The sequence below is a fragment of the Periophthalmus magnuspinnatus genome, chromosome 13, assembly GCF_009829125.3.
Source record: "Periophthalmus magnuspinnatus isolate fPerMag1 chromosome 13, fPerMag1.2.pri, whole genome shotgun sequence".
Taxonomy (NCBI): domain Eukaryota; kingdom Metazoa; phylum Chordata; class Actinopteri; order Gobiiformes; family Gobiidae; genus Periophthalmus; species Periophthalmus magnuspinnatus.
This window is the reverse complement of record NC_047138.1, coordinates 9,308,715-9,452,893: the sequence shown is the minus strand read 5'-3', so window position 1 is coordinate 9,452,893 and position 144,179 is coordinate 9,308,715. Positions and strand designations below refer to the sequence as shown.

Genomic DNA, 144,179 nt, shown 5'->3' with positions numbered 1-144,179 from the left:
TCATGGGCTGTTAGGCAAGTCTATGACAGGCTATGGGAATGAAACTGTTACTTAGACGGACGTGATTAACACAGCACTATCATTTGTCACAAAACATTCTAGGATTTGTGTCACATTATAAGTCAAATAAGGACAAACACAGGGACTTTCACTCCAGCTCATTCCAGACATCGAGCATTTCTCACAATCCTGATGACTCTTGTGTTAAATACAATTAAATGTGTTTGAGGGCATAAATAATAGCCTAAATCTGCCCAGCTGACTGTAAAACTGTCCTTACCTACTCCAGCCTACAGTCATGCAAATCCACCGTGAGCGTACGTGACAGGCTGCGAGTACGCCGCACGCTATTTCCGGGATACTTCTGTCCGCGTGCGTTACTCATCCAATCAAAGTAAATGGAAGTAATAAATAGCCTATCGCAGACATTACCGGCGACAAAAGGAGTGGGATCCAACTGTGTGGGCACAGGGGGATCTCCTACACACTGTGCAGTTATTTCAGATGGGAGCAGGTTACCTCTGTCAGTCCTGGTCCTTCTTCCCTCCCTCGCCTCCTTCGACGCCCCTCATGATACCGGCTGAGCGCAGCACAGGGCGCCCACCGTCCAGACACGTGGCCACTACTGCTCATGAGCTCAGCAGACGACTTTAGGATTAGTACCCTACATACTCTACAGTAATTTCACAGGCATTAAACATTTTCAAACTAATTGGACGGGATAGACCGACAGGGTGAATATGATTAAAATGGGACAGTCCTGTTAGATCCTTTTTAAATTCTATGTAACCTTTATATCAATCATTAACGCAGACTTTTGCCTGCGCTCTTACAGCTTTAAAAAGGTACTACAATCACAACTTAATCTGTGTTACCTGTGCCTGAAGATAAAGGACACACACGTGTTTATTTTTCTGTTTGTTTCTCATATATGGACAGCAGTACCATGTCAAAGCTCAGAGCCTCAAGAATTCACTCACCAAGATGCAGAGGCTGCACTAGCACTTATTAATGATTTACTGTAGGAGCTGGGGTTTAGGTCATAAGGAATCAGACCTGAGAGAGTCCTTTTATGTTTAAAAGAACTGGATTGCAGCATTGGAGAAGCTCATTATGCTTTCTGATTGGACAATTGTCTTGAGAACCAAAACACCAAATTACAACATAAATAAATTTAGACTACTTGAGCTCTTAATTGTTCCCTCATGAAAAACATAGCCTAAAGGCTGTATTTTGCTTTAGCCTATTCACGCTTGTTTGATGAATGTTTAAGTGTGATCTGTCTAAGCACCATAAACACACAATTTTGAATTTCCCACTTTTATGAAAAGTTTTAAAATTTAACATCCAATATTTAGTTCTAACTTTCTAAGAAATTGAAATAATGTAATATGCCTAATTAGGTCTTTTTTAGCCTAAATAGAGTATCACAAGTAGTCTTACACCTTGTAAGAATAATTTAAATTTATCAGATTAAAGTAACTTTAGTCACACCCGACACAGGTGGGTTTGGACAAGGTGTCACACGGGCTTAATGTTCATCTGCTTCACAACATCAAAGGCTCACAGTGAAGTAGCCTACTCAGTTTACTTACTTAAGTTAAAAGGATTTAAGTAACTCTTTTAAAAGTGCATGTTGAGAGTATTCTCTGTATAGATACTTTGCAGCTGATTCCAACATTCCCTGGGGGTATGATGCTAACTGTAGGTTCTGCTCTGTCTGAACCTCTGTTACTCAAGTTACACTTTAATTTTGAGCTTTGTTTTAACACAATCTGACCACAAAGAACTAACTTATTTGGAACTACTACAACAGGTCAGATGATTTGTGATCTTAAACGAGTCCCTCCGACATAAAATTACAGTCACAAGAGCTAGCATTAGCCAACAGTTTTTCAGTTAGTCACTCTCATCTTTTTTTGTTGAAAATCAAACATCTAAGCAGAACCATGAACATTCATACTGATCCTGAAAATGTGTTGTTTAAATCCATTAGTGTTGTGACGTTCATTAATGAATCAGCTCTTTTGAACAGGAATGGTTGGAAACAGGTTAATTTTTTAAAAGAAGCTCTAACTTGTATGCATTTTTACACTGATTAACACTTAAAGAATCAAAGCAGAAGCAGAGCATGAGTGTGCACAAAAAGCATATTTGACATTATAATAAGATATATATCATATCTCCATAAGAGAATGTACCAACACTGTCGAGAGAGTTCCTCTGGACCCCAGTCTGCTGTACATCTCCATCTCAAAGCCACTAACCACTCCTCTGAAGACAGTGAAGTACAGATCTCAGCCAGAGAAAAGTAATGGGTTGAGAGGGAAGTTAAAGAATTTTTTTTATTTTTTAATTTTTAATTTTTTTTTGGAAAGACAATTTTTCCTTGAAGAGGGGGCCTTAGACATCATCTTTTCCCCCATCTATAAGTCCACCATCAGGAAATACCAGGATTCCAATTAGGTGTGAAAAACACCCAAGAATTGTATTAATATGTTAAGTATGTCTCAGGCACAGTGCACACTTAGTGTAGCTCAATAGGCCTAGCCTACATAAAGAAACTGTAAACAAAAGCTGTTTCCAGTGTTAATATAGTGAGTTCATCTCTTCAGATAGATATAAAGCAGTGTCCACCAGCAAGTCTTTTGAACAGCTCTTTGGAATGGAAACAATTCAGATCCCATAAATGAGACGAAAGTCCCATCGCTAAAGACGATTTTGTATATCTCCATGGTAACTGCTGAACATTCCACCATAGAGGTTCATACATGAGGCCACCGTAAAGTAGCAATAGTTGTGATTAATTAGTTATTGAATTAATTAATTAGTTGTGATTAATTTCATTTAACAGAAATGAATACATTTCTTTCTTTTTTCCTAAAAATAAACCCTTCAGTCCTTTTAGGCAGGACTCAGACTATAAGAAGAAATAGGCTCCTTTTGCTTTCAGCCCTAGTGTTGTGGAGTAGAAACAGTTAGGCCATACCTGTTCTCAAATGTAATGAGGTAGAAGTATCCACTTTAAAATGTACTTAAGTAAAGTAGTGTAGCGGACTAAGAAGGTGAGGAGGTAGTCTTTAATAGGACACACCGTTAATTGTGCAGTGAACAGTGGAAGCAGAGCGGGGGCGCGCTCAAATATGTACAGGGACCAGCTTCAGGGGCTTTACAGTAGCCTAGAGATAGGCCTATCTAAAATTGTAGACCTGGAGTACTTTTACTTGTGTACTTCGTTACCTTCCGGCACTGCAGGCGCGATAGGTTATTCATCTGTCATCGGATTAACAGAAACAAATCCATATTGCAATGGCGCTATCGTGTTGATGAATTAGTGCCATTTTGTCTTGAAAGGCGCAAATTGCGGTGTATTATTGGGTGTTTAATGCGTGTCCGTCGCTTGGGGGCGCTGTTGGATTTGTTAAAGCAGCTCGCTGTTCCGGGTTGTCGTTGACGCTGAATGTCGAAGTTCACAGGGCAGACAGAGGTCGTGTTGTGCTTGTAGCCTCATAGTTGTATTAGCTGTTTCACAGTAATGTAATGGCTCTTTTAGGCTTCTTCATGAGGAGGCAGTTGCCACAGGCTCTGTCGCACTTTGTCCGTGCTGTAAGGTTATCTCGGCTCCCGTCCACCTCCGCTCCGGTGCGGAGGCTCCACGGCCCGGCCCGGCTGAGACAGGGAGACAAGGGACCGTGGAACCGGAGCCGCACTCCCGAGCAGCACTACCAGCTCACCGACCTGGACAAAGCAGACGCGCTGGTATGTGATAGTCCCGGGGTCGTGCCGTATAGACCGGGGGGCTGTTTGTTTTTTCAGTCTGTACGTTAGCACACATTATTTGGCTCTAACAAACCCTAATACTTTTCTCTTTCAGATGTTAAGGAAGTCACACGAGACAGGTAAATAAAACTGACCGATGCCCCAGAAATGTTTTCATGTAATGCTCCTTTAAAGACATCACAACATTCTACAGGCCAATATGTAATACAGTTGGAGGCAAATAAATTACATTCTGTCAAAATGTTTGTGTAATCCCTTAGTCGTCCAGGTATGATTCATAACAAGAGTCGAAATAAATTCTATCAACTGGACAAAACGTTGTAGGATTGAAAAGTTTCACTGCTCATTCAAGTCGCTTCTTCAGTTCTGGTCAGATTATTGATGGACACTGCCTTATATCTGTCTGAAGGGAGCCGCTAACTGCACTGACACTGGAAAAGGCTTTTGTCTCCAGTTTCAGCCTTAACGGGCCTATTCAACCTTTAACGACACTAATGGCTCTCTCTGTTGTTCTTTGTTTTGATTTGCTTTGGGTCTGAACGTCCTCACTCCTTCAACGTTTTGTCCAGTTGACAGAATTAACTTCGACTCTTGATATTCTGTCAAAATGCAGTTATTGATTGTAGTCACTAATAGAAGTGATCAGGCTCTACAATTGTGAGTTTACCTTTGAGATATTTCTTGTGAGAACACCATGTAACAAATGCTGAAAACTGATTGTTGCCCCCCATCTGGGAGTATGACATCGTTACATGGTAGAAATCATTTGAACCATGCAAAGAGCAAACTAATACATGGGTCCCAACTCCTACAAAATGATGCCACATAAAGTGATAGTGCCCAATGTGTTGTGACTAATTATAGCCTGTACCACAGTGATTTGACCATTAAAGCTGCACTATCATTATGTAACTTTTCTGGTGTAGTATCCGACACCTGTATGTCTCCATGGAGATGCTCTTGCATTAAACCTGTATATCTTGCATTTATGTAATTACAGGTGTTTTTTATTGCAAACACATTAGCACATACTAAGATTAATCAGCTAATCGTGACTGGTTGACTAAAAATAATCGTTATCTGAACTAAACAGACTGTACAACCATATGAAATGACCTTTTATAACACAGACAGTGGCATTAGTAAATCATGTTAAAATGTAAATAATTTCTGATTTTCAGCAATAATACACTTTTGTCCATTTTCTCTGTTTAGAAGCCTTCACTCACCAAATTTCAGCCTTTATTTGGTTGATAATGTATTTAAAAAGTTTCAGTGTACAATCATTTGACTGGTCGACTAATTGAAAAATGAATTGCTGACAGGTCAAGTGCTAATATAATCACTGGATACAGCCCTGCTGTACTGGCAGAATACGAATCTAAATAAAGCAGATCAATGATGGGCTAATGCTCTATAACCATGATACTATTTTACAGGATTTCTCTCATGGTTTCGGAACGGGCTTTTGGCTACTGGAATTGGAGTCATAGCTTTTGTCCAAAGTGAAGTTGGGCGAGAGGCTGGATATGGTAAGCACATTTTAATGCTGTTGTATTAACATCATATCCTACCCATAAGGATAATGACAGCTGGGTGAGCGGCCAAAACAGCTGTACTCAAAAACCTATCCGGAAGATGATTGAAACCTTTTTATTCTGGAGCACTTTTGGAGAACTGGGATTAAACCAGCATGTGCCTTATGACAGATATGGCATAATTTTACCTGAAATTCTCCTCCTGATCAGTGAAAGTGTGAACTGTAACCTTTATTATGGCTTTTGAGTTAGATTAATAAAGCAGATTCCACTTGTAATTCACATGACTGTAGATGATGATCTCTTTACAGAGTTTTGAACATGATGAATCCTGTGCCCCTCTCCTAACATGTCCATGTGTCTTTCAGCCTTCTTCATCCTGGGAGGAGTGTGTGTGTCGTTCGGCGGCGCCTCGTACCTTGGCAGCTTGTTTGTCTTGCGGAGGATGATGCTCCTGTCTGTGCCAGCTCTCTTGCTACAGGGTGCAGTAGTGAGCAGTGTGGCCCTCTTCTGGTTGTGCGCGGTATCCCTGTATATTGGAAGACTGGAGGTGGAAATCATTCACGAGGATGATGAGGAGGAGTGCAGGGAGTGTCGGGAGAGACGGGAGCAGAGAGGTTACCGGGACAACCGGAGTCTAGAGACTGATGACAGTGACAGCAAAGGGCCAGACAAATAGAGCTGTGCTTTGGATGCTGTGTGCATTACTGATGGCTAGAGTATCTTAAAGTATGCATGGGCTGACAATGCTGACATTCCAGGAACATCTTTCCAACTCCAACAAAAGGATAAAAAACTGTAAATAAAATCATTTTAGTGTCTGTGTCAAGGAAAAGACTGGATAATTTAAACCTGTTCAATACAGTAAATAAAATACGGTATGTATTTCCAAAATCCAAATATTTTATTATAATTCTTGTTTTGGGTGATTAAAGTTAAGTTTTGTTTCAGCTAATTGTAAAGCACTGTGTCCCATTCAATAAAATAGCAGTTTAATAGTTTCAATACAGTGAAAATTCAATTTTTGTAAATCTGTCAAATCCTTGCACATTCCTGGATCCATGCACAGACTTAACCCCTCATTAGATGGCACCAATGAGAAAGATGTTTCTGAATTGTCAGCATGTATATCCTGGACTGTGCGTGCGCATCTGCAACGATGTGTCACTGTTTAAATGGGATTGTTTGGCTCAGAAAGTCAGATGTCTTCTTACAAACATATTTTCAAAGCTGCTTAATTTAAGTGAATTATTTTTAAAGCTTTACGTTCTTTTCTCTCACTGAAAACATGTTTACAGTTTAAGGCACTGTATGCCCACATGCTAGTGAGTGGTGGATGGTTGGCCTATGATTTTCTGTTCACTGTTGTATAAATGTGACTACTTGAAGTTTTATAGAAAGAGGTTGGTAAATGGCTGAAGTCTTCAATTGTTCAATACCTGTATATGGATGTTCTGGGCTCAGTCACCCATTAAGGGCTGATGGACATTCATCAGTGAAACATTTTATACATTACATTGCTTTTGGCAATACCACTTTTTAGTATTTTTAGAAAAATATCAGGTGGGTTATTTCTTTTGGTTTGGATATCATAATTTCAGATGGAGAGCAGGGGCATATATAACTGTCTGGGAGATGATAAATATCCAGCCTATGATCCACAAATCTTGTCATTATTTGCTGGAGATGGGGTCCACAAATTTATCATATTAACCTAATGGTTTAAAGTTCTTTCAACTGCCAACAATCATGAATTTGGGGTTGAAAAATTGCACCTTTGTGAAAAAATAATATTGTTTAGTAATGCAGACAGAGACCTCATTGAACTTTGTGCCAGTTTTTTATGTGGCTAGACCCAGTGATAATGACCATAAACCAAGTTGACAAATCTGCAATCTGACAGTTAAACAGCAAATTCCACCATAGAATTCTGACCTGTCTCCAGCTAAATAATAGGCTTTCTGGAGGTTTGTGATGTTGTGAACACAATTTTTATGCATCCTTCCTGCATATAATAAAATTGATTACTCAAAATGTTGTTTTTTCACTAAGATTGTAGTGTACTTGTACATTAGGGAAGATTCTGTAGAGTCTATTCCCTTTCAGGTGTATTTTTGGATTGTGCTAAAAGTGTAGGAGCTGTCAAAGTAAGCAGCTCCTCGTGCTGCAGGGATTCAAGAGCGGCATGGACTGTCCAGCCGCACGTTGTACATGCATAATTTTTATAATGAGGCCCTGGTCTGGAGCATAAATATGTGGGCTGAGGAATGCGCACTGATGCTGTGTCTTGTGTGTGTGTGCGCACGTTCAGGGGTGATGGGGGCTGTGTCTGCGATAACTATCTGACTGGTTTAGGCCGAAGGTCTGTGATATCTCACAGTCATCGACACACGGTGTTGCTGTTGAGGCTCACCTCGGACTCACCCGGGCTCCCCTTGTCTCCTCCCTCATCACCTCTGTCTGTCGAGTTTTCAATGCACTTTCTCATGCAGGGTGTGTGTGGACGGACGACCGCTGCAGTGTGACCGCTCCCCAGCCCAGAGCCTCTCCTCTCCCTCAGATCTCCTTCTACCCTTTGGCCTCCAGTTGGCTCTGCTCTCAGGACTCCTCCTCACGTTCGCTCTCCTCTGCTCGCTGCACAGGTCTGTTTGGCATGCAGCAGACTCTCGAGGCCTGGCGCGTCTAAAGGGCAGGGCGCCCACAGACTGGAGACGCGCCCTTACTGACAAACATCTAGGCGATAGCTCCACCTCACACAAGCCAAGTAACTATCCATGCAAACCGACCACCAGTCCACACTAAGCACCAGTCCACACTGAGCACCAGTCCACACTGAGCACCAATCTGCACACACTGTGGCAGCTGCCCCTGGAGCCCTGTGTCTGCCCTGTCTTCACCTCCAGACGGGAACATCACCTTCTGTTTGGAGGCGTGTTCCTCATCTGCTCTCAGGTGTTAAATGCCATGCATACGGATCAAAGATCTTCCTTCAGGAATGCATTACTGAGTTAGAATGGATAGTCTCTCCACTGGCTCTGAGAACAGTGGAGATTGTTTAGATGTGAAAAGTGAAAAGACGCTAAGAAGAAGGAGTGGGGGGAATATACGTGTGTATGTGGAAGTTTTCTGGTGTCTACCTCCATCCTTCACTCTTTTATTCCTACCCATATTTTTACTCTTTCAAATGCATTTACATGTGCTAAGATATTTCCCCCGGGAGCTTGACTCCAATTCAGGGGGTAAGATAAGCCATCAAAGTCAGTGACAGAGAGGGCGCACGGGTTATTCAATGACAGGCGAAGAAGACGACAGTCAGGAGAGTTGTGTTGACTTGTGCGCTCACTCACACACACCCCCACACACACCCCCACACACCCACACACACACACACAAATGCAGTGTCTATTCTGTGTTCAGGTTGTTGTACCTCTGTTTGGTGTAGAGCTCCCTCACTGGAAGAGGAGCACAGAGAGGAAGCCAGAGCTTATTTGGCACCTTGTTCTCAGCACACACTCACTTATACAGTACATACGCTCCTGCACGTACAATGGCATTTTCTCCCCAACAACTGCTCTTGTTTAGTATGCACTTCCTTTGGTCTTGAGGAGGAATGATCCTCACTCTAATGAACTAGGGCCTGCCACTTGAATGTAAAACAGGATTTAACCCGTCTTCAATGTCAGAGCCCCTCCCTGGGGCTCCTTCAGACAACACACACAAACCAATGTACATACGCACACATGCGGCTCATATAGTCCCATGTAAGTGAGACACTCATATGCACACAGCTCTGTCTTTAGTTTGAATCTATTAACAGACAAAGACTTTGGTGAATTCAATACCCTTAAAAACTTTCTGATTTTCCAAGCTCAGTATCTACAATGAATACTTGTGTTCTGGACAGTTCTATTAAAAGGACATGTTTTAAAGTGTAAAATACACCAGGCAACATTGAGCAATATGTTTGTTTTATGCAAACAACTTACACAATTAAAATGTATAATTGATCCATTCAAAGTAAATAATTTCATTAAGTAAACTATATTGATCACCCAGCACACAAAGAGACGCAAGTAAAACAAAAGAACTCTGTGCCTTGTGCTCCTCTACAGGAATATTTTATTGTTATTTTATTTGTATCACTGTTTTCTTTTTACATTTGTCCATTTTATTTGATGACAGTATTCACACTCATTGGAAGATAATGTTAGGTTCACAGTGATGGTTAAGAATTAGCTATTTAATTCAACAGGACACAGCATAAACGCGGGCGCTCATAGACATGTCCCATTCACTCCCTCTGTACAGGCGTGTGGTCAGAACTAGTTTCTCTTTCTTTACAGACATTAGACAAACAGGTTTTCAGTTCACACCTTATAATGTCCATACTAAAACCATACTGTCAAAGTGACTATTTTAAAATAGACCTAGAGCAGAGTGGGATCAGGTGGGTCTGAAAAACTTACTCAAGGTTTTTCATTCAAAAGTGCCACAGAGTAACTATTCAATGCATTAAAACAATGACAAAATGTTACTGCTAATATTACAGATCATTTTAAATGTTACGTTTCTGTAGATGTGCATCTACACTGTTGCTGTAAAGTGAAAACAATTTCAAATGAAAAGAACACATCTAAATACAATTTAGAATATTTTCTGTCCAAATTTGCATTTATTTCCAGGAGACTGACATGATCAGAATCCCTCAAAATAATTGTCAACATTTTTGACCTCTGATGGTCACTACATTATGACTGCATGTTTATTTTTTTTGTTTGTTTTTGCTTTTTTACATAAATGACCACATCTCCCTATGTCCTCTGTATTAGCAGTGGTCAGATTATTTCAGTTTAAGCAGGGTCATATCCAGTGTGTTCAAGTTCTGAAGTGCTTTTAGTTCATCATAATAACACAACATATTTTAGTAAGTGCTCGGAAAAACACAGCTTTAAAATCATATCAAACTCTGTCTAGGAAAAAAAAAAATGTGCCCAAAGAGAATAGTAAAAAGGTACTCGGCAAAATTGTGCATCCGTTAAAACAAAGTTTTTCAAACTATCTTCAACATTCTGTTTCATTAAGTGAAAAACAATACAAACGTTAAAACATCAACAACAATATGGCTTTCTTACACAAACACATTTGCTCCATTTTACAGAATATACTATAATTCATAGTTAGATAAAAAGAAAAAAATCAAAACAGTTTTCTGTCAGCATTGCATTTCTTCCCAAAGATTATGGAATGTATGGGACCATGTTATTTATACTGAAGTCCCCCACAATGTGCTTTAGTTATGGCTGGTTAATGACTACATTGTTTTTTTCCTTATGAATATTTGTAAAAAACAAGGGTTATTTTTTTATTTTATTTTACTTTTAGTAAATATTATTGTCAAATTCTTACCTTGATCCCAAGAGATGATTGGTTTAATACTGCAATAATAAAAACATTCAAAGTCTATTTTGTGTTCCTTTCCACAGACAAGTGTCCATTTTAGAGTTAATAGTCATTGAAGTGACACACGGTGTGAGTTGAGGATCTTTATGGTTCTTTTCTATTTACATTATGGCTTCTCTGAGTGGAAGAGACGGAATCAACACTGGTCATTACTGTAGCTTGAGGAGTCTGTGGGACATTCAGTCACAAGTTTTCTCTGAGAGTCACTCTGTTGGATTCCCTATGGCAGCCACTTGTCCGTCACTTTGGATTGTGGTTATTCAGCCTATCATCCAATTAGTCAAATCCTTTGAGGTTTAATGTCTGTTTACTGTCCGCGCTGCCTTTTTAAGGTCAGCACGTCTTTGTCTCTTGTATATTCAGTGGTCTCAGTCCTCCTCGGAGCCCGCGGCCCCCCTCAGTCCATTCATACAGAAGGGCAGTCCAGAGGGGAAGGGGCTGTCGGATGGAGAGAATCCGCTGAAAGGTGGCAGCCCCGCCAGCCTCTGCAGATGGGGGAAAAAGGACGGAGGAGGTCCCTTGTGGTGGTCAGAGCGTAGCTGCAGCCCGTCGTGCGCTGTGTTGTGGTGGTGGGACGGGGGCAGCTCAGGAGGGGCGTAACGGATAGTGCTAGGGGCATAAAGACTCTGTGGACCCTGGGGTCCTAGAGCCAAGGGGTGGAAGAGCACCCGCCCTGCCGCTGCTCCACCTGCCGCTAGTCTCTGCAACAAGTCAAAGTCCGGGCCTCCAGCACTACCACGGCCGATGGACCCTCTGTCCTCCCGGGGAGATGACACAGACATAGGAGGGGACAGGGTGGGGGACGGGGGAGTGAACAAACCCTTGGTGGGGGCTTCACTGCTGGACGAGGAGTCTGGGACGGGCGTGGTGGGGCTGTCTCCGTTCAGACTGTTGGAGGAGGTGGTATGTGGGGGCTGTGAGGGGTGTGAGGTGGAGCTCCAGCGAGCACTCAAAGCCTCATGTTCAGTCTTAATGCTGGGGCTGCCAGGCAGAGGGGCAGGAGTCACCACACTCTTGAGCTGCTGGATGACTGCGCGGCCATTGTGCGCCCGCCCCCCAGAGCTGGCCCCTCGTCCTGCGCTCTCTCCGGCCCTACTGTGTTTACCGCCCCCCCTGCCCTCCTCCTTGAGCCTGTCACTGTCCCATTCCACCTCTTCATCTTCCTCTCCCTCGCTCTCACTGGCCAGGTCAGACGAGGCAGACACGCTCTCCTCCGCCTGCCGAGCCTCTTCTAATCGACGTCTACTCTCTGGTGGAGCTCCCTCAGGCTCGGACCTCAGCAGACGCTTCCTCCGCTCCTCTGACTGCACTGCAGCGGTCGGGAACTTCTCCCTGGTTTTACTTTCTGTGTCACTCTTTGCTGTTGGACCTTTAGCTGGTTGTGCACCTGAGGGAAAGAGATCATTGTGGTTAAAATCTGGATGTGGTTCTCAGACTGTTGTATCTGTGTCCTCTGATTACAGTAAGCCCAAGCATAGACCTGATTTAGTGCTGGTATATTACATATTATATCAACTTTATTTCAACTTGTTTAGAGTCTGATTCATTCCTGTTTCAACCTGTGTAGTCATCATTTTCATTTTAAAGGTAACAAATAGGTATAACCTATGGTGTTACTGTTTTAAAAAATTTGCAACACAACCACAACTCAGCCTGGGATGTCATAGTAGTTACTTAATCACTTAGTATCATTATTTTTAAATTTACAAATATCTATTACTAGGTTAGCAATTAAATCCATATATGATTAGAACATGCTCACATCATAGCTGAATAATGGCTAATGTTATGAACTCTTTTATGAAAACTCTACATGCTACTTTAATTGTGCTGGTTTTGATAGTGTTTTTGCCTGACTTATTTGCCATTTTGGTTGGTTCTTATTTTCTTCAATTAGGTTAGTATAGACATGATGGGCTCATTTTAGTTCATTAAAGATCTTACTTGAAAAGATTAATGTTTTTTGCAATGTTGTGAAAAGTTTTGGAGCGTCAGTGTAATTCATTATGGGTATTGGCATTACTTACTTCGAGCCTGTGGGGAGCTGTCAGAGGGAGAGGAGCTAACGCGAAGTCGCTCAGCCCGAACGCTCTCCGGTAGCTGCAGCAAATCAAGGGGTGTGTCAGGCAACTCTGTCCGACTGCAAAATAAAGAAGTAGGTTGTTTGGTGAATAAATCCACAGATAAAAGAAAAAAAGAACTTTGTATATGGCCAAATGAAAACATGCCACTTAAAGCACTTAAAGCTTTCAAATCTAGCTCTGCTTTGAGTTGACTGAATACTTAAATGGAAACAACATATAATCAGTCTTAATAACAGCCTCCAATAGCCAATCTCACTCACAGCCCTCGAACCTAAAATGCAAACCCACACTCCATGTTTTTCTAACAACGGCGTGATAGACAAACCCCGCCCCCACAGACATAAACAATAAAAGCCACGCACAACCCGCTCCTCTCAGCAGCCCACCTATACACAGTTAATCCCCCACAAGAAGGAGGCAGTGAGAGAAGTTAATGAGTTCTTGTAATTACAGCGCTAATTAACTAAAACACCATTCAAGCCCAAAATTCTGACATCCATTTGTAGTAATTATATAGCTTTAGTCCAATTAGCATTGAAATTCAGCCTCTCGCTTTATCCCACTGATGGCCTATTTTTGTGTATGTGAGTTTATGCAGTTAAATGGTAGAACAGAATAAAAGTAAGTTAACATGAGTGGAGGTGGATACATACACACACACACACACACACACACACATACATACATACATACATACATATATATATATATATATATATATATATATATATATATATATATATATATATATATATATATATATATATATATATATATATATATATATATATACATATACATATACATATACACATACACACACACACACACACACACACACACAACACACAGCCATACATACACACATAGTGAAAGTTAGATTAGAATTACACAAAATAAATCATATCCGAAGGCAAGGAGCACAAAACAAATGCTCACTTCAAAGTAATATTACAAAGAAACAAAAATATGGTGTGTAAAAACAAATTTTAGAGCTAGTATGTATTCAAAAAGTTACTCAAGTATATGCATCTCATTATTACCAGCAATTCATTAAAAACAGCTAATGTTCAAAATCAAATAATGCTGTAGAACTCTATTGTTCATGGGCCCACAGCATATGTTAATTGCACAAGACTCAAATTTGAATATTTTTGCTTCTTCTGCGTCTGATAGAGTGAGCATCTTGCTGTAATCCCGCTCCATTTCATCATGTATCCCTTCAAAGGATGTGGGTGCTCAGTATGGGGCCGGCGTATTAAAAGTGCAGGCCGGAGAACAGCCGTCACTTTGATGGAGCCGCACTGACCTGAGAACCACGTTGACCCAGATGACGTTGCGTTCGTGGGGGGCTTTGTGATTGATGGACACTGTGGCGGTGGACTGAATCCACAAGTAGCCCCCTCGCCTCTGCAGCCAGCGGTAGTAACCTGTAACCACCTGGCCTTTCCTCAGCACTGCGAAGATTCAGGAGAGAGTTCACAATAAGACCAGCAGAGGGCGCCATTTTCAACCTAACGGATGGTACACTAGACTAGACACTAAATTTTACACTCCAAATAAAAAAGAAAGAAAAAAGTTACTTCAATATATCATTCGAGTAGAGCTAACAAAAAGAAGTTGTAAAAAAGTCGTAGAATTTACTTCTGAAAGTTCTTGAAACTGAGCAAACTACTATCATTAAAACTAGTATGTCAACAATTAATAACACTATAACTAATATGAACTATTTTTACTATTATTAATACTCATACAACTATTGCTACAGCTTAATTGTCTAAGTATATAAGTATATGTATATTTGCTCCTGACTTCTGAATGTTCTTACAGTCCTCATGGCTCTGTCGGAGGTTTTCCAGGTCTTCTACATGGACAAAGTGGTAACACGTATGACCCACAACTTCTGCAGGAGTTAGATCCATATACTCTGAGATTCTGCACAAAAGAAAAAGAAGGCAACAAAAACACATTTGTTTACTAAACCGAAACAGATGTGTCCATACACACCACCACATGGCCGAGTGCACTGCCAACTGCTCATGAAAATACATGAAAATAAAACGCATGGCTTGTGGCATTTTATAATAACTGATATGAGATATTTGGGATTTTCCTCACATTCACTCTGCAGTGGAAACTTACCTGTTTTCACAATATGTGATCTGTAGGTCCATGTTGACTCGGAAGACGAACATATGACTCTCCATGCGCACTTCATTGAGCGTGGAGGGGGGGAGGGTGTGTGCCAACGCCACTAAACCCATCGGACGCCTCACCGACCGAGACGAGCCTGGGACCAAAGATGGACGACAGCGGATCCGGCCTGTCACGTGGATTACCTGGTCAACGCAACATTCAGTAATGGTGAGGTGAAATGTTCAGTTAAGTGTCATTACATTTTAATGTGTATGTATGTGACAGAAAGCACTGACTCACTAAAACTAATGATTTCCTGTGATTGTGACTCTTAAAGAGTTTGAGACCAGAGAACAGGGCTGCAAAATTAATTGCAATGAAATCAAAATTGTAACTTGAATGAACACAATTAGCAAATGGCTGCAATTTTTCAAGTACCAATATTGCCACAACAAACATCAAAATATTCTTTCTCATTCTGCATAAAAAGCTCTACCCTGTAGCTTAGATCTGTTCAAATGTTCTGAAATGTGACTCTTTTATTAGTTTGTCAGCTCATATTTCAGTGTTTTTTTAATCAATTCTTCAATGTGTTTAAAATATCAGCATTGAAAGGAAATATTATTAAAAGATATCTAATGCAAAAGAGGCTTATCTAATCACAACTGCAATGCTTATCAGGCAATTAGATTTTTTGTTCAGCCGTAACTAAAAATGAGTTTATATTAGGCCTCTTTGGTAAAGTTACTGGAATTTATAACAACACAATTATTTACATGTCATTCTTATCACATTTACATAAAGAAGAGAATGTGAGGGAAGGAAAAGTGATAATAAAACAAGCATACAGCAAAACACAAATGTCGACTTTAAAGCCAAACAGACTGCTCAGGTTGAACAGCTCTGGGTGCAGTAAAGGGGCTGTTGTGTGCAGCAGTCCAGTGTGAAATAAGGTCATAGTCATAAAACACATCCAAAGCCGGCACCTCAAGAGGGCCGTTAAACACCGGCAGTGAAAACATGGTGACACAAATCTCATCATCACCAACTGTGCAGGGAACAAGCAGGTAAGCGACTGAGGGAAATATGCACAATGACAAATACTGCAGATAAAGTCATTGGGTTGATCTGATATGCAGACCTTGTATCCTGATGACTTCACATGCAGTCCTCTTTTGGTCAGGGTAGACTTCATTCGGATGAAGAAGCCACGGTCGGGCGGGTCATCGGCCGAGTGGGAGTGGGGACTCGATGGAGCTATTGTAAAGAAAAAAAATATGTACAAAATATTACAATGTGTCTTCAGTGGCACTTTGGTGCAAAGTATTTCATCACTGAGGAGGGTTATAATGAGAAGTGAAGTTTGTGCACATATTTGACCGTTAAATTTCCACATTTTAGTATTATCTGAACAGTTTGGGCCATGACTCTGACCAAAACCCCATAAAACTATGTTAACTTGCTACAACATAATATATGCAGTATTTTTTTTTGTTTTTATCAGGCCTGAAATAAAATTATAACTCATATACATATTTTTTGGGGAAAAAAAAATAATCTAATGAAATACTCTCCTTTAAGATAACAGAATGTTGTTTGCATTTTAAACCATTACTACACTGACAAACTCATGCCTTATTTTTTGTGATAGGTTTGTAAAAGTTGTACAGCTTTGGACATGATCTGTACCAGGTTCGGGAGTGCCGGCTAAAGAGGACGTGGAGGCGGAACTGGAGGCACTCTCAGGGGCTGTGTGGCAGCCCGCCTCTGCTCGCAGATGAGGCCTGATCCCCAGCCGCTCGGCCATCTCCACGTGGTCCGCCGGGTGGATGTAGTCAAACACACTGCTGCCGGTTAGCTCCACCTGCAGCACAAACACACACAGATGTACACACAGGAAAAATCAATACATGTTATGACAGAAAAATGAAAGCACTGCTCTGGGTTACAACTCAACAAGCACTGTGGAGGTTGCAAGACATTCCCGCCAACACCAACGCACACGCACACATTTAAGTCCAGTCTCGAGGGCCAAGGAGTGACTACGGCATTACACAAATAAAACCAGGGCAGATAAAAATCAATTGTATTTGCTGATTAAAAACAGGTGAACTCCAAGTATCTCCAAAGGTCACATTACTATTCTTGCTGTTCCCTCCCTGCTCTTTTCATTCAGTTACTGTGGCAGTCTATCCCAGCAGGCATTAGGGCGAGAGCGCAACACCTCATACAGCTCTATATGATCCCATCATCATAATGCATCATTGTCAAATCTCTAATCATTTAAAGGTAATAATAGTGGCGCTCTTGCATAGCATCCATAAAGGCGGCACAATCAGAGCAGGTGTGATTCCATCTGAAGTGGTATAGATGAGTGCGAGGAGCCCAAACGGGGGAGGGGAGCGTGGCTTCCATTACATCTGTGAATGGCGGCGCGGGACTGTGCATGTGCGTGCCAATACTATTCCATCTGATAAAGCCATGGTTGCAGCAGCCTCACACCCTTGTCTGTAGGACACAGCCATTTATTACCGGATTAGAGCCATTTACTGCAGGCTTTATGGGAGCTTCAGCAGGCCCTCAAGGACATCACGGCGAGCAGGGGGAAACGGGGAAGGTGGGAGCGGGTGGAGGAATCGGAGACACAGCCGATGAGGGGCACAGATACAGAAAATCCCACTGACTGAGGGGGGATAAGTGATGGTAGCAGGTTTCTCTGGCTCCACATGTCCAGTGAATAACTTATGGCTCTTTAATTGGAGCCTGCCCCTCTGCAGTCCTGTTATACTGGTCTAACCTGCTATCATTTCACATTTAAAGATGAAAAAATCCATCCACTTTCTAGAGATGTATTACAAAATTATGTAAGTATAATTTTCTCAAAATATTAAATACTTTTTTTTTTTAGAAAGTTTTATTTGGGCTTTTTGAGTGTGTAGAAATAAAATATGAAAAGAGTGGAACAAACACAGTCTATGAGTTTGTATATTATGATGGTGTATTACTGGGTTTTAGATGACATAATAACATTCTTAAGGCCAATACAATTTAATACAGATGGGGCACAACATAAAACAATATTGTTAAAACGCTGATTTGTCTGAGAATATAGCAGGTTCCATCTTGTCACAAATACAAATAATCCAGCTTGATATTAGTAAATTTACCTTTAAGATATTTCACATGAGAACACATGACATCTACAGGAAACGCTGCTGCTCGCCCCCCTCTGGGTGTATGACATCATCACAGACTAGAATCTGAACATGACCATTATAACCTACGTCTACACTTCTACGTCTGCATTCCCTGATGAGACAAAGGTCTTTAAAAGTTCATGACCTTTTATCCAAACCACCACCACAAATTAACTTTTCTTGAACAAAATCATTACGTTTAATGCACTAATGCCTTATTTTTCACCCTGATAATATCTCTTTAAAATGCCCAGGCCTGGGTGCAGATACTGGGGTCGGTAATTGCACTAGGTGCCGGCTATCTCTTCAGCATTCCTTTTGATTCTGACATCAAAACTGACTCATTCATTAATGCGTAAAAATGAAGCGTTTGCATTTACACACTGAGAGCCTGGAGTTTTGACAAGCAAATGGTCCGGGTTTGATTTCACTGAATAAATCTTGCTTTGGGCATCTTTTGCTACTTATTACATCAAGAAACACGCTTTTTTTTTATCTTACAGTAGATGAGGGAAAATGCTAGCAGGGTTATGAATAAAGATTTGACTGCAAAGTGCCCTGCCATATTTCTGATCTCAGAGTGGACATCAAGAAAGAGGCACTATCTTGTAGACCACAAAAACACTCAAAGTAAGTTTATTTCTATTTTTTATGATGATTATTTTGACAAGAGAACAGATGTCCAAAGAGCTGTGTTTTAGAATGTATAATATTGTCATATCCTAACACCTTTAAGTTGGAGTTTGTCCTTGATCCATGCTATAATTGCCAATACATAACCATCTCTTTAATGCAATGGCACTTGAACACGTTAATATTACAAGTACGCACTACTAATAGTATCTATGCCTTTCTAAAGTACCTTTCAATTTCATCTTTTTAAAATGTTGCCAATTAATCTAATTGGCTGCAAAATGCTCGGTACTTCTTTCTGTTATTAGAATGACCTTGCCTCATCTCAGTTATTTATACGGGTTGTTGCCATGTATTTCTAAATGAGGTTGTTAAATATATTAACATTTGAGCGGTGTAATTTATTGGTTTGTGGGATCGACACAAAGTGAAAGTCTCCTCCGAAAGATCCTACTACTAGATTCTCAACATAACTTTTTGATTTAAAACATGAGCAAAACGCGTGTAAGCCTGTCACTACATTTTATGATAATTGTATTGTGAAGAAATAAATAATAGGTCTTACAGTAAAATGTAGAAATTGTTGCTTGTTTTTTGTTCACTGGCAAAAGAATTCTACTTTATGAAACTTATGTTCAATCCGAACAACATCACTCCATCAAGTGAAAGAGGCAGGCATTGAAAAAAAATGAGAGAAAAATGAGGAGATGAGAAGAAGACGGAGCGACATGGAGGATGAGTCAGACATAAAAACAGGTATAGGAGGTGGTGCGCAGGGAGACGCGCCCAGATCATTCAGATAGGCTATGTGACTAGACTGCCACTGTTTGTGTGAGAACTTGTCTGTCTGAAGGTATATGTGCACGTGCATGGATGTATTGAGGGATGGGGGGGGAGCAGGGGAAGCAGAGACATGATATAAATAATAGCAGGGGGCTTTAATATGTATGAGGCATCCGGGCAGTGGTCCACAACACAGTCTGTGAGCCCTCAGCCCCTCACTGACTGATGGGAGAGGAGAGGGAGCGAGGGGGGCGAGCGAGGGGGCTGCATACTAACCATTCCCAGATCAATTCTGCCCTCCCTCAATCCACCATCCGTCCTCCCTTCTCTTTACCCCATTTATTCCCTTTTTTGTCTTTTATTCCTCGGTGTAGTCGCGCCCCTTACCTACACTTACTTCCTCATCCATAGTGTCTGCTCTCCCCATGCAATTCTTCATATTCTCTAGTCACCTCAATACAATGGCCCATTTGACACTGTGCGGCGTCTCCCCAGGTCTATCCCCATCTATTACACTACAAAATGAATGGGTTTTTTCAAGGCACTCATTTTCTGTTAATGTCAATTCAGAGTTAGTAAATGGTGAATAAAAACAGGCAGATAAATGAGTAGGGAATAAAATTGTATTACAATAACTAATTGAATGCTGTTGTTATGAATTTACCTGAATTTACAAAACCCCATACCACTACATTATTTCACTATTCTATCCAAAAAGATCCCACATTGAAAACTGGAATTCCTGAATATGAAACATAAAATATACATAAAACACATAGAAGTCCTGTTTAAATGGCCTCTTGGAATAATACAAAATATAATCTGCATATTTCACTTAAACTTTGTTGAAATTTAATTCCTGGCTTAGGTGATTTTGTCATTCCATTACTCTTGTCTGTTGCTTTTCCCATATATCATACATTGTTTCATCTCTCTATCAAAGAAAAAGCAAAGCATAAAATAAATAAATAATAAAAAAATGCCTTGACTCAATATTAACTAATTAATGCCTGGTCTGTGCTTCATTGATTTCTATGACTGTATTTGCAAGCACCTGTCTCTATGGAACAGAAAAGCGATGTACGGGGGCACTGGGGAGCGAGCGTCCGGCTGTGCCCTTGGTCAAGGTGCTTGACCTGAGCTAAGCCGGCTAAGCAGCCCCCTGTCAGGGGAGAGAGCGTTGTGTGAGCGGGGCGCGGGGGTCAGACGCAGGGGGGTGGGGGGTTGGAGGGGCAGTGCGTCCTCTACAACAAACCACCAGTTACACCCAGAGTTTGTTTGTCTGTCTGTGCTCTCTCCCTCTTGCCCTCGCTCTCCTTTGTTCCTCTGTGTTCATAGACATGCTTCCTCTGTACTGTGTCTATAGCCTCTCGCTGAGTGTGCCTTGTCATAAAGCCCCTGTCCCACCTGCACTCATCTCCTCCTGAAAGTAAAGCTGCCATTGTATGTTCAAGGTTTGGAACGTAATCTTCGATCATAAATAATTTCATTAGAATGCTGATGGCTTAGGCCTGTTTGAGTAGATGTGATGGGTTAGGCCATCTGCTGGGCTGATAAGAACAGCTCTGTTTTATTAGCATCTCCAGCAAAGCCGCGGCTGTCTTGTTTACCTAGGCAATCCCAAGGCGAATTTGGCTCCTACTGCACATTTAAACTCTATTTACACACTCACGCGGCCGCTCTCCTCTCTTTACCACTGTCTCTCTTTCTGCAGCACATTTGCTTTCTCTTTTTTCTGGTAATTGTCTGTCTGCTTCTCTCTGTTCCACACACTTTTGTTGTGACCACCTTTTACAAGTGGCTCTCGACTTTCTCTACTTCTCTGCTCAACTTTACTTTGATTGTTTGTCTGCATTTTGTATCTTCAATCCTACACAGCAAAAGAAACCCATACAGTACGAGAAACAGACATTTCTATCCTTTCCTTGTTTTTGTAGTGTACCATGGCATCACTACCCACTGACAGAAACTTTTATATTTTGAGCCATGTACATAAGTAGGCTGTACTTTACTTACTATGTTTTTTTGTATTGTAATGGCAGTAGGACAGTTTGTATTCAGATTTACTGAGGCTATAACAAGTGATGATGCAGTGGGTTTAGTGCAGTGATTGTGAGATAGAAAGACTTTTTGTGTCAGCTGTCACTACAGGCTGCAGAGCTTTAAGAGAATACCACTAGTACCATGACTTTACTTTTTCAGTCCAAGCCAGCACTTCATATTTACCTCACAGTGTTTTTTTTCTTATTGCCTTTTTCACATATGCAACCTGACTTGGGAATTTACCAAGCATTTTGCCGTAGCAGAGCGAATCAAAAAAATCAGTTACATTCTTCTCATTAAATGATGCATCAACCCAGCTACTGTGTGAGAGTGCCAAAAATGCCTGGTTAAATGTGAACAGAGCAGACCTGGCAATGTTCTGGGACTCAAGCACTTGTTGTGAATGAGGGTCATTGCTTGTTCTGGCATTTTGCACCTGGAAATTTTCTGGGAACCAAGTATGTGTCAATGGGGCTTACTTTTTTCACTCTCATTCTTTCAAAGATCATGTTTGAATTTGAAGCAACTGTGTTTTAGGAAAGATACACTCTATGCTGGACGTGGTTGTTCACACAGCACAAAGAATTGAATTTTACATTTACATAATACAGGCAATCTGGGTCACAAACGTACCCAGAACACAAGTGTCTTTGGGCAGTGGGGGAAAGACAGTATCCAAAGAAAACCCATTTCCTACTGAATTCTTTTAGTTTAATTTAGCCCACAGTTAAGTTAAGGTAAACAACTAAGTGTTGAGAATGAATTGTTGTAAGGCTACAGATATGTTAGTGGGTAAGAGCATGAGATGCCCCATTTAAAAAACAATTGTCCAGTTATTGTTGCACTAACTTGATTCTTTCTCCTCCCTGCACTTGTACCTGTTCGTTCTGTGGACCATCTTATCACACCTCTTCTTCTTCTCTCTCTCGCTCTCTCTCTGTCTCTATCTATCTTCCCTTCCCCCTTGGTGTTTTTTCCCCTCCCTACAATCAATGTGGCTTTTAAGATGCCTATCGATTTGTTCCCCTAGACAGGCCCAGTGCGCTGGGGCGACACTTTGATTGCTGGGCCAGTAATTACTGTTATTATTTATGCATCTGGGCAAAATGGCAGGACTTAACATTCACAGTACAAGAGGCCACAGGCAATCAACAGAGGTGAGCACCTGGAGAGACAGAGAGACTGAGGGACAGCTCTCCAGATGGAGCGCTGAGCAGGCACACACTGTCCGGCCAAGAGCACAAGCTACTACAATAGCACTTGAGAGGCTGCGCTGTAGTGGAGCTAAGATAGGGTGGAGCTTATCACGTTTATATGATCATATACATATAATTTATAACTAATAGCAAAGCAGTAAGAAACATGCAATTAATGTATAAATGTAAAGTTTGTTTGTGGTTTAAAAGCACAAAAACATTAATAAAATGCTAATGTTTAAGTTAAAGTTTAAATATGTACATTAATAAACTTTACAAAATGTTTTACTTTAAGTAGAGTTGTCCATATTAACTGTTAATAAAGTTCTTACTGACAGCTGCTGTGAGTGAGTTCATTTTCCACAGACACATTCAGTGAGCCCTGTTCTGTTTCACAGTTTCACACTGTTCTCTGATGTTTCATATTTGTATATGACCTTGGACTGTTTCCTGCTCTAAGTCACACTCTGTAGCTGCTCAAACACCAAACTCAAGGTTTAGCTGTCACAACATTTAAGATTTACCAATTCAATAATTTGATATGATAATACATGAATATGTATTTTATTCTGAATAATTGTATTTCATAAATGGATTGTATGTGCATTATTATTGTAAGAATGTATTGGTCTCAGTAAATACTGATGCATTTAAGTTGCAGTAGTACAATATCAAATCATATTATCTGTATCAAGGTCTATAGAGTTCACTACACAGTTGAAGTGATTCTGATGCACTTCCTGGTAAAGTTCATCTGTTTGGCAGATGTGAGAGCTTCATTTGACCCTGGAGCTTCTGGTGAAGTATGAACTGACAAGTTCATCCACAGTTGTATCCAGCCAACTTCATACTTTACACTGTGGGGCAGTGACTTGGGTCTTGACTTGTGCACCATGGACTGCGACTGATGGACTCAAACTTGATTACGTGTGAAGCTTTAAACTTTCTGAGGACTTGGTCTTTATATCATGCTGGACTCCTCTTTGGGAGAACTATTTTCCAGTTGTCCAAACTTAAGAAGCTTTCCTATGTGACTTGACTATTAATTAATAAGGCCTTCAACCATGACTTAGCAACAGTTGACAAATCATTTTTATCTTTCCTTTTAAAAGATCAACAATGGTGCCACAATTTCAGAAGTACTCGACTAGACTGCATAATAAAATATATCAATATGCCCTCTCAAAGAAGACAGGCATTATTCGTATAGATGCGTTCTTACCTGTGAGAGGCCCAGGTAGATGGAAACGGTCTCTGAGATGTAAAGGAAGCGGCCCTCCTGGCTGACCACAAACACAAAGCCGTCCAGAGACTGTATTCACACACAAGCACCGGCATAAAGGCAAACAGAAACAAGACAGACAAATTAGAGCAATTAGTGTGTATCGAACAAATTACAATGAGCCAGAGAACAAACAACCCGTCACCCCTCGGCCTCCTCTCTCAATTCACAAGTGCATTCCCCCCTCTCGCTCTTTCTCTCTCTCTCTTTTTCTCATATGCATAAACAGACAAGTCCCATTGACGCAGGCTTCTTCTACAACAGCTGTCTACAAGCGCACTGCACAGTCAAAAATGCCACACATAAAACAAATAGAGAGGCATGTAAGAAAAGCGACCCATAGCCCAGAGCTGTTTCAATCAGATGTAATAAACTAGAGCCTAGACGTACACAGACTTCCAGACACTGGTTTGGACCAAAGTCATTACTGCCCGCACTGATTCTAATGAGAAGTGAAAGGTATACAGCCAGCCCATTAGAGGAGGACTACATCTGAGAATAATATTAATCGTCATAACAAGCATGCACATACACACTGAAGCGGATGCCACTTCCGTCTAGAAGAATGATTGCTATTTTGGTGCTTAAAACGGTATTGGTAATTTATGCCACGGACACATCCAGTATGCAAATGAATGGCCATGGTCTGGGGTGTCGTGCGTGTGTCGCGGTGTGAGGGGAGGGAGGAAAACCAGCCCATGAACGTCGGAGAACTAAAGTGCAATTATCAGGCTATTACAGAGGCTGGCGGTTGGGAAGGAATCATACAGTTTTTGTGGAACGTTAATTTGATTTCTATCTGTGCAGCCGTCCCTAAGTCTCTCCTGTCTTCTTTAAACATGCCGAAACAGCAGACATATGTAAGATCTTCTCTTAGTTTAAAGGTGCACTATGTAACTTTTCTGGTCAGGGGTATGCCTTCTTCTTGTCTCCATAGAGATGTTTTTTGTCATTAAACTAATCTATCTTGCATTTATTCAATTCCAGGTGTTTTAATTTCTCAAAAATACATTGAAAAACATGTATTCTTGCTGTGAGCAGGGTCACCTCTCCATAGCTCTAACCTGTAACTTGACCTGGTGTTGTCTGATCAGTTTGTCTCCAAGGAGAAAGCTAAACTGAATACCAGATTGTGGAACATTACTGACAAAACAGAAACACCCCCACTAGAGAAGTTACACTGTGCATCCTTGACATAATGCTAGTTTTTGACCAATCCAAAGGGTAATCTACAAATTGTATATTTTGGTCTTGACATCCCATACAGTAGTTGCTCTCCCACTGCTTGAAAAGTCCCTTCAGAATATATTTATCTGTCAGAGGAAGAGGAGGCATTCTTTGGCAGTCAACAATATGACAGAGCCTGACATTTATTAGCATCCAGGAGTCTGACTGAAAAAGTCAGAGATTCAGAGGTACAGGAGACAAACAAAAGCTGGAGTTATGTTGAAACCAGGCCAGCTACAGTAGTGAAAAACTTTGAAGGAGACATATGCTTTTTACCTGGTACTGATTATAAAACCTTAACATACATACATCATGATTTTACATTTTGTTCATTCTAAACATGAATATTGATCTAAAACAGCTTAATAATATCAGCAGATCCACTGACTTCCTGCCTCTTCATAACAGCAAGCAGCAGATTTTCATTTACACATTTTTATTTTTTTGAAAATGGTTACGTGACATTTTTGAAGGCTAATAGTAGGACCCAGAGTGTTCACTTAATGTCTTCAAACAATCACAGTAAGCTGTGGGCAGAGATAGGTGGCAGGTGAAAACAGCCATTTTTGAGCACTAAAGTTTCAAATGCAGGACAATAGAGGATTCCTAAAATATGCATGAATCATTCAAAATACTAGTCAGAGCTAATAAATGGGAAGCACTGTTAATACATAGTTAAAATCTCATAAATGTTCATTTTGCAGAACATGTCTTCTTTAAAGATCAGTGTATCAGAGATGTAAGGCACTTACCTGAAGGAGGTGTGCTCCTAAGTGCTGCTCAAACATGTCAGTGGCCAGAGAGTGAGATGATCGTCTTACTGTGAGAGAATAGACAAAACATAAACAAGTTCAATAAGCAGTTTACAACAATCACAATAGTTAAATATAGACCACGTAATACATGAGAAAGAACATCTATAATCTGCTCTTTCAGCGGAAAGTTGAACGACACTGTGATGTAAATATCTGAAGTGAATTCAGTTTCATAAAATACTTCATTTGGGGACAAATTTCTTTTTTGTATTGAAAAAGTGTATATTAAATGAAGGGAATAAGGGAATGCTTAGCAAAATCTGCAAATATCTGAATAACGTTAACTTTATCTTGGCTTTGGTGATACACAGAAAAATAGACCACAACAGTTTGTGTGAAAAAATGAGCATAAGGAGCAGGCTATGTGACGCACAGTGCTCAATCTTCAACAGACACGCAAACACACACAAACACACACACACACACAGCATCGAGCGTCTGCATCGCCACTCTTAATGCATCCCAAACACAAGCTATCAGAGCTGCTTCAGTGCCAAAGTGGTGCTGTTTACCAAGGCAATTACAATACAAATAGAGTTGGAGGTGGTTAGGTAGGAGAGAGAGGGGGGTAGGTGTGAGAAGAGCAGAAAGGGTAAGCTAGGGAAAATGAGAAAACACTAAGGAAGGCGAGAGTGATCACTTTCTCCAAGCCAAGGGGAGCACAGGGCCACGCTGACGTGGAAGATTAATTTAGCAATCAGCCGTACTTACTGTTTTATGTCAAAAAGAATATGTGACACTGGCTGTATGTGTGCTACCGCTAAGGGGAGCATATGGGAGAACTAATCTCTCTCCAACAGGGCTCTTTTTTTTAGCCCAATGTTCCCCATCCCGAGACAAACTATGTGTGTGTATAAACACAGCAAAGCATATCAGTGTGCGCGCGTGTGCACGTCCTGAGCATGACTTTAGGATCATCGGATATCTGCAGGAGTGTGTGTGTGTGAGTCGCTGCAAGGCTGAGGGAAATCAATACACGTTATGACAGGAAAATGAAAGCGCTGCTCTGGGTTACAACTGAACACAGAGGTAGGGTCCACACAGATGGGCTACATGCACACATGGTGCTATATATTTATATATATATTTATATATATATATATATATACGGCCCGGCCGACTGCCTGTGATGTGTGCTTGCTGAATAGCAAAGGGAGGCATTCCATTAGGGCACACACACACTTTAAGAATACACACAGCAATGAATTCTCATGCACAGACTTCACAGTGGCAACATGCCCCCGATTAAACAACACACACACATAAATACAGAGCTGCTGGACAAAGCCACTGTGGCATTGTGAGATTGGGGTCCCCCTGTGTGACAGAGTGTGAATATAAATAAGGCCAGTCCATTCAGGCCTATGAAAGAGGCTCTGGTGCTGGGACCCTTCAGCTTTAGCCAGTCGCTGCCCGTAGGCGGGGGAGGGGAGCCCTCTCTGCTGTGTGTCCGCTCCCTGAGGGCCAGGGTACACCACATCTTTACCCCTCACAGGCATATGAGCATGTACGTTTGTGCATATTCCTCCCCCAAAAGAGCCTGCCCGAGAGTGGGTAGTTCCCCTGGAGGAGCTGAGGTGACGCTGGGCGATCAGTAGTGCTGAGTAGTGTCACGCTGCTGGTGACATGAAGCTGGGGAGGGCTGACGGATGAGTCTACACGCACACACACAAATACACAGAGGACCATTTATTAAAGACTGTCAGGGTACAATAGGCCAGGCCAGGAAACCAAAACAGTGGACCTGTGTGCGTGGCTGTGTGTGACTGTGTGTGTGTAGTTGTGTGCATGGTTGTGTGGGCGGCTTTATACACAGATGTGTGTGTGGCTGTATGGGTGTGTATGGCTGTGTATGGCTGTGTGCACGTGAGAGCCTCTCACTCCCAGAACAAAGATCCCTCTGTAGTGGAACTGTGAACCTCCGCTCTGTTTGTTAGGTGTGAGGTATGGGCACCTTCAATACTCCACTACACACTACACATGACACTTTCACTTAAACTAATGTTTAGTCTGCTATAAGTCAGTCAGTAAAAATATAATGCTTTAATATAAAGCCAGCCAATTCTAAGGGCCATTGTATCTCTTGAGAGATTGTTCAGGTACATAGTAGGTTCAGTAGCAGAGAGCTGTGTAACACCCACCTCTTACATAATTAGTTTGAGTTTGATCTCAATCTGTTAGAAGGACATTGTTGATCAGGACCACGGCCAGAGGCACTGCAATCTGCCACTCACAACAGTGTTGGATAGTAAATTGACATACTTTACACAGAGTGGTGCGTGAATAAGACACACACATGTTTAATGGGTGCTATAGGAAATACTTTTCTCACTACAAAATTTCTTCAAGATTTTGCATTAAAATGTATGTTTAAAAACAAAGCGCTCCAACCTCCGAGTGGACTTCAGAGTGCACCTGAGATCTTGGTTGCTCTTTTCTTTCAAATTCCCACTTCATTAGCTTCCTGGGACTCGCTGCAAGGTTTAATTTCATTGAGGGAATAGGAGAGCTGACGGGACAGGGTGTGATCAGACACGTTAATTATAGTCTGACTCGCAGGTCAATTCACAGGGTCTCCCCCAGCGCTCCAATGTGAAGAAAAGATAGAAATTTCATTTGAATGATTTTCATTATACCTATGTCTAATACATAATTTACTCCCAGCTAAGTCCAGCAGTAATGGCCGTCTCAACACACAGCTATACCACACCACCACCAATGTGTCACACACACTCTCACACATTTTTCCTTCCACCCCCACAGTTCAACCTTTTTAACCAGGTTAGGGTGTTACCATGGGAACCAAACAAGCACAGGACCCCATTTCTCCAACAAGCTTCCTCTTTTTGTTTCCTTATTTGTCTTTATGCCACTAGTTTGGCTGAACCACTAGAGTCTGATCACCAGCCAAGTTGTTTATTACCATTCAAATGTACTGCTTCATGGACACTCAGAAATAGTGACCTTAATCGCAGCATCCTTCTCTGTGGACATTATCATCTCCTGTCTGACATCCATCCCTCCCTCCATCTTGGCTCTATCTATCCCTCTGTCTCTTTATTCGTGGTCGAACATAATTTGAGTGCAATTAACTTCCCTTAAAAGCCCCGGCCCTGGTTTAAGCGTTTTGAATTAGAGAGGAGGGGCGCGCTGAGGAGAACATGAAGAGGTAAGGACAGCAGAACGTGGAGGGGGCAGAATGAAAGTCACTGTCAGCTGAGGCAGCGTGGAGGAGAGAGGTGTGTTTGACCTCACTAACACAGACAGTAAAACACCCGAGCTGCTGCTGCTGCCTCTGACATGTCATTGTACTGTACTGAGGAACACACTCACATGAGGGAGGGCTTTTCCAGATGTTTGTGGTCTATGTTCATATTTAATACATAAAATCATAGAGCTAAATGGTCGCACATAATATCATCACTCTATTTTATCTTTTTAACCCTAAATTAAAGGTGCACTATGTAACTTTTCTGGTGAGGGGAACACATCCTGCGGCGTCTCCATGGAGATGTTTTTGCTTTGCCTGAAAGGTTTCACAGTATGGCATTACACTTGTCTATCTTGCATTTATTTAATTCCAGGTGTTTTTATTGCTTAAAAATATCAAAAATAAATACACCTCTTCACAGATCTTACCTGTAACTTGGCCTAGTGCCGTGGCATGCTTGTCTGCATAGATACAAATCAAGTATGTTTAATGCCATATTGTAGAACTTTGTTGGCATAGTAATAACATCTCAAGGGAAACAAGCACATGGCCAGAAAAGTGAAATGGTAGTGAGCAACTTTTCCACTTTTGTGAATATTACTTGAACTTTTACCAAAATCATCATGCCATGTTACTAATAGGTCAGTTTGTTAATTTAATTGGTTTTTTTTTTATTTGTTTTGAGGATTAGACATCAGTGTCATCCTTATATTCACCCACAATAAAGCCAAAACAACTGTAACTGAATATGGCTATAATTTTCACACAGCTTGGCTACACTGACTGTGCAGCTTATGTCTAGTATTATTGCAATATCTTCCTCGTTAATACAATCATGAAGGCCAAATAAGACAGAACCATCTTTTTACAACACAATTTAAATGACCAGGGAACAGACTAAAATCTTTACAACCCCCCGAAGCAAAATTGACTCACTATAGAGAGGTTTTGAAATATAAATGATTTCAAATAAAAGGTTGGTCCTTGACGCACTGTGCAAATATCCACTACATGCACAAACCTGAAATGGGAATGAACACCAAGGGTCATTTTGCTTTTCCTTTTTCCACCCTTTTTTCCTTATTCATTTGCTCCCACCTTCCATAATCTCTCTCTCTCTCTCCTCCTTCTCTCTCTCTTTCTCTCTGTGAAGGTCATGCAATTGATTTTCCTCTGTCTATTCATTTTTCAAGACTGGCTTTGAAACGTGGGAAGCAGACAAAAGCCACATGGGCCCCTCCTCTTTTTGCCTCCATCCATCCCTCTATGCTGGCTAGCCATCGTCCATCCAAAATAAAAAATAAAAAGTTAAGTGTGGAGGAATGCACGCCCCGCCCACCTCCCTTGTATCTTCTCCTTCTTTTTCCTCTTTCCTTCCGCTTTAAATTCTCTCTCGGACAAATCTCTGACCACATTCCACTAACGGAATTAAAGCCATGCATCACACTTACTACCCTGCCAATGCATTCTGGGTAGACTTGTTCAAACAGATGTCCAAATTAGCATTGCATTTCCAGACGTAGACCTGGTGCGATTATTTGACCTGTTAGTACAAAGTGAAATAATTGCTTTAATGTTTAAGCACATGGAGTAGTAGACAAAGACTGCGTGTCGCTCCCACATGTTGAGAACTCATTGTCTCGGGCAGGTGGCATACAATTTTCCATGACCTTCGTGTAGATGAGACAAGGCCCCATACACGCGCGTTTAGAGTTCACATTTGTACAACAAGCGCTGTTCATTGTAGTCGGCCGCACATTTGTCTTTCTATTCCATTCGGAGTTGGAGATGCGGGGATGAACGGATGCTCCACACCACCTCTTTTTCTCTCAAGGCCACGAGCGAACCAGAATGCACAAGGAAAACAATTTGCTGCAAGAAGATCGCATCCATGGTCACGGCAGTGAGGGGAGCTGACATACAGAACGGACTCATTGTTTGTTTGTGCGCAGACTTTCAATAAATATATCTATATACACATACTACTGCACATGTAAGATGAAACTGGCTGTTAAAATATTTTTTACTGATGATGCAGAGGTAAAGTGTTTTAGGTAGTTAACTCTAGATATTATTCTTGATTGATTCTTGTTTTGATACAAAAGAATAGACTCGATACTGATTTTGTTTCTCATATGATCATTTTAAAAGCTCTTTTTTGGACAATATTGTAATTTTCAAAACAAAACAATAGTATTTGGTTATTATACCACATGGTACTTACACTAGTTCAGATAAAACTCAAAATAAAACTGTTCAGGAACGGTCACATTTTTTATTCAGTCACTTTTTCAGTATTGATACTTTCTTAAATGAGTATCTAGTTTCGATACTAGTTTTAGTTAGCAGTTAGTATCTGATTTTTGATGCTTTTGACAACCCTACTAGATAGTGTGATAAGAATTTAATAATTCAAAGTGTATTACAATTAGTATTTAAAAAAATATATGTAGTAATGAAAGTACTTGTCAGGTATGAACTGCTGAGACCCCAAAAAGACAAGATTGAAAGGAATTAAAACTGATATTATAATGCTCTTCATATTAAAGTTTGGAAAAATATTGCATTTATATAGTTCAATAGTTTCAGCATCAGTTTCTCATCAGAAATAATAACATAAACAAAAGTACATATCATTTTTGTAATAACTGATTTGTAAACATCAAGAAACTTGTATATCACATAGTATTATAGAGCATTATTCAAATGTGAGACAACCTTCGTCACATCTCCTCATATGAGACTAGAACTGGCAGCCGATGCACACACAAACACAGCTCTAATTGTACTGTAGCTGCAGCGTTTCCCCCCAGTAATAGTTGCAATTAGACAGACTGTATAATTACACTGTCCTCGTTATGTAGTTAATTTCTGTCATTACAAACCACACCAATATTTCCTGTTTGTGTGGCTCTCATTCACTGACGTACAACACATTCTCTCCATAACAGACACATCAATGGCACGAGACCAACAGAAGACACACATCAGTCAAACAGGCCATGTGTACCAGCAGAGCTCATTATGGTCACTCACACTGCACTACATAATTGTCCTTGTGCGAACTCAGTGTTGTGGCATGGCAAGTCTGTATGGGCAGGACTTAACTAATGTGACCTAAAACAGGAATTAAAGCTAAACAGCTGTTGGCAACACAGTTGCTGCTAAGTGTGAATAAGTATGCTTTTGTGTTGTTTCTTAGCGATGGCATTTTAAATACAGGTTTTTTGACAAGCTGAAAATGTGTCACCAGTTTCACCTTTTTAATTCGTTCAAGCCAAATGGGCAGAGGAAAATGTTCCACGGGGTTACAAACAGCATAGTCTTTTTTCTGGTCCGATGCCTGGATAAATTTGTTATCCGACGTCGATGTTAAATCTACTCCAAAAATGAACATTACTGTAGGCTAAAAACAGAGAACTGGCTTTAAAAACTCAGGGAGGGATGGGTCGAAAACACAAGACTTATTTCTCCTTCAATGATACACACAGTGCACATTTATGTCGCTCACCTTTGCTGCAGTTGTTATCGCCCTCCAGAAGGGGGCTCCAGGGCGGATCTCCCTGGCTGGCAAAGGTGCGCATGTGCAGGTAGCTGATGGTAAGCCGGATGACAGAGGCCTTGTCCAGTTGACTGGTGATGGCGCCTGGCAATGGCAGCATTTTGGCCAACTCAAAGAACTCAAAGTTCTCCTTGCCCCGCCGCGAACGAGCTGCATTACGAGACTTCTCTTTACGCAGGTTCTGGAGACTAAAGCAGAGACAGTAGAGACAAATGCTAAAGAGGGACAAAAAGTACAATAAAACTGATCAAGAACATTGAGCAGAAGAAAAAATGAGAGTCAAATAGTAGAAGAAATGTCTGCATCAGCACAGTGTTAAGTGGTTAAGGGTATCTCATAATAGCCATTTAGTGCCCACCTGTTGATTGATTCATAGTCTGTATAAATGACCCCAGTATCAGTCATGAAAAACTCATTTCATAAATACATATAATGGTAATGGTCGCCGCAATTCATGTGAAACAATCTCCATTCTACTCGCACTCTGGCACAATGGCCTGGTAATTACAGGCAAACTCCTTTCTTCTGCTGAGCCCAGTCCTAATAATGCCATTTGCTCCAAAATCTATATGTGAACACGCGCACAATATTTCTATCTCTCCCTCTCTCCCTTGTCCCTGTTCTCTGTGCCTCATCTGGTCCCGGGCTGCTGAGCGGAGGCTGTGATTGAGGGATCAATAGGGAAGGGAGGGGCCGTGTGGCGGGGAGCGGAGGGCGGGGGGGTCCGGGCTCAGGTAGCCTGTCTCTCTGATTGGATATTGACTCTCCTCAATGGGGCCTGAGTGGTGGAATTATGTTGTCACAGCCACTTCACAATTTGTGCCGGTGCCGCGCAAGAATAAAGTGTGTGCGTATGTGTGCATGTGTGTGGGTGTGTGTGCGCATGTGTGCGTGTGTGTGTGCGAGTGTGCGTGTGACCGGGTGAAAGGCTGCAGAGGCAGACGACCGGGCAATTGTCCCTGGTGTCCGTGTTGTTGATTCTTGTCATAAAAAGGCCACCAGCTGAGCAAGCGTCAATGTGAGCCACTATAACACATATGTTCATAACTTAATCAGAGTTCAGTGCATGTATTCTGTCTTCAGTGTGCGCTCCTCCTCCGTGTGTCGTGTTGCTGCCAGACCCTGTAACATCTCATTATTATACCGCCTCGACCCCAGCCACCCAGAGCAATCAATATACACACATTGATTCTGCTTAGTTTTTATATCCGCCTGTAAATGACTGCCCATTAATAATTCCAGCCAAATTTACTTAATCTCCCGCTAAGGGGAGGGGATTGGCTGCTCTGACAGGATTGGCAGCGGGGCAACAAAGCGGGTTATATGTTGCACCGAGGAGAGCAATTCTGGCGCGGGTGAATTGTGTATTACTGATGGAGTTGTTCCACGGCTTGTCTGGCTGTACGGCGCATGGATTTCACCTTGTGTGCATTAATTCATGGGCATGCACGCCAGCTTAGACAGTGTCAGGATGTGTGCAGCCTCACCATGGCAGGGTGGGAGGCTTGGCCAGAAGTCCTTGTAGGAAATCCCACTCCACGCTCACGCACTTCCCCTCACTAACAAATGGCATGGTCGCCATCCTTCTCCCAATTACTCGCCAACGCCCGTGCTAACGAAGGCTCTGATTGGCTGGGAATGCAACGGAATCAAACCTGTAAAAAAGAAGAAAGCATTGCGTTAATATGTCATGTAGTATTTAGTGACAGCTAAAAGTTTTGCAGCAAACATCAGTTATATTGTATATTGCTATATTAAAAATGATTATACACAACGAGTCATTTATCGGAAACACATTTTCCACTCTTATATCAACATTTACATCATCTCTAGCCTGACAACAAAAATCTCACCCCAAATGTATCCTATTTTTGTTTCCCAAAGCAAGACATTTAACTCTCTTTCTATGCACGATGGTGTGTATAGCTTCGAAAAACTTTGATTATTTACTATGGCAATAAATACATAAAAAAACTAAGTAGAAGCTTCTTGTGTTATTTGTGATAAAAGTCATGGTCGTAAATGAACACAATGAGAAAAGAAAAAAAATGTGCAATTGTTTCTTGATATAAATTCCGACTTCAAATCATAAAAAAACACTCCTTGTCTATAGCCAGTGCCTGATAGCCTCTTATTGCACACTTGTGTACCAGATCTTGCCAATACTCTCCGATCACTGCCTCCACTCTGCGCTGACATTTAAAGGGCTACCGTGGCCCCGAGCGCCCCAGTGTCGTGCCCTTGGGCCCGGGATGCCCTCTGCCTCTCACTCTTTAACTCTCTCTATCTTTGGCCACAGCTGGGTCAGCACAATGAAGTCAGTGGAGTTTTGGCAGGGCAGGGAAATGGATTATACTGTATGTGGACCCTGACCCTAGCTAAGAGGAGTCAGGAGGAGCTCAGCAGGTCTGGCACATATCATTTCACAAATCGGTCTAAAACAACATGTAATGTATGCATGAAAACTTGTTGGATCGGTTTCAAAGGCAGAGAAGTCAATGAAGGCTGCAGCGGAGAGAGGGGAAAAGCCGTTCAAAGGGGAGATGGGGTCATTCGTGTACCTTTGGATTTATGTATTTGAGGATTAAAGTAAATTTTCACTCTTCCTTTGGAACATGGTCTGGGGTCAGGGATAAAGACTGACCTGAACTGACACATTTAAGGATGTGTGTGTGTCTTCACTGGGTCATGCAATGAGTGAAATATGTATACAATCTGTAGTGTAGTGTAAATGGGCAGATTAGAAGAATTAGAAGTGGTCAGATGATCAAAATATGGATAATATCATGTATCGTGTTGTTGATAATATGCAACATTTGAATAAAATGGTATATTGTTTATAATAAAAAAGCTGATTAAAAATGAAAATGGACAAAAAATTCCATCTTTGTGGGTAATTTTAAAGTCATTTCATTTATGTATGATAATTAAACCATCTAATACATTTAAAGACTTGTTTTAACACATTTATTTTGGATTGACATAATATTGTCCGAATAATTAGGATACTCACAAAAAATGCTAATATTTTTTTTGGCCAGTATTGCCCAACTTTGCTTGAAATCAGCTGTTATAGGTAAATAAAGTCTCACTAACCTAGCAGTCAGATCATGTAAATTTTCAGTTCCACTAATCCTGTGTGCACTTTGCGCTTTCACACAACCATAATGCCTCAATAGGCTGAAAAATGCGTCCTGTCCAAAATAATGCCCAGGTTGATGGCATCTCTACGCGTACACCTGTCAGAGTACATGAATGAATGAATTGCCAACTGTTGGAGCTTGACAAAATGTGCTGTTTGCCAGAGAGCAAATAGTCTGTGACCAAATCATATCACATTTTCTTGCACGGATTGCCAATCTGTTCATGGCAAGAAGACATAACTCATGTGATTTACTCTGCTCAGCCAAACTTCTTGATAGTTTGTGTCTAGCATAAAGTAAAAGGGAACAATATTTCTCAACCAGCTTCAGCATGCAGCCCTGACAGTCTGTTCTGGACACGTACTAAAGAGGAGACAGGGCAGAGCAAAGGGCGCTGCACCTCTGTCTAACAACTTCACCTTTGTCACCTTTTCCAGCTCACCAGGATGACTGCACTCCATTTTAAATGAGGGCCCATACAGTACAGGGGGATCACAGAGTGCGAGGGGAATCATCTCCTGTCAAATTCTCCCTGTCCCAGGCCCTCTCCCACCCATAGCTGTATGTTTATCTCTTAATTGACCCTATCTGAGCTTATCTAATCCATCCTCCCATCTTTGTATCTCAGATATCTCTTCATCTCGAGCGGCGCCTCCCTCTATCAGGGCACACACAGGGGCGTAATGGACAGGGGCCTCCACAGTAATTATTCAATCAGCTTCATAACCTTGTCACAGGTTGGCCGCTCCATTAATGCACTCACCCAAATAGACTGCTAATGCTCTGACTGGCGACCGGCACAGAGGCATGTCAAAAGTGTCAGAGGAGGAGGACTGGCCCGATCAAAAGAAGGTTTGATTTGAGGATGAACACAAATGATCAACCTGTTTGCAGCATGGTTGCAGGTGTTCACAATGTGTTGCTGCAGTATTGCATATTTATGACTGTGCTGTATGTAGATAAGTGGGACCCTTAGCCTATAGGGCCGTGCTCTCTTGGCTGGGGCTCAGCAGCAGCAGAGGACGGCACTGCAGAGCACGCTCACACCGTGCGTGCCCTCTCTCTCTGGCTGCTTGCTTGGCTCGTGCTCTGTTTATTTTCTGCAGGGACGTTTAATTAGGGCCTCCAGCTGTCAGAGGTTCGTTAGCGCGCCCCTCCTCTTGGCGAACCCGCCCCTCCCCGTAGGGAGTCGGTGGCATCAGGCAAATGAACACATTTAAGTCAAACGGCACGCAGATAGACAATAGGCTGGGTGCTGTGCCACCAGCTCCCCTAGGTAGAGACATGCTTGTTTTATGCCTCATCTCCTCAACCCCTGGGGCCCAATACAGAGGCTGGCCCCGACTGTCAATGTGCACACAGAGGTGGACTCATAGGACATGACACCACATCTATGCTGCCGCCATGCTAGGTCAAAGTCCAGCAAACTTTTAAAACAAAAAAAAAACACCACTTTTTGATTAAAGTAGGATCAAAGAAACACATCAGAACACTTAGCAGACACATAGGTTGGCTTTGGTTATCAAAGAGCTTATGTAGCCTCATGACGGCTATTTGGTAGTGTTTACTCTCATAAATTTCTCTCAATTTCTGGACATCTCCACACAGACCAGTCATCTTTAATTATCTCTGACCAGAGGTAAAAGCAGGAGAGCGCAGATACAACGCAGATCTAAGTTATTCCTGAGAATAATATTTTATCAAACAGGCAGCGTTCAATATCAGAGAAGATGTAGAAAACATGGTTTGAAATAACACGCACAGAATATCTAATGTGGCTAGTTTTCTATCTGGCCTTTCATGTTGTTGAGTAGTTGTAAATGAGTGTCTGGAGCGTCCGGGGAGATGAAGTTTGGTATTCTGGTTGGAGGGCTGAAAACTACTTATCATGCATTACGGCCCTGGTCAGACCTCAGGATTTGGAAGTCAAAAGACTTTTTAATGTACAATTTTTCAGCCGCTGATCAATCGACAGCTGCTGGACATGAAGATCTCTCTCGCCCCAGCATTCTATATTCCATATTCCGGCGCACTCGGCATTCTGCTTCCGTATAGGAGCGCCGGCTGCGGTTGACCTTGGCGACTCTAGATCATTCCTTACCCAAGGTTCTCTCCAAGTCTCAAGGGCCTTGGTAACCCCCCTCCACTAGCACTGCACACACACTCTGTGCCTCCACGCACAGCCCTCTCCACGCTCCTCCCTGGCCCCCGCGTGGGTCATTAATTATCTAATGGAATCAATACGGCGTTAGATTGGACCGGCATGACCCTGCCCGCCCCCAGGTACCACCATGTTGATGAAGAGGAAGAGCTAAAGAAATGGCCTGCAAAACAGCCTGTGGGAGTGGGCACCTGTGGGAGTGGGCACCTTCGTTGTGTGGACCTTCCCTAAACTGGAGGAATAAAGAGATCAGTGATAAATAAATGATAAGTGGGAGATGGCCAGTGGATGGGGGATGGAGGGAATATAAGAGGAGGAAGAAATGTGAGTGAACCGGACGGTGAGGGGTAGAATACAGCAAAGATACACATAAAAAAAGGAGAGAGAAAGAGATTTGCTAATGTTCTTCCTTGGTAATCAATACCTGCTTCCCCCTCCTCTTTTATTACAAGGGCCTTTGGTGAAGTGTGCTTTGATGTCCACTCCTCACGGGCGTGGATCTGCAAAGAATGCAATCCATGTCTGTCATAATTACCGTCCACCTTGGCCTCTGTCCGCACAAAAGAAACTTCACCTACACTGTATAAAACATGAAGCTATGGACTATTAAAAATTTATTCTCTACGGGATGTGAAATCAACTTCATTAACTACACTTATCCTGATTTGAAATGCTGCTTTCTGAATGGCAGCACCGATTAATAAACGCCAACAAAGCGCATTGAGGTGAGGACAAAAGCACAGTAATTACTGGGCAGAGAAGCAAGCAATTATAAGCAAAGTAAATTCACCAAAACAATCATTCTTTTTCAAATGTGCATACGACAATTTAGCAAATAGTTAAAATATTTCTATTTAAAAATGAGGAATTACACTCAAGGATACAGTGTTTTAAGAGGCATTAAAAAGACATTGTTAATTACGTTACGACTTAACAGCTAAATAAGAAAATATTAAAATTCAAATATTCTAAGTATATGTTTACATTTTTGGCATACAATATTCCAAAAAACTCCAAAAAGTTGCTTGTGAACTCCAAATGGACACAAGAAACAGACCAAAACTAAACTTCTAAATGTGGCTGTACAGGCAAAGCGGATGCACTCTCCTATAAGACTGAAGATGGTAAATCCACTCCCGCAGGCTGGGACCACATCAGCACTGACCTCCAAATAACCACAGGCCAGAGCGCAGCACACAGGGTCAGAGACTGCCTCCCATACAAACGCTGCAACCAACATGAGCCACGAGATGAAAGCAAAATCCAAACTGTAGCAGAGAGATGTCCACATGCTAATGGAGACACATCAATTAACATGGGGCAGAAGTCAGAGTTCAGACCAGTGTCAAACTGTTGATAAAGAGTTGAACAAGTTGTGTAGGTGTCAGTAGTGCAGAGGGGGAACTGCACAAATACTACAATTCCCACTCAACGCTCCCAGCTATTATTTCTTTTCCTATACTTTCAGAAACACTGCTGCAATTAGACACATGCGCTTGATGTGATGGCATAAATGGAAAAAACAGAGACAGTTTAAAATGGAAAGTTTAAAAAGATTGTGAGATGCCTATACATGACGTGCACAATGGTGAGCACGTCCATCTCCGTGAATGTGGATGTGCGCGGGCCAGTGGATCCCTTCAGGCCGGAGTATGAATGACAGCGGGGGTTATGTAAGGAGCCACGCGGGGCAGGAGTGGACAGTCCGAGCGGAGATCAGGTCAGCCGAGTGTGACACTAAACACATCTCCCTGACACTGCACTGACACCTTCTGTGGCTGTCTGTCAGCATAGCACAGAGACACACACACATGCAAAGAGACGCACACATACACACACTAGCATAGACACACAGGCGTGAGCACGACCAGCAACTGTCTGTCAACACTGAGGCAGAGGCAGCACAAGAGGGACGTGTCTACCTGTGGACCTGTCAGTGACTCACTAAAGCTCCTGTCTGCTCCAGTCTGCTAAACGCTCTTCATTTGGTTACTGCACTTTGATAAGTGCGGTTTATTGTTTGGCGTGGAGTGATTTGAAGAAAGTTACCTCAAAGAATCTTACAATATCTTGAATTGTTTCCTGTCATAATTAGCTGAATGTATATTATGGGTTTATAATGAAATTATGTTGAGTTTATTACGTATTAAGTTGAGGAAGCTGTTAGACCATAATACAAGTTCTGAGTTACAGAGAGGACAATCCAGTGGGTGTAAATAGATTTTTGTGATTTAAAACTACTGGAGATATCAACCGTATCAGAGTAAGTAACATAGGGTTAGAAAATAGAAAACATTTAACACGTGTAAAAACTTTGCGTTATAAATAATAAATATTACCACAACAATTTTACCAGTTTTAAATACAAACTTTCATTGTATTTATCCTTTAACAACCTGCATATCATCCTAATTTATAGAAGTTATATTGATAAAACATATACATGGAATCCTGGGTGTCACCTTAAGACTATAATAAATTCACTTCTATTTGACAGTGAAAAATCAGGAAAGAAAAGCACTCTAATCCACGCTGTACAACACAAATAATAGTAGAATTTCCGATCACAAAGCCTCTACAGATCTAACATCCCACTAAACGGAGCATTTATCACAGAATGACTTTAGCAAGGTTCTCACTTTGACTGAAACTGCCAAAGCTCCAGACACTGAAATTCCTGATCGGGAGCCTGAAATGCGCTGGTTTGATGTTGTTATTTACTTTTCGCACGGCGCTCAACACTGCTCGCTCGTCACAGTCGTTTTGCCGATTGGGACCACCTGCTGAAACGCGCCCGCAGGCACCAGCACTACTGAGGCACTAAACTGTGACCAATTGTGCGAGTGCAGGTGGAGGAACGCACACACCACATCTCATTTATCCCCGAGTAGAGAGGAGCCATTATTATTAAAGTCAAGCAGCACGCAAGCATAAAGGCACTTAATTATTTGGCTTATCTGAAAAAGCAAAGATTGGAACTTTTCGCTGAGAAAATGTTAATCGGAAAAATTCAGAGGCGGGCGGCGGATGAAAGGTGCAAAACTGTCATGTGGGGATGAAAGGGTGCTTTAATCAAAGAAATTATGTGAAATTATCTTAAATCAAATAATTAGAATGTGCACTATTAGTAACGTGACCGCACTATAGGCACATTTTGCAGATCCTTGCATATTTATATTAAAAAAAACAACAGCATATAGGTCTTAAACTAGAACTAGAGCTATTTTAACTGAATTTAAATAATAAACAAATGTTACAAAATTAACTAAATCTGAAATTGCATCTGGAAATGTGTCTCAAGAGCAGTGTTCAGTTATGACAAATAAACTTGTGTATCAAAGTAAACAGACCAACTTTTGCATGGGAAAACATACAAGAATCAACGCCATAGTGATAAAAATAACCCAAATCTGATGGGACAGCATAGAGTGTCAGATGTGTATGAAGCGAGCACGACACAAATACTTGTCAAATCTCACTATCTCCACTCACCTGTCTGACATTTCTTTCCAAGCTGCCGCTGTTGCTCTTATCCACTTTCCAGTTTCTTTCGCTGGTCTCTGTCCCGTCCAGTCCGCCTTCTCCAATCCCAACTCTTCCAGCAGAAACCCCACTTGAGCTCCGTCTCTGATCCTAAAAACAGCAAACAAACAGTGGACGGTCGGACAGGGGAGGCAGCATGGAGTGGACCGCCCTTTCGACTTTCACAATGTCCAGCGCGGGGGGGCAGCACATGGCCGCAGACTCCGGAGGTGAGCGAGTGTGTTGTTATTGGTGTATGTGTTTTTTTTCTCAGACTCACTTCTCCAACACTGCTCTTCGGAGATGGACTCGGATTAGGACCCCGGCAGTGTGTGAATCCTCTCTCTCTCCTCCTCTCCTCTCTCGCTCGCTCCAGCCGGCATCGCACGCCCCAGCTCTCCTCGTCTCTCTCCTCTCTCTCTTCCCGCTCATTCACTACTCTCCTTGCAGCGCTCTTTTCATTTCCTCTTGGGAAAGCCACCGCGCGCACCGGTTGTCTGTGCCTTCAGCTGCTCCCTCTCAGTCACTAGTAAATATAAAAGGCATGCTTGTACAGCCCCCTCGCCTCAGTCTCCCTGTGCCTCTTACGTCCCTCCCTAACGCCGCTGCTGTGTCTCATGCTTTTTCGTTTACCCCCCTCCACAACTACCCCCCCTTCCCCTCCCACCCCAACCTCCCCTTCTTCCTTCCCTCTCCAGTTTTTCTTTCTCACTGTCAAAGCTGCCTTTCAAATGCTGATTAGCAGCCAGAGCCAAAGGAGGAGGGAGAGCGGATGACTGGAACAAGTGGGAGATTCCATCACACTCATGTGTAGTAAACTCCTGTCACAGCTTCACAACACACATGTTTGTTTTCGGAGGACGCTGCGTCGGGATGGTTTATCCTAGAACAACCTGAGGCACAGAGCAGGAGAAAGTCGTATCAGTGCAATTTCCTTCAAATTACATTCACAAAATAACAAAAATACTACACATTTGTTAGGATACATAAATTTAAACATTCTCTCTAAACATCCCTCGTCAAATGCTCTAAAAATGAGTGTATCTTTGCTTGATATTTTGGAATAGTACCAGCTCTACTAACAATGGAAAACCTGCAGGTGCTTAAGAGGGCTCTACAATAAGCACATTCAAATACAACAGTAAGAAACAGCTGTGGTGCAGTAGTCTATGGATCAATATGCAATGTAAGGCAGGGGTTCCAAACCTTTGAACCTGGGACTCCCAAAATAACCATGCAAATGACACAGCACCCTAACAGTGGAATTAAATTGATGTCAGTATTCATTTCAACCTGTAAAACTTGTTAAATCAGGTTTATTATTATTTATATGAGCAATAATAATCCAGCTTATGCCTCAGGACAAGTAGTTCCCACTTTAGGAACCACTGATGTATTGTGTTAAACAGAGTTAAGCAGCATAATGACAAGTGTGTTGCTACACAATAAACTGTACATCCCTGTGTTTTGTATGTGACATTGTCCTAAGCGTATGCAGTATAAACAGTAATAGAGACAGTCAATGTTTCTGTTCGGCACCTAAGAGCCTTCAGTGCAACAAGTGCTTGAATTACAAAGTGTGGCTCATTGAAACAATAGCTTTCTAGAATGCTACTGGTAAATGCTGCCTAATGTTAAATGAAAAAAACAAACAAAAAAAACATTGAGTTTAATGTGATCATCACATGCATGGTGAGTCCTTGTCATCTGAGCCTTGCCTTCTTGTAATCAGTGATAGACATACATTGCGATTCTCTGCAGCCTGGCTATAGCTTCCATATATATGTTCCATAGCATATCTGCGCACACACATCCACATGTGTATGTGAACAAATAATCACACTCAGACTCACTCAAGTCCCCCCTCCTGTGTTCGTTCCCCTTGCCCTCAAACACTACTCAGAATATTGATACATCAGCCCTCCTCCCTTTTCTCTCCTCCATCACTCACTTTTGCTACTGAATACTGATAGGCTGTCTACTCCGTGGTCTGAGTTTCAAATCTCTCCCTCGCTCACGCTGCCTCTTAGAACGCCCGCCACAGAAAGGCAACATAAAAGAGGAAATAACACAAGTTAATGCACTGAGGTAGACATAAATTCACTTAAGGACCATTTCAGATTATGTCAAGCTAAAAATGGGCTTAACATTGTGGGAAGGAGGGAAGTGCGGCTGAGGAGGGAGGCCATTGGCTGCGTGTTGCCAGCGGAAACTGTCCGAGCGGCTCACAGGGGAGACCAGGGAACGGCCCGGGTCACAACAAAAGGAGAGGGACGTGTGAAAAGTTCAGGCAAATGAAGATGCATTCAGTGTTTTCTGCGCCGCTCCCACCCTCCCGGACCATTGTTGGCAGTGTGGGCTCTGGCGCGGCCGAAAGGGGGAGAGCCAAGTGAATAAGGTTGTCAAAGTGTCCCGGAGAGCCCCCTTCAGAGACAGGCACACACTCAACAGCTTGAAACAGCTGAGAGTAGGGGAGACAACACACCGAAAATGCCTGTTTTTCTGGGGGACAGTGAAGGGGCCTTCCTGTATATTTTTGAGCTTAAGAGTGCGGAGGAGGCTAAGGCGTGTGTGAATGCTTTCTGTCTGCATCAGAAGTGGAGCGCGCCTGAGACACTGGGAGAGGCACTGTGTGATTTTGTCCTCCAAGTCTTCCCCAGGCGTCCTTGAGGAGGAGTATGTGTGTCTGTGTGTGCGTGTGAGAGAGAGGGGAGCTCATAGGATTATATTTTAGCACCGCAGGCTAGCCTGGCGGAGCACTACTACAGGTGTTCCCTTCAGAAATCAGGGTATTCCAGGGAGTATCAATGGGAAAGCTAATAGAAAGGAAACAAAATCCTTAGTCAGTGTTTGTGCCAGGGCCCAGTGGTATATGCTGTGGAGTGGTGTGTGACGGGCGAGTCAGTGGTCACACCCATAACTGACCTTGTTTCTCCACCTGTCTACACATGACAACAGAGCAGACAGGCCAATGGAGGGATGCAAAAGAGAGTTTTTTCTCCACACACAATATTTGGAAAACTTAAGCTAAAAGTAAATATTAATGTATTAGTATGAATATGATTCATTCATGTTCTATGGCTTGTGTCCAAGTTACTTTGAGATGAACATCCAGGCATTTGCTTTGGGGAGAGATGGATTTGTATAACTGATGGCAAAATAATGACTGTTGTTACTTGCACACAAAATAAGATGCCCCTATCAGCATGTATCAATAATCAAATAATTTAAAAGAGCACCTTTCCTTAAAGCCATAGTAAGTTACTTTTTGAGTGTCTATTGCACTGAATTAAAAAACAAAACAAAACGTGTGTCCTTTCCTTTCCAAAATAGGCTTGCATCTCCACAAGCCTGACTCTTATTTGGCCTGGAGTGGACCAAATCCTACTTGTGTTTGTGAAAATGTTGTTCCTTTGGCAATAATTTTCCACAGTATGACATAAAACATATCTGTCTCCATGGAGAATCTTCTGAAGTATGGCTGTAACTTTTTATTTGCATGGAATTATGCAGGTGACTTTCCACCTCTAGAAAGTGACATACTATCACTTCAAAAGTTTTAAAAGGGTCTTGATTTGATCAGAACTAGTAAAAAAAAATCTGAAAAATCTATGAAAGTACTGATATTTTGTTTTGAAACAGCTTTATTGTCTTCTATTCTATAGTGTTCTTTTAGTGTCAAAACTAGCTGAGTACTATATTATTACTGAGGTGATACTTATGTTCTACAAAGTCTTAACCTCACGCATTTCCAAAATAGTTACAATGCACACTCTTGATTTGCAACAGAACAAATAATGCCATGAAAAAAAATAACAATAAAAGCCAACACTGGTCCTGGATTTGATTCCTGAACTAAGCAATCCTGAACACATTCAGCTAAGTCTCCAATCAGGATCTAGTTCTTCCTGACACAGAAGTCACCCACATGACATTATTACCAAAAGTAAAATGTATTTGCTGTTTGCTATATGTTGTTCATTACCTCTAGTGAGAACAAAGCAACAGGCTAGAAATACCACATTCTAACCTTTACCTTTATCAGCTGTTTCGTCCAAACACAGTCCACATTTGAAGAGGTCAGTAATATTAAAAGACAGATACACAGTGTTATGTTTGAGGTTGAACATATTGACAAGGCGTCTACAAGCAGCAGGCACGTTGTTTCTCTTCTTCAGGAGGTGAAGACAGGCAGGCTCTTTACAGCTAAAACTCTCCCATCTGTGCGGTGAATAGAAATGAAGTTATTCTGCTGAAATGTTTCCCGAAATAACGCCTTGTGCATCAGACGTAATATACATATTGAAACGTTTTATTAACATGCAGAGGGTGAATGTAAAGAGTGCTCAGGCAGAATGCACAGACAAAGGGTGAGTGAGAGTGTTTCTACAGCCCTATGTCCGGCTCAGGCATAATCACATATAAATACAGTAATTAGTCTGTAATATGTTTCAACAGAGCTCTGATTTAGTTAACAGTACTTTCATACTTTTATGTTAAAGCTGGGAGTAAATATTAGAAGAAAAGGCAAAAATCAGGAGTTCAGAACACAATAAAATATGTACTTTTAAACCTCTTTACAGCATGACATGCTCAACGTGATTTCCAGTTTATCCAAGATTAAAATCTGAAGAACATTGAAGCAAAAGTAAAAAAGGCACTGAAGGTAATGATAGAGAAAAGTTTCGAAGGTAGTTGTCTGGACATTGTTTTTGAATTAGACATTTCAGCTGCCATTCGGAAGTCATTATCAGTCTTTGAAAATGGACCATGGACGACTCCTGGACCAATGGGAGACTCCACCTACTGAAGGTAATTTTGCAAATCCCTGTTTTTAAATTTGATCCATCCTAAATGTTGTAATAATTTTGACTTTAATACTGGCACACTGCAACAAGTGGATTTTACCATAATCTTTTTCCTCTCAATAAGCACTCAGTGAGCTCAAAGACAGACATTCTTAAACCAGTGTACATCCACAATAAAGACCATTGTGTCTTGTTCAGTGGCACAATGGCAGTTGCACTGATGAGAGAGGTGGCCCAACTGCCAACCAGGGCTGCAAACAAAATCCTTGGCCGACTAAAGATCTGGCCTGTGCATCGATTAATCAACCAAAAGGGGGTGTGGCATTGCAATGGCAAAAGCTTTTAAAATAATGAAAAAAACACAAAAACTACATTGCACGCATTTAGAGAGGTACACGGCAGAGTAAAGGCAGTAAAAGGCAGATTAAACTGTCCAGTCACTTCCAAAATTCCACCTAACTCACTCCAAGTCTCTCTGCTGTGGTCCATATAAAGCCTTATAATCCTAATAAAATAATTAGTTGACTAATAAAAGTCTAATCTGGACACACTGAAATATTACAGGACACAATTAACGAGCAAAGGTCAATGTCTGCAATAACTCCTATTAGTATATTAAGAAAATGACATATTTTAAAACAAATGGACTTAAGTAAAAGTATTCAGTTACTTTCCAGCCATGAAAACTATACAGTGGCATTTAGCCTATACCAATTGAACACAGCAGTGAAACGTTTTATCCTCCGATGCCCTACAGCGGCTCACATGGATGATAAGTGTAAAAGGCTGTTTAAAGATAACTGCCATAGAGTAGATAATATTCTAAATCTTTCAGACAATAACTCTTTGAGGGCATGTGGCCATTAAGGAGTCATTTGGTCTTTTGTTGAGTACGCTGCTCCATATTTCATTGAGATGCATATCGGTCTTTCCACTGTCTGCCGCGCCGCTATTCTCTATTCAACAGTGACCCATTGCTCCCTGCCATACAATCCTTCACCTTTCTGGGCTTAAAAGTAATTACCACTTTAATTTGCTGTCCGCTTTTGTGCATGCCGGAGTGGACGGTACTGACTGCAGAGCTGAGGCTGTGAGTCAGCTGACATGCATGTGGACAGTTTTAATCCAGGCCTGAGACAATAAGGCAATTAATGGAGAAAAGAGAAAACAGAGCGTTTTGATCAATTCTAATATAAAGAAAGTAAATTACCTTAATTTCTGCAAAAACAGATAATTTAGCAGTATTGCTTTATTTTTTGAGGTACTTGGAGAGCAAAACCTTAAAACATATCAACCTATAAACATATAGTACTTAGGTAAGTCTAAAAATTACTTTGGGTTACTAGGCTTAAAATGACCTAGCCCATTAACCCAAAGTTTGAGCAGCAACACTCCTGTTATTCTCAGGGCATCTGTAAGTTTTAGAGGGGCACGTGGCAAGAACGAATTTCTATTCAATGAAACCACATAATGTTCATCATGAGTCTAATCTTCCCTTTGCCAGGTAGGCCCTTTGTTCTGAAGAAATATGTTTAGAATTTATGCAACTTTGATGAAAAGAAGGAAGAGAACAAACTAAATGCAGCTGCGTATCAGTTTTAAAGGTGATTTACAGCTGAGCTGTAATTATGTGTTATGTGTTTATATTAAATAAACATTGCCCATTGATGTTATCGTCCAATGAGAACTAATATTAATGTGGGCATATACTCTCACAGCACTCCCCTCTTTCATTCCACACCTGATCTCTATTATTAATATGTTTATATTTATAATGTATAAATAGGTTTGTTTATGTCTGAGCACATTTGAATGTATTTAAATGTATATTTATGTGTCTGTGTTTACAGCGCTCCTCCCTTTGGTCCAATTACTCCAGAACCATAGCCCCTGTGCTTCCTAAAATCCCTCACCCCTCTCACCTCACAGTCCCAGAGGTCTTTCAGCACGCAGCCCCACCTCTGTGCCAGCTCCGACAGATTGTCCATCACACACACAGGACCCCTCAAAGGACCTCTGGCACACCGTCCCGCTGCTAACTCATGCCTGCACCGCTGCCCCCCTCTTCCTTCATTTACCCCGAACCCCCCCAACACCACCCCGCCCCACCTCTTTGGCTCTGCCCTCCCCAGTCCCAGGTGAGCTGACGACACAAGGCGAGCAGAAACACCAGTCGAATATTAATGGTTTGATCTGAATATTAATAAAGCATGAATCTTAATGATGATAAAAACAAAGAGCCACAGCCACACGTGTTCAAAGTGCACACACACACACACACACACACACACACATGTGGGCCGGGCGCATGGCTCCGGTATCTGTCCTGCACAGTGTAGATTAGTTAAAACAAGGCCTTATCCTCAGAGCTGCTGCTGTTAAAATGCTGAGCGTCACATTGAAGACAAATGTGTTGTCTCAACCCCCCCGCTCAGTAAATGAAGACACCTCTCCTTTCCCACGTCTTTCTCCTCCTCTATCTCCTCCTGTTGCGCTCTTGATTTTCTTTTTATCTCTTCCTGCTCGTTTACCCCCCCCCTCTTTCCAGATCACACTTGCCCCCCTCCACCCCTCTCCACTCTGCTTATTCTCACTGCTTGGCTTTCTCACTAGATTACCCCACGTCTTTTCTCCCGCGCAGCCTCACCTACTCGATATTCCAGCCTTGTTCTCTTGCAGTCTCCAGCACAACTTTCTGACCCACTTCCTCTCTCCTCCCTGGCCTCCTGATCAAAGCCTGCAGGACGGCATCGCCTTGGGCAGCGGAGAGGGAGCGCGCACCAGCAATGGGGGGATGAAGGGATCGCAGCTGAAAGAGGGAGAGAGGAAGAGACAGATAGAGAGGGGATAGAGAGTGGGAACAGAAGGATCACAAGGACGAGGAGAGGAGCCAGGTGCCCTCTCAGCCCAAGGACAAAAGCTCTTCACGGGCTGATCACACGCACGCCCGGCCTGTCAGAGCCGTCACTCCCGCTCACCAACGCCACATGTGACGACAGGGATGACATTAATGTGTTGTGTTAAAAAAATAACTGTTTTTTATTTACGCCCCAGCACCGCAAATTCCCCCAAAACAAGTCAACTTTACAAGTGATGGCTATTAAAATTCAGCAGGATGTTTAATAAATTACACTTTCAGATTACATGTTGTCCCACCTTGTTATTGTGTTTGGGATTCATGTCGCACAGGTGAGTGGTGCCAATGTGGATCGACATGGCGGCAGGTGTCAGTCGCAGTACGAACTTACTGTCCATCATGAGTGTCACCTCATCACTTTATTTGATTTATTCCAAAATAAATCACCTAAACTCTGGTCCAAGTTTTAGGCCTTGTGTTTTTGGCGATACTTGCATATACTCCATGTCTTTATTTGAATGAGGTGACCTCTAAAGACCCCTTGAAGAATTTAATGGTTAAAAACTATGCTAGTAAAGATAACCCTGACTAATAGGCGTTTTATACTTCTTCTGACCTATCCGTGTCCTCATATACAAGGTAAACATGTTCAAGATTTTATTGATAACAGTTCTAATGCTGATTAATTCTTAATTACAAAAACACTGGACCTGATGGCCAAGTTGGTATTGGTTCTAAACATGATGATCCAATCAAAAAGCAGGAATCCAGTAGGTTAAAATCTAAAAGAACTGTCTCTGATCTGAATCGTCACTACCCCATCACCTGCAGCCAATCATGAATGAGCGCTATTGCAGCCTCTGCAGCTCAGTGAGTGAATTCTGGAGGTTCTGAGCTGAGACATGGCCTGTCCATAGCCTGTCTATATACTGAGAATGAAAAAAATTTATATGTGTCCTTTATATGCAGTTTAAGACTCTGGCAACCCCAGTTCAGTTGCGATTGTAGTCAATTTAAAAATATAATTTTCAAGGGCACACCCAACCTTCAACTTCAATAACAATGATAAATACATGAGCTGCTGTGTAAGTGCTCAAGTCTGTTTCAGGAAAGTCACCAAATATAGCTGACTACATAAGGGTTCATAGATTTTGAACAGGCCGTCTGGCCTTGGACTTGGTAGAGATGTGAGCTGGTGAATCTAAGGTTTGTCTATCCCAGCGGCCATGTCTGCGGGCAGTCAGGGCAGAGAAACAGGAGCCCATTTGTACGCAGCGAGCGAGGTGCCGTGTACCTTAACATTCCCCGCGCATCCAGACAAAGAGCACTAATTATAAATAAATTAGGGACACGACACGGTGTGCCACAGGGGGACGAGCGGGAGCCGTCGCCGAATAGAGAGACTGATAGAGAGGGAAGAGGCGGCGGCGTAAAAGAGAAAGAGCGGCAGGAGGGAGGGGGGCAGACAGGCACAGATTTGGCAATGACACAGAGGAGCAAGTGGGAGAAGAAAGTAGATAAGAAAATAGAGGAATGGAGCATGAGAGGCCTGGGGATGGAGCGGGGAGAGGCGGGTGTAACCAAGTGGGTATACAAGGCTCAAACCTCAATATATAGCCTCCACGTCCATACATCCACAACCAACAAGCTAGCAAGATTCTCCCGAGATGACGGCAGCAAAGCAATATGTCTGAGTAAAGATAGTAAATGGTGGCAGGGAAATTAACCGTCGAAATGAAACAGGAAAAAAACTAGAACCAAAATGAATTCTCCACAATAGGAAAAACGAATGGCCTCTGTTAGACGATTCAAGCTGTTTTACAAGTAAATAATAGTTGCATGATGGAGGGAAATGATCAATAAACATAATGCGGGGATATCTGGAGGACTGTAGCCAGCCGCCACTCACGCTTATCGTAGATGACTTGTCAACCAGGCAAGTGCATATATAGAGTGTGTGTGTGTGTGTGTGTGCGTGTGTGTGAGAGGGAGAGAGAGTAGACACATGTGGTTCTCTCTATGGGCACTTGGGTTTGTGTGTGTTTACAAGCCAGTGCAGTGTTTGTTGTGTGTTGAAGCGCATGTGGGGAGAGAATCGCTATCTAAATGGATCGCACTTCACAACTGTGCCACCATTTCTCACAAGACAGACAGACAGACAGAAGGAAAAACAGGAGGGGCGAAACAGGCTCAACTCAAGGTTATGTCCTGCCTCAAGTTGAGAACTGATGAGCGTTGCCACAGAAGGGAAAAATAGCCGCGGCGCTGTCTTCTCGTGGTGATGTGATATGAATGTCTAGAACGATAGAAGCTATAGTAACAACTGGATACTGCTAATTCATTAATATTGTAAAGCCCAAACTCCAGACTTGAGGTTAAGGGGTCAAAGGTCAGCCATCAGTGACACAGACAGGAAAAGGTCAAACCCATGACCCCATATTGACCTTCTGACATGACGCCTCCCCGACGTCGCCATGACAACTGAGCTGCAGACAAACATGATGTCAGACTCTCGGCTGGGGTCAAGAGCATCAGAAAGGTCAGATCAGGTCTGAGATAACAGTTTAAATTCATCCAGTTCTTCATATAGTTGGATGGACCCAGAGACTATTGGCATAAACAACATAGTGGACCTGTTTGGTGTCATTAATGATAAAGAATTGGAGTGTGGATTGGTTCTTCTTTGTTGTCAGTATTCTTTTTACAACAAACCACTTGTATTATATCCTATTCCATGAGAACTACTAGATGGAACATTTGATTGAAAAACAGTGAGCAAAGCAGAATTAAAAAAAAAAAAAAAAAAAAAAAAAAACACAAAATGATATTTTGCTAATTCATTTTTGTATTCATTTTTTTTTTCTTTAAATCATGAAAATTCTGTGAATAAAAAGATTTTCACTAATTTTGTCTAAGATGAAGATACAAAGCTAAACTTCCATGATGTCATCCTAACAAAAATAGTTTTTCATCAGAAGCTGCTCATAAAACCTGGTCCTGCTCCACAGGGCATGTTTTGGAGTATCTATATAGACCAGATGAAGATTGTGATTTCATAATTTTTACAATAATTAATTAGTAGATGTAGATTGTTACCAACTTTTATTTCTGACAGGAAATAAATAATAGTAGTGAGAATTACGGATTTATTAGGAGTTCAAATTTGAATGACAGAAGTGGCCCTGTTGCCATCGAGAATGTTTAAGAGTAAAGGTCGAACTCGGTCCCAATACAGTGATCCTGGCCTCATAAACCCTGGTAAAAGCTCCACTCCTCTGTTTCAGTTGAGCATGAAAGCTGTCCATTATCAAAGTGTGTAAAGTTGGTGCTTAGAGGAGAGAGGAGGCAGAGGAAAGGTAAAGAGGGAGGGAAGACAAGAGAGGAGCAGCTTGTTGCATTAGCATTCTGGCAGCACAGAGGCTGTCTGTTTGCCTCTGGCAGCGGCACAGAGAGGGGGACACTGTGTGCATCCTCACTCAGCTCACTGTCTCTCTCTCCTCTGTCACTGTCTATCTCTCCACCTGTCTCTCTCTCCTCTACAGTCTGCTCTGTTTCAGCTCTTTCACACTACATACTTTACCCCCCCAGTCCTCTCACATTTCCCTATCACTCTATCTACAGCTGTCATCTGATTGTTTATGTTTCTTTGGCTAATTTCTGCCTCGCGGCGGTCGCTCTTCACCTCGGAGACCTCTCGCAGTCCTTCACTCTCTCCAGATGAAAGCCATGTCTTCTGAGAGCCAAGATCATAGTTATTCAATATTATAATGTACGCTTAAATATTCACTAAACAATTCATGTCTTAAACAGTGACAGTAAACATTTCCTCCTGTTTTTCTCGTCGTTTGTTGGTTTATTTAGGAAAAAACCTCAAAAAGTGTGAACTTCTGATTTGAAATTCCCAGGAAAGACAGCAATAGAATTGTCTGTAACCAAACAGACATTCCAGGACAGGTTATCAGCCCATGTCAGACACTTTAAAAGGTAAATATCTAAAAAGCACCACACTAGTAACAACAACAACAACAACCTTGAATGAAATGTCCCTTTTCCTTTTGACATAAACAATCACCGCAAGCTTTTAAAATGTGATCATTAACTTGTTGTCTGGACACTTACAAACTCAGAGGAGGTGTAATGCCTTGGCAGTGGTCTGCCCCATGTGACCTGAGGTTGTCATTTAGAACAGTGTTGAAAAATGCTTTCATACACAAAACTCTGCTTTTAGCAAATTCAATTAAAATGCTAAATAATACCAAAGAGTTGGCGCTAATCTGAGATTTAATTTGAAATGCCCAGTGAAGCTGAGTCACACAGGTCTAAATGTATTCAGGTCACAGTCATTGGACGCCAGTCAAGAGCAAAGAGTCGGCCCCTCCCTCTGTTGCCATGGCAATTTTAATAAACACCATCCTTGACCACTGCAGGCATGAAGATACATAAAAAGCAGTCCATTACAGAGTATCACTTTCACTTTCAATTATTCATTGAATGCATTAAAGGTTATATTTTGAATTAATTATTCAATGTAGTTTCTGCTGTAAATGAATACAAGTGGAGGAATGAAAGCATAGCCAAAAAGCAAAACATATATTCACTTTTAATGCTACGGGCTCAGACTAGTTCACCCAAGGTCTCTGATTCAATCATATTTTATAAGATATATAAAAAACATAAATAGTACTTTGAAGATAAAAGGACATACACTTGTGTTTGAAATGGTTCACTAATGAATGAGACTAGGCACTAATTGTTAATAGACTGACAAACCCATACACATCATTGTAAATGAAATCCTTATCTCCTGGATGATAAATCTCCTCGGGTTACAATAGTTTAAAAAAATGTTTTTCAAAACCAGAGCTTTAAAGTCTGTCTGAATGTCATTCACAAAACCTTCAGTCAGAAGGCATTTCCAACATAACCCAGTGTAATATATACCATGAATAAATAAAAATAAGAAAGCACAGCCATTTGTCTCAAATAGAACAATAGAGTCTTTGAGTTTGTCACTTAACTTTACACTGGTGAAAAAGCAGTTGCAGCTCTTAGGAAATTCAACTTTTGTCAGCTTTTTCTACCTGACACTTGAACCCACCGACAGCACTGTGCTGTGGAGCAGAAGAAGAAGACTTTCCCTCCCTTCTCTTAAAATAAAGCAGTGGCACACAGAACAATACTGTATGCATGCCTCTAAATGTAAATCACAACAGCAGGTCAAACATGGTCAGTATCAAGAAAAAGCAAATCTAGAGTTCACCTTGAGTCTGTTTATGTAAAAATAGAAATGATTTTCTCTTTCAGCACATACTTAATGAAAGAATATGAGGTACTACATATCAGAATGGGCCTGCTTATACAAAATGGTTGAATCCAAAGCAAACTGAATTGCATGACACCACTGCTGTTATATAAACACACTGAATCTCACTATCAGACTAGAAAACCACAAAGCTCAAACACAACTGAATATAAACAACTAATGATAAGTCTTGTGTATAATACTCAGATGATTATTCTGCTTTATTGGATTAACTTTGATTATAATGGAGGCTAAGTAAATCATAGGAGGCCAGCGGAAGCCAAATCCGTACCACAGCAACTGAGACCAAAAGCATTCAAACAAATTAATAGTCCATTAAACAAAGCAAGAAAAGCAGGGCCTGTGTGTGCCTTAAAAGCACATTAGCATTTGAAGTGAGCACAGTCATTTATCTGCTGCTGGACCGTAGGCACAGGCACAAACTCCAGGGCGAGCTTCGTGTTTGTGTTTTTATATACAACAAGTGACATCCGGTCGAGGTCTTAATCCCCCAAAGTACTGTAAGTGATGGTCCCACCTAACCCTGACGCCATCAATTGTCGCCTTTCCCGTTGCCACACGTTGTCACGGCGACTCATCCTTCTCATTTAAAAGCTACTGTATCTCCCTGTTTTCAATTAATCTACCGGTTTGCACTGTTTGCCCTTCCACTTTCTTTCCTGGTCCCGCATCCATGCATCCATCTTGTTTTGCTTCTGCCCTGCCCCCCTTCTCTCCTCTCCCTCTGGCCTATAGGCGCCGCTCCGGTATTCCCAAAGTCATCTGCAATCAGACATCTTCAATGGATTAATTACACTGTCCTCAGCCAGGCTTGATTGAGCATCTAACATCTAACAGCCCACCTTCCTCCACCCACTTATACAACACAGCAGTCTTAAACGCTACGCCTTTTCATTGCTTTCATGTCTCTGGCCTCTGCTTTTCCCCGGATCTTTCTCTACTTTTAACTCCAGACATCACCCCAACCTCACGCTCCCTGGAATGACCACAGAGCACGCTCTCCGTCTTTTCCACATGTAGAATCCCTCTAATTGGACATCGATTGGAAGAAGGCCTCACCATTATCTCTTTGGAATACGGGGATCACCTTAACCAATGTTGATGTGTAAAACCTATGTATACAACAATGAGGCATTTACTGTTAGAAAAAGTTCTAACAGTAAATATATATTTTCATTGAGCATAAAATACCTCAAATGTAATATAGTATGTTCACATTTAACTTAGTATTCACAGGACAATAGGAGATGGACAGTACACTAGAAGAAAATAGCGTTGTCACGATGCTGAAATTTCAAACTCGATTTTGATACTATGGAATTTACTCAATATTGATAACGATAGCACAATGAAGATAAAAACATGCTCCTTTTTAAGTAAGAGAATGTAGTTTCCATGCACAAATTAATCGCACTTTCTTTACCATGAGATCTCAAAAAAACATTAAAATAGTCCAGCTCATTTTGTCCAGTTAATGTGATTTGTCTTTTGTCTTGCGGTTCCAGGTTATTTCCAAGAACATTCAAAGTATTTCAGAATTCAATGTTTGTGGCCCTATTGTGTAGTTGTGAGGAGGCATCAAAATTGCAATAAAACCTTCAACAAATTGCTGCAATACTCCTACAATAACTTACTAATCATTAACCCTACCCATAACTTTGGAGACTGACATCAAAGTTCCAGCAAAAAATGCACAGGCTAAGAATTAAAGGGAAGGCCAGAAACATATAATACGAGGAACAAAGACATTCACAAATTAGAAGTATTTTTTTTTGTTATTGTTACTAGGGTATAAGCTGCGCCATTTGCTACTTTTCATATTTCATACACTTACACCTTTCCATCTTGACCAGGTTAAATAACATACAATAAGACACTGGCATTATGTGGTCTTAAAATACAGTTCTTTTTTGAGCTACTTGGAATGGCAAATGATTATCACAGTCATGTTGATGATTTGTGTTTTAATCGAGTTCTCTGAAAATTGATCTGTGGAGCGAGTGAAATTAGCACAGTGGGAGACCTCAGTGCATGCTGTACTTATGAATAAACAACAAATCCTGTATGTTGTGTTTGTAAAATCAACAAATAAATGGCAGTTCCGTACACAAGTGATTTCAACTGAAAAAAAAAATAATACAAATTGTGCTGTTTGTTAAATATTGTAAATAAAATCATACTTGCTAACCCTTGCCAGATTCATAGTCTCAAACTTTTAGGAACTGCCTTTCTAGAATTCATTAAACCTTTTTTGTTATATCTGATCTTTCACAAGTACACAGCAAACTTCTGCACATCTGTTAACACTCCTTTACTTACACAGTGTACGCAGTGTATTTTTCACTGTCCCCTCCAACACACACACCTACTCCACATCAATCACGGGTCCCTGAACATAACCCCAAAAGCCAAGAGCAGCTTTGAGTCATTCTAAAATCATGATGGATGACAACTTCCCAAAGCAATCCCTCTGTGTGCCAGCATCATTTAACTAAAGGCATCGCACTGCCCCAGCCGATTGCGTTCCTCTCATTCTGCCGAACTTGCCTTTCACATCCCCCTATAGGAGACGTACTAGGGCCGCCCCGGAAGAAAGAACCTTCCCCAAAGTTTCTGACGCTGAATCCGTATTGTTTTTTCTCCCACTAGTCGCAGAGATGAGATTTGAAGAGGTTAAGCTGACCTCGGGCTGGTGCTTTGGAGCGGGCTTACCCTGGAGTGCGAGATGACAAAACATTTAGTCCGATCTCACTCGCGGCTCGCTGACAGGCCGAAACAAAAGAACAGCCTCGGAGGAATTTAAAATCATTGAATGAATGTCAATTAATTTCACAGGACGGTGTTGGAATTGATTAGAATATAAAACGATCTTTCTTGAAAGCAGAGGGGAATTGATGTCCAAGGCCTTCAAACATAAGACAGAAAAATGACAAAATGAAAGAAAGACGGCTCATTTGGTGCGTCTCCGGGGTGTGTGTGCGAGTGTGCGTGTGTGTTCAGGTGTGTAAAGTGTGTGTTTGTGAACTCAGCGGTTTGTTGCACGCTTGGCTGGCAGGGTGTGTGTAAAGTAATTAACATGATAGCCTCCCTCTCAGCCTGATAGCCCATTCCCTGCAGCGAGGTCGTCGGGCAGACACCAGCACACACCTGTCTCTCAATGCAAACAGCCGTACACGTTTAACCCACATCCTCTGGTCTAGCAACAAACACAGACAGCATAGGGGGCACTATCTTATATACAACATGTAGCTGTCACACATTCAAATGTATAGGACAAATTATGCACAAGTGAGGTGAAAGAAAAGGCATCAAAACAAATCTTATATATCAGTGTTAACATAGACTACAGTATGGCCTAGGGGTTTCATATAAGAATGAAAATAATAATAATTAGCATACAAGAAGTGGTACGACATGATTAACACGAACAATTACGAGAAGTTAAAAGTGAACAACAACCAGGGCTACAACAAATCGAAAAATGATGAACAAATTATACAAAAAATGCAAAGATTATCACATTTTTGGAGTTCAAGACTAAAACACAATTAGACAAGACAAGACACACATTTTGTACAAGATTAAACACAATTAGACAAGACAAGACATACATTTTGTACAAGATTAAACAATTAAACAATAACAAATTCATTCTTTTTGTTCTCTTTATTCATACACGGATCCCAATGAGAGCCCTGTTTAAAATACAATACAAGAAGAAAAAAAACAAGGTAAACAAGTATAAACAAGTAAACAAGTCCATATATAACATTAAAAACAGGTGCAGGTGTGTGTATAAAAGTTTGTGACCAGATTATTCAATTGTGATTGTGTCACCGAAGTATCTAGTTTTACTTTCCTTCAAGCGTATTCCCAATTGAAGACCTTAAACGTGCATTTCAAGTGTTACTATTTCTGAAAGGCTACCTCCAGATTTTGTGTTACACTGTGCAGCCAAAATGTCCTATCTTTGTTTAGCATCCAGGTGAAATAGAGACATGATTGAAAGTGACAGCAGACCTGAGGTTTCACACCACAGAGGAAACCATATGGTGATACAATATGGCACATAATCAACACGGAGACAGCCTGAGTTGTGATAGTTCCATTTTATCAAATCATTCCACTTAAAATGAGGTAATTCTTCATCCTGATAAGTAACAAAGTGAGGTAATGAGAGCACTGGTGGCTGACACATGCTGACAAAATCCTTTCATTATTCTCCAATACAAGCACTGGTTTTATCCGCAGCCTCGCCAAGACCTTTCCTGTGGTCGTCTAATCCTGAGACAGTGGACCCAAACCCCCCCTCCGCCGCACACAGAGCCTCATTTGCTGGAGGATTAGAGCGAGGGCACAGGGGTCAGAGAGAAGCCACCCAGCAGCCCCTAAAAAAGCACCAATGCACGTCCACACACACACACACACATACAAACATATACACACACATACACACGTGCATTAGCATTATGTGGACCAGACACTGCTCTAAAGTCCCAGCATAACAGCATTATGCATTCACATACTGTAGGTGCGAAGGCGGCGCGGCAGACATGCTCCAAAACACAGCCACACATTTGCATGAACATGTGTGGAACAAAACAAACTGACCTTAACTCCAAATCAAAGAAATACTAATACAATTGTGTGACTTTACAGAGCAGCAGGGTCAAAGAACTTCATAGGACGAGAAAGTTAGCTGCTAAAGGTTCTCTGAGCAGAGACAGGTTACCAGAGTAAGGGAAAGACAAAAGTGATTGTGTGAGAAGAAGAAACATGGTTGTGGAAAGTTCTAAAGGGCCTGGCGAGGGTTTAAATGCTCTCCTCCCTCGATTACTCCCTCTCCCCTCACACTTTCTCTCATGCCTTTCATGAATTAAAAGCACGAACGGTCTGTGGGGAGAAGCATAGTTAATTCTGATCAGATCTCCTCCTCCCCCCTCTCCACCTCGCCCCTCCTTCCTCCCTTCTTCCCTCGGCGACGGTTGCCGTGCAGTCTGACAGACGGAGATGGGATCTGACAGTAAACAGGCGTGTGGATGCCCGGTACGTGATTGACACGTAGGCAGGTCGGTGGGGGCCCGCCCCCCTCCTAATCCTGCCCTGTCAGCTCTAATTGGGGAGGTGGGGCTCTGTGTCACCAAGGTGACTGATTGACAGGACCCCAGCTTTGCATAGATATGAGGAAAAGGTGGTGAAGTTCACGCATGGCATAACACTGTTAACTCTACTATACTGCTAATAGAGATATGAGATGGGGGGTGATGGGCCCAGAGCAGGTGAGCTCTCATGAACATGACTGAGCACACAAATAAACCCACAACAATAACCATGAACAAAATAGACACGCATACACCATGTCTGAACGCTGAGTGCATCTCCAAACACAGCGCTCTGATGAGGAGCAGAGGTGTTCAGTGGCACCGGAGCATTGATACTGGAGGCACCTCGAGCACCTCAGTCTTTTGGGGCCAATGAACCAATGGAAGACAGCCATACAAAGTACAATACCACTCTGACCTGTCAAACAGTTCTGTGTGAGCTAATTAAACCACAGCCTATGGAGAGGTTTGCATATACATGTGTCCACCTGGATACATGTGATTCTACTTAAAGAGCTCTCTGTTCAGAAGGTCAGGTCTCCACAGAGCACACAAACGAACGGACATCACCGGACAAAAGACTACACAGCACGCAGCACATCTGCAGGGGCAGACCCAGAATATTCATAACTTCAAATTAATCTTCCACTTTAAAGGTATAGCGTTATTGGTAAAGCGTAATTATGTGTGTTGAATTAACTCTGTTGCTTGAGGCATTCACACGAAGTATCATTAAAATGCTAAATAAGTGCATTTTACTCTCCATAGAAAAGTTTGTATTATGAATTTCCTTTTGCAGATAAATAAAATCAAGGCTACAACTCCAAATGTATAGGATAGCAAGGGATTAGCCTATATAATCATCTGATGCATATAGATTATTTACGGTGTGGCCATTGCCACACATGAAAGCTTGGATGTTATAGAGACATATTAATAACACTATAAATAATGATAAAATGTTCAACAGTATGGCATTAAAATACATCTCTCTTGCATGTATTCAATTACAGATGTTTTTATTGTAAAAACATGCATTTTTATATGGGTACTTTGCCTCTTCTTAGATTTGACCTGTAACTTGGTCTGCTGGCATCACCTGTTTCTCTCCATGGAGATGATATAAGTTTAATACCATCCTGTGCAACATGGAAATGCAACAGCATCTTCATAGGAATGAAAAGGTGTTGGGCCCTCAAACAAAAATGTACATAGTGTACCTTTAACTAGCGCTCACATCTAGTATCTCATATTGCAGATATATCAGTGATCATCATTTTCAAACATCTACTGCCAATAATGGCATTGCTCCCCAAATGCCCTATCAGTTTGGCCCAGTAGTACACTATGGTTTGGGTATCTCTTACATGCTACTCTGCTACAAACTCTACATACTGTTACTGTGTTACTGTATATTCAAGTCTGAATTTATTTTAATAATGGTGTGTGTGCGTACCAACTACATTTCTGTGTGCATGCTTTTGATTGACAGCTGCCACTGACCTGTGCCAGTCAGAGTGCCATGCTGCGGGGCGGTGGGGTCGATCGCTACGGAGACGACCTTCGCCCTCATCTGCATCCTGCCTTCATTAGCGGAGCCAGGCAAGGAGAATAACAACCCAATAAATTAATAAAGAGAAAGGGAGCGAGAAAGGGGGAGAGCGCGGGTGAGCGGGGGGTGCGGCTGGAGCAAGGGTAAATCGGGAAGGGGAAGGAAGAAGGGAGGAGGAAACCAACCAGAGGGAAAGCCGAGAAAGATTCACGCACAAGAGAATAGAAGTGTGGAGATGGGAGTCACTGGCTATGGGAGAAAAACATAATAGTAAAAGATGGACAGAAGGTTTAGCTCAAGTCAAAATTCTTGCAAACACACACCAAGTCCACCAAAATGATCCATAAACAGTTTTGACAAATGCATCTCAGGGGCTGTCATTGTGGCTCGGAGCCCTGCCCAAACAGAACTGATACATTACCATCTGCACGGGTTCTTAAATGCCAGGATGTACAGGGATGCTCTAACCAGCCCGCGGAGCCACATATCGATGGGGCCAAATGTTCCAGATTTTCTTCTCTCTATATTCATGAACTTGGAGCAAGGCTTGGCGTCCCAACCGCACAGCGAGTCAGTTAATAAAGAATGAGGTTTAATTGTGCTGGCTACATATTGTGTACAAAGACTAGAGGCTGGGGAGGATACCTATGTGATACGAGCACTTCCACTGAATAACACACACAGTCCAAGGGAAGCTGTGTAAATAAATAATGAACAAGGATGTTACGTGAAGATAGACTGTTGGTTTGGAGCTGTCCCTGGAGGAGACAAGAAATGATGCTTTCTCATGTTCTGCAGACTTGTACTACACACATCCCTATATGACTGCGTCTTCATCAGCAACAGAACATATGATTTCCAGTGTATTCAGAAATACTGACTTACTAACTAAAAAAGTATATATTTGAATTGTGTCATTGTGACTCTTCCCAGTTAACTTATAAAATATAATGTACTGTTAAAATGTAATTAAGTATAAGTGTAAGTATTTTTCAAATATCAAGTAAGAATTTTACAACTGCTAAACATTATCTTGAGAGACTTCAGAATATGCAGAGTCAATACGGTCTATAAATAATTATTAGTATATCTACTACATGTGTGAAGTAAATTTTTTATATTTGGATAAACGTACACTTGCATCTGTTAAAAGGGCCTTAATGTACAATATCAAAACTATGTTACAATCTTTCTATACAATCTTCAGCATTATAATATGTATTTGTACTTCAGATTTGTTTTTCTCCATTGCCATGACCCTGATATATCTGAATGTACATGTTCAAAGAGTGAATACACAGTGTTTTGTGTGTCAATGCTGAGAGATGTGAGAGCCGCTCACAGTTGAAGCGTGCCAACAGCAGTCAGTGAACTGCATTTGGAAAGCTAATAGCACCATGATATGGGCCAGGCCTGTGCGCGAGGCGTCTGCCTGAATGAGCTGCTCCCTGCTCAGGGTCGGGGAGCGTGAGCGCTCAAGATTGAGGCCTGCTGCACTGAGGAGGAAATTCTCAGGGCGATCGATGCAGAGGATTAGGGCCGGCTTTGGGGGCTCAGAGGCCTGGATCTGAGCAGTATTCTCAGCGGGGCCCTTGGGAGAACCACTGAGCAGAGCTGAAGGGGTAGAGGAGAGAGGGGAGACGGGGCTAACCTGAAACTGTCAGGAGGCTTCACACAGGGTTGGCCAACCTGGGAATAGGAGGGCACTCTGGTCCCAGCTGACATTCTGAATGACGCCTGAGTCTGCCACCCACTCGGACAGAGCCACATTGACCACTGGAGCTGAGGAGCACACACAACTGTAAGCGCTCTGCTGCACATTAACAGGAGTAAAGTTGACAAACGCATGCTGCACTTACTTTTGATTTCCTCTCGTTCAAACGGGTAGTTGTCTCCGAGTTGATGAGCCACACAACAAAAGGCTGACTGCGTTTGTGTGTGTGTTTCTGATGCTCATGATTGGTCAGCTCGCCGCTCTCCCTCGGGTGCACGCGGCTGGATCCATGATTCATTTTGCAATGAGGGGAAGAGGGGAGAAAAACAGGAGCGCGCATGTGAGAGAAGAAACAGCCAAGACCACTGGGAAATTATACGGTGGAGCAGCGTGGTGGATCTGGAATTAAACGGCATAATTAATCAAGCAAAAAAACAAGCACGTTGCTCATACATTTATTATTTGCATTTTTTCCACTTCAGGAGATGTAATCAGCAGATATATGTCGGGGGCCTGAGCGTTTCACCGCGACCACAAGGCCAAGCTCTGAGCACCAGCACTGACCCTATGAGTGTGAAGTGGAATATGAGCTATGTTTTTTCCAAACCAACTATCATCTGTGGCCCCTGCTTTAATCCCCACTACACAAAGACAACAATCGGTTTATTTGCTTCTGCTGTCCCATAAATTAGGATGCTGGCAAAATTAGGTTCACAATTCTTCCTGATCTCTGTGGAGTTGTATAACATTGTACTGTCCGAATAAACAAAGTGATTGCCCATATAAAGTCTAAACACATCTTACCATTACATTTAAGGGAAGTTACTTAAAGGTCATATAAGGTTATCATATGCTCATTAGTACTTCATTACCATTAGACTGTCACAGTGCATAAGTGTGACAACTGTTTCCGATCAGAAGTGGTTTTCCTCTTTTGGCAGAGCTGCGTGTGGTTTGGGCACAGATGATTCGGCTTATTTAAAGCTCTATTAGGCGTCACATGGGGCTTACACTTCTCATCTATCACTGTTCTCTTATGGAGATAGGCCTCATTTAAAGATGAACAAGCCTTGTGATTGTCATGTAAGCTAAATAGACACATCAGTCAGATCTTAAGGAACATTTAAAAATGGGCGTTACTTCTTTGTGCCAGTGTATTGACAAACACCAAGCACTTTTCATATTACTTCATCTGAGTAATATGAGTCATAATAAAAGTAATATGTAGGTGTATTATTTTGGATAAAATTGAAGTTTAGTTTTAAAATAGGATAAAGTCCAAAATGTATGCTAACTGATAAATAAAAGACGAAGAAATATGTAGCATTTTACACTAAATGTAAAACATACTGTGTATTAAAATGTATTCATGTTATTTTTAAAGAAATGCCAGGGACATTTTTTACTTTTGACATAATTTCCATAAGCTTATTGAACATTTATGCACTCTTCATAGTATCCTTATTGTATTGTAGACATATATTACTTTCTATCTATATCCGGTATGTCTGCCTCTGATTTGTGCAGCTGTGTAGAACTGAGTTTGTCTTATCCTAGAGGTAGATTCAACAGGCTGGAGGGCCTACACATGCTAATGTTATGATAATGTTAGAATGACTTTTCATGTGTCAATATGATGTTTTTTCACTCGTTCACAATGGAATTAAAGGCTTTCTTTTCTCAGCCATCTATTAATGGTAGGATAAGTGTAATTTCATTAAAATGATTGCTATAAGTTCAAAGGGTTATTATATGGTGATGACATATTTCTAATATATGCACCGCTTGAGATAAAATGGCGTTGGAAGGAGCAGAAAGTGGTAATTATAGGATTTGAAGATGATTTTTAACCCGTGTCGCTTGGACGTGCTTAAGTCCACTCTGACCATTATGCGTAAATACATCCGGCGAACAGTTTGAAACGTATCACTTTTCCTGTGGTCAATATGGCTTGTTCCTGGAGCGCCGTCATCAATCGCGGTATCAATATGGAAATAGCACGGTGACCCAGACATTAATCAATGGGCTCCTCGGGGAGGCAGGGGAGGCCAGGGCCACCTCAAAGCATCAATGAGACAGATCGGCCTGCAGTCAGGCTCGGACAGTGTGTATTGATAAGAGCATTTCCACCTGTAGCGGCGCGCGCGCTCTCACGCGCTCCTGGCCACATCTGAATTCAATCCCCGCCGCCGCAGCTGCGAGCTCCAAGCCCAGAAAGACACGCTTGAGCGGAGATACGTGCCTCGACTCATCATAAGACCACTCTCTTATTCTCCATATATGTCCCCTTTCCTCCCCTCTCTCCCGCCGTCTACCTCACAACTTTGAGGCCTAAACAAGCAGCTCACGTACGCTGCTACAAGGACTTCAAATTAACTTCTTTGTCTTTATTCTGAGACTTACTTTACTTCACACTCTCTGGAGTTTAGTCAAACCTATTTCTTTCTCCAACTTCAAACCGAGACGGGCAGAAGGGTTTCACATCAATGCGGAAGTCTTCACATGCGGCTGTCTCACCGCGAACGGGATTAGCGCCAAATCTCAGCGCTCACATCATCCAAATCTTACCTGATCAATTAGATCAGTCCCGACAAGAGCGGCTCCAGGCTGAGCACAGTGAGGCAAGCAGGCCTCCTAGTGGACAGGCTGTGGACGCGCAGTCTCAAATGGATTTCAGGACAGGCTACAACTGCAATCAACTATTTTAGTATAGTATAGTTTAGTATAGGTCTGTTGATTTAATTTTGGATATTAGGTTTATGAAAGCGTTTAACAGTGAATGAAAAGCGTAATTCAGTGTCTAAGACTTTACTATGCAGGTCACCTTTTATGCCATAATACATCTTAACATCTTTTATAGATGGAATTTAGCCATGATTTTGTGTGTGAAATAATGAGAAATAATTTGGTCTCAGAGAGTTGAGTTTGTTGATGAAGTAGGCCTAGATACAGTTCAATACATGTAGGCCTTTAAAATATAAGAATCAAATACTTTATGGATTAGAGGTAAAGCCAAAGTCATAGATGGGAAGAAGAACTCCCGATACATTTTCACTCTGCCATTCCTAATCCTCCCATGTCAAACATATTTGGCCATGTCCATATTTGGCTTCTGCACAAACCCCTTGTGCTCTTCCCCATGTGACACGTTTTAAAGGTTAGAGTTCAAGGGTCGTGTGCTCTGTGTGCACACGGGCTTGCCCTTTTCTCTCCCAATCATTCGGTCCTCTCTCTCTTCCTGCGCCAGATGCACCACAAAGGTCATGCCCATGGATTTCCTTTGGTTTGACTCAATGAAAAGGTCAGTTGAGGGCACCAGGAAATGGCACTGAGGCCTTGGTTCAGGCCGTATGGGAGCAGGGTCCTTACATTACCAGAAATGGCACACACCAAACTACTCTCACCAGATCTGTCCAGGACAGACCCAAGAGCATAGACTGTATGCCCAAGAGTCAACATGACCTCATCTGGAGTGCCTGTGGATGTGGTTAACAGATAAAGCATACAATCAGACAGAAGAATAATAATCATTTTGCCTGAAAAAAACAAACTATCCACTCAAACAGGTGAAATTACTATCAGAAACCCCCATCATGTGGTCAAGGTTAGACATACACAAACACACAGGTTTATAATGTTCTTCACATAATTGTGCCCTTTTAGTAAGCTAAGGTAGAAGTTTCCATTGTTATATCCAAGTTCGTTCATTTTAAAAACACTTACCAAAAAGTATTTTAGATAGATTAAACAGAAGAGTCAGAAAGCATTATTTACAAGATTTGATTTATTAACTATAATACAGATCACATAAGGCCTTGCTGTATACACCATTCCCACTGAGACAAATTATCAAACTCAGCAATAAGAACACATTTTGTAAATGCTTTTTTTTTTTTTTTTTTTTTTTTACTTTACAGTACTTCATTTTTTTTCCTTTTCTTTTACCCCCATCATGTCATCTTTTATCATCTCTTAAATAGAGCGGTGAAGCCCACGGGAAGATTCATGCACTATATTGGGCTGCCCTCAATTTTTCACAAACAAATTGATAAAATGCTTTGTATTTTTGTATTTTCTAAAATAAAATAATAAAAAAAAACATAAAAAATAAACAATTCTCCATCACCACTGACTAAAGGGCAACAGTGTTAGACCCCCCCCCCCCCTAAGATTCCATTAAACATCTGAATGTAGATCTGTTTTAATTAATTTTCTGTCGCCATTCTGCAAAAAAAAAAAAAAAAAAAAAAAAAAAAAAAAAACAACTATATGAGGCCATGTATCACAGAACCAGGTCACATTGTATTTGCCATAGTCTTGACCCAAAGACAGTCCAAATTGACCAGAAAAAACAGTCATGGCCTCCTAGTACCCACCCCCAAATGATCCCATACACGCTTTGCTGTGTGTCCTCCCTATTTCTCTCATCTCTTTGATTTTCTTAGTCATCTTGGATATAGTGTATTTAAACTGCATGAGCCAATAGTGGTAATGCTACGGGTTTATTAAGGGATCTGTCTATACAGCCCTACCATAACTCACATACATCACATGTACATTCACACCAACTGATGGTGCGGTAGCATATTTGTAGAATGAGACCTTTAATGAGATTACAATTTTTAATTGGGCAAAAAGGGATACTGACCAATTAGAAAGTGGAACTTTATTTCAGACATTTAGATAAATTTGAGAGTATATTGATGTACTATTGTACATTGTACAAATGGTACATACATTATGTGCACAAAAAATAAGAAAAGTTAAGCACAGAGGTGTCTTCTCATGCCTAATCTCACTGGTTTCTATAGAAACAGCAGGCTGGGCTGAGGAATGGGCCATTCCGGTCATGCAGACACATGAATGAAAGGATGGATGAATGAATCAATGGCCTGTCTGTTCCTCCAACTGTCTCTTGGACAAGGAGTGCTTAGGCCTAAGGGGAAGTAGTGGCATGGCAATAACAGATGAGCCTTAGTAGTTAAGTTCATCAAGAATACATGTCTTAAATCTCCAATAACAAATATGATATTCTCAATCAGTTAATATTTAAAGTGGTTTTAAATTTGTTTAAAATGATCAATTAATGGTCTCAGGCAACTAGAAATACAAATTGAAAATTAAATGTATTCAAAGCAATATTCTGCATGTAAAATCTCATTATTTGGGCCATGTTAGACACACAGGCCTTTAAACCTACCTGCAATCCAGAGAAAAGCACAATGCTACATAGAAAACTCCAGGACAAACTACCCAATTCCCTGTGTGTGCAGCATTAGTGGATGCGAGCTGCAAAACCCAATTTCTCCTCTAGATGTCAGTGGTGTGCTCCCAAAAACAAGGCGTAAAGATGAACTAGCAAAGTGAACAGTGGCTGTCATGTCATGGCAAAATTAATTTGTGGCTTCAACAAAGTGCTCAGGAAAGTGCTTTTGAACAAGGTCCTTACTTTAAAAACTGCAGCAATCACTTACATTCAAACCAACATGGTATATGAGAAACAACAAATATCTCCCAAACACAGGCAGAAAAAGTGGTGGGACATGCGCGCAAGCACGCGCACCTACACACATGCACGCACACACACACGGACATCCAGTGATGCCAGAATATTTTCACATATATAACAAAAACATACAATGATGAATGACAAATTATTCTGATCAGCTGCAAAAATTTTGTTGTATTGGTTTAACAATAAATTTCAAAATGAGGGAGAGCGCACACAGCAAAACATGGAATGCTAAGTGTGTGAGAGTACCCATGATGCTTTGCTCCAACCTGCTGCCCTGACATATCCAGTCAGTTGACATTTCTTCCTGTGCTTGGCATACCACCCCATCTGTCTGTCTAGTGTGCATGCATGAGGGATTGCTAGGTAGGAATGTGCAAGACGCCAAGGACAGAACATTCCAGCAACTGAGCACATTTTCTTGCTTGAATTCTCCATGTAGTGGTGCAATGGACACAAAAAAAGTCCAGTAATTGATTCTCTGCTCCTCTTCGTCTTCACAAAATAGGTGTTCCGGCCACCAATATCCCAAGCGAAGTTAGAGGCTCAGGGATGGAGGTGAGTTGTTTTGGAGGTACACTGGCCAGCTCATTGTTTGTGAATGTTGAACAAATCCCAGCCTCCTTGTTACTAGCACCTCCTGGAGTCATTTTTGCAGTTTGTGGCAAAATCTCTTCATTTTTACGCAGATTCTCTATAAGGCAAGGAGGGCGAATTTACATAAAGAAAGAGGAGGGGTGATGTAGAGAGGAGCAGAATGATCCTACCCAATTCAAAGTCTCTTCCTGTCTATGTTGTGCGAGCATCTCAAAAATCTATTCTCCCTAAACGTACTGCATCTTTCGCCGCATCTCCAAACTTTCTCTTTTCATTTCCTTAAAAAATTTCAAATCATTCCCATGTTTACTCTTTCCCTTGATCTGTTGGTTCACAGCGTGTGTTGTTCCGCAGGGGGATGGTGATGGGGGTGCAGCGTGGGTGGCAGGAGTGCCGGGATTGGAGATTGGGGCGTGGGAGGCGGGGAATTCTGGGGGGACTGGTGTTGTAGGTGATGATGATGATGATGGTGGTGGTGATGATGGTGAATGGGTGGGCCGTAGTGCGGGATGACCGGTGGGGTTGCGGGCATGACATACGGTGTATGGGAGGGAGTAGGAGAGGAACTGTAAACCCCAGCCATGCAAGAGTAGGCAGAGGTCCCTCCCCCAGAGCTGGAGGTGGGCGACCCGGGCATGTCGGTAAGAGGCTGATTGTAGAAAAAGTAGGAGCACTGTTGGATGAAGCTCTCGATGATTGTCTGGTAGGTGCGTGTGGCCGTCAGAGCATCCATGGTGGTGAAGTCTGGTCGCATCAGTGTGGGCCAAAAGCAAATAGACAGGTTCTCACTGGTCATCAGATTCAGCTTACTGTGTTGGCTCACCCTGAGAATAAACAGGGAAACAATAGTTTGATCAAGAATAACATTATCCAACATTAAACATGCATTTAAAGCTATTATGATCAAAGCAGATATTCAATTCCCTCTAGCAGATTTATAATTTAAAGTAATCTCTGTCCATCCCAAAGCACTAAATACTGAACTATACTAAAATATAACGAAACCTAAACCATATTCATGACTTCTATCATCTATATAAGAAAATGCCGGTCATAGTGGCCTTTTAATACAGTGAATGTGAACAATGCCATTTAATTAAGATTTACGTATTTCAGCTGAATGCATTAGTGGATTGTATATATTAATGGATCGACTTGCGACCTGCGAACACAATATATGAGTGTTAGTAACTCATCCAGTGTATGAAACTCTATAACTGATGGGTAAAATCATATTGGTGTAATTTATAAAGCACGTTAAGCAAAGACCATCAACCTCACCATCACTGAAACAAACAAAGCTATGAATAAAAGACAAACACACATTTATTGTAAAAGACTGAATGAGTCAAGCTGAATAAGCTCCCTATTGAGCTGACAGTGCGGGTGATGTCACCTCTGGGTGACTTGTCTGTGTGACCACACATCTGTATGTAAGAAGGAGGGGGGTAAGAAGGGGAGGGGGGGGTAAGAAGAAGGGGGGGTACTCACTTGTTCAAGTGGCTGATGACATATTTGAAGACCTCATAGTTCTCCTTGGGGAAACGCCGCAGAATGTCCTTCATCACCTGAAAACGCTGCTCTCTATCGTTGATCTCTGAATGGAGATAAGGACAACAGGTCAGAGACAAGGAAAAGGGTGACGTAAAATATCTGGAGAGAGAAGTGCAAAAATGAAAGTGTGTAGCAGTCAGTAATCTGAAAGGATTTTGTCCTTAAAACTGTCTCAGACTTTGTGTATCCAGTAAATTGAATATGTCAAAAAACAATTTGAGGATAGACAAACACAAGGCAGAACTATTGCAGCCATTATAAAGGACAGCATGAGGCATACACCCTTTGGTGTATCCCTCAGATTACAACAACTCTTAAACAAGACACACAGGGTGTGTTGGGGTTGAAGGCAGCTTACAATGAGTCAGAAAGCTGACGTCACCAGCTAACACAGTTCATCCTGTGTGACTGCGGTGGTGAGCACCAGTGAGAGGAGCAGATGTTCGCTGCTATATTACAAACATCTTTGACAATCACACACTCTAGAAATGTATTCCCAACATGAAGTCACACTGAATCAAAAACACATGATTTACAATTGTTCATGCTGCACATGTAATCAGATCATAATCTGCCTCGTTTTGCAAATAAACATCATCATCAACAACATATATCAAATGATCCTCCAAGAGTCAAACTGAAGACACTTTAAGCAGTCCTGCACTTGTCCTTTATTCGACAGCACTGTTCCTCCTCTATTGTGGCACCGAGAGCTTTATCAGGCCTCTGTCACGGCTGAAGGGTCATTGAAGAAACACTCATATGCACACACGCTCACACACACACACATACATATTTATGCAGAGTCTAGCCGTGTGTGCGGCTAGAGGCACACTTGAGCTATGCATTAAATCTCCATTCCAACAGATTACAGCACATAGGTCAAATAGGAGATGGCAACTGTCTCTCACATATGGTTTATTAATGGAATATCTATAGTCATTGTGCACAGGTCTGACTACACTGCAAACTCCTGAGTGCCCTTTCCTGCATACACTTCACCTTCATTTTCTAACTCTTTGGTAAGTAGAAAATCCAATTCTGCCATGGCTAGATTTGGACGGCAAGAGTTTTTCTTGTTATGTTCCGGAAAAGGGATTCAGGCCAAATCCAATACTCCTCGGTTTTCTTAAAGCAGTGACTCCTTGCTGTGACTCCCCACCCCCCAGAACGCCCCGGGACTCACTGAAGGCTTCCACAAGCTCTGTCTGCATGCTGTAGGGCACCAGAGGGTCGGGCAACTCTGAGAAGAATGCCTTCATGGCTCCTGCCACTGTGTTGATGCTGAAGTCCTTCTCTACTAGGTCCAGGTTATAGTCTGGAGAAATAAAAAGAAAGTCATCATATTTCATCAGTTTAAGGAGAATTGGGGGCAGAAGTCAGAGGAGCAAACTTTAAAATAAAACATATCAGGAACTACGGGCGCTGTAGCAAGATGATATAAAATATTGTATGAATTTTTATGCATTATAAAAAAAAATGATGTTATATTACAAAAGCCAAAAAAATAAATAAATAAATATGATGCAATAATTATGACAGTAAGAACTGTTCTGTTTGCAGCATGAAAATATATGTACTTCTAAATCTGGTAAATCTGGTTTAAAAACAAGACACTACAGAAGACCAGATCCCATTTTGGGCTGTGAAAGTTTCCTAAGTGAGTGTGGCGTGTCTGTGGCCAGTTTGTTCTCTAATGAGCTTTTTGAATCTTCAGGGAACTGCAGCTGCCATCTTCATCGTGAGACACCTCCACTGTAGTAATTGTCCTGTCCCATGTGCTTCACATTTGGAACCATTCAACACAGGGTTTCACTTCTGATTACCTGAGTATGATTTAACCTCAGCCAGGCGCGGACACATGCACGCACACATATGCACACACACATGCACGCACACAGCATTTTGCACCGATATCCATCTCACTGGTGACACACTTCATTAACCAAACCAATCTGGAGGTAATTAACTGCCCATAGACACACAGACACTTGCTCCAACGCACTGGGAGCACTTGTACATGTACAGACACAATGGGGTTATGTGGAAGATTGAGGAGGCATTACGGCAACAAAAAAAAAGCACACACACCAATATTCAGATTGTAAAAGGAGACATTCAAAAAATCTTGCACACTTTAATATAAATAGTTTATATGAGAAATAACAAACCTTGATCAAACTGTCGCTGCATGCTCTCCATCTCCGCCTTGTTGCCACTGACCCTGTAGATACCCTCTGTGCTTAAGCCTGTAGGGAGAAGCAAATGACAACAATGACATTTTTATTTACAACAACAATGACAAAGCATATTGTCATGTGTCATGTATGGTGAGATCGGCATTAACAGCCAATCAGAATCCAAAGATTTGATTTCAGAATGGAAAAGTTGTTTCAGGTTCTTTTTACGGCTAGCTTAGAGGACAGCACCTTAGATTGAGATGGTTTGCAAAAATAAACAATTTTGAGTGTAATGATAAAGTTCGAGCTGCTAGATGTAAATAAAAATAAAAAGGTACAAGCATCACAAGGAAAAGAGGACAAGAGGTTTATATGAGACAAGGTAAGAGGATGCATAGGATAAAGTAGATATAGGGAGTAGTTTTGCTATGCCACTCCTGAGGGGAAACAGCCAAAAGTAGGTGTAAACAAAGATTAACACTGACTGTGAATGCTGAGCTAGTCAAGAAGGCAATTGTAATAGCGTCCCCTGTATCCTGCTCTAAACACACCGTTAACACTATTTATTAAAGTAATAAAGCAGGGCTGCTAAGAGGCCACTTGTGCAACGTGACAAGCTAAACTTAGAGCTGCTACAACCAGGAAAATCTACCACAATTACTCTCCCTTTATACTTACTATAAAGAGACCTTTACACAGAAGACTATATAGAAGCAGTGCACTATACACACTTTATATCAAAGCACCGCAAATCATTGACTTAGTCTTATTAAACCAAGAGAGCCAAGGATAAAGTGGATGGACACAGATTCAGACAAAAATCTGAGGTAACAAAGGCAACTCATGGCTCTAAAAGTGGCATTATAGGTTTGAAGTTGACATTGCATAAGCCTGATTTCTCTGTAATTAAATGCCCAAATTATGACTTCATTATGGCACCTGTTAATGAGAGGGATTTACAGGAGCAGCAGCAGGCAAGTTGGTTCCAGGTCATCCCAAGGAGGGACCTTGGTGAACTTGACAGCACTGAGTAACTAAGCTGTCATAAACAATGTCATATTACTGCATAACACAGCTGCTGTATAAGATAAGAAATGAGTCCCTGTTAAAGAGCATATATGTTTAGAATCTACACAGCTTTGAGCTTGAGATATTTTATGTGTAATATATCTCTAGCCATGAAGTCATAACATTTGAATAAAATGCACTGGAAGTCAACAAAGCACGTCTAAGCAACAACTACACGTTCCCAGAAGCTGTGTGTGTTCATTAATATTTTTTTTTCAATTGAAGATGTGGCCTGAGGTACTCCAGCAGAACACCGGCGATTGAGAGAGACAAAGCGTGATCCCAGGGGACTCGGACAGATAGGGAGTGGCAGAAGAGCCATGGAGGAAATGAGAGCGCTCTGAGTGAAGGCATACAGCATCGATCTCCTCCTTCTGCCAATCAATTATCCACAAAAGCTTTTCAAGGCAGACACGGGGAAAAACGAGGGATGGGAGGAGAGATAGGCAGCGCGAGCAGTGTTGTGGAGCAGTGCGAAGAGGGAGACTTCAGGAGATACGGGTAAAATAGCACAAGGTGGTGGGAGATAGTGGGGAGCTTGTGGACACGCAGCAGCCAGTGTCACAGAGATGGAAGAGACAATGAGAAAAATGAAAGGATTAAGATAAGGTGGGATATAGAGCAAGATAAAAAAAAAAAACAACTCACTTATAACAACAAAGCAGTGTAAAAAGAATAAAGCACAAACCCTCACACAGGAAAATCCAATTCAAGGACTCTATAGCTTCAGTTCTTAGTGCAATGACTAGAGTTACCTAGTAGATGTGGCGTCAGTCAAATTATTATAATTTTAAATTAAATGAAGTGTGGCTAAAGATCACATATAAGGTCAGCAGTGAAATTTTAAATCTATTGGGTGCAGATTTCTCACACATAGGACATTTAAGGTAGAATGCACCATCATCCATTACATGCTGAGGAGCTAAACAAACAAATTAATAGCAAATTAATAGCAGAATGAACCATTAGTTAGACATAAAATGTACTTATTCAACCCTCTACAACTCATCATACCGTATCACAACACAAATAACAAAAAACTCACGAAAATGTACACACTATAAATACTGAGCCCCAAAATATATTGTTCCAGCTCTCATATACTGAAAAATAAGTCGATATAGCAATTATCATGACAGGCCTAGTTTAGCGGTTCATATTTCAGTATTTAATGTTCCTGAAGAAGTTTACAATGTGCACTCAACAGAATTCAAATTTTAAATGCAAATCCAAACGCAAACGTAATACTTCTCAAATAAATAATCACAAATAATTGAAATTAGCAGCCCTACTATTTAATCTTAATATGTAGTAAATTTGCATATCACTAGTTTGCGATATATTGTATTATGGGGTTCGGTGTGGTTGGTTGAGGTAGAGGTGCTTTAACATGCCAAATATTTAAAATAACACCAGTGGAATCATAAACTAAACTGAGCAAAGAGCTGGTAGTGGTATACAGACTGACAGTGCAGAGCTATGCAGTTCGCAACATGTTGCAGTGAGACAAAACTCCAGCTGATCCCACATCAGCCCAGAGCTCAGTGTCTCTGTGGGGGCAGCAGCCGGCGGCTCATTTAATAGCTCACCATGGAGACAGTGAGGCAGTGGCTGGGTGCTGCCCTTTGCGTCGCTATGGAGGTACATACAGCCAGTAAATATGCCCGCACACGCTCGCACACTTTCAACACTTCAGCAGCCAACACTCAAGCCGCTGAGATAAAAGCAGTCACTATAGATTGATTTTATATAGCGGTTTCTCTACAGGCCCCAAATGCATGAAAATAACACAAAAAAGCAAATCTCCTTCTATTATTCCCAAGGACAAAGGGAGTCCGCTACTGCACAGATATGAACAACAAAGAAATCGCAAGGTTGAATAGAATATAAAATTGTGTGCACAGGGCTACTTCAGAGCTCCTCAAAATGTTCCAGTATTGCTTTGACTCACTGCCGTATTTTAAGTTAGAATTCAGCACAGGCTAATTGACAGTTGTAACCACTTGAGAACCCACGTTTCTGTGATGATACTTGTCCTTGCATTGTGCCAAGCATTCATAATATTATTAACCAATACGCTTTATTCACTGAAGAATATTTTAATTATAACTAATGTAGAATATGACAACAAACATATTGCTAAATCTAACTTGACTGTAAATAAATTCAATCATGGCTACCCTCGATGCAGATATGAAGAGATACTAGACAAACCATTATCTGTGTGGGAAATATGTCTGTTATTGAATCACCCACATCCATGCAAACACAAATAGTCCAGGAACAAGCTTTAGACGCATCAGGAGAAGCACTGAAGCCTGCATTCCTTCAATTTCCTCCTGTGAGATCGATCAGAACGAGGGTCTATGAGGCAGAAGGACATTACCTGGCAAGCTCCTGGCTAAGCACACACAAACAGACAGGAGGGAAAAGTGTAGGGGGCATATAGAGAGATAACAGCAGTGTAGTGGATGGAGAGGCGATGAAGAACGAGGGAAGAGTTAGATATATGCTGAATAGATATATAGGCTGAGAGGAAGATGAAAGAAATCAGAGTTGACAAGTGAAGGTACTCCCAGGGAAGGGGGAGTACAAGTCAAAGCAATGAAGACACAAGGACGTATGAGGAGACATGTGGGAAAATATTCCATGAAACAGAAAATCATTTAGTTTGAGTTTTAAACAGACTGTAACATGTTTCATACTTCCACTCACAAATCATGTGTTTAGCTGCTCTAGTTAACATCTGACTTGGGCAAAATGAAATCTAATGCAATGTTATCCACAACTTGTGTCCTGAATTGAATGGCTTGCATAATCAATACTTCATAGTTAGTGAACAATGATTTTGCCATAAACTTTAAAAATAACTTAATAATGGGATGTAAAACTGTGGACTTGGCTATAGAATAACAGCTGGTGACAAAGAAAGGCCAGACGGCAACAAGACACCACCAGAAGTGCCCTATGGGGGGCTGCATCTGGAGAACAGACTAACAAGGTTAAGAGAGCTGAGCTAACCACATCTGTGCTGCCATTAGTCTCTAAGGAGATGGGAGGGTAACTGCTGACACTATGACACAATCATGTTTTGTCATCTTATATAAAATATAAATAATAAAAGGCTAGGTTAAGAAATTTGAATATGCTCACCTGCGTTTACATTTTCTTGTATTCTATGTGCTTTTAAAATATTAGTGTAAGTGTTACAATGTAAAGAACTCTTACCTGTCGTTTCAATGAAATGAATGCACTTCTCAATGAAGACTGGGATAGGCCTTTCAGGGGTCACCACACTGGACAGGGGCATGCCAAAGTAGTTGCTTTCAATAGGTTTGGAAATTGAATGCCTGGGTTTTGCTCTTTGTTTCTGAAAAGGTTGAAAGAAAAAGACATAGTAAGTTAGCAAATAGTTTATCTATGGTAATGCAGAATAGCATTGAGTCAAGAAAAGTCTTTGAAAAGAGCCTGAGCTCACAGGTATCGGGATTTGTTTTGATCCTCCTTCATGAGACACAAACACATGCATACACCCGTCCCACGCATTCTTTTAACCTTAAACTGATAATCACACATTCCTGTCTTAAACCCTCTGCACACAGATACACATCGTTTTCCTCATGATGTCTCTGCCCTGCCCTCCACATTCTCCCTATGGCTCGATCTGCTGCACTGGCATCTAAGTCATTGTTTAATTATTGCCCAAGTCTGTTAAGAGACCTGTAATACACTGCTGCAGTACTCTTCGCCTCAATAAGGCACCAGCAGCAGTTAAAGTATTGCATATTAATAGTGTTTAGTGCGAGTGTGTGAAGGCCCCTGAGGCTTGGATCTGTAGTAAGTGAGTGCGCCTCCAGAGCCCTCCCTGGCAGGCGGTGGGTGAGACTGGAGCATGCTTGGCTGGGCACACACAGACAGGGTGCAGGCCAGGCCTGACAGACACACAGTACTGCTCATTAGAGGAGAGCCCAGTGCGCCCTCAGCTCCAAATACTGCCTTGGAGCATCTAACAAACACTCGCACCTCCAGATTCTCTCTCACCAAGGGAAACAAGCAAACGCTAATTAAGACCAAACAGATATATAGGCTCACCTGGGTGTTTTATTCTCTGCCTGCAGTTCAACTATTAGATCAGGAAAGTGATTACTGTTTACATTTGCCACCAATCTTTCTCAGCAGTGTTGGGATTCTTTCTTACATATGTATACACTTTCCAGTAATCTGTCAATACAATAAATACATTTTTTCTTCACTAGTCAATATTTCTTAACAAGTAATAGATAACTGTCAGTAGCCCTCTGTGTCTCAGACCGGGGGAGTGTGTGTTGAAAAGGCTTACTAGTCTTTTTAAACACATTTGTTTTCTTGGTTACCTGTCACAAGGCTGGTGACATGTAAATGATATCTGCTGCTGTTAGCTTGGCGTTCTTGACAAGGAGTTAGGAAATGTTTGTTGTTGCAGAATTTGTTATCACTGCAAAATACTTCCTCTCTACATGTGACTGGTATTTATTTTTTTTCCTCTATGCACAAAATTATTAATGACAAGACAGCATAAGGCAATAGTTTGTTAAGGGCTGTGCTGTTTTTAGCTCCAACTAGTTATTTATTTATCTGTGTCCTATCACACTGATTCTTGCATACTGTTGGAGTTCTCTCCCTTACTGGCCTCCTCCTCCCCTGCAGTTTAGCCTTCTGGCCACTCCTTTAGAGGATGCCGGGTCTGGGACAGGATATGCAGACAAATTTTTGTCTGTAAAAGACAAACTAGGGACATTTTAACATGTAGATGTCATATGTGAGTGTTTTCCTGCTCAGTGTGTATTGGGTTCCTGAATGAGAAAGTAGGAATAGAGAAGATGGCTGTATGACAACTAGAGCTTCTTTTGGCTCAAACATCCTCACTGGATGTGGTACCTCTCTCTTTGATTGCCCCTCTCTTCTAAGGACTTGTACAAAGATCCAGGAATCTTAAGCATTCCACTTTGCTGGCTGAGAAGTTTTGAAAAAACACGTCTGCAAGACTGAGAGGAAACATTTCCGGACTCTGGCAGAGGGAAAGAGGGACAAGCGCACTTGGTCACTGCCTGAGGGGTAACTACATTTTAACATGGGCTCTCCCTAGAGGACACAAACGCATGGCTCCCAGGGAAAATACAGATGCGTTAGTTTTATCAAGTTGAATTGGATCCAACAAAAAGTATGCTGATAAACTGCTAACCAAACTAAATTGTCTGCTAAATCATCCTAAATTATATTGGCTTCTTTATTTTATCCATCAGAGGTAAGAACTTGACAGAAGACTTGCCGGTGTCCAACATTAATGCAAAAACTAGCAATAGTAGCCATATGTTGTGCATTACCCACTACTCCGATTAATTGCAATGTAATAAAACTGACATAACATAAATGTACATGGCATAGGAACACAAAGAAAGCCAACATGAACATCATACATGAATGATCCAGTGCATCTTCAGACAGCTACAGTCATTATCAGAGAAATTGAGGCCCATACAACACACCCCAGTACTGAGCTGGCACTTCTCTACTGGGCCCAAGTGTAAATGAATAGCATACCAAACTGATAAGGCTGACAGGAGAAGGTCAGGGGTATAGTAGCATAGAGAAGTGTGGAGAGAATAAAACTGAATCAGCAAGACTATGAGTGTAACCAGACAAATATAACATCATTAAGTATGGAGCAGGAGACTGTCAGGAATATTTAACTGCACTACACTTAAGTTGGAAATTTGGAAGCAACTTCACACAGCCATGACTTTGAGTTTTGCGTCTTACATATTTAATGTTTGCAGTCTTTGATAAGGTGGCCCTTTAAAACCACACACAGGAAAATATTCCAAACATTGAACTGTACTTCTATTGTTCTAAAAGGGGCTGCAAGCAACTCAAAAAAGATAATAACACAGTAATGCTTTCACAGTTTTGGAACTCTAGTCTGGTCTCTAGTAAATCAGTATCAGGTGTGAAAATAAACAGCTGTATGATATGCATGCATTTAGTTGCTTACCCTTGGTCTGCGCAGGCTCTTCAGAATATTTCTTCTTTTGGGGTCTTCATTCTCTTCGATGGAGTCCTTATGCCCTCCTACATCGTCAGGTTTAGGTGGTCCACCCATCTCATCATCACTGCCTATTGAGAAGCTAGTCCTGAAACTGCTGAATTTTCCAAGTCGTTTGGACCTGTCCCTGTAAAGCTTAGGCTTGATCCCAATAGCAGACAGCTTTCTCCTTCGCTCCAGAGAGCTGCTGTCGGCCTCGCTATCAGAGCCATTCCCAGCACTTCCATTGGAGTGGCCCTTGTTAGCATTGCGGATGGTGATGATTTTACCCTGTGTGCTGTCATGAGGAACAGAGTAGATGGTCTCCTCCTCAGTTGGTCGTGGTTTGCTCACAGCATCCATGGGTTCTGCATAATCGGAGGGGTCACTCCCTGGAGCCCAGGTCACAGTTTGTGGTAAAGAGCGTCGGTTTGTCCCACCCTGCTGATCCATATATGGGCCCAAATTGACCTTTCGCACAGGCTTGGGTTTAACTTGTGGAGGAACCTTGTTGTTCAGCTTGCTTTCAAAAGTACTGAGCTCAGAAATGACAGAGAAAGTCTCACTTGAATCTAAATCTGGGAGCTTAAAGGTTACCTGGTGGGAGCTGAGACTGCTGACCTCAGTGAGGGGATTGTATGGGGGTGAAGGGTCAATGTCATCCTCTGAGTCAAGGAGAAAGTTAACAGGACTAGGAGAGCCACAGCGCGGACTGATGCTCTCATTGGTGCATGCCTCTGCTACATTGTCATACATGTGTGTGGCTTCTACAATAGTGCGCTTTTCCACAACCTCTTTGAAGAAGGACTGAAAAAGGTCTATTTTGTGAAGCCCACCTACTACACCCCCATGCCCACAGATCACGGTGTTGAATCTTGCTTCAATCTCATGAGCTAGCTCCTCTCCCTGACCTACTTGCTCTTTGGCAGAATCAGAGTCTGTCAGCTCCATCTGACTTTCTCCTACAGCTAACAGTTGGACTGGGATAATATCTTGAACATCACACAAGAAAGCACATAGAGTTTCTAGTGAGGCCTTTCGGCGAGCAGAATAAACCGCAATGTAGCCATGGACCAGACCTGTCTTTCGAAGTGCAAAGGAGGAGTGGAAAGAGAGCAGGGACAGCTCAATATTTTGCCTTTGACCTCCAACACTCAGGTCTAGCAGAATTGAGGTGCCACTGCTGAGGCTAGAGGCAGGGCGACAGTGCTGTGGCAACAGAAAGGGGGCGAGGAGCTGGTCCAGGTCATATGTGTCTCCACACATCATACACATCACTATCCGCAGCTCTGTCTCTGACCCAGACTGTGACTGAGAGTCTCTGAACACTGAGGATGGAGGTGGGAGGGGAGGAGAACTGCTGCCTATACTGCGACGCTTCTCTAGCATACCTTTGAGCATCTGGTTGATCTGTTTCTCACTGACATTCCGTGTATACCCCATTCCAGGGGATGCTGGATCTAAATAAGCACAGAGCAGCTTCCCAGCAACCTGCTGACCTTGATGGATAAGTGTCTGGGCAGTCTCTCCACCTATATCCCCTATGGAGCCCACTCCTCGCTTAGTGACAAGGAGGAGTGATAGGGGAAGATGTGCCAGGCTATTCTCTCTTTCCCTTCTGCTTATGGTGGATTCCCTAAGTTTCTCTAAACTTTCTACAACATAAGAAAGTGACTCTTTTGAGTTGTATAAACAGAGACAGCCGTGAGGTGTGAAGGTTGGGGTGTGGAATGAATTAACTGGCAAACGCACATTGCCCTCTATGGGTCGAAGGGATAACTCATACAATCTTCCATCGAGCACATAGCGGTCATCACTGGTGCACAAAGCCCTTATCTCATTTGCCATTTCCCTAGCGAGCCCATCTCTCCCTAGGATGACCAGGTTTATCCTTTCAGCCCTTCCCCCATCCAGTCGAGAGCTGTCAGACGATGGGTATCGAGTAGGGAAAGTGGAGCCCAGTATTTGCTCTATCTTACTGTCCACACAGTGGGGACTATTTGGACAAGTGTCTTTTGTTGGGTGGTATACAAAGTGGATATGTTTCAAAACAAGAGCATCCCTTTCTGCCTGTAGTTTCTGTAAGGCTTTAAACCTCTGCTCTTCACACAGCACGTCCTGAATAGCTCCCATTTTCTCTTTGCTTGGTTTTGCATCTACTTCTAACTCATAAAAGAGTTCAGAATACTCCAGCAGCAATTCCTGAAAGTCCTCTTTGGCTCTGTCGATGATCTCTTTCTGGTGCTTGTTGTATATGTCCAGATATTCTGTCTCATCCAGCCACTGGTAAAAGTCCTCATTCATGATGAAGCTGCGGGCCTCCTCCCAAGGTTTGCCTGGTGTGATGAAAGGAGACACACTCAGCCGCTCTTTAAACTCCCACCTCATCTCAGCACGCTTGCGCTCATTCCTCAACTGTTCCAGGTGATTCTCATAGATGGTCTGAGCTGCAGGGGTCTCCAACAGATCCTGAGGGATTCGGTCATCCTCCATGTCTATATGAGGAGTGGTTTCCCATGGCGTATCATCTAACACAACAAACCACTGGGAGAACTCCCTCTTTGTTTCCAAGACCTTCTGAACACCAGACCAGCTCAAGTGGTCTATTTCGTCTAACTCTGGTAAGAGCACAGACAGAGCCTGAGGCAGAGTGCTCAGATAGGCTTTCCTCCGTTTCTCTATGTGGTCTTGTTTCAGTCTATGCACATGTTGCTGGAACAGCTTCTTGGCCTTCGCTGTTCCCTCCAGGAAGACATATTGCTTGTATTCTGTGGCAGTCTGCATTCTGAAACTGACACTGGGCCACGTCTCATTATGGTTTTTTGTAATTCGGTCGACTAACCACTCATATCGATCTTTGGCTGAGGCAATTTGTTGACTCTGCTGTTTTAATGCCTCAAAGTAAGGGATAATCTTAGGTTTTCCTCTGCTCTTGTCTATTAGCTGTACTAGTGTTAGAAAAGCTAGATCCACGTTGACATTGGACCGAGCAGAAGTTTCTACCACCTGTATGTTCTTCTTTGCAATAGCAAAAGAGTGAGAGTCTTTAATGTAGCGCTCTACCCCTTCATCACATTTGGTGAGTACAATGACCACAGGTTTTTTTGTTTTGGCTAATTGGTTGTACAAGTTTGTAACAAACTTCATCTGATCCTCAAAACTACGGTTCATGCCTCTGCTAACATCTATAGACAGTAAGAAGCCATCTACAGTCAACTTTCCCTCAGGCATTTGTTTCTGCTCGAAGTCCTGCTCCAGTCCCAGCTGATCTGTGCAAAAATACATGAGCTTCTCAGCTGAAGCCAGTTTAGTGGACGCTGCCCTCTTAATGTATGGCTGGAGTGCTGTGCTTCGATGGGGCTGAAACGTTTGATCATCAATAAACTCTGTCTGCTCCACCACATTTATGCGGCACTCCTGGCCCTCTTCAGATGTCCGTGATGCCTCTCCCCAAAACAGGAAGTGGTCATTGTTCACCACACGGCCTCCAAAATCACTGGTGCTCAGAACGGAGGTGTGGTCCAGGTAGAAGTCATCAGCACTAGGCCGGACAAAGCGGTTACTCAGGCAGGACTTGCCCACCCCACACTGGCCCTTCTCCTTCTCTGTTCCAGACAACCCGACCACAACCAGGTTGTAAGTGGGCGTCCGGACATCTTGCTTTTTGGACATTATACTCGCTGGCAGAGGCTCATCCTGCCATGCTGTCCTCAGGTTCTAGGAGAGGTGTAGACTGTCAAAGGAGACGTTTCCATTTAAGAGGTGTTCAGTGGACTGCGGCTTGGTGCTGCAAAAGACAAAGAAAACATGTATTAAACATCATTTGTAAAGCTCATTGTTTTAGAATAGATCATAATGTAACAGATGGTTTTATGATTGTGAATGTACTTGCCAGAGTCATTGGCAAAGTTACAAGAATTTTATCTGTTCAATTCATTTCTGTTTGTTCTACAATTCAACAATAAATACATGATGATAAGTTCCATCCTTTCACAGGTAACTCTTACCAATCATTAATGCAACAGAGTTCACTTATTTATAAAAAGATACAAATGAACAGTCTAGGACAGACAGACATGATCACACACTGGTGCAAAGTACCCCACTGCACGCTCTGTGCCCTGAATGAGAGACACACAAGAAGATGAAAGCAGATAAATGTTACACTGCTAAAGTTACTAATTGGCAAACTAGGGAAAGCCATTTGCATTTTAAAAAGCCATGCTGCCTGTTAGCCGAGTTGTCGCTATTAAAAACTTGCTTTTCCCATATGTCACTAATATACATAGCTAATATTTAATTATTAGGCAATGTACCATCTTGTGTCTAAAAATAGTGCATCAATGATTCTGACTTATTGACAGTGCTGTTACAAATACAGCCACAGCGATGTAGACTCCAAACATAATTCAAAACTGTAATACTGTAACTAATAACTGAAATAAATGTATGCGAGGGAACTTTATGACAGCAGAGCATATAAAAGCTAAAGGAGTGGAACGCTAATGTATGTAGCCACCTCGCACTAAAACTGTCATAACCCTTTGTCATAAGAGTAGATAATGTGGTAAAACTGACATTAAAACCACTATTAACAATGAATAGTTCTTTTGACAGTTTCCTCAAAAGGAAGACAAAAGCTCTGCTGAAGAGAGTCTCTCCAACAACAGCCGACTGAGTAGGAAACTACACGATTAATAAAATCTTACCATTTTTAGACAGCATCTTAACTCATCAGTGCACATTTCTTAATCTAAATAGATCAACTCAAAACAGTTTGGAAGATATAACAACAAAATAAACCAACATTGAGCCAGCAAGACTTCAACTCTACAGGTAGGTGAAATATCAAAAATAATTCTTGTTTTTGATATGTGTAGTCAAGAAAAAAAGAAATATTAAAAAATGCATCACGCCCTACGAAGAAATGGTAAAGTTAAAATGTCTACCCTCTGAACGAGAAGCAGGCAGTTCATTTTCATCTCTGTAGATTCATATTTATGGAAATTAAGTCACTCTGTTTAAGATACACTGTGTCTTGACTCCATTACCATCTGGCTGTTGCCCTCTGATAATACTGCACATAATAATCATGACTAATTATACGAAACAACACATCTTATATTTTATTATGATTTAATTGAATAAGGCATAAAACTCAGGTCATTTTGAGTTACTTTGGCTTTCTGCTGCCTCATCCAACTCTCCAGGGGGGAAGAGTTCAGCATCATCTAGCTGCCCACTGAGCTGCATAGAGCCAGGGATTAAAAGATAAGTGCTGAACCTGCTGCAAACAACATTAGCAGCAACATAGGCTTTAAGCACAAACGCTCCATCTTATTTGATCAAACAGCGTCCATCACCACGTCATGTTTGAAATACATTTGGCACTGTGTGTATATGACATTCCATATGTCTAGTATCTAATGCAGTAGGATAGTATCCGCTACTGTGAACTAAGGCTATAAAAAGCTGTGCAGTCCTGGTAATGTCAAAACACTTGAAGCAATATCTTGATTTGTAATTTTATGTTCAGCAATAATGTTACTGAGTCACACATTTCGAGTAAAATATAACTGTTTTGATATATTTTTGACACTTAGTTTCTTGTTTCACAGAAATAATACTGTAATCTTTAGATTTATAACAAACCAACCACACAAACCTAACCAGGGAAGTACCTGTGACAAAACTGACAAGATCAAGATCATTCACTTTCTAATGTAGGACTGAACAACTAAATAAAAGGCATGCTTTAAAACTTGCTTGTAACATTAAGACAAAATAAGTAAATAGGTTTTATATTATCTGCAGAAACAAAGTGGTCTCAAGATAACACTCAAGGACTGCGACACAAAGAATGAGGTGGCTGTTTTGTTTTTTTCCATCTGGTGTAACTAAATCCACTGCCTTCTGAGAAAAAGGCATTTACAATTCTAACAAAAAAAACAACTAGAGAAAAGCTGGTTTGGTACAACATTTAGTACTCCATAAATGTACTATTTATGTGGATGCTTCTCCAGTTGCATGGCAGCTTTTCATACACAATCAATGTCCACTTTCTCTCTTCAAAGCCCTAGGAGGCCACTGATGTGTGGAGCTAACTTGCTGGCAGTGGAGTTGTAAAGCAATCAGGCCGGCAGTCTGGCTGTCCACCCTGAGGCCGCAGTGCGCTGCGCATGTCCAGCCACATACCAGCACCAGGAGGCCCAGGGCAGTTTGAGCCGATGCCTGTGCTACGTGTGAGTGTGACCCCGAAACATGAGGGAAGCTGAGTTGTCCAACTATCTACAGTACAATTTAAGTCATTATTATCTGTAGAGCACCTTTGACACACACAGACAAATGAGGGCTTTACACAGAATTAAATCTTAAAAATAAATTTGTAAAATAGACACAAGTTCACATAATGTACACATTTAATAATATCCATTAAGAATCTGCAGCAGCATGTTTTCCCCATACTGGAGAGTGTGCATTTGGAAACACAATTAGTTATTCAACTCTGGTGGTAACTTTTGCTGCATATGGGTTTCAGCTATGCAAATAATTTCACTAAATACAAATATTGCATAATCGGAACAAAAACTAATTCTGGAGAAGGACACTTTTCCATGGTGGATTTTAAATTATTACTTGTCATTACTTAATCCATTCCACCAACATGTTATCTTTTGACAGTACAAACATTTTACCTCGAACAGCTCTAATACGAGTAGCCAAATGCCATCTTACTTATAGATTATGTTGTTGCTTTGAGCAAATGTAAAAAGAAGCCCAACAAAGCTGATTAATGTATTTTTAGAAATCCGGTGTTTGTAATCATGGTTAAATATAGAAAAGTCAATTGAACACCTTTGCAGCTTTCTGAGTTGAAACTGGAAGCACAGCAGTTGGTTGTCCTGCATGTTAACAAAACGGGCATTATAGAATATTATCAAAAGGGGAGGGCCAGGAGAAGAGGAGGAGCACAGAGAGAATGGGTAAAAGGATCAGAGTATGAGAGGTCAGTGGCTCAGGTCATGTGATCTGTTGTGGATTCCCCTGAGGCACAGAGACAGGGCGTGTTCAGGTCAGGGTCAGGCCCGCTGCATCACTCTCTTTGTCGGATTACCACAAACTGTGTTACAAACAGGCACTGCACAAATACCACATCTCCATTTAGACTAGGACCATACACGTTTAGCATGAACAAAACTACACTGATCTTGCTATACTGAAAACATGCATTTTATATTTCCTCTATTGAACAAATAATTAGTTATTGTATGAATGCGTTCAACATCCTGTTAGAACATTTTGAGGAACTTTTCTTATTCAAAAGATTTTATATTGATTTATTTACAATTTTTCATTGTTCTGAAACCAACAACTTTTGTTTACTGAGTATTTACTGTGAAATAGCTTTTTCGTAGTGGGAAATAAGCAAAAATGGCACCAACAAGTTCAATCTAAAATACAGTTACGCTACAGTTGAGCTTTGCCTACTTTTACAGAAGTTGTTTATAAAGAGGAATTTGCATTGCACCACCATTTCTATGCTCTATTTGGTACAATAAACACAACACGAATGCAGTGACAAAGTATTTTCTAAAAGCTAACTATAGTTACAGATTATGAATCCATTACTTATTTAAGATCATAGTTTCCAAAGCAGACCCTCTGGTCAAACATTAGAGGCCACACAGGATAACTGGCAGCAGAATGTCCCAAAGGTCATGAAATAGTGACGCAGCCCAAAATGACAACAAGCCAAAGATTTTCCCAAAAATCTCAGAGACACTGCCACTCCTTCACTTTAGCCAAGTACAGTATTTTCCACTGTTAAAACGACACGAGTGTGGGACTCCATGTTATTTTATGAACTCGGAGCATTAAACTTATCACAACAGCCAATCCTTCAAGTATTTATACTCCTGTTTTTTCTCTCCATCCTCCATTTCCCACACAACCCCTCCCCCTCTGTGGAGACTTGTTATCCATTAGTAAGGAACTTGGATTGTGAGGAGGGGGCAGTGGGTGGATGCATCCCTCAAAATGACACCACTTCCTGCTTGGGCTCTGCTCTTACCACAGAGAAGAATTGGTCATTTGCAATCGCTCGGCTAAAAAAGAATATAGTACAAACCATACCATTACTGATACTGTGGCCAGAAGTAACAACTGGCAGCAAGTAAAGAGTCTATGTACATCTCCCACATGTTAGTGCCATATGAACCATCTCACAATTTGAAGACCTCAGGGACCGGCCTCCTGCTGGTGCCCAGAATCAGGACTAAACATGGGGAATCAGTGTTTCAGTTTTATGCAGCTAAAGCCTGGAACAGTCTTCCTAAAGATGTGAGACAGACCTCTACTTTGACAATCTTTAAATCCAGGCTCAAAACAGTTCGGTTTAGCTGTGCATACGACTGAAAGTTTTTATTCTGCACTCTTCACTTTTAATGTCAATTTTATGATGATTATTTATGTTTTGATTTGTTGTATTGTGATTTTAATGTCTTTCTTATTCTGTGAAGCACTTTGAATTACTTTGTGTATGAATTGTGCAATTTATTTATTTATATTGACAGAATGCTGACAAAGCTAGGAAAATTGGTGAGTTTTGACTGGGATTACGGAGCATCTTTGTATTAGACAGGGATAGTTGCATTGCTCCATTCATGGGCTCACAAGTGTTGTCAGTGCATTAGCGTGATCTGATGGTGTTGTGATATAACTGCATGAAAAGAGAGGAAAGACAAATCCCCCCCCCCGGCCCCGCTGTCACACTGCACATCTGAATATGATTATGTTCAAAAGGCAGCCGTCACACCGACACTCAAACACACTCATGGCCATTAAGGATCAAATGATGACAATTTCCATGTCTGTAATGCTCTTTCACAGCACGCATTGCTTTGAACATGGAGGAGGTTTAATGCAGCCTGGATAGCCCTACAACTTTCTCAAATGTATTCTCTAAAAAGCAGTCTGGTAGAAACAACAAACATGATGTGTATCTAGGGATGTGTACCTTTGCATTTTTTATTACATGCCAGTACTTCGAAAATAGCTGGATTTCAGTATAGTACCTGAAAGCAACCTTTTTGGTACCATTTCGTGTATTAAAAGGTGCACTATGCAACTTCTCTGATGCAGGGTCACTTGCTTTTCTCCATGGATACATTATTGCTTTGCCTGGACAGTATGGCATAAAATATATCCATCTTCATTTACTCAAATAAGCCATAAGCATCCTTTTTCATTGCTACAGCAGGCCTTTTTCTTCTTCAAGTGAGTAGCAAAACATTAAAGCTCTTTACATTTACCAGTTGCTGTGGCGTTATAAACAAGTTCAGGTCATTCAAAACAGAGACAAGTGCAATAGCAAACACAGAAACGTCTGATAACGCACCCTACTCACTCCCACTTTGGTGCAAACTTCCTGTGAGTGGCTGGCATGGCTCAGACAGATATACAACGCAGCTTCTGACAGAACCACAGAGGAAGGTGGACAGACAGAGGAAGGAAGGATACGGGCCGAGGGCAAAAAGGATAAGAAAGACAAAGAAACAAACACTAAACAATGCAGGATATGACACATAGGCCATATTGAGAATGCATATAAAACCCCAGACAATAGTGTTTGATGGTACATATGGTCAATCAGAATGGGCAGGATGGTGGTGAACTATATGGGGCACATCTGGAGTAACTGCCCTAAAATTGGACTGATATCACAGCTAAATATAATGTGCTGGTTGCAGGCACACTGGCAGCTGTAAGTTCACTAATACTGACAATATACTTATAACATCAATTATCCCTGGAAAGCTGAAACAATTAATTTCACTGGAAAGGGATATAGTTTGTGTCACTTTTGTCATCAAAAATCTGTACATTTGAAAAAGTATAATAAAATTGGATTTTTTTAAAAGTAATGTTGAATGTCCTGAATCAATCATCTCACAAAAATTTTATAAAAATATTTTTTATCATGTCACCTTTTGGAAATACTGCATTAGCCTGTAAATCATGTTTTACAATCATTGTATATTAAATTATTCCTTACTGCTGCTCTTTTTTCCTTGCATCTTGTTCATAATAAATATGGTCCATTTGTATGTACTTGTCTACAACTCAACCTTTGCTAAACTTCGCCATGCGAAGCCCGTCGCCATGTTTTACAAGTATCTTCTTTGGTGCCCGGGCCCTGTCTGCCCTGCTGTCTGCTGCCGCTGGTGATATTAGCATACATCTGATCCCTGCTCCCCTGCTACAGGGCTTGCCAGCATCAGCACTACTGTATACACACGTTTAGACATCTAATACAGTTGTCCTCTTTGTCTTCCCCAGCCAAACTCAACAGTAACACAGCACAAACAACCACTACAAGATCTGTAAGCAAATATGTCCAGTGGGCTCAGCGGAGGGACTTGAGGTCTGAAGACATACTGTACACGTGTTAGGGAAGAGCAGAGGGAGCACACTTGCTCTTGAAGGAGGGTTGAGAAGTGGGTCAAGGCGCATGCATTAAGGAGTTAAGATATCACTTGAAAGCCTCTCTTTTTAGATAATAATATTTATCGACATACTTGAGAAAATGTGTACCACAATAAAGGATTTCTCAAGTCCCTAAGCTGAAATAAAACACCTCAATGGTGTATGGAATATGTTTTAAAAAATACAAATAGTTGTGTCGTTTACTGGTTACAAGATAGCAATATGGCACATCACATTACACAATCCTGAAAAGCCAACACCATATTGTATTTTTTAACAGTGTATATCGCATGCTGTTTATAGAAAGCCTTCCATGATGGCTTTGCTGTAGAGTGATTGACTTTACCCTCTATATTTGATTATCACTTATTCTACAGCATAATTGACATAATTAACTCAATTGCAAGCAGAGCGCTCATGCTTTGGTAGCATAGGGCTGTTAACATGAGCAGGAGGTCTTCTCCAGATGGTGAACAAAAAGCTGTGCACACTTTACAGAGATATGCAGCCAACTCCACTTGACCAGTTTAAATAGGTCCATATGTTGTTAAAAAGCTGTAGGCTGTAATATGGTAGTGCTATTTCATAACCCAGACTAAATTATTGTATTAACCTTTATTTAACTAGGAACGATGTTGGACAAGAAACTAAAATGATGTCATAAGATAATGGTCACACTTTACATATGAAAACGTGTCGGTTTGCCCTCTAATCAGCAGAGAAAATATAAGGATGACAGCAGTCAAAGCCGCCCCATCTGCACATGTAACCTGCAGCCTTTGTGTATAATAAGGTGTTATCAACTCTACAGGGAAATCTTGCATCAACCAGAGATCTGCCCAACTGTTACTAGGTGACAGATGGCCCCTGCACACACCCAGCATCCACCATACACCTACACCATATGCTCCTACATGGTTACGGCACGTTCAGATCTCTCACGCCCTCAAACTCACTCAAGAGATGAAGTTTAAATATAGTGCATCTGTTTAACTGTTTCTTCCTTGTACCATTGAGATAAGGCTTCATCAACTAAATTCAACGGCAAATTGCAGACAGCACAAGGATTCAGACTACGAAGAGGGGTTAGTGAAGTTCCTGTGAGATCGGCCTGGTGTCACCATCTATACCATGGCCAAAACCCGCCAGGAGAGATCAGAGACAAACCAGTCAATTAATGCCAAATCCATTCTAATCTCTTTCTACAGCTAATAAAGCAGCTAGAGTAATAAAGGCATGCCTGGACTCTCTCCTGCCAACTGGATCTGACGGGCTTTCCAGAAACACTTCAAAACAAAAGATGCAGCACGAAAATCTCTGCTATTGTTTGTGTAATTATTTTTTTATTGACCAAGACATTTTGTGTGCCATCAAAAATAGAGAAAATCGACCCAAGCAGTGGTGACAAACAGCTCATTATGAATAAATGGATTTCAAAACTACAAATGGTTTTCAAATCCACTGAAAGCTTGTATTGTTTGTCGACACTTGGAGCTGAATTGTATTTTTTATTGCATGGGGAGAAACAGAAATGATCATTTCTTTCAAAAAACTGCCTGTCACACAATAGAACAGGAGAAAAAACTGTTCCACACATTATTAGGAGAGGGAGTTCTGAAACCTTAAATGAGGCAATTAAAACAGTTTGATGCAAAGTAAAGTTTTCCCTGTAATGTGGTGAGCACAGCAGAATGAGGAGAGTAAAACAGCAGTGGCTGGTAAGTGCTTAGCACTGTGGTTGGATAATGGTGCACAAACAGTAGTTTATGATGAGTTCATGACAGGCCTCTACATGTTTGAAGTATTGGCCACTCTTTAAAGAGGAAAGACCAGTACTTTCTCGACTTCCTCTTCTCCACCACACTGTTTCTCCTACCACTCATTTTTCACTTCTGTGTCAATGGACAATTGTTGTCCCTTTTTGTCAATACTCAGCACATTAACAAGGCACACAGTGGTGTGCTTGAGGAAAAGGACAAGATTTCTGAGGTAAAAGCTTACCTCCACACATCTTAAATCTCCACTAGGCCGCTCCAAAGGGTTCAGAGGTGTGTTAGAAGAAAGGATGACAGTGAGGATAAAAAGAGTGCAGGATGAAGCAGAGAACAAGTGCCAAAGACAGCAGAGTCACTGCGGGAAGAGCAAGGCTAATGATACAATTGAAAACACCTGAACCTGCCACAGTGTCAATTAAACATAATGGCTTTTACTGGTTGCCACAGAAACCTCCTGTTGGCACAAAGGCAGATGGCTCCAGAGTGCAGCTCCTCTTCCTCTTCTGTCACTTTCGTTTTTTTAATCTCTCAGTGCCTCCCACAGCTCCACCACAGAACTAGTCCAGCGGAGGCAATAGAAAGACAAACAAACACGGCACTTCCATGTTTTAATAAGCTCCAACCAAAATAGCCTTTGCTTTGTCTTAGCTGGGAGTCTCCACACACTGAAAGAGATTAGATAGAAATAGCCTCAAATGCCAACACTGAGATCCAATTACAATATGGCAAGAGAATTTGGAGTATGGACGGTTCTGGTTAGAGAGGTTGTGCTTGGTCATCCACTTTAAAAAGGCCATTACTGCAGCAGCAACCGAGTCTGAGGCCAGGCAGCTCCTGCTAGAACAGACTTGGGCTATAAAACATTCTCAAAAGCTTTTAACCAAATAGTGTTGTCTTTTGCAAAGAAGTACAAGCAAAAGGCAAGGCATTCTACAGAATCTGTCCAGTAATAACAGAGAAGAGTCATTTTCACATCATCATTTGAAGAGCTAAACTGAAATTAAGCATTCTCTGCTGTGGTTGGGTCAAAATAATGCTCAAGACATCAGATCAGTTGGTTTGAATTGGTAATTTTACAAATATATCACAAAATCACCTCTTTTTTTAGCCATACTGTCATTTCTTCAGTCCACACTCATTGTAAATAGAGACAAGAATCCTATACACTTAACGCTAAAATACCTTTTACCTTTTCTGTAATACTTAAGATTAATAAATGCATATGAACAGGAAGTCTATTTTAGCTCATAAACATAAAGTTTTAACAGTAGTGATACAACTTTCTCAAGGATTTTACTTTAGTGAGTGTAGTGAGAACCTTGGAGGAGTTTGCTCGCACAGGCCGGGAGGTGCCCATATAGACCATTTCGATCGATTTGCAACCTTGACTGACCCCCACCTCCTCATCATTTGTAAAAGTTCCTATATTTATTCTCCCACAGACTAGTTTGTGTGGCCTGTGCCCTGTTTCTCTGCAGGCGTGGAGAAATAAATTGTTCTGAAAAATTGTGAATTTACTATTTGACGATTCACTGACAAACAGGAAAACAAGCAGGTTGCATTGTACAGCAACTTTTGTGGCAGATACCCAGCTGTTACTCCAATTCCACACAGCAAACAACACAGACAAACGCATAGTAGTAAATGTGCTGTTATAGAGCAAATTACACTGGTCTAGCAAGAGTTTAAACAAGATATGGGTCAGAGCTGGCTATTGGGGTTGAAATATTCGGGTTTTGTTGGTGTTTGTTTTTTTTCCAGAAATATCACCAGTTAAAATCAAATGTTACATGGAATTGGAAATTATAGGCAAATGTCATTTTTCTGTTTGGATAAAATATTAATATTCGCTCCCTATCACAACTAAATTCACGTAATTCTTTAAGTGAATTACATCACACAAGCTTTATTTGGAAAAAAAACCCCCAAAAAAACAAAAACACATTTCTATTAATACATGGCTCCATTTATTACATCATTTTTAATTCACAGTGATTAGTCAGCACCATTATTCGTGCTTTGGACCTTGGATGATTCATTGATGATGATTCTCAATCTGGTGTGGTGCTCAACAGCCGAAAGACCAAACTTCACTGCTAGCATTTAGCTTTAGTCTATGAACGACATACCATCATATACTGTAATTAGGGCTGCAACTAACAGTGCTGGAAGGTAACGAAGTAAAAGTAGGAAAGTAATGTAATTTTTTTAATTTTTTTTACTTAAGTACAAGTGGACACTTTTTACTTCACTACATTTGAGAGCATGTATCTGTACTTTCTACTCCTCTACATTTTTTAACTGGACTGAAAAGTAAAAGGCACTTTTCATATGATTTGAATGGTTGTTTTTACCATGTTTGTGTAACATCCTGATAAAGGTTTTCTAGTTCAAGCTTCGGCCTTGAGCAAATAAAATAAGCACACAAATTTGATAAGAAATTTAAAAATCAATCTTATGACTACTGTTGACCAACATATGTATCATTTTTAAATCAATATCACTGCATTTAACACTTTAACAAATTAACAACACTTGTGAGGAATACTTTTAAGTACTTTTACTTCAACATATTTTTCCATATGATACTTTTACCTTTACTTGAGTAACTTTTTCCCCTCAGTATCTGTACTCTTAAGTAACAAAATTGGGGACTTCCAACTAATGATCATTTTAGTGATCAACTAGTCAGCACTTTTATGTTTTTTTTATAGGCTGACTAGTCAAACGATTACTTCTATTGTACATTAAGCCTTTTTAAACACATTTTTAGCCAAATAAAGGTTGATTGTTGGTGACTGAAGACTTATAAATAGAGAATATTTACAAATGAAGTATATTAACAATGAAAATCAGAAATTGTTCAATGTTAAGGTCTTTCCATATGTGTTTATTCCAGATTACAATTTCTATGATTATCAACATACAACTACGATTATATTTAGTCGATTAATCATTGCAGCCGTATAAGGCCCCAACTTTCAATTGCTTCACCCAGACTACCATTTTTATGTCTTGACAGATTTGAACAGTGAGGGCTCTGTGTGTGTACTAGTAGATGTTTTCTTTTTTACACATCAAAAGATAAAGAAAATATGCAAACGCAGTGTGCAACGCCTCGACAAGCACCATAATGACCTTGGGCAGGCTCATTCATACAGACGGGCTATATCTGAAAGAGAGGGGACAAAACAAACAACAAAACATGATAAAAATCTTTTTGGATGGGGGCGTAGAGGAAGGCGAGGAATAAACGAATTAAGCCAGATAAAGCCATGTTCCTATTGGACTCTGGAGACATGCTGCTACAGGGTTTAAACAGCAGAAAAAAACACTTTGGGAATTACAAGAGAAACCAAAAAGCTGTCATCCCACAAGAATATAAGTGGTGAAAAAATAGGTTAATCTACTGGCAGCTCCAAGTAGGCCTGATGGGTCACGATAACAAATTCTGAAGCACGATACATCGCTACAGAAAAATAAACAACTATTTCCAAGTGAACCATATTGTACAAAATGTGTGTGTGTGTGTGTGGGGGGGGGGGGGGGGGGGGTCAATGTCTTTTAGATGTTAATCATTTGAAAAACTACATTTCAAGTGTAATATAGGCTTAATACTATAAAAAAAAAAATGCAAAGGAAAGTTATTGCAAAAAACGGTACAAATGATAATTACTGACACTGAAAAAGCATTGTTCTTTCCATCACATATTGAATAAGTTGCTATGGTAATTATTGTGACAGCCTGGGAGCAAAAAAACTTAAATGTACAATATCCATTTCAAAGTATTATGTTCAACAGCACTATACCAAAGTGTTTCATTGTTGTGGAGTTTGTCTTATGTTACAACTTGAGTGTGCATTTTAACTGAGCTACAGAGAAAGCCCAAATCAGACTTTTAGCACGATCAGAGCCGGACGACTGTGAATATTGTCCAGGCAAATGGCAGCACTGCTAAAGGAGGACTGCTCAAACAAAATCAGACCTTGTTCACACAGGCAAATACCGCACAGCTTAAATGAATCTAGAGTTCAGTCTGTTATTAAAGAGAGTCTATCCCATCATCTTCCCATTAACAGAGCTGTCAGGGAGTCTGTTTGCACAAAGACGTGTTTACCTCCAGTCAGATTCCCATTTAGATCCCAGTTTGAGCGGAAGGAGGCGAGGCCGTGCACCTGCTATTGTCCTGAACAGACTGCAATTTCCTCATCATCAACTGTGTAATGCTATGAAGGGTTTTGGAACACTGTAAAGCCTAGTATAACAGGACCATGAACATTCTGTTCTTGAATCACTTCACTAAAAGTGTATAAATGGACTACTACTACTACTACTTCCAAATACAGGTAGGGTCATATACAGCCTACCTTTTTCTGCTAATGTGAAATGTAAACACATGGAAACCTGTGGAGCAACATTTGGATTGGACTTCAGTTTGTTTACAGTAATCCTTCATCTGCTCCAACAGTCCATTAGACTGACATGAAACTTGATATGAACCCTCTCAGATGTTGATACGACAGAAACAACGCAGAGCCTATAGTTATTAAAAGGTGCTCTATGTAACTATCTGGAGGAGGTCCACCACCTACTCATCTCCATGACAATGTTACTTCTGTGCTGTTCCACAGTATGGCCTTAAATATATCCAGCTCCATTAAGACAAGCAGGTGACACTACTAGGCCAAGTTACAGGCCCACCTGTGGAGAGGTGGCCACGTTCTGAGATATATGTGTTGAATACATTCAAGATAAATATGTTTACTGTGCAACATTCGAGGCAAAGCAGTAATGGCTCCATGGAGACAGGCAGGTGGCAGCCATCCTATCTGCACCTTAAGTATTACACAAATAAATACGACGAAAGACACAAGGTTTGCATTGTCAAGAGTTGTAAATCTGGACTCAGACATAAGTTTTATAGTTGTTGTTACAGTAAATGCCATGAGTCCTTGGCGTCACAATTCTGCAAAACCTTTCAGGAGCTCATTAATATCAGTACCACAGCAGGAGTGGACCTGCGGGCATTCAATAAAGTCTTTATAAGTCTAATAAAGGCTTTCAAACTCCAGAGTCCTCAGACTATCTCCTCCCAGACCACAGACCTGGTCAAATATGCAAGACATCATCTCTGAGAGGAAATGTGGTGAGAGATGACTCTGACTCAGCAGTCTTAGAGCAAATGAGTGCATGATAGTGAAAGTACTATTTATTACAGAGCCAATACCATGTCCCCAATTATGCTGTGCATGAACTGCTATGGAATATTTAATATGTATATTAAATCTGTAACACCATCAGTGTAGTTTAATGGTAAATTAATGAAATAAAACAAATTATTCTTGTTGAGGCTCAAGATATATCATGATCAAATCAATACTGCAATTTGAATGGTTGCAGTTTGCTTTTTGTTAGTTTTTTACAGATGACTGCTCAAGTTATCTTGCCAAATAAACCAGTCGAAAACATGTTCTTTTTGGCAGAGGCAGAAAGGACATGCATATTAGCCTGAACGCACTACACTATCTGTCTGCCTCTCCACCTGGGCTTGATTGATGCAAGTAAACCACAATGTAAGTACATGATTCTTTAAAACACTGTACAAGCCCATATGTGTTGTGGTATTTACAGCCTCCTACAAGAGCCCACTGGGGAGACCACTATCCATAGATCCACACAGCGGGGGGACAAGCACGGTGAGCAATGACTTCTCTATGAGCTATGTGTCTGCTGCAAAGGAAATTTATGCACACACCTGACAGTTTCTGGAGGCAAATCATTCCACTTCTGCTTTGACAGCGATTTTCCTGATCCTCTGCTTCACATACTGACACATGCTAGGACAGGTGACACCTCTCTTAAAGCCTGCAAGCCAAAGAAAACACATGTATACATAATTACCTATGCAAATCGGATGAAAGAGCCCTTTTTAATCCAATAAAGAAGAAGTATCCAGAGGCAGTGTTGGCTTGGCTTACAGCGGGTGCAATCACACTTCCTCTACAGGTGCGTGACAGTACTGCAAACAAAGGAGAAGCGGTGGCGCGCACGGCTTGTCAACATTATAACAGCTTCTACACATTTTAATGCCCCCCACGTTACAACTGTCATGTACAAGAGGCATTAATTACGTGATAAACCCACGGCTGATGTGTAAATGAAATAAATGTAGTAAATAGCGCTATAATAGCAGAGCTTGTAGTAGCACAAAGACAGCTGGACCTGACTAGTGACAACACTCCCATTCAGTAGCATGCCCTCCGAGACTCCACAGCTCTGCAAAGAACAACTCATGTCAGCAGCCCCCCACCCAATACACATGTACTAGTGTTAGTGTGTACACGCATTCACATATATTATTCATCAGCAGGGAGAGCATGAAGCAAGTGTCTTCAGTAGCACACATAAGAGACCCTTTATTACAGGGTTTATCTGTGTATAATACTGTGTAGCATCCACAGGCAACAGCTAATTGGATATTTTAATAAACATCTTAATTCTTTTTAGCAAGCTTCAAGTTTAGGTAAAAAGACCACAGCATTGTGAAAGCCAATCTGGAAAAATGTACAAGATTGTGTGTAGGTTAATGTTAAGGTTTTGATAGATTAATAAATGTTTTAGCAGATTATAAACCTGGCTTGTTTTTGTTCTAGAGATAAATTAAAATGCCACTTTATGTGTTTTAACAAAATGAAAACCATAATGAATATTGCAATCTTGGCTCTGTCCTGTCACCATGTTTTTTTGACGTGTAGTTAGCTTAACGTTTATTTTCAGGGAAACCAGGCCTGTCATGATGACACATTTTGAAGTGCAATATATTTCCTCAAGTAAATATAAACGATAAACAACAATACTGAAACCAAACCATAAAGCAGAATTATCCCTCGAAATATTTTAAATGTACTACTGTTAAAAACACAAACTTAATTACTGAATGCAACACTTTTAGTAGTTAGTTTGTGTCTGTAATGTGCCATACAAGTTTTTAATTCAACCTTCTACAGCTTAAATCTCATCTCAGCGCAGAAAAATAACCAAACTTTTCCCACTAGCGCAAAGAAAAAGTACCACGATAAATACGGACTCCCAAAAAGTATTGTTATATCTTTCATATACTGAACGATAAGTTGATATAGTATTTATTGACAGGCCTAAGTGAAGTTCAGTACTTGAACATAGCTATTACACTGTGTATCATAAGAACTACTATATTTACAATTAGCGCCATTTCAAATTTGCAATGAAAATCAAGTTCAAGAACAATATTTTTTTTTATACCACTGATGTTAGGAAGAAAGCAATTTGTAGAAGGAAATGGGGCAAAATGAAAAAAATACAACGCATGTCTGCAAAAAGTAGCCACCCATCACAGAGACAAATGAGAGAAAAGTGCGGAGGAAATGATCGTGTGTGTGAGATGGTAGCTCAGGAGCTCTGGGGGGCTTAACATTGTCGTATTTTCAATTTAGTCTACAACCTTGAACATATCACACTATTTGTAGACGCTGACTGTGGATCTGCCTCTTCCCTATGCACTGAAGTCCTCTGTGTGCTATCCACAACATCTCTGCTAACAAGCCCATCCTGTCCGCCCTCACACTGGGCTGTAGTCCATCCTCTACACAGTCTGTTTGCACAAGGCCAGACGTACACTGTGGCACTATGCACAAACTATTACACCCAGGCTGCAAACACTGAAGGCGTCTGGGGAAGAGAGCGAACTGGGCAAGGCAAAATGTTTCACTTAAACAAACAAAATCAACAAACTGCAACTGCCTCTACTATTAAAGTTATATATGAGAAGTTTAGAGCTAAGAAAAAATCTCTCAAGTTTTAAAAAGTAAAGAGGAAGTCAATCAATCATATTTTATTCTATTTATATTTTATTAAATCAATTTGATTTAAATGTTTTTTAGACGATTGCAACAGGAAACACGCCTCTTTTCGCATAATGTGTGGGGCGGAGTTACTGTAACAATTTGTGGTTTCTTGGTTGGCAAAGTGACCCAACATTAAAACGCATACTAAATGAGTTGAGAAACAACAACGATTTGCCCGATAAAGCTCAGTTCTTTTGGCAACATTAAGCTCCATGGCATACAGCCAAGTGCACATTAGCCAGTCATTTCAGATATCAAGATGGCATAAGGAAATTGGAAGTGTGACTGTTTATTAATATGAATAGTCCAGCCAGAGGAGCATCAATAAATCAGCAATATACATTTAGAAGAAGTAGAAAACCAATATACATTCCATTACTCTGACAAATATTTTTTGAATGCAGCAGTGCAAAAAGCCTCCGCACTGGTCTGGTGAGATATGGAAAATGGCCGTAGCAAAATTCATCTTTCATGACAATATATTCTCAAGTGGCTGGGTGGATGTCGCTTTGAGTGGAGAGGATGAGACAAGTTGAATGTCTGACCCCAACACTGCAGAGCTGTGGTAGTGTTGTGGTAACTGCTGGTATGGATTAGGTCACCTTTTTATCCTAGGGGGGAGAAATGGTCAATGCAAATCAATCTGTTATTTTGACCCCACTGAAGAGAATAGCTAGAGTTAGCTTGTACTACAAAGAGGGACACTGGAAAAGGCTGTTATGTTATTACAATGGGAGATAAGTAAAGCTATTAAATTCCTTCATGCATGTACTAAAGTGGTGCAGTGCAGGGACTGGGGGACTTGCAGTATTGTTTTTGCCATACGAGCTGAAACAAAGATGCGACAGAAGCCATTTAAATATGTATGCAAGTACATATAGAGCGGGGATACTAACTGGAAGGCACAAACAGAAATGGGTATAATAGAAAGTCGGTCAATGAATGGTAAAGGGGGGCAGGTGGTGCAGGTGCTGTGTCGGTGAAAGATATGGCTTGTGTCCACCTCAGCAGTTCTAAACACTGGCACTTATCTCAGCCCTCCACAGAAGGAGAGGTCATTGCTTTTTGCTGTTCACCTCGGCACAACCACCTTCTCCCTGACTCAATTCTGCTCCGAACCTTTCCTCCGTTCGCTCATTTATCTACTTCGCACTTTGCTTTCATGCTTACACTTCTAGCTTTTTTCCTCCTCTCTCACCTCACCTTCCTCACTTCTTGTCGTTGCTGGGTGCTTTCAGTGGAACAGCCCATTCAGCAACTAAACAAAGCTGCCTACAGCATCACACATCGGCTAATCAAGCAGGACCAGAATGCGGTGAGGTTGTGATTCGGTCGAACGGCAGTGGGTGGGGGGACTCTGGGGAGACGATCACAGGGCAGGGGTGGGAAGGATGAAACATAGGTCTCAGCTCAGATCAACGGCATTACCATTCCCCTGTGAAATAAAAGTTAAACATGCAAAATGTGGAGAGGTCACAAGCATGGTTTAAACAGATCAAGTCAATATGCTGATGTCCTATTTATTACTGAATATGGGGCACTCTGTGAATAACTGTTCAAAATATATGGGCCATAGTAGCTGAAATTGACTAATTTAGCAAATACAAAATTAGTGTATGCAACAAGCTACAGACTGGCAACATGATTGTGCCACACAAAGCCACTTATTACTTTTGAAAAAGATTCTCTAAACTAAAGAAACTCTTGGCTAAATCATGTTTAACCAACAGTTTTTATTAAACACTGGTGTTGTCACCTAATAACAATTGTAATATAGATTTTATTCTTTTTCACTAAAGCAGATGTAGAGTAATTGGGTAAATAAAACTCTATAACAAGCTACCAGCACATTGAACAATATGACAAAACACAACAGAGGTCAGCTGCAACTTTAGTCTGGACTATGCCCAGCAGTGAGCATGAGCCACTCAAATGACATACCAATCAGATTTTACAGAGAAACTCAAAACTCAGAGACTGCTGTGAATAATGCTGTCACAGGAGTCAGAGGACAGATATGTAAATAGCACAGCAACAACACCGCAGGGCTACATCGAAATCTCTATAGAGAAATCTGTGTGACACAATGAGACGAGATGCCAGAATACTTTTTTTTTTTTTTTTTGCTGCTAAACTGCAATTCTCATCAAAGTGACACTCATAATATCAACATCCCATCATGTGGTGCTGTAAACAAGGCAATTACAACAACAGCTGAAAGAGCTTTGGCATTTTAGTGAGCTTGGATCCTAGAGTTTCCAAATGGGGCGCCAGACATTTAAATTTCTCCTAATCACAGTAAAGCAAAAGGATGATGTGGTTTACTGTCAGACTACTGCTGCATGTGCTGCTTACTTCTTGGAGACGCTCGTTTTGGGTGTTTGTTAGTTGCGGGTTTTATGTTGTGAACATTTTTTTATTGTAATTTTAAGACAATTATGGAATTCTACTCTCATGTATAAACGTATCTCCTACCTGTATTCAAACCTGTTTTATATATAAAATTCTTTTTGCATGTACTCCATTGTGGCTTGATACAAAACTGTGAGCTTATCCTTCCCCAAAGCTTTTTCAGTCCTCAGGAAACCCAACAAAGTCAACCCGTCTCTGTTTTTGCACCTGTGAATATTCAGGTACAATTTTGAATGTACACCCTTTTAAGCTGCTGTTTAAATAATCTGTCAGCTTCCTCTCTCCCTTATGGCTTTTGTTTGCCAAGAGAAACCTGGGCCGTGCACAGAGAAGCAGTGCCAGCATGCCCCAATGAAAAACAAATCAGCATTCAAGGCACTGAATGTAAATGAGCAAACAAGTCAAATTCAACATTAATAACTTTTCTAAGGGCTTGGAAAGACATGTTTATACAATTAAGCCATGAGTGAAGTAGATTAGCTGTCAGTGTGCAGGCAAACTGTGAGGAATGGAGGGTTTCCTGGTACATTCTATTCAGGTGTTCAGGGCAGAAGAAATCTTAAAACTGAAATGAAAAATACTTGAGTGAGGGCAGTGTCAACGCACCAGAGGAGAGGCTAGTGATGAAGCCAGTGGGGTTAGCAGTGGCGTGGAGCAGAGGAGAATGTGATGCAAGAAAGGGATTTTGAGTCTTTTAACTACATTAGTTCCGCTCTGTCCGGGTCTGTAGATAATGTCTAATTAAGCAGCTTAGCATGGCTTAAAAGACACCACACAGAAAGCACAAGAGCCTTATCTGTCAACCTGCTCAAATGATTCTCTGCTTCTCGCTTTCTTCCCGTGGCGCGCTAACGTAAATTCTTTTTGCATGGCCTTTATGTTAGACAGATTAGAGGCTTTGACATGGGCGCACAAGCCGAAGAGCTAGCAGCCTTGGCAAAAGCAATGAGGAACCAGGACAGAGAAAGAGACCAGGGGAGAGGGAGAGAGAGTGCATGTGTGCCGAGCAGTGGGGAGGCAGAGGCAGGCAGATGCTTCCTTTCAGCAGTCTGCAGCAGGAGACAGTCGATACAAATGGGTGGGGCTCTCTGAACACAAGGCCCAGAGATGCACCCAGCCAGATTTGGATCTACAGACACTATATTAACAAGAATATAACCAAACTGTTAATGACTGTTAATTGTGCAGCCAGTAATTATAAATTATTGTGTTGTTAAATATGTTACAATCGCAGCAGATGCCAGGTAATGTGTTAAACCAGCTGTACAGTTCTTTGCTCAAAAAGCAAATGATCACAAAAGCAATAGAACACTTATCTTTGCGCCCACACTGCTACAGGTACACAACAAGCCTCTGTTTACTACTGTGAGCACATCTGCTTTGGCAAACCACTGATACCACTAGCCCATAGTCATGGGTTGAAATCTGACATTTAAGTGATTGGGTCAATATTTATGCACTGAACAATTATGAATGCCAATTCAAATATTTCAAATGTTTTCTTCATATACAACTCAAATAATGACTTCTATAAAATGTTGCACAAGTAGTACTCATGATGAGTGCTTTTCTGCTGAAGGATGAGAAGTCAGGGAACCATATTAATATGAAATAGACAGGTATACTTGACAGATAAATGAAAACAATGACAGAACGTGGTAAAATCAGATTGTACAACATAATGACATAATTTTGTCAGTTTGACTGCATCATGTGATACTTCATAAATAAATCTCTGGCCCCTAGAAATAGCCAAAAAGAGAATCCATCCAACACTTGACCAAAGACTAGTTCAAAAATGTGGATTTAAATGGGAACGTTGGCCAAGAGCTAGAGAGAAAAAGGTACGACAGTGATCAGGAGATAAAGTCAAAGCCGGCACAGTGAGGAAAGCAACTTGGAGAGTAGGGAGAGATGAAGAGAGAAGTGCCATCTGATAGAGGGGATTTGCCCTTCGCTGGAACAGTAATTTACTAAAGCCATTCTACACAGGCCCATCAGTGGCGATCGACTGGCAGATTAGAACGACAAAACCTCATCCCTCGCTTTCTGTCTAGCCAATCAGGGACGAGCAACAAATGCTGGGCAGAGAATGAAGAGAGGACAACAGGAGGGAGGGAAGGGGCTAAATTTCCTGTCTCATGGCTCGTGCTGCATTTTGGGAGGCCTCAAACTCAACTACATTCCAATCTTTAGTACATGTGGATGAGCAATACTGCTGCAGTTTTCATGCCCTGTGATACAGCACAGACACTGATAATAAATACCAAGTCTCACCCATCTTCCCTCTAAGCTCATAGCCTATGATTCTCCATTCAATGTTTATAGTGTTTAGACTTATCAAGTGTGCCCATGTTGTTGTGTCAGTATTGGGAGCTATTTACCACTTAAAGCATAAGTGGTTAACACATGAAATTCAAGCTTCTAATGTCCTCAAGGGCAAATGGACATAAGGTATCACAACATTCCAGCAGGAAGAGATGACTGTATGTATAGTAACATAATGTAACTTCTTTGCCTTGTATATCCCTGTAAGCTTTATTTATGCACCACCTCATGCCTCATAATAGTTTTTAGTCTCAACAATAAACAAGATCACTTGAAAATTAATATTATGTAAACTCTAATTCACTTCTTGGCCTTTGCTTTCCATTCTCCACAGACAGATAGATGCAGGCACTAATGCCCAATCTCACCAGACCGCCGGGGGACCTCTGGGTGCCCTTAGAGGCGGCTAACATCAACCACCCATGTCTCCACTGTCACCTTTGACCTCTGGAAAATCAGGCAGAGGAAAGCCTAAGCTGTTGTTGTTGGTCCACAACTGCACATGAAGAGTTGCACAATTTCCTAGAATCTGATGTGCTCTGGCCAAACACTGACCAACTGGGGACACAAAAATGATACTTTTATGTAGCTGCGTGGTTCCATGTGAAAACAGCAGCCAAACATGGACAGCCATTTTTTGATGCACCTAACCACTTTGAGAAAACACTGTATACATTGGATTACATGGGGAAAAAGAGTAATAATGTTTAGCTATATGCATGCAATACCGTTTGCCCACAGCCTGATATTGTGTGACTTTGTGCAATGTTTGCATAGTAGTTCAAGGGCAGGTTAAACTGGTCTCCGGTAGCGGTTGGTCTGCTGAGCTTCTTAACGCACAATAACAAGGAATGTGAGGCTATTAAAACAACCGGATTCAAACATAATATGGTATCCATGTCAAACCTACACTTTCTCCGTATCACAGATTCTCCTCCTTTTCTTCATGTCGGTTTGTGGCTGGTGTTTGATGTCAGTCTCGCACACAAATACATATGTACACAGCGGGAGGTAGAAATAATAGGAGCATCATCTTTCCAATAGCTGTGTTGATGTCAATTTGGGCAAAGGTTTGACACAGAATTTGTACAGAAAGTAATTGGCAATTTCTAGACATTTGTCATGACATGTAACTGGGAGCACATGTCATTTCAATTTGAAACTTCAAACTAAATAAAATCCTTGTTCCTTGCTGGCAACATGAAATCAATACATTAAGAATCTCTTGATTTTATAGGGACAACATCAACACTACTCCACAAGACCACCACCATGAAACACTCAGGTATACAACACTAGTAGGAATCCTATTGGGCTTCCATGTAAAATATAAATGTATGAAATGTGACGACAATTCACAAGCCTTCTGATAGACACTAGCAAATTAAACCAAAGTAATGAGAAAAACACTCACCATAACTAACAGAGAATGTTGTTAATCCTTCATAGCTAATTAGGGTTTGTTTGCTTTTCAAGATGTACATAAAGTTCCCAATGAGGAAATCGTTCTCCAAAGACGATCGGTAAATAGACAGTTGTAGTCAGCAGTGATTCAAACTGAGATCCAGCTCACCCTGACCTGACAAACAACATTCTGTCTCATTGGGTAAAGCAGCCATGCATTCCCACTACTCTGACTAATTCAAGAGTGTTGTGGTGAGCCTGTTCTCTCCACGGCCAATCCTTAAAACCAAAACAACTCCTCTAACATGTTTACATTCTTCAGTCATGTTTCTGTTACTTTTATCTGCTCAACACAAGTATGACGTGCAGTTCAGTCAGAGCATCCAAAAGCAGCTAGAGAAAAGGTTGTACTGGCATGCTACGTGATGAATCATTAGTGAAAATAAAACACTGAAAAACAGAGGTGAGCATTTTAAAAATGCTAATTTTGAAAATGTCATGCGACTCAGTTATATATTAAATTATGCCAAGTAAACTAATCAAGACACTGCATTTTTACTTCTGCACAACTGGCACGTTGAATTCTTGGGTATATTTACTCACTGTTCTGCTGACTACTACCAAATGGCTTTAACCTTAATCCAATTTCTCAGCCCTGTTGATTGCTTCTAAATTATTTACCATACAGAAATTTATTCTTGGGCAATATACATTGGGTGATAAATGGAAGTCTTTTCTCCACCAACTCAACAGGAATGTTACAAAATGGTGGATCCTCAGGAGCTACAGCACTGCAGCAGGAAATGAACTCTGACATAAGAGCTATGGACCTTGGGGCCCCCACTGCATCCTGGGAAATAATGGCACTGAGAAGAGAAACAACCCATGTCAACTCCTGAAAATGTAATCCATTTACTGAGCTCCAGAATAAAGCACAGGTCTATCCCAACAGCAGTTATGCGAATTTTCTCTGAAGACTCAAAGGTGATTCATCACTGATAACATTTGGTCATAACATAAGTGCTGTTTGCGTAACACAAAAATTGAGAGTAACAAGGTCAGAAGAAGTCTGACACTCGTCTCCACTATGTGCATATGGACTCGAAGGGAAACTACAGAGGGGAATGACGCTGTTACCATGGCGTTGGGTGTACCTCGTCCACCCATACAACGCCTCTGCACACTCTCTTTTATGGCCTTTTCCCAGTGAGACAATGGCATGGACATCATTAGCTAAGTGGTGTGAGGATGACAGCAGTGGCGCTCGCTGTGATCAATACGAGCTGGGCCTGGCGCCTTGAGGCCGGGCAGTGCTTACTCATCAGCCCTGGTTTCAGACTGGAGCAAGCCCGATAAGATGTGACGCTGTGGCACCATCACCTCCTGGAATAACAAATGACCATGAGCGGCCTTATCGCCTCATCTTAAAGACAATATGATGTCCACAGTCAGGCAGCAGAGGGGAGAGGTGAGACCGGGTCAGGCCCAGTCCATCACAAGTGTGCGTAGGGAAACTTACCTGTCATCTAACGCAATGTTTTACTTTCAGCATCCATGGCTAAAGATTTTTCGATTGACTTTCTCGTCGTGCAACCTCAAATCACTTACACCCATTTGGTTAAAGATTGACATTGACAAAGACATTCCTGCCATTCCAGATTCATACTGTATAATGGATATTGGATGGAAGACAATGGCGACTTCTTGTTAGTTATTTGAAATTGATTTATTGGAAAGTAATTTTTCATAATTTTTCTTTCATTTTCCAGAGTTAGAACAACTAATAATCAAAAACAAAATTCTCTAACAATATATGCCAAGTAATCACTATCAAATGCTAAGTGCCTCGGGCTACCTTCAAATACAGACTAGCTAATGACAACATTCCTAAGGGCTGTGGGCCAAATGGCATAGTTTTGTGATTTCCTGGTTGTACTTCGGAGACAGTGTCAGCAGCACGTGTTCACTGGGGGGATGTCACAGGCCAGCTCAGTGGTGGCTCCATCGCCCTAAAGTGGCATCTCATACAAACATCTAATGACAAGGTGGTGCCCTTCCCGTGTCCTTAACCACAGCTGACAATAACATCACAGCGCTGTGGTGCAGGACGGTAAAGTGAGGGACAGAGGGACCAAAACAAACACAAGAGTAGAGGATGCAGATGGACAGATGAAGGCAAAGTAAGTATTGTGGCAAAATTGAATGTACTTAAAGAGGTGTCCAAACTGTGATAAGTTTGAAAGCCGTTTCTCATCCTCTCCCCTTATTCACTGTTCATCACACTGTTTAGGTGCTGATTGGATCTGTCAGCTTTATTAGAGGACCTCCTTGCCTCTATTTCATTCTCCCCCTGCCCAAATTTTGCAAAAGACATCAAGTTGTCAGAATTCGTATACATCAGATGTCAAGATAAATAAAACAGCAGTAAAGGGTAATCCATATTGAACACTATGCTCATGTACTGTCACTATACATATAAATCTAAATTGCCATGGTACCTGTTTTGGCTCATTAGGGGCCACTTATATCACTGCTTTTACTTCATGCTACAATTTAAGTTTAAGGAGAGCAAAAAAACATTATTTTAAGAGCAGCATGTTTGAAAAGCCAATAAAAATAAATCATTAGTTTGTAGAATTACTGGTTAGTTTAATTTGGCACTTTTTCATATCTAAAAAGGATACAAATTACATGGCTGTTAATTTCATCATGCTTTACTTGACAGAAAGAAGTCGTCATCTTGTTTTGTTTTTTTATTTAGAAGCGAGTAAAACTGGATTTTCTGGTTACTGGTTACTGTCCAAAAACACAGCCAGGCATCGTAGGTGGACTTCCTACAGGAAACCTAGGGGCACCGAGAAGGAGAATCTCTAAAGCAAGAGCCAAACAACATTATGAGGAATTCGTCCAACTGCTGCCTAATTTAGGCATCACAGTCTGGGGCCACAATCCAGACCTGTGTTAGCTCCTAAGGTTAACAGGTTAGCAGGTTAGAACTGGCCTTTGTAAATATGTATACTACAATGAAACGTGAATGGATTTAACAGCCACACGTTATTATGAATTGTCCTAAAAGTTCTAAACTTCACTGGCCTAATTTCACTGGCTGTGACTCAATCATAACATCTTATCTATGGACCTGCTGACTCATGGAATTCAGCTGTGGCCAATCAGGGAGCAGCAGAGTAACTTCTGGCCGTCATTGATTGGTTGATCCCTGAGCAGGGAGCTGAAAGGGCACATACCAGGAACACAGCCTGCAGCACAAACTGGCAGCAGGTCCAGGTTTGCTTGCACTTTTTCTTTCCTCTCTCATCCCTCAAGTCTTTTATTTGTCCGTCTGATCCTCTATAGTGTTATTTTCATGTTCCAAAACTTTTAGCCAGTTACTTCTCTGCCTTCAAATGACCAAAGAGCCCATTAGCTTTGCCCCTCTCTTGTGTAATTGTATCTGCACTAGCCAAGGCAAGCTGCTCACGTCCAGAGGTCATCGTTCCTGTGCAGTTTACCTCCTGGCCCTTCATCTCCATGGTCACCGCGCTTTCAAACGCTGTTCTTCTCTTTTGGCAACAACTAAAAGGCCTTGTAAAAGACAAAGCCCCATGGCCACAATTTGAGCCTTTAATCATAACCAAAGCTTTAACTTTACACAACCATTTCCCACTGAATCAATTTGTATTGAAAAAGCAATTCAATGAATGGATTGGAGGAGAGTGAGGAGAAACACAATCTTATTTAAAAGGGTCATTTTGAACATGTACATTTGTCCTAGAGTAATTGTAATATTTTATCCACTTTTAGACTCCAGGGATATACTTGGCACATTCAGCATATCAGATTAGGGTTTTGTTCCCTCATACATAATTCCATCATTCGGGATAAAGAGTTCATCTGGCTCCATAAAAGAATAAGGGCTTTTCTATCTATCACTCTGTCCCCATCTGCAAATCTGTAATGAGGAGGCTAGCCCAAACAGCACCCACTGAAGGGGATCTCAGTTCAACCCAAGCAAGCCACACTTTCTAATGGAAATTCAGATACAATCATCCCAGAATGCACTTCTCTCTGCCTAATAAATCGGCCACTAGAACAAGGCGGCCATTGAAAGGAGAGTGACTGTAATCTGGTCCAGCGAACTCCAAAGCTGCCCGCTATAATTAGCTCTTTTCTCCATCAAACACATGCTAACATCGACTCACAAGTAGTGGCACAGTTTTCCGGGATCGGGGAGATTTTTTTCCATGGAGTTCCCCCAGCGTTGACAGGTACACTGGCGGTCGACACTTTCATTCATCGACACAGCAGTCTGGGGCAATAAAAGCAGGAGCTGACACAGGAAATAACACAGTACGAGACAGCACACATTTAATTTGAGTGGCATCGCAGGCCAAAAACACATCAAAATAAACCACTCAGAGCCGCCGATGAGATTACTGATTTAGGGCGCAAAGACTCAATTAGAATGACTCATCAAATACATTATTCAAAAATGACAAATTACAGTTGCGTATGAGGAAAATGGGGTCATAATCATTACATTATCTGACCTGGTTGGTGGACCTCATAACCCACATTGGATATGGTGAGGAAAAAGTCCCTACTTATTTTTTGCTCCATGTTATTCCCCTGAGTTTCAAACATTTACTTTTCCTTTCAGTGCTTACCTTGTTGACGTAAAAATTACATACTGATGCAACATGGATTTTACATCAGATGCCATTCCTGATGTAGCCCTATTCACTGGCGAGTTACTCCTAGTGTTTTGATAACAAACTCTTACAATTACACAAAAAATATCTCTTACCTATAATGACAAAAATACTGCCATGTCACTACAACAACCAACATGGTGAATCACTTGTGAATGAGTACATGTACGGTCATGTTTTCAGCCAACACATGAACTAAATGTTTATCTCTTACTATATGGGGCAGAATCTCTCATTGCTGCCCTATATCCTGCCGAGTAAAGCCAGCCTTCGTCTAATCCCGGACACATGCCCTAGCCCAGAGGATCCAGCAGTGGAAGATGCAGGGAGACTGAATTAATTCAAATCTTGAGTATTTTGATGCTGGTGGCTATAGCTGTTGCTTGGGTAAATGGCAGAGCGATTATGGTCTAAAGAGAGTTCCTGGAGAGGTGTGACTGTGCAGCAAAGGTCCCAATCAAGCAAAGGACACAAGTGCTGACAGCTGCTAATGCCATTACCTGATAGCAGAGAAAGGATGTTTCTTTCCATTACATTCATTCTAATTATTTTTAATCATAGAGACAAGTTGAAACTGTCAAAGTGGAAGCACCATGGGAGAGGTTATGAGTCAGATATTATGCTTGAAGAGGATGTACTCAAACAGCCTTATGGACAAAGCATTTGTACTTCTATGGATCGCTCAGAATATTACAAAAAAGAAAAGGCTGATGTTTTTCTATGTTTACATCAACAATTAAAATAGATTCTTTGGTGGAAAACTTAGGGGAATATATGTGACATACAATAAAACAGGTAGTGGCAAAGTCCAGTTAAGCCACTCTGACAAATAGGGAGTGGCTGCCAGAGCACTGGACCTTGCAGATCAAGTTATGACACACACCACTAAATTGATTACTAATTCCAGTGCTAATAATGACTTGTTCTATAGTCGTCTAATGGGATTCTCACAATTGCTGTCTGACATTTAGCTGCCGTTTTATCAACCGTCAAAACAACTAATGTCTCTGTCACCAAAATGTCATTTTATAGTCTAGACTCAATACAGAAAGTAACACAAATACTTCCTAAATCGGTGTACATTCACTTCAGCACATTCACCACAAATGTCAAAAAGAGGATGAATATATCACATGTGCACCAGCCTATAATTAAGGTTTATAACTTGTGATGTCCTAACCTATGAGCTCAAAGTATCTTCTCTTTTTTCCAATATGATTAGGCTAGAATATAATACTTATACAAAGCAGTCAATTAAAACCAATTTAAGGAATCAATGAAAGAATAACTCAATGAATTCCAGGTGTTATTCTGCAAACAATATTAATGTTTAGACAAGATTGGTTTTACAAGGCCCTTTCTCCTCTTTAAACTCCATGTTTAAACAAGCACATTTCTTACCCAGAGCCTTTAACAGCGTCATATAACACACCTATGCGTCATCATTTCAATAATTGTTGCTATATTATTTCTGCAAATCTCACAAGCCCCAGGGGGAAATGGGTCGACTCCCAGTTTCTTGTTATTCGTGGAAATCCAGTCAGACTACAGTGGAAGGAAGGAAAGACAAGCCACTAAAACAAACGCCCCAGCATGTGTTTTCAGGCTTGTATAAACGTACAGAGTGAGCGTTTCCATGTATAATTTGGTGTAAAGGCAAAGAGTCGAGTACATACCATAGCATTCCTCTCTGTGTCCAGCCCTGGTCCACTCCTTCGCTTTCTCTGCGCGTCCCCAGTGAAAATACTTCAAAAACACGCATAAAGCACTCCCCGCAAAGCCTCACATCGATTAGTTTTCACTCTAAACCGCCTGTCTGTCCATTACTTCCCACATTAAGTGCTCTTGCATCTAAAGTTTGGGGGTGCCATCTGCATATCCTTTGCGCTCCTTGTTTGAAAAGGAAAAACAAGTAAATTCTCGCAGGAAAACGCACGATGCTGTTCAAACTCTGCTCTGCTCGACACGGCTGGAATCGTCTTGTGAAAAAGAAAGAGGGAGGCGTTGCAAAGCGCTGTTTCAGTATGTTTTCCCTTCTTGCTTCACCACCACGTTGTTTTGACCAATTATTATTTCCTTTGTTGTGTTAAAAATCTAACAGTCCGTAGGCTACGATACGACGCGCGCTGCTCTGTCGCCAAAAGCACAAACGCGTTCACTGGTCGCCTCCTGTGCCAAATGTTCCCCTTCCTAACATTAAGCCCTGTACTGGCTCAAAGTGTGACGGTGAGGAGAGAGCTGTTTTTTCAGCTTCCCAATAATGGCGGACCTTCTCCTGAATACAGCATCTCGCTCCTGTTCACTCTCACACGCCGAGAGTCTCGCCCAGCGGTTCATGGACACAATTACAACGCACACAGGCTGTTTATCAGTGTGGCTGCTGAGAGCTGCTGGAGAGGAGGGAGGGTGACTATTTGACATAATTTAGGCTTTTGTATACATTTCATAGATTTTTTTCATCTTCATCTTCCCTTTAATAGCCTGTGTACTCTGTCTGTGTCTTCACACTTTAATGTGGTTGGTTATATCCACCTGTCACTCTAGAAACATGGAGGAAAGGCTGAAAAGCACTGACTAAATCAGTTCTGTTTTAGATTTATTGTTGGGAAGCTAAATAACACTGAATAACAAATACTGAAGGATATTTCAGGGAGCTTACAATCAATGGAGTAAATTAGTATTTAGCTTTAAAGGGAAAAGTCTATTTGGCAAAGCAAGTTTATTTGTATAGTACAATTCACACACAAGGTAATTTAAAGTGCTTTACAGAATGAGAAAGACATTAAAATCACAATACAACAAATCAAACCATAAATAATCACAAATAATCATCATAAAATTAACATTAAAGGATAAAAGTGCAGAATAAAAACCTTTCAGTCAAATGCACATAACTGTTTGGAGCCTGGATGTAAACATTGTCAAAGTAGAGGCCTGTCTCACATCTTCAGGAAGACTGTTCCAGATATGAGCTGCAGAAAACTGAAACACTGACTCCTCATGTTTAGTCCTGACTCTGGGCACCAGCAGGAGGCTGGTCCCTGAAGTCCTCAGAGTGTGAGATGGTTCATATGGCACTAACATGCCACATGTATTTTGAATATTTATTTCAAATTTCATAAACATGAGGTCTCAGAATCCCAATAGCTTATGAGGTGATGTTCATATTAAAAATTGCTTTTACTGAAAACAATTGATATTTTGACTTTAGCCTACATGAAGCCCAAGCTGTTTATTTTGTCATTTGGTGTTTTAGTTCTGAAGATGTTTATCTATTCAGAAAGCAGAATGAGCCTCACGAATCTCTCATTTTATGTATTCTGTATTTTATCTTTTTATATACTACTGATGGCAGCATGGGTGGATAGGCCAAGACAAATTTCCCACTCATGGGGCAATTAAGTTAATCTTGACTCTTGAATCATTTGGGTTGTCTGTGCCTTCAACTAAAACCAATTGGAAAGAAACCACAAGGGACACTACTTCATTACTAAAACCCTAGCACCCTTAGCCAATCATCAGTCAGTGCTAGTGCAGGATATGCAGCTCAATGAGTGAATTCTGGAGGTTCTGAGCTTTCACATGAGGTTTTTACTGAGAACAAGAAACAACTCAAAATTCAAAAAATAATCTATAGATGCTTATCATCAAGTGCAACAGTCATTTAGAGCTATGCACTACAGCACTGTGCCTCTGCTGTGCTTTGTACCGATGGACAATGGTTGGTGCCACTGCCATCACTGTAATGAACTAACTTTATTTATGTCGATTTATTCTCTTAGCCTCAGGTCTTCCACTCACTTCCTTAAACAATTGTGCTGCATTACTTATGCAGCTGTTTGTCACGTAACCTTCAGATAATTATTGAGGCAAGACGTCGCGTGAAACTGTTCATACAGAGAAAATATCTTGGCTCAAGTTAATGATCCTTGTTGGACTGTAAATCAATATTCATAAATGATAGACATACAGGCAAGTACTCTGGGAGAATAAAATGTAGAGTTGTTATGTTTTTTTCACCCACTCATTCCCTTTTAATGAAAATAAAGAAAGGAATTGGGTGTTCACTTTGGAAAACATTGATTCTGTAAAAGACTATTTGAGTACAAAGCTGTCTAAAGCCTGGATAAGTCAAGTTTAAATATTACTCTTTATTAAATACAAGTGCATGAGGGATTCAGGGACTGTGACCTACGAGTGCATGAGGCCACAGCTTCTGTGCAATGGCATCAGACCATATTCTGTGCAATATTTGTATGCCCCCAATCACACAGGGAAAGATTAGTCGAGATCGATGTACCGGATAATAATAATAAGTAGTTTTTCTCCATGTTTTAACTTATAGATAAACAGAACTTATAAGGTTAAAGTTTAGATTTAAGGTTAGCAAGTAATTAAAAAAGGTTAGGATAAGTATTGATGAATTTCCCCAAAAAGTATGAAAACCCAAGTACTTGTGTTATTGTTACTTGGCCTATTTATGCGACAACTACAATGAATCGACTAATCATTACTCGTTGATACAGTCTCTAAAACACTTACATATAAGATGTTTTTATAACAAAGACAGTGACATTATTAAATCAGCCTTTCAAACAAGAATGAACAATTTCAGGTTTTCAGCAAGAGTATACTTCATTTGTAAGTATTCTCTATTTAGAGCCTTCAGTCACCATCTTTATTTGGCTGGTAATGCTTTTAAATAGTCTCAACGTACATAGTAGTCAACTCCTAAAATAATCATTGTCACTCTGCCTGTTTATGAATACTTTACATACAACAGACGCTAGATGCTAACACATTTATCCAGTTCACTATTGAGCAACCTCTGACAGCTCTTCCACCCCTTGCAACTCCCCAAGCGGCCTGGATGCTGTTTCATGGGCTGTCCAAACTGTCTAGTCGAGTTTGTTAACTTTATGGACAGCCTACACTGTAAACAGACTTTTTGATTAAAAAGAAAATTCCAAATGTTGAAAGTGTTTTGGTTTGAAAGTGTGTCAAAATATGCACAAAAAGTGTAGCCTATTTGTTGTTAAGTAACATACAGGCCAATAGTAGAGTATAGGCCTTAATGTATGTAGGCTGACATATTGCCAACATGGACTAGACATTTTGAGGTGCAGACTGAAACACAGGATAGGCTCTAAAAGAATCTGCTTTTAACACAACCAAACTCTGTTCAGTCACTTTCAGTTACTTCTCTTTCAGCTGACAGCTTTGTCTAAACCCTTTATTACAGCTGTGGGGTCTTTCATGTGCATTTTGCTGCAAGGTCTTTTTGCTGAATGTTTCTTTCCAGTATGCATTTTTATGTTTATAGATGAATCTTTTGGCTGAATAAAGATGGTGACTGAAGGCTGAAGGCTCTTCTTTCAGGTTGAATGGCTGAATGGTGTGACCTCTAATGTGTTTCTGTAAGATTTCTTTTTCCGCTCAGATCGTTGGTGCACAGGTTATTATCAGTTAGTATTGGGGGGATAACCTTGTGCAACTGGGCTTCTGGTTTTGATCTGGGCTTGGTTATAGTGGTCTCTATCTGTGCAGCTAAATAGCTGAATGGACCGCTCCAGTCTTCATCATTGTTAGTGTCAGAAGAGCGCTCCGTGTCTCCCTCAGTCTCTGAGTGTAAATGTAAGTAAAAACAGTCTCCAGGTCACTATATTAATTTACTGTAGGCTATTGGGGACCAGGTCTCATGTGATCCTAATACGTACGCGTCGTACTGGATTCTGGGTATTGTAGTTCTCTATTATCAGACTCTTGGGGTGAAGAGTCAATAATAAAACTACAACTCCCATCGAGCAGAAGCAGCTGTGCAGGGCGGCACTTCCTGTTAGCTGGAACAAGATAGCGGACGAGCGATAGGATTTTTAATGTCGTTTAAACGCGCATAATTATCGAAATATACCGTGTAACGAGCCTGGGGAACACTATAAGAAAGAAAATATGGTTTGTATGGCACAATTGATCCGTACTATGTTTATTCACGGCTCATAAGTGTTAGCGTTAGCTCGTTAAATACCCGTTTCATTCAGTAGAATTTACAAGCTAGCTATAACCTTCTTATTATATTAACATTTAAGCAAAAAGCCGATGTCCTCGTTAATAAAATGAGGTTCGCCATTGGCCAACAGAATAGTCCACAGGTTTATTTGGGTGTGGTGTGATAAACGAAGCTTTATGTCAATAACTATTCCTTCACAATGCATTAAATGAAGCTGGATATTTGTACTTCTCTTTAAATAACAGTTTGTGTGATTTGTCAAATAGATTCGCTTCATTTTGATTCAAAACCGAGCTGGCAAAACGAGGCTGGCGAAGTGGTACATGCAGTTTGATGATGATGAAAAACAGAAATTAATCGAGGAGGTCCACGCTGTGGTGACAGTGAGGGACGCCAAGCACACCAACTTTGTGGAGGTAAATAACATTACAAACATCTTTATTATTTTGTAAAATTCATGTCACCTTTGGGTTTATTGGCTAGGTACATGCTAAGTCTATCTTGTAATCAACAATGTCCCATAGCCATGCTGTGATATAACCAACACTATACAAATGTTTACATATTGCAAACCAATTACATTTTGAATGTATGTAAAGTGCTATATTCAAATCAAGCTTGACTGATTAAGTCCATGTTTCTATGCTAAAAATAATTGTCCAAATGAAGTCTTAACATTTGTTTACATGTGTAAGGAAACATCTGTTTTCCCACAGTTCAGAAACTTTAAGATTATTTACCGACGCTATGCTGGGCTCTACTTCTGCATTTGTGTGGATGTGACTGATAACAACTTGGCATACCTAGAAGGAATCCACAACTTTGTCGAGGTAAATAACATCACATGATACAAAGACTAAGTGAACTGGGATGATTCAGTTGTCATGGTCTGATTAATTGTTGGAATGTCTGTCATTTCCTGGAAGCTCTTCTCCTGTTTTTGATGCTCTGCTTTAAAAATGTTTAAAGTCATGAGATATATAGTGGTCTGTATAAGAGTTTGTTTTGATAAAGCAAACAAATCCAGCCAACTTTGGTGCAATCCACTGTGGACTGTAATTAAGTCTAAGCCTTATTATTCCAACTTAAGCCATAAAACACAAGCTGAAATGTGTGATGTGTGTGAACTTCTTGAACAATGGATTTTCAGTGCTTCTGTATAGACTCAGATTTACAGGACAGTGACAGTGGGTGAAGTTGAGTTTAAACAGTACTCAAAAGTAAAAATTATTTCACAATGTAACTATATAATACATTATTGTTAGCTTGAGCTTGATGTGTATATCAAGAGACTGTGTTTTATCTGGAGTCCACTGGAGTGAAGGTCATCTTAAGTTGATGGAAAGGTTCATTTTAATTACCTTAAAATGGCCACATCACAATATCACTTTTAAATGTTAAAATTATTGTGAAAATAATTGTCACTGTTTCTGTTATTTTGCAATTATTAAAAGTAATGTTACTGTGACATAAATAAGCAAAAGATTTGTATTACATGACACACAATACACAGTAACTACACTGTTCACTGTACTATATTGTACAAATAAATATATTGACAAATTATTGAACTGATGGTTATTAAAATTACATTTTCTTTTATTCAAGGTGCTAAATGAATACTTTCACAATGTGTGTGAATTGGACCTTGTCTTCAACTTTTACAAGGTATGATGCAACTGTTTCATTTAATTCTTAAGCCAACAACATAAAGTATGTTTGTAGTTATAAATGATGAAAAATCATATATAATCAGGAACAATTATTATAGTGAGTTTTCCGCTTAGCGAAAAATGCTAAGCAACTAACTGCTGCACAGTCTTCTGTAACTGCATTGCTGTGCTTACTAATTACCAAAGGTGTCTAAACACCCACAAGCTTGACTTAACACAGTATCGCCCACACATGTCAGTCTGTGATTTACCAGTGCAGCAAGCAAATTACAATGAATAAGATCACATAATAACACTCCGTACACTTTTTTTCTTAGTCATTCCTGTAGTCAATATATTGACAAAAAATACTTGTAATTACAAGAATGTACAGTTGCATAGTCAATAACCATAGTCTTGTATAGATGCAGTGTATTTCTGAAATGGATTTATGGTGATAGGGTTATTATAATCTCAGTCCCCTCTCATGCTGTCGGCTCTGCTCTCACAGGTGTATACAGTGGTGGATGAGATGTTTCTAGCCGGAGAAATCAGGGAGACGAGCCAGACAAAGGTGCTCAAGCAGCTCCTCATGCTGCAGTCACTTGAGTAGAGTGGAGTGAAGTTGTCCTTCAGTACCTGCCCAATCATCTGACCAACCCCTCCACTGGAAATGACCCTTTGTGACCCAGCTGTCTATATGCATTTAATTGTGAGATGTTTGTCATTGCATTCTATAAGTTGCAAAATTTGGACAGTGCTTCTAGTTGAAGCTAATTAATATGAAGGCTGATCATTTCAACATTAACATAATTTCTTACTTTGCTACAGTTGTATTATACTCTATTCATGTCGATGACTCCCTCGATATTTAATTCACTACATTTTCTATCAGGCACTATACAATTAAAACAGGCTGGCTCTCAGTTAATAATTGTTTCAAAGACATGGGCTTAAATTGGTCCCCATTCTAAAGCCTGGTTGAACACCTCTCCTTTAGTGAGTATAGTGCATTTGTGATTCCGACCTTGTTGCTCAAGACATATTGTGATATTGTTAATAACAGTAGGTCTGTAGGTGCCAGGGTGCTCAAAAGCTGGAGGGTGTATTGGTGAAAATATTTTACTCAAGGCAGTGCAGTGAACTTTACTTTGAATAGTTTGTAAATAGGTGTATCTTACATTTGTCAGTGAACAGTGATTTCATTCATTCCAGATTTATTATCCTGCATCAGTTTCAGATCAAATGCAGGAGGCCCCACCCGTCTTTTAAAACCGTTCAATACAGTGAACTTGAGAATTTCACTTCCTGCAAATCGACAACCTCAACTGGCCCCTTTTTTCCTTTTTTTACCTTTAAGGTGTCAAGTTTGTTCAGCGTTACACAATGTTTAACTTTTGTATTTTTTTTCAGTTTTTTAGTTATCATAGTAGTATGTACCCTTACTGTGAACTTGTGCGAGTTGACGAAAGGAAGAATTGTGTGTATCCACCAATAAAGTCCAGTTATATGTAAATAACCAAAAAAAAGTAAAATAAAGTGAAATTATTACATCTGTAGACAAGGCTTTTCTTTTTGTGTGCTGGCGCCCTCTTGTGGTAGCAAGAGCGTCCTAAATATGTAAATCAGTCAATTCAGCTCAGCAACAAGAGGCCTCTGGGCGTTGCTTCATCGGCCTTAAATGTTCAACTATAGATGGTTTTACACAGGACATTTACTTTCATCATTCAAGAGCTATACCCTGATATCCTAACCTCACTGCCTCTGCTCCTTTGATTAAAGTTACAGAATCAAGAGGCCCGTACATTGTTTTGTGGTGAAACTTTGAGCCTATAAAAATGTTTTCAGTAGCATACATACGTATATAAAAGAACATGAAGACCACACATAACTGAAAAGCATACATTTACTGAAAATTGCATAATTACAATCAAAGAGCAACTGTCACCCATAACATACGATAAACGACTCTTATTTACAGCTTTACTTGATGTACAGTAGTATTCAGATTTATTATACATAAACATTTGTTACTAAGCAACAACTGATTTGGAAGTTATTTTACAACAGCTTTACACAGAACTGAAGTACAAATATATATTTAAATGATGGTATTAGCATGTAAGTGGGCTCATGAAGATGCAAAGATACGTGTGCTACAACAGATGAATGTGAATGATTAGTGCCTCCTGCAGCTCAGGAAGTCAAAGTCCTTTTATCATGACATCCACGTCAGCAGTGAGCCATCAACAAATCAGCTCACATATAGACCAAGTGCAGACACTAACACAGTCAGGTTGAGTGACAGAAAAACATACGCAAATCAGCTGTTATTAAGTAAGAAATGGTCACTACACTTACACTCTTTATTAATATTACAGTTCAAGTAAAATAACAATTTACAATCCTATACTTACAGCGTAAAAATTGAACACAATAAAAAATAATAAAAGTGCACTTGCCGAAAGAGCGCCAGAATACCAGCAATATTGTGTGGAATTGCATTTCATTTGGATTTTAAGTCTGTAAATCCTGCCTTCAGTGACTTAGACAATAGCAGTGCATTGGACTCAAGTGCCACAAGCCCTCAGTGTTTGGTTGAAAGGTTTTGCAAACTCACTGTTAAAAAACAATCCAAAGGAGCAGGGCAGGTGGAAAAACATTTCAAAATGGCACTGGGGTTAACCCAATTTGGTTTCCTGTTATGTATACCGTGTTTGCATATAGCACTGCCATTTAGGAGGTCTCTGGGTAAAAGTTGGTTATAAAAGTGCAAACATTGGTAGTTCTCAGCAGGAAACCAAAATCATATTTTTGTGCTTTTAATCACTCATACACTTTCCAAGGGACACTGAACTAATCATTTATCAAAACACACTGTTCACATAGTTGTTTTTCTGATTGTTTTCATAATGTGCGGATCCAGTGTTCATGATTTGTACTTCTGATAAACAGCATGTCTCTCCAGTTGGGAGTTTTTCCATTTATTTAATTGATCTACATAGACCAGACTTTGAACAAAAACTCTGTGCAGCAAACTGCTAACTTTTGCAGCTATTAAGAGATCAATTTCAAGAAATTGTCATGTTGTACTTTCTCAGAATTTGTCTCAACTTGCAAACACGTACATCATTTTAGGACACAGGGAGTTTACATCTCAGGTAAAAAAGAAAAAAAGAAAAGAAAAGAAGAAATCCAAATGAATTGCTTAATTGTTGATAATTTAAATAGAAAACATGTGCAAAGCAGAAATAAGCATATTTTTTAAATGTCAGGGCGCTCTCCACACAGCCATGACACCCTAGAACATTTAGTGCAGGGTGCCTGGGCTGCACTGACCAGTCCATATGATCCCAGTTGGAGTAGAAGGCCCTCAAACCCAGCCCTAAATCACCTCGAGCTGCAATATGAGACAATCACACTAGAACCATCAATTACACATTAACTATAGTTTTACACCCGACAACAGGACACACTGACCTGTAGGGGGCGTCCGGTCTGTGTGGGCCTGGGGCTGAGTTGAGGTCTGCCTCCCTTCCCTAGCAACTACACTGTTGTTTATTGTGGGTGGCTGTGTTCCTTGGCTGTCTTAGCTGCCTCAGTGAAGCGTCTCCATACTGAATACCGGATCCCATCCTTTCTGGGTCTAACTCACCTGGAAAAATTAATAGGCAAGTCAAAACGAACTCCACCTGAATCATTTAGCCAGCAAAAACAATAAGGGATGAAAATTACATGAGGCATAAACTTTAAACAGAGACATCATGGCTCCTTAATGCAAAAAGCATGCAAAGATGTCCACAAGACTAAGTGCTTTGAACACACCTCCTTAACAAACAAATAGGCGGTGTTACCTGAATCTATCTTGTTGAGAATGGTGCGAGCACATTTTAAAAATCCCTCCTCCACATTTTCTCCAGTCAAAGCACTTGTTTCCAAGAATATCAGCTCTGTGAAGAGTTTCAGTAGCAGTAAATATAAAACATAAAACAAAACAATCCAAGTTTTGTTCAATATGATTTTACTTTCTGGGTTTTACCATTTTCCTGAGCAAAGCGAGAAGCCTCCAGGAAGGTCACCTCTCTGTCTGCATCCAGGTCCTTCTTGTTGCCACATAAGATAATGACAATGTTAGGGCTCGCCAGTGTCCGTGCGTCTGTCAGCCAGTTGGTCAAAGCATTGTATGTCTCGCGGCTGAAACACAGTGGAGTCCAATCACAGCTTATGCAAGTCCCAGGAGGTTAAATCAAGGGTATGAGTCCACACTTGAGCAGCTGTGTTCAGTGGAGTGACATCACATCACACAAAATCTGATGAGAAGTTGTGCTGTGGTGGTTATATTTCTTATTTGCATAAGTTAATTTGTGCTCATTTTCAACTCCCATCTGCATTAAACATACGCACGTTTCTAATTTAAGTGTAGCAAGTTCTGAACACCATCAAACTGAATACTGAAAGTCTGCAGTTATTTGAACCATATGGAAATAACAAAATATCTTATCCCTATGGGCTCTTACTATGTATAAAACTTGACAGCAATGTAGTTTGGACCTCATAACAGTATGGGATGCTAGGGATTTTTGTATTCATATTTCTAGCTTCTCTTCAATGTTAATGTCTGAATAAAACTAATTTAAAAAAGACATTTCAAAATTCAAATATAATATGTTAAGTAAAGTTTGGTTACATATGGTTCAGGTGTATATATTGTACTAGAGGCAGCTTACAGTGCAGTAAGTACCTGGTAATGTCATAGACAAGTAGAGCTCCGGCTGCTCCTCTGTAGTAGCTACGGGTCACAGACCTAAAACAAAAGTGTTCATGAGTGCATGACAACTTTGACACAGAAGAACACTCATGAGTGTCAGTACCGAAAGCGCTCTTGCCCTGCGGTGTCCCATATTTGTAGTTTTACAGTCTTTCCTCCAACATTCACCACCCTGGAACCAAACTCTACTCCAATGGTATGGTTGGAGTCTTGCTTGACTGCAAATAAATAGGTAAGAATGAAAAGACAGCGCTTTTAGGAGTTATAAATTATGTAATTAATTTGTTTAGGAGCATCAACTTACATTTATTCTCTATGAACTGGTGAAGAAGACAGGACTTCCCTGCTCCAGCACTGCCAATAACCAGAAACTTGAACAGGAAGTCTGAAAGACAATATAGAGATCAATACAACAGAGCTATTAGGAGAGAATGCACTCCTCCTCCACAGAGACCAGCCAGGGCATCTCCTTTAATCCTATTGAGCAACCAGACTTAGACTTTTAATCACCAAACCTTATATGATCTAATAGGATAATGGGCTGCTTCAGACACAAATATTACACAAATCTTAAGACAACATAACAAAAAAGATAAATTCTCTTAAATGTTCAACAATGTTTAAAACTAGTATTGAGTTTATAAAATCAACAGATTAACATCATTGTATTTATTCAGAAATACATTTTAGGAATGGGGAAAAAGGTTTTGACTAATTATATCAGTAAATATAAAGAATAAAAAACAATCCAAGTTTTTTTTATTACTTTTTATTACTTTGTTCCCTTTTATTGAAAATGGATTGGAATAATTTTTGGCAAAGCACACCAAAGTAAGACAAAATTTATGACAGACATCTAGATTGGTGGCTTCAGTACCATAATCTTATATTATATCATTATACAGTAGAATGACATTTTTAAAACAGGACAAAAATAGTTTATTTAATGCAGTTTATCATTTAATCATACCACCAAAGGTCAAAGGTATATCTGGTCAAATTAGTACTTACTTTCCATACTGGTTGTATCAATCTAGTTCCATCAATAATAATTTTATGACTAACTACTCAAAAAGAACTGAGTATTGTCTACTACAGTCAATTGTGGGGGCCAATCATTAAGAGTCTGTTACAAAAAACCATATCAGACAAGGCTCAGTGGAAATCATTTTCATATAACAGTACATGTGTATGAGTAACGGGAGATGCATATGGCATGCCATTTACAAACTACTGGTCTTGACTGTGCTCAGAGTAGATGCTATGAACTCACACGTAGACCCCAATCTATGCAAACCATGTATGCAAAGCATGCTGAAATACAACGTTGCAATCAAGTATTCACTGTTTAGTGTTGTAATGGTTTTAAAAAAATATTGCTTTAACATAAGAAAGTCTGCATGTGCAACCTAGCCAGGTTTAATGGAGCACTATAGAACTTTTACCTTCCTGACTTTCTCCTACTTCACACAACTAGTCAACTCTGGACAGGAGCCTGCACATAAGTCCAGTGTCATGTGTCCCTCGTTTTATTTTAACATACACTTTGGCATCGTCACTAAATAAGCCTGTTTATCATAGCTAGCAATCAAGTACCAAGCTAGTGAACTGCGTTTAAGGAAACGGACTACTGCGCCATGGACATCAGGTAGTTACACAGGACAATATATGTGCTTATCGATAGATCTGTAATAATTCTATTATGATACTGTTTGAAACATACAGTTATAGTCACATATGAGCCCGAGCCACATATTGAGGTAAGCTAACTAACACAGCTCATTCGTTGCATGTCATCTGTCTCCTCTCTCAGGCTGTGTATCCATAAGGTTAGCTGTTAGCAACCATCAAATGAACTTCCGCGATTCAAAACGTACCGTATGTCTCAGACATGTTGAAACTTGTTGAAAGGGAGAGACGTGCCTTCTGTGGCCTCCTGAAATGGCTGTGCTGGCCCAACACACACCTGTTTAGTGTGTTTATCTGAGGTGCTAGATGCTTCGTGGCTCCTCTCCACAGAAACAGGGCACGCACAGTGTGCGTCTGACGTCATCTTCCTTTACTTTGGGGCAAATGTGCGTCCATAAACTGTCAGTCTTTGTAGCAAACTGACTGCAAAATGATAATTTTATTTTACAGTACTTTACTTTATGTAGCCTTTACTCTTTACTTTATTTGTGAGGTTAATCTTTTCTTAGAAGTCCTCTGTTCGTATTGCATATTGGCACTTCATGTGGACAGTAGTGGACAGCGATAGAATTTTAAAGCACAGGGATAGCTGTTTTCCTCTCGGTGCTTATATGATAATAAACGCTGTAAATCTTCTGGCCGATTAGCAATAAAACTTTGATCTACTCTCTGCACCTGCCTGTATTATGTGACAGTGCAACAAACGGCCACACGATGGCGACAAAGCTTAAAAAAAAACCATCAAGACAAAAGGGACGTAATCGTGCGTTCACACCGGGGCACCAGGGGCGTCGAGTTTACGTGCAGACTTTATATGGCTGTCTTTACGTCTCAATATTACATTGTTACTGAATAATCTACTTGCCATTTTTCGTATTTAAGAGACTGTGCTTTTAATTTGACTATATCATCATATTTTATTGGCCATAGTGTCTAATTGTAAGCAAAAAAGTAGGCTAATAATCTAATGACTCATTAAACAAGAGATATTTACATGAGGCTATTATGTCTAGGACTATAGATGAAAATAAAGTATTCATTGGCCACCTTGTCTACTTAACCTCCCTTCTGCCCTTCTGACTGTTCCAGAAGGGCAAGGGCTGTATATGTGTGCATTGCACTTGTTCTTACCTCATTCATTCTGCTTCTCTCCACACACCCTTAGAAACCCGGACTGTTCAAGGGCAAAAGGTGAAAAAATACGGAGACCTTCATTTGCTCTCTCTGATTTCCTCCTTGTCTTTGTTCTGCTTTGGCAAAACCCTCATCCTCCACAGTCTTGTTTAAAGCTGGAAGGATTAAAGACACAAGGAATAGTGGGCACAGTGCTGTGTGGGGCACGGATGTTTTCCTAAGGTGTATGAGAAAGGTTAGCTACAAAGGTGGAGCAGTAATACAAAGAAAATGAGTTTTAACTTCCGTCAGCAGCACTGTTTACTTTTGTGAGTGTCTCTTTGTGGCCTCCCCCTAGTACTTTGCAGCTGTCTTAAAACTCATAGTGAATAGTGGATGGCAGTTTCTGACTTGTGTAGTTAGAGCTTATAATGGGCTGCTTTTGCAGAGCCTTTCATCTCCCTTTGACATTATCCTTCTAACATCAACAAATGTGTTCATGGCAGGAGATCCCCCACAAAATCCCAGTCACATTCTTAGCATCTATATCATGCTCACAACACACAATGAATCATTTGAAGAGGATGGTTTGCAGCAGTCATTTGGAGACAGGTGAGCACTGTGGTTGGTGTAGTATAAATACAGAGGTGCTGGTCCCATGAGTCACCCTGTAAAACTCAGTCTTTTAAAGTGTATTAACACCCTGCTGTTTTATGCAAACAAAGGAGAGATGACGTAAGATTTAAGACACCATTACAACTGTAAGGTTGCATGCATGGAGGGGATACTGCCCTAAATGTACTTAACAGTATTCTTCAAAGCATAAACTAAGTGTGTCCAAATACAGGCACACCACAGGCTATGCTGCAAGAAGGAAGTTTTACATGAAGAAAGCAGGAGTATGATCTTTGAAATGCTAGAAATGAATGGGGAGACCAAACACTTAAAGTGTCACTCAGGCCATGAGATAAAAGGCACCACATATCAGGTTCCTCAGGCTAATCACAAATTAAGACCTGTCACAATAATTACTATATCGTCTTATCATTCAAGACATGAGAGCTGGAACAATCATTTTTGGGGGTTAATATTTACTGTGGATATTTTTTCTTTGTACAAGTGGGGAACCTTTTGGCATTTTAAAAACTTTTTTTTAGCCTGTAGAAGTTTGAACTAACCTCCTAACTAACTTCAGTGACTCATTAAGTGTTTCATGTAATTATTGCAGCTCATGTTCATTAACAATACTGTACATATAGAATAGTTTATTGGATAAATCCTGCTTTAGTGTTTTCATGTCAGTGGCATAATGTGTTTTAATATAATAGTTCATCGTCTATATTTTCTTCAGAAATATATCATATTTCAAAATGTGTTATCTTCACATGCCTAATCAAGACAATACTTTTTTCAACTGTACTTCAGTGTAGTTTCTTGCATTTAATTGTCATTCATTACAGTAATTTCATTTGGATTTGAACTATAGCAAAACTGTAAACAACAACTCAAAACTCACTTGTTCAGACTGTCCTATCTCTTGTAACCAATCACACATCTTTTATCAATCAGTTTTTTTGTCATGTTTTATTGTATTTGTATGTTTTTATCAAATTTTTATCTTGTTCAGTGTCCTTGGGTGTTTTGAAAGACGATTATAAATAAAATGCATAATTATTATTATTATAACATATATTATCATATTTTGATGAATGCTTTTTGAAGGACTGTTTCACAATGTGCTACATGAGCTATGATTTATTTTTATGAATTACAAGGTTAAGATAAAGTAAAAGATAAGAGTAAACTTAAATGCTTGTACTTCAATTCTATACTTGTGATTGATGGTATTTTTTTTCTAATTAAGATGTGAGTTGCTAGTTTGTTAAGTGCATTTGAAGAGTGTTACATCTGACATGCAGTTAGAGGGGTTCCAGTTTGGATGTACAAAAATCTGGTGTTGACCTCTCATTTCTATCCCATCTTTCTTCTTTTATCAGTGCATAGATCTGAGCAGGATCTCTACTTTTCTTTACACCCCTCTCTGTGTCAGGCAGAATCAAATGTCCCCTGTGGCTTGTTTTTGAAAGACAATGTCATAATCATTTTTCTGTGGCCAGTATCAGTGGACAAGCATATCCACATATTATTTTTACTAAAATATTAACCTTTTAACTCTTACAGAAGAAATGAGAGTGAATGACTCAGGAAATGAGAATTAAGAGCAAATATTTTATATGTTGTTAGGAAAAGAAGTTTAAAGTCATATATAGTATTTCAAAGTTCCAATGCTGATCTGACTTATCTGAACTTTGAACACCTTTTCATTAAGTTATAAATGTAAAATACCACAATAATATGTCAAAAGTATTTAAAACGCCTGAAGAAAGCAGATGCTGAGCAAATGTGAGCAAATGTGCTCATATTACATCAGACTCAGTTGCATAAAACACAGCCCTCATTAATCAGTCTTAACCAGATAACATTTATCAACAAGTTGTGATGTGTTCCCTTAATCTCCACCTCTCATCCCAGTGCTCCTCACAAATTGAAAAAATGGACCCTTATCATTTGGACATTGATAACATTCCTGCTGGATCTGACTTGTTGAGGAATCTATGTATGATGTCATTCATCTTGTACAGAATTCATATTTTCAGATCGCCTTGCAGCTCCCTGGGGCAAAGGGCTTGTCCTGTCTTAGACCCGAGCTGCAAATCACTGAGCTTCACCTTTCTACATTTGAGGCTTGGATATGATCATTGATTGTCAGTTCATCTTTCACCATGCACTTAACTAGAAGACCCCTCCAGAAACCTAAGCACAGCAGGGGCTTCTGGGAATGTGCCACACTGCACGAATACAATGGCTGATGCTCACTGAAAAGAATAGGCTCTTTTCCTTCACATTGAATAGATGTTTGTGAGTGAAGGGCAGGAAATCCTCCACAAAATCACTTGGACCTTTACATTGTACATTAGAATATGCTACATTTTTTACAGCTACTGTGAAGACATAATTCCTAAGTTATACACATTTTATAGCTCTTTCTTTTTTCATCGGTCTAAAGCAAATGTAATCAAAATTCTGCTTAGAGGTTTGACCCAAAGCTTGTTGATATTTTGATATATGCATTAATTCTCCTATTTTAAAGAGTGCCACAATCCCTGTTGCCGTGCAGAGTCAGCTGTAATAATAACTCATTTCAGATCAAATGTAGGTCAGTGTGAAACGTGACAGTGACTGTGTGAACAGGGGCCTCACAGGTCCTATCTTTCATTTATGTATCCACAAGTTTCCTCTTGTCTTTGGCCCCACACCCACATAACATGAGGTGAAGAAACCCCTGAGGAGGAAGACGGTGGCCATGATGGATGACATCACTGACCACAAATCAAGGACATGTCTTCTCAGCATTTCCTCCATCCTTACTATATTATAATGTGCATTTAAATTATTGTAATTAATAATTAGTCCATTGTTAAAAGGAGATTAACACAGATTATCATTAATTAACGGCCAGACAAGGGCTGCGTTAGGTGCTGGGGAACCAAAGCACCTTGATGAGAAATGGGCTGGGGTGAGAGTGGGTTACACGAATAGTATGATGAAGAAATGGTCACTTCTAAACTATAGTCCAAGTTTACAGCTAATCAACTAGTAGCTCAAAATTCCAATATCCACAAAATGCAACTGCTGTCACAACTTGAGATTAACGAGGTACAACACAAATGTTATGGCAAGAGGGAGCCAGGACACCAGGTCAGAGGAGAATTAAATCAACTCTCAAACCAGAGGTTGGGTACAAAGCCCCAATAAATGTGTGTAGGTATGTATATATATATATATATATATATATATATATATATATATATATATATATATATATATATATATATATATATATATATATATATATATATATATATATATATATATATATATATATATATATATATATATATATATATATATATGAGGGAGTATTCTGTACAATACTTCAACTGCCATAAGCGAGAGTAGCACCAGCCAACTTTGTGTCGTCTCTTTTGATTTGCCATGTATAATTAGGACAATGCTCCTCTGGCTCATCTGAGGTACACCTAAACATGGCATTATAAACAGTGAATGTGTGAATGTTAATAAAGTGGTGCTTGGCCTTAGGCCTGTCAGCTGCTGCTCCGTCAGCCCTGCTCTCACTTGTGTCCTCTCACTGCAAATGACAGGGACTGAGTAAAGCCACACTCATTTTGACCGGAGTGTGCCAGAGACTGTTTGTCCAAGCCACCCTTCTCGGGCCACCTTGTCATTGTCTCCTCTTAATTCTGCAAACACTGCAGACTTAGCTTGTCATTTAGGCACAATTAAAGCTCCCACACACCCCACCCGGCTGACCCTCTGTGGCTCTCAGGTCTGTATTTTCCCAACTAACCTCCTCATTTCCTTCAAGGGTCATGCCTAGATTGAGTGCCTGAAGGATTCTAGATCAATAAAGTTGAAACCCCTTCCTTTGGATGCACAGATTAGCCTGTACCTTGCCTCTAGGGACTCAGCTGTGTAAGAGGACACAGTGGAGTAGAAAGGTCCTTTGTGGAAGTGACAGGTCTTAACATAAGAGTGAAAATCAGCCGTCCTTTACAGAGGAAAGTAGTGATTTAGCTTAGCTCTTCTTTAGTGCACTATCACACAGCAAATGGCTCAAAATAAAATGTCACATTAAGGCTTAGATTAGCTAAAATAAAACAAAAACAATAACCACTAATAATAACTACACCACACACTCAAAATCATATAATTGACTTTTTATGTGTTGTTTTTTGTATAGGCCTACAAGCAATTCAGGCAATTGTAAGTAATAAAGAAATTGCACAGTTGTGCTAAGGACACTGCCCGCTCAGCCCTTGTTATCTTGGCCTACATCATCAGAGGTATAATACTCCCTACAACTAAACTGGATTGGATTCAAATTGACTGTCACAATGTCTCCTGGGTCCCATACTGATGGTAAATAAACTCCATTCTCATGCCACTTTTTTATTCTACAGTAAGCATCAGAAAAGTTGTGGAGGTTGCTGAGTTGGAGGGTGTTATTAGAATAAAATAGATGCACTCCCAGTCCCCATCCATCCACTTAGGTTTATTGCTGTCTCTCTTTGTGAAGCTTTCCCTTGGCTTTTATGGGGTTTATGACAGGATAAGTAATAAACCAGTTTTAACTTGAAGTCATCTCCCCCTGTGTTTTCCCACACTCACGTTCACTTTAACCTGTTCATCCCAGGAGACCCTCGGGCAGCCCCCCCGCCCCCCCTTCACCACCAGTGTCGTCCTCCACTGAGTCCCAGCAGGAGGCAGAGAGTGAAGAGCTGCTGATCGCATTCCCGTGTCCAAGCGCTAGACCAGGGAGTGAGTGCATATCTCCCTCATTGTTTCAAGTGACACCGACCAATAAGAACATATGGGTGGCACGTGGGAGCGCAGCACGTGAAGCCACAGCAATGTTTTGTCATAGAACTGTGCTATTGATTACATCTAAGGCCCATATGAAGAGAGAGCAAACTTTCCCCTTTGAGAAGCACAAGGGTGAGTCATTTCTACAGTTTACAGACTCTCCAGGTGTTTAATCCCAGCAACAAATGTTCAAGTGGAAGGTCTGATGAGGAGTGAGGGTGGAAGTAAAGGTAACATTTAGGCAAAGATGAAAAAGGTAATCACTGTTTTTTTCAGTATAAATTAACATGTTTTTTTGTTTAACCCTAACCATGATCTCAATGCATTTGATATGGTGAAACTACCATGACAAAACCTCAAAAATAACCTGCAGAAGACAATATTATTGCTTAAATATCCTATATGGGGCTAGATAATGTTATGCCATGGTCACCCTTCTATCTGCCATGTCTCAGCAAGCTGGCTTTAGGAGTGCTAAATTATAATTTAACTTATTTTAGTATAAATTAGCAAGTGTTCCACCTTTTATTAAAGCTAGAAATTTAATGAGGCTTACATTTTTTTAGATTTAGAAAACTAATTCATCTCGGATGAAAAGCTCAGATGGAAAATCTGAGAGGGACCAGAGATTAAAGTAAAGGTGAAGTTTACCTGTCAAAATTAGAGATTAAAGGAAACTTATTTACAGTTGCAAAGGAGGTTTATTTAGACTATGCTAAATCAGCTTCTGTGTGACTACGGGCCTGGACAGGCTACCCCGATTCATTTCATTAATTTTATTTATCTTTACTGTACAGGGAGACCCCAATGAGAGTGCGCAGACTCTCCTTTTCATGTGCACCTTGTTAAAATACTGAACAATACAAACAAAAACAAACAAAACAACTAACTACATAGGTCAATTAAAAACATTAAAAACAGGTGCAGATGTGATTATAAAGGTTTATCACTGGATCATCATTAAAATGAATTAGTGGCCCCAATGTATCCAGTTTTTCATGTCCTTGAAATGTATTCCATTTTTGGGAAGCAAAATAACCAAAAGCTTTTTTCCAATTTCACTTCTGGTGCGGCCAGTTTTTTAAACCTAGACAATGGTGAGACCTTGTGTTAAAAGTTTGCTTAAAGTTCAACAACAAGTGAGAGATTCACATCCAATACAGTCTTCCGCACTTGAGTAAAGGTATTATAATATTGGGGCTGTGTACTTTCCTTTACACACTAATCTCCTAATAATTGCAGAGCCCACCTGGGGGCATCACTCTGCTCCTGTCACTAATCACTTTCCATGATGTCACATCCCCTGCTAAAATCCCTGAAAACACTAAATACAAGTGTATATGAGAAAAGGTCAAATGAGCATACATTTGGTAATTTGGGCAGTTTTATATACTGTGCATATAGTTTTGACTTTAAGTTAGTCAACTAAGGTCAAACATAACCACTTTTCTTTGCATGATCTTCTTCTATATCACTGTTGACAAGTGCTGTTACCTGATGAAATATTACTAAAGCCTATGTGTGAAGGAGAGCATTTTAAAGCCAAATCCAGAGACCACAATTGACAGAGGCATGCTGACACAGGATGCCTGGAGTTGCAGTTATTTTTATCTATTTGTTGTTGTGGCTTTCACTGACATACAGAGAAAGACAAACTCAGGAAGTTTGTCCAGGGCTTCCACTTATTGTGTTTGCCCCCTGGGTTTTATCTCAGCATAATTCTGTGAACAATTGGGGCATGGGCTAAAGAAGCAGTTATTCAGTTCAGCACATCTTGTCTTGTAACAAAGCACTTTCATACGGTGTTTTTTTTTATAAACAGCTGACTACTATAATAAAAGGTGATAGGGAGTTCTGTAAACATAGAGGTAAGTAGTGTTATGTGTGAACTGAGGTCTGTCATCTGTCATCACACAAGGAAGTTGGTTGAGGGCAGCTATTGCAACATTGTTTATGGGGCCGACCTGGATGTGTTTGTGTTGACAGGGACTGAGGCACACCTGCAAAGACAAAGTGCGGTTCTTTTTCTCTTCCAAAAACTCCAGACAGCTGCAGGCGGAAAGCAGCCCCACTACACAGACTAATCTAGGTTTGCTCTAATTCAAATTCAAGCTGAGGATGCAAACTAGTATTCAGTCTGCTGTCACTCACAGACAGGAGAATTTCCATGAGTGATTTTAATACTATTTTTAATACTATCTAATACAAGATTTGTGCTTTTTATAGGTGAACTATAACTTTTCTTGTGGAGAGTCCACCACCCGCTCTGTTATTCTCTGAGATGTTATTGCTTTGCTTGGAACATTCTACAGTATAAGCACATCTATCTTGCTTTTACTTAACATGTGTTTTTAATGAAAAGGGAAAAAAATGCCTTGCTAAACATGCACATACACACTCTCCACAGATCTGACCAATAACTTGGCCTAATGGTGTTTGTCCTGCTTGTCTAAAATAATTACCAAAATAAATAAATATAAAAATGCTGCCAATTTATTTTATTTATATATTTTGTTACCTTTTTAAGAGGTAATTCCACCAAATCCATAATTTATACAAAAAGAAAAACAGCTTGCCTCAGTCATTCAAATAAATCACTCTATAATCTCCTCCCAAGTCCATGATGAGAGCGCCCTGATACAGCTGGAACCAAAAATTTACAAACACTATATAAAGACACATATACTTATTTTTCTAACCATGAAATCAGGCTAAACTTTTCCTGTTTTAAGTTAACTAGGATAATCAAATGTATTTCTATTTGCTAAAAGGCAAAATAATATATGATAATACATTTTTTTTTGACAATTTCTTGTTACTTTCAGTAGTCAGAAGTTTACATACATTTCATTAGTATTTGGTACCATTTTCTTTAAATTGTATGACTTGGGTCAAACATTTTTGGATCAGGACTTTGAGTTGGTCACTCCAAAACACTGACTTTGTTATCTTTAAACCATTTTGTAACCAGTTTGGCAGTATGCTTTGGGCCATTGTCCATTTGAAAAACACAAGCTTTAACTTCTCAAGCTTTACCTTCCTGGCTGATGTCTTGAGATGTTGCTTCAGCATTTCCACATAATGTTCTGTCCTCATGATGCCATCTGTTTGTGAAGGGCACCAGTCCCTCCTGCATCAAAACAGCCCCACAACATGATGGTGGCATCCCCGTATTTCACAGTTGGATTGGTGTTCTCAGGCTTGCAGGCTTCCTCATTCTCCTCCAAACGTAACAATGCTCATGATTGGTCAAACAGTAAAATTTTGGTTTCATCAGACCACATGACATTTCTCCAAAAATTCAGTTCTTTGTGTCTGTGTGCATTTGCAAACAGTAATCTGGCTTTTTTATTCATTATTTCTTTTGGAGCTTCTTCCTGTCACAGTGGCCTTTCAGCCCATGTTGGTACAGTACTCGTTTCACTGTGAGTAATGACACACTCTACTTGGAGTGAACTAAACTCGACAGGGAACCTTAGCTGCTCAAAATATACAAGTAATAAATTGGATAAATTGGCAAGACAAAATGTTCATAAAAGTGTGTTTTTTATTCATAATATTTATGGTAATGTTAATGTTATAAATTAATTTCTGCTTCTCAGCTGACATAAGTAAGGTAATAATTTAAAACCATCCATCTTCCTCCACTTATTCAGGGCCCGAGCCATGCACACTCCTCCAGAGGAACCCCAAGACATTCCCAGCCCAGCTGAGAGACAGTCTCTTTGGCATGTCCTGGGACTTCCCCTTCCAGTGGGACATGCCTGGAACAACTCCCCAGGGAGGCGTCCAGGAGGCATCTCAACAGCACCGAGCTCCGGAGGAAACTCATTTTGGCAACTTCCATCTGCGATCTTGTCCTTTCAGTCATTACCTAAAGCTCATGATCATAGGTGAGGGTAGGAAAGTAGATTGACCGGTAAATCAAGAGCTTTTCCTTTCGACTCAGCTCAGTCTTTAGTACAACAGTTCGATGCAGCAACCGCATTACTGCAGACGCTCCATCCTTCCCTCACTCGAAAAATACTTGAACTTCTCTACTTGAGGCGGGGACTCTTCACTCATCTGTGAAGTCGCCTTTTTCCAGTTGAGAACCATGGACTTGGATTTGGAGGAGCTGATCATCATCCCAGACAACATCATCTGCAAACAGCATAGATAAAATCCTGCACCCCGTCCAAGAGATACTCAGGATGGATCTCATGGGACTGAGGAGATCCTCAAAATATTCTTTCCACTGTTCGACAATAGTCCTCGTCCATGGCCTCCCCTAGCTCCTCACAATCGCAAATTTTTGCCTCTGCGACTGAAAGAGCTGTGGCAGGTACCTGTCAGCTGCTTCAGGAGTCCTACAAGCCAACAAGGCTCGATTGGATTCCTTCTTCACCCTGACGACATCCCTTACTTCCGGCTTCCACCACTGGAAAACACTCAATGTCCCCAGGATTTGAGAGAAGCTCTTCCAGAGGTGTGATTTCTAGGCCCCCCCGACAAAGGGCTGTGCCAGATGTTCCCAGCAGACCCTCACAATACGCTTGGATGTGCAAGGTTTTTCTTGCTTCCTCCTCCGACCAGTGGACCAAACTCACCACCAGGTGTTGATCAGCTGACAGCTCTGCCCCTCCCTTCACCCGAAAGCTCAGACACGTGAATGAAGGCCAGATGACACCACAACAAAGTCATCAACCTCCAGCCTAGGGGGTCCGGGTGCCACGTGCACTGATGGACACCCTTATGCTTGAACATGGTGTTTGTTATGGACAAACTGTGACTGGTACAGAAGTTCAATGACAGAACATTGCTCCAGTTCAGATCGAAGAGGCCCTTCTTCTTCATTAACCAATCTCCAGGTGTCACTGGTACTTATTTAAAACCCTCAAAACAAAATAACTGTATTCATCCTAATAAAGCAACTCTGTTAAAAAAAATAATAAATGGCCAGATTACACTATACATTTTTATTTATTTTCATTAAAATTTTTATTTTAGCTAAACAATAAATATTTTAACATATGACGTGACATAATATATTTAAAAATGTCCCACTGACCCCATTAAGAAACAGGACAGACCAGATTTTTTATACATATACTTTGTTATGTCCCACCTCAGTTTATAGCGTATACAGCGCTGCACGTTCCCACACACTGTTGGGGTTCACCTCTGGCTTTTGACCCTAAAGAAAAAGGGGGGTGTGTGGCTTATGGGACCACCCAGTCTGGCTCTTAATGGGGCCCCCTGGGGAATGGGATGGCTGTGATGGGTGTGAGGCTAAGACGACAGGGGACAGGCTTAGAGCAGATTGGGCAAAAGAAGATCAGAGAAGATGTCTAGAGAGCGGAGGATGGGAGAGAGGGAGGCAAACTGAAGTGTTGTGAATGGGGCTGGGGTCACAGTGGATATACAAGTAGAGGAGTGGAAAATACCCACTTGTGTCACATACCTAGAGGCAGGATTGCACTGGTGATCTGCTGATTAAAATCAATTACAGTTACTGCTGCAGGCTGAAGTGATAAAAATTGGCGTTAGCGTGTGGGGAAGTGATGAACTGCAGATAGACTGATTCTGCTCACTGGTTGTAAATCTCTCTTTAGCTCCATAAAATAGTGTTCCAGGATTTAAACAGTATACTCCCATAAAGCAGTCACATTGGACAGTGACATAATCTGACTAAAGGATAACTATTATTTAACAACAATAACACCAATCATTGAATAAATGTGAGATAAATATGTTTAATACCACTGTGGAACATTCAAGAAAAAGCAATAACATCTCTATGGAGACAAACAGGTGGTGGTACCTTGCCTCAAACGTTACATATGCATTACATCATATTTTCAGCTCTTCCACCTCATCCCCACCATATATTTCAAAAGTAGTTTGTGGACACTGGGTCAGGGGGTTGTGTTGAGCGCTATTTTTTCCCTGTAATTTGTCATATTTTGTCAACTTCCAAACACGTTTAATACTGGTTCATTTGATCAGTGCCTCTATGATTTTGAGATGACCTGGTGCCCTGTCAGGTTTGGTGTGTTATAGCTGCTGGTATGAAAACAAAGGACTCACACGGCACTACAGGTAAACAAGCAGGTGAACAAGTGGAAACAGAAACAGAGAATGAGACGACAGGTAACACAGGGGCCCAGGAGGAAGTCAACAAGAGCTGGGTCAGATCAGTTTACCAGCAGCATTGTTTACCTGCGCAGTAAAAGAAGCCGTACATCAATGGCAACTATTCATGTCACCACTGAAATGCCCCCCACAGACGCCCACAGTGATGAATTGATGCTAGATAAAGTGTGGAAGAGCAGCGCACATGGTTAAATAAACAAACATATTTTGAAAAATCGCTTGTTGAAATGTAATGCTTCTTTGAAATGAGTGGCTGCGAGTTCTTTTTAATTACACCAAATCACATCAGATTAGACCACTTTCTGGCACCAGTTCAAAGAGTGCATTATGTTGAAATGTGTGGAGGAATTTTTCCATTACAAAGAGGTAATGTGGTTGGCTCAAATTTATATGTGCATTTGATGTGTTGAAGATGTAATAAAATAACAAAATCAAAATTAAGAGGAGATTGATGCTATAGATGTGGGTGGATTTTTTTAATTTATTTTAAAACATGATAAAAACAAAAAACAAAACAAAAAACAAAACAAAAACAAAACAGTAACAACTTTAAATTCTACTTTTGAATACCAGAGGGAATATCTTTGAGCACTTTTCTTCATCACCATGAGGGGCCACTGTTCTAATTGAGTCTACACATACCAGTTTGGCCCTTGTGAGATTATGCCTCCTCCTTGACAACTGTGCCAAGAGCCTGGTCTGGCAGGGTTTGTGGTAAAGTATCTGCTCCTGGAACAGTAGATTGCAGGTTTAAACCTCAGGGGAGATAATTGATACACTGGGTACTGACACTACAAGTACTGTACAAAAAATGCTTTCATTATTGTAACTAACTTATTGTAACTAACTAATAAATTAGTTTTGCATTATTCTGTCTGTGTTCATAGTGATGACTGCACTTATAAGATTTGTGACTGAAGTAGATTTTTATAAGTCAGATGGGGGAGAGGCAGGCGTGTGAAAGCGGGTGCCAGCATCTGATCTAACTCTGATCATAGAGTTATATCAGAGCTAATGACAAAGGCAATAGTAGCTCACTCATTAAATATATAATAACAAAAGCACTATTGCTATTCCAATCACTTTGTACTTTGCAATTGATAAAAACAAAACAATCATGTGGTGTTTTTGCAGTTATTATCAAAAAGCTTGCAGTTCCCAACCCTTCCCTTTATGTCCAACTGTATTCAACAACTTGTCCTTCTTTTTAATTTTTTCGTGTTCACCTTCAACCAGTATGGCAGATGTCATGTGTAACTGGAGAGCTGCTTTCCCACCAGACAACCTGCTCCCTGTCACAGACACCGCGCTCCTCCGTGTACCTCTCCGCATGTATGTTTCCACTTGTCCCTGCATATGTCATGAGTGCTCCATACATGCGCAACATATGGACAGGGCCTGACCATGAGATAACCAGTTGTCAGGGGTTTCCCACGCTAAAACCAGGGGCTCAGGTGGACTTTCTTAGGGGCAGCATTGCATTAAGTGTCATAACTATAGGCCACTCTGTTATGACACTCAGAAATGAGAGGAATGTGAGCAGATGGCAGGGGTGGCAGATAATGACAGCAGTACATGGGAAATGAAGCAACATCTCTGGAGAGGCACAAAACAACAGCGCTGCAGGCAACAGAATCCAAATGTGTATAGGTTCAAACACACGGGCCTGTATTTGGGTGTTTGTGAAATAACAAACTCAAATTTCAACAGAACAGCCCATGATAAAACCCCACCTTTTTTTTTTTTTTTTTTTGCTATTTTCCATTTAAATATTTTTGTGAATAAATAGACCTAAATAGCTTGCTTTGGATTAACATTAAAATTATTATTATGGATTATGATTGATTGTTATATATGTTATAGGAGAGCTAACCAACTTCAAATGTTTTTTTTCTGTCAAGTGAGGTTTTAAATGTCTACTTGGGCAGCGTGTGTGTTACATTGAGTATGTGTGACTCACAATTTTGAATGTGTTTTGGTCAAGCTGTAAGGGGTTGTTTACCTCTTCTGTTTGGCATTTGAAAGTGAGTCAATATGAACTGAGGTGAATGACTCAAATCAAATACAAATGGACAAACTTTGATCCTATAGTAATTTTTCATGTTGTCATTTCTGTTTATGTACAAGGTGTATAACAAATTTGTGTTGACACTGAGATAACATGCAACCTCTCGATCCAATAATTAATAATAAAAATAAATAAATACAAATAAAAGTAGGACAGAATGACACAGCCTTACCAAGGAATCTACGTGTTCTGCTTTTTTAAATCTGATTTGCAGGCATTACCACTGAGCTGCATAAACCCTTGTACTGGGCTTTGAGCTGAGAGGACACTGCTCTTGTGTACCCTCACTGGCCCTGAGGGGTGACTAATCTCCCTCTCTCCTTTACATCAGTAAACCAGATATAAATGTCAAATGTATTACTGGAAAACCCACCCTATGTAGTCCTCCCTATGTAGGCCAAACCATTCCCAGTAATCTGCCTCACTTTTTCAATCACCTGCCACATTTGATTAACATTTTATCTTGTCTGAGCTCTTGACCAGTCTGGAATCATTCGACTGCAAGCTAGTTTAATATTCACCAGAGCCAACTTGTGTACATGAGGGTCGTGTCAGAAAGGGCATCTGATGTAGAACTTTTATCTATACCTTAGTAAAAGGTACTTCTCTGAGTAGTTTTCAGACACTGTACTTTTACTCATACTAATATATTTCACAGTGTAACAATGGCATATGGGTAAAAGTTTTGATTTACTACTTTTGCCAGAGTATATCTTACAAGTGACAAAAGTTTTATGGTGACAATATGAAATGATGAATGATGAACATTTGTGTTTTTTGCACCACTCCTTCAGCTATGGTTTAGTTTTTCTCATCTTTATGATATGATTTAAGAATACCGCTGAATACTGAATGTTTTGTCCTTCAGATTACATTAACTTCAAACTATAAATCAGATGGCATGCCCAGACAGCTGTTCTTACTTAAGTAGTTTCCTCAAATATTATATGGAGGTACCTTGCTAACTAGTATTTGAGTTCCAGTTTTGGCTTATCTAACCTCCTCTGGTTACAGTCCAGAAGCATGATAAAAAGATTACATCTGTTCTACATTTTGACGCATAGATTGTTGAGCTCTTAAGACCTCAAGCTGTTTCCACGTATACATTTACAGGTCTTATCTGCACTACTGGAAACTGTTTTATAAAGGTCTAAAGTCCACTCACACAGGTCCCATATCCTTGTCAGGGCAGTGTAACGGCCCATGTGCAGTTCTAGTGCAGCCGCTCTAAGCAGGTGTGCTTTGTAAGGCCTAATCCCCATAAAGCAGCACTTTCCAAAAGGATCTGATATTTACTGTTCCCCTTCTTAGGCAGAGGCATTGACGTCAGCACAGCCCAGTTACACACAGGAACTACACTCAGTCTTTTGCAGCTAGTGACACTTTTTATGCACCACAAGAAGATTTACTATAACATCTCCCAACCTCCAATCTACCTCCCATTTCCCGGCATGTGTCCTCTTTAGTTTTTTTCCCCCTGAAGCAAAGAGTTCCTGCTGGAGGTGGACCCTTGCAGTCATCATTTACCCCCTCCACCACATCCCCTGGTTATGTCATCCATAGTGTCTGCAGCCCCAGGCAAAAGTCAATCAACAGCCCCATAAAGCTCTTCGTATCGGAGCAACACTTTCCATCAGTTTACAAACACACAACTGGACTGAACGCTTTCTACAGAGAACAAGTGTGTAATGTCAGTTTTGTTTGAGGAAGAGATGCAGCTGTCCAACCACCCCTTGGCAAAGGTTTGATAAGTTAATTAAGTTAGTGATTGTAATGTCAAACAACATGCTATTTAGTGGATTATTAAAATAGATAGCAAATTAACACATGAGTAGACACTAATTCTTGTCAGGAATAAAACAGTAATTAATTTCACCTTGAAACAATAACAGCCATATGGTGGTCCTGGGTGTAACAGCCAGCTATTTATATACTATTATGTGTAAAAATGGACAAAGGTTTCTTTTTAAACTCTATGTGACTAATTTGCATAAATCAATACATGTAATTGCTTTAACATTGTATTATGCTCATGCAAGACCTTATGACTGGAGTTGATTATTTGGAGCAAGTTAAGACATTTTTGGGGACATTATAGTTAAGATTGGTTGCTGCTCAAATAAACTAAACCAATGACAGATGATGAGGAGCAGCAATCCTGCAACTCTCACAGAGGTAATCAGGTTCAGGTGATTGTTTTCAGAGGAAGAAAATGTTTTATTGCCTTTGTCAGTGAACAAAAAACTGGCTTCAGCAGTGCAACATAAAACAATCAATGATAACAGTGAAATGTAAACTATGATCAAATAAAGGCAAGTATAACAAGATATTAAATGTACAAAAGTAAATCTTCTTATACAGAATTTGAATGAAATATTTGCAAACAATAAGACAAACTGCACACATTACACAGTGGCCTTGGTGTGTCCTTGCACAAGATTGTAAGTGTTAGTGGCGAGTGCTGCATCTGGTCTGGACCCTAGATCTCAAGTAGGTCATTGCATTTATATAACACTGCAAGCTCATATATCATTCTATATTTGTGTGAGGAGTTTTTGAGGCCCCATTTCTTTCTGGTACTGTAGACTTATACTTAAACTTCATATCCTTACATTGCTGAATTCAAAGTAGGACTTGTAGGCAGAGGTTGGTGGGTGGGTATGCATGCGTGCCTATCAGTCAGCCCATTGTTCTGTGAATGGTACTTTGAGTGCAGAGGTTTTGGGAGGGGGGTTATGTAACAGTGGGAGTGATGGAAGGATCGAGTAATGCATATGGGCGGACATACTGTGCACTGTCTTTCCTATCTGTAGCATGTCAGGACAAGAGAACAGACCCTCTTGTTTATCTGGGTCCACACTTCACAAACACATCAATAAAGCTTTTTGGACAGGGGGAGATTGACTGTAACATGTCCTCATAATTGTGGTTACAGTACTTTGAATTGTCCCACCTCTGGCAATCTCTATAGCAACCTGATAGCTATTTATATCCCTGCACTTACCATCACACGTCCTCCTCTATATTTCCTTTCAACAGCACACCTGACTTAATAAAAGTAGTAATTACACTTTAGCCTTCACACCAACTGTAGACAAAGCGCCATCATCACAACCCATTTTGGAATAATGCGGTCACACTGTGGCATCAGTTTCCATGTAAAGGAAGAGACACACATCCTGATGACAGCCCTGTTCAAACATTAGAAGGAGTTTCCACCTGACTCAGGATCCAACAACAGCTATCAGCTTTTAAACAGAATGACTTATCAAAAAACTACAGTGATGGGTGTACTAGGGCTGTGCCGTCAGGTGAAGACTGTAGTCAGACATGTTGGTATGCAGCATAATGTGATGAGATAGGCATGACCAGTCTAGTGTTTTTCTATGTTTAGATTGAGTCTGGGACCTGTGCAGCTGGCTCGTGTAGTCACTGGGTAGACACTATGAAACAAGAGTAGGACAAAATATATTTTCTCTATGGTCACAGGTCCAGTATTAGTCAGTGAGTTTTTTTTTTGTTGTTGTTGTTGTTTTTTTTTTTTTTTTTTTTTTTTTTTTTGAAAAGCACTCAAAATTATTACAGAAAAAAGTTGTAATTAGTAAGTGTCCTACCTCCATTGAGACAACTATAACTGCAGGTTTCATTCATAACAAAATCTTGACTTGACAGACTAAATACTGTACAAAACCCACTACTTTGACCTTTTCAGAGAGCTTTAACTATACGTCTGGTATTCTACTCCCCTGTACCTCAGTTTGAGAAGCATACACCATACTGTGCTGTCACTACAAACACATTCACTGCACATGTATGAACTTGTAGAGCATATTCTGAGTTTGCCTGACGCATATTTGACTTATACTTTTATTGGGTTATCAGATATTTCCACTATTGAGCCCAAGGACGTACTTAATAGTCGGTTATGTGAGAAAGCTGAGAACTTGGAAGGATACATAAAACTGTGACACTATAAAAGCTAACGTAATTTACCACCAGTTGCTGTAACAAATGCAGTATTGACTGGTTCTTTGTAGAGATGGTCAAAGGTATGAGACGATCAACACAACAGAATAGTGAGTTTTGTGTCAGTGTCTCTCTGTGTCACATGGTCCGTCCTGAATCCACTGACTCCCACAAAAGCACAACACAGAAACATTCATTCATACACAACGTGAAGAGGGCTTGTTCTTCCTCCTCCTCC

At 40.7% G+C, this 144,179-nt stretch overlaps 6 protein-coding genes across 8 annotated transcripts in view; 2 read left to right on the top strand and 4 right to left on the bottom strand.

Moving 5' to 3' along the window:
* egln2 (egl-9 family hypoxia-inducible factor 2) overlaps nt 1–557 on the bottom strand; it is a 6,527-nt gene extending 5,970 nt beyond the window's left edge. Inside the window, exon 1 of the mRNA XM_033977086.2 lies at nt 281–557. The gene's annotated coding sequence lies outside the window, so the exon portion shown is untranslated. The remainder of the gene's footprint in view (nt 1–280) is intronic.
* A 2,892-nt stretch (nt 558–3,449) lies between these two features.
* Nucleotides 3,450–10,288, top strand: tmem160 (transmembrane protein 160). The gene is made up of 4 exons (XM_033977055.2): nt 3,450–3,759; nt 3,875–3,899; nt 5,220–5,312; nt 5,687–10,288. The coding sequence occupies exons 1-4, from the start codon at nt 3,541–3,543 to the stop codon at nt 5,995–5,997; spliced, it is 648 nt and encodes a 215-aa protein (XP_033832946.1). The 5' UTR covers nt 3,450–3,540; the 3' UTR covers nt 5,998–10,288.
* npas1 (neuronal PAS domain protein 1) lies at nt 9,639–42,276 on the bottom strand. The gene is made up of 13 exons (XM_055226051.1): nt 42,054–42,276; nt 41,744–41,884; nt 34,435–34,602; nt 32,897–33,135; nt 26,112–26,179; nt 24,073–24,162; nt 16,688–16,862; nt 16,140–16,255; nt 15,005–15,201; nt 14,691–14,797; nt 14,172–14,319; nt 12,806–12,918; nt 9,639–12,165 (listed from the first exon to the last, which is right to left on the bottom strand). The coding sequence occupies exons 3-13, from the start codon at nt 34,527–34,529 to the stop codon at nt 11,147–11,149; spliced, it is 2,367 nt and encodes a 788-aa protein (XP_055082026.1). The 5' UTR covers nt 34,530–34,602; nt 41,744–41,884; nt 42,054–42,276; the 3' UTR covers nt 9,639–11,146.
* A 24,654-nt stretch (nt 42,277–66,930) lies between these two features.
* arhgap35a (Rho GTPase activating protein 35a) lies at nt 66,931–113,434 on the bottom strand. 3 transcript variants are annotated; one of them, XM_055226105.1, is made up of 8 exons: nt 112,775–113,424; nt 110,589–110,695; nt 80,072–83,888; nt 77,269–77,410; nt 72,964–73,041; nt 71,979–72,110; nt 70,730–70,835; nt 66,931–70,062 (listed from the first exon to the last, which is right to left on the bottom strand). In XM_055226105.1, the coding sequence occupies exons 3-8, from the start codon at nt 83,771–83,773 to the stop codon at nt 69,570–69,572; spliced, it is 4,653 nt and encodes a 1,550-aa protein (XP_055082080.1). In that variant the 5' UTR covers nt 83,774–83,888; nt 110,589–110,695; nt 112,775–113,424; the 3' UTR covers nt 66,931–69,569. The 3 variants fall into 3 exon arrangements, with proteins under 3 accessions (XP_055082080.1, XP_033833152.1, XP_033833153.1); XM_033977261.2 differs by lacking the exon at nt 110,589–110,695 and having other exon boundaries at nt 112,775–113,434; XM_033977262.2 differs by lacking the exons at nt 110,589–110,695; nt 112,775–113,424 and adding an exon at nt 98,118–98,169.
* Nucleotides 113,435–116,960: 3,526 nt separating this feature from the next.
* ap2s1 (adaptor related protein complex 2 subunit sigma 1) lies at nt 116,961–120,317 on the top strand. Its single transcript, XM_033976867.2, has 5 exons — nt 116,961–117,050; nt 117,372–117,521; nt 117,822–117,935; nt 118,714–118,773; nt 119,269–120,317. The coding sequence occupies exons 1-5, from the start codon at nt 117,048–117,050 to the stop codon at nt 119,368–119,370; spliced, it is 429 nt and encodes a 142-aa protein (XP_033832758.1). The 5' UTR covers nt 116,961–117,047; the 3' UTR covers nt 119,371–120,317.
* A 792-nt stretch (nt 120,318–121,109) lies between these two features.
* Nucleotides 121,110–125,596, bottom strand: rab4b (RAB4B, member RAS oncogene family). Its single transcript, XM_033976866.2, has 8 exons — nt 125,403–125,596; nt 123,830–123,910; nt 123,629–123,743; nt 123,499–123,561; nt 122,797–122,951; nt 122,612–122,707; nt 122,238–122,412; nt 121,110–122,157 (listed from the first exon to the last, which is right to left on the bottom strand). Exons 1-7 carry the CDS (start codon nt 125,416–125,418, stop codon nt 122,297–122,299), a joined length of 642 nt encoding a protein of 213 aa, XP_033832757.1. The 5' UTR covers nt 125,419–125,596; the 3' UTR covers nt 121,110–122,157; nt 122,238–122,296.
* Nucleotides 125,597–144,179: the final 18,583 nt, after the last annotated feature.

What these genes read in the sequence shown, in the direction of transcription:
- tmem160 (XM_033977055.2), top strand. Translation starts at nt 3,541, where the DNA reads ATGGCTCTTTTAGGCTTCTTCATGAGGAGGCAGTTGCCACAGGCTCTG. An exon ending in AAGGAAGTCACACGAGACAG is followed by an intron (nt 3,900 to 5,219) that starts GTAAATAAAACT and finishes ACTATTTTACAG; the next exon opens with GATTTCTCTCATGGTTTCGG. An exon ending in TGGGCGAGAGGCTGGATATG is followed by an intron (nt 5,313 to 5,686) that starts GTAAGCACATTT and finishes TGTGTCTTTCAG; the next exon opens with CCTTCTTCATCCTGGGAGGA.
- npas1 (XM_055226051.1), bottom strand. Translation starts at nt 34,529, where the DNA reads ATGGCGACCATGCCATTTGTTAGTGAGGGGAAGTGCGTGAGCGTGGAG. An exon ending in TCTACCTGGGCCTCTCACAG is followed by an intron (nt 16,863 to 24,072) that starts GTAAGAACGCAT and finishes TTTGTGCTGCAG; the next exon opens with GTGGAGCTAACCGGCAGCAG. An exon ending in TGGGTCAACGTGGTTCTCAG is followed by an intron (nt 12,919 to 14,171) that starts GTCAGTGCGGCT and finishes TTTATTTTGCAG; the next exon opens with TCGGACAGAGTTGCCTGACA.
- arhgap35a (XM_033977261.2), bottom strand. Translation starts at nt 83,773, where the DNA reads ATGTCCAAAAAGCAAGATGTCCGGACGCCCACTTACAACCTGGTTGTG. An exon ending in AGAGCCTGCGCAGACCAAGG is followed by an intron (nt 77,411 to 80,071) that starts GTAAGCAACTAA and finishes CAACCTTTTCAG; the next exon opens with AAACAAAGAGCAAAACCCAG. An exon ending in GTCATCAGCCACTTGAACAA is followed by an intron (nt 70,063 to 70,729) that starts GTGAGTACCCCC and finishes GTTTATTCTCAG; the next exon opens with GGTGAGCCAACACAGTAAGC.
- ap2s1 (XM_033976867.2), top strand. An exon ending in AGCACACCAACTTTGTGGAG is followed by an intron (nt 117,522 to 117,821) that starts GTAAATAACATT and finishes GTTTTCCCACAG; the next exon opens with TTCAGAAACTTTAAGATTAT. An exon ending in GAATCCACAACTTTGTCGAG is followed by an intron (nt 117,936 to 118,713) that starts GTAAATAACATC and finishes CTTTTATTCAAG; the next exon opens with GTGCTAAATGAATACTTTCA.
- rab4b (XM_033976866.2), bottom strand. An exon ending in GCAGGGCAAGAGCGCTTTCG is followed by an intron (nt 123,562 to 123,628) that starts GTACTGACACTC and finishes CTTTTGTTTTAG; the next exon opens with GTCTGTGACCCGTAGCTACT. An exon ending in TCGCTTTGCTCAGGAAAATG is followed by an intron (nt 122,708 to 122,796) that starts GTAAAACCCAGA and finishes AACTCTTCACAG; the next exon opens with AGCTGATATTCTTGGAAACA.